The sequence below is a fragment of the Delphinapterus leucas genome, chromosome 2 (genome assembly GCF_059928025.1).
Source record: "Delphinapterus leucas isolate spDelLeu-1000000601 "Yukka" chromosome 2, BTC_Dleu_Yukka2, whole genome shotgun sequence".
Taxonomy (NCBI): Eukaryota; Metazoa; Chordata; class Mammalia; order Artiodactyla; family Monodontidae; genus Delphinapterus; species Delphinapterus leucas.
Genome location: NC_143130.1, coordinates 40,901,306 through 41,023,638, shown reverse-complemented (window position 1 = coordinate 41,023,638; position 122,333 = coordinate 40,901,306). Strand labels below are relative to the sequence as shown.

General features: G+C 48.6%; 4 protein-coding genes, 1 long non-coding RNA gene and 1 pseudogene across 7 annotated transcripts; 3 read left to right on the top strand and 3 right to left on the bottom strand.

Moving 5' to 3' along the window:
* Positions 1-7,042: 7,042 nt before the first annotated feature.
* On the top strand, positions 7,043-48,899 carry WDR93 (WD repeat domain 93). Its single transcript, XM_022564028.3, has 16 exons — positions 7,043-7,990; positions 8,615-8,807; positions 10,656-10,720; positions 19,608-19,686; positions 21,693-21,808; positions 24,585-24,623; positions 27,552-27,636; positions 31,157-31,328; positions 32,971-33,041; positions 33,615-33,701; positions 34,755-34,874; positions 35,205-35,418; positions 37,207-37,270; positions 39,176-39,332; positions 39,694-39,895; positions 48,355-48,899. The coding sequence occupies exons 1-16, from the start codon at positions 7,664-7,666 to the stop codon at positions 48,452-48,454; spliced, it is 2,091 nt and encodes a 696-aa protein (XP_022419736.1). The 5' UTR covers positions 7,043-7,663; the 3' UTR covers positions 48,455-48,899.
* A 5,128-nt stretch (positions 48,900-54,027) lies between these two features.
* Positions 54,028-55,548, bottom strand: MESP1 (mesoderm posterior bHLH transcription factor 1). Its single transcript, XM_022564021.3, has 2 exons — positions 54,714-55,548; positions 54,028-54,389 (listed from the first exon to the last, which is right to left on the bottom strand). Exons 1-2 carry the CDS (start codon positions 55,434-55,436, stop codon positions 54,315-54,317), a joined length of 798 nt encoding a protein of 265 aa, XP_022419729.1. The 5' UTR covers positions 55,437-55,548; the 3' UTR covers positions 54,028-54,314.
* Positions 55,549-72,218: 16,670 nt separating this feature from the next.
* MESP2 (mesoderm posterior bHLH transcription factor 2) lies at positions 72,219-74,979 on the top strand. Of its 2 annotated transcripts, none has more exons than XM_022564030.3 (2): positions 72,219-73,592; positions 74,429-74,979. In XM_022564030.3, the coding sequence occupies exons 1-2, from the start codon at positions 72,762-72,764 to the stop codon at positions 74,696-74,698; spliced, it is 1,101 nt and encodes a 366-aa protein (XP_022419738.1). In that variant the 5' UTR covers positions 72,219-72,761; the 3' UTR covers positions 74,699-74,979. The 2 variants fall into 2 exon arrangements, with proteins under 2 accessions (XP_022419738.1, XP_089762937.1); XM_089906811.1 differs by having other exon boundaries at positions 72,219-73,658.
* Positions 74,980-75,084: 105 nt separating this feature from the next.
* LOC111169685 (uncharacterized) lies at positions 75,085-78,610 on the bottom strand. The gene is made up of 3 exons (XR_002643261.3): positions 78,493-78,610; positions 78,081-78,376; positions 75,085-76,285 (listed from the first exon to the last, which is right to left on the bottom strand). It is a non-coding gene; the product is annotated as an uncharacterized LOC111169685 (long non-coding RNA).
* A 1,217-nt stretch (positions 78,611-79,827) lies between these two features.
* On the bottom strand, positions 79,828-105,883 carry ANPEP (alanyl aminopeptidase, membrane). 2 transcript variants are annotated; one of them, XM_089906810.1, is made up of 21 exons: positions 105,737-105,883; positions 97,751-98,721; positions 97,078-97,220; positions 96,829-96,968; positions 96,275-96,401; positions 96,033-96,187; positions 95,657-95,770; positions 95,414-95,557; positions 95,169-95,234; positions 94,980-95,045; positions 93,226-93,401; positions 92,882-92,961; positions 91,428-91,561; positions 91,253-91,308; positions 90,179-90,326; positions 86,937-87,028; positions 86,369-86,479; positions 86,074-86,241; positions 85,205-85,345; positions 84,699-84,780; positions 79,828-80,439 (listed from the first exon to the last, which is right to left on the bottom strand). In XM_089906810.1, exons 2-21 carry the CDS (start codon positions 98,365-98,367, stop codon positions 80,290-80,292), a joined length of 2,910 nt encoding a protein of 969 aa, XP_089762936.1. In that variant the 5' UTR covers positions 98,368-98,721; positions 105,737-105,883; the 3' UTR covers positions 79,828-80,289. The 2 variants fall into 2 exon arrangements, with proteins under 2 accessions (XP_089762936.1, XP_022419728.2); XM_022564020.3 differs by lacking the exon at positions 105,737-105,883 and having other exon boundaries at positions 97,751-101,793.
* A 12,411-nt stretch (positions 105,884-118,294) lies between these two features.
* Positions 118,295-119,268, top strand: LOC115803921 (large ribosomal subunit protein P1 pseudogene; annotated as a pseudogene).
* The last annotated feature ends 3,065 nt before the right edge of the window (positions 119,269-122,333 follow it).

Genomic DNA, 122,333 nt, shown 5'->3' with positions numbered 1-122,333 from the left:
TCTCTGCCCTCCAGAGAAAGCTGGGAAAGAGGCTCATGCAGAACCTGGCATCGTTTGGGCAGTAAATTCCAGGGGTACAGGTACCCTGAACATGGTCTAGACTCCATAAGAGGGGCAGTCTAGGCTTTGGGTGGGGATAGCCTCTTTACCCCACGAATTACTCATCCTTTGCAGAGGGGAGTGCCTGGAAGAGAACCAGAAGTATTCTCTTAATTCATGTCCCAGAGCAGGGCAATACTGCAAGCAATAAGAATTTCAGTGCTAGCACTGGACCAACCACAGTGCTAAGCTCTAGGCCTAGGGCAATAGATTAATGAGGGACACAGAAAAATGGGAAAGTACAACACAGTGATGCGTTAGATGATAGAGATGAGCACAGGGTGCTCCTAAACACAGATTTATATAGTTTGTTTTCTATACCTACAATTCTGCCTTTTCCGCTGTATCATAAATTGAATCATTTAGTATGTAGCATTTTCTGATTTCTTTCACTTGGTATTAATGCATTTGAGTTTCATCTATGTTGTGTATGTCAGTAGTTTGTACATTTTTATTGCTGAGTGGTATTCCATTGGATGGATGTACCATACTTTGTTATCTCTTTATCCACTGAAATACATTTGTGTTGTTTCCAGTTTGAGACAATTATAAAGCTGCTATAAATATTTAAGCACAGATTTTCATATGAAACATGTTTTAATTTTTCTTGCATAAATATGTAGGAATGGGATTGCTGAATCATGTTAAGTGTATATTCAGCTTTGTAAGAAACTGCCAAGCTGTCTTCCAAAGTGACTCTACTATTTCGTGTTCCCGCTGAATATGGGATGTGAATATACAGGAGTTTATCTATTCACCTATGATAAACATTTGGGTTGTTTCCAGTTTGGAGCTCCTACAAGTAGAGCTGTAATGAATGTTCATTTACAAGTCTATGTATGGACATATGATTTCAGTTCCCTTATATCACACCTAGGAGTAGAATGACTGGCTATTGTGGTAGGTGTAAACTTAACTTTTTAAGAAATTGCTAACTGTTTTCTACACTGTACTATTTTACTTTCCCAGCAGCAGGTGGAAGAGTTCCAGCTTCTCCTCATCCTCAACAACACTTGGTATGGTCTATCTTTCTAACTTCAGGCTTTCTAATACATGTGTAATTACAATTTGCATTTCTATGATGATTAACCATGTTGAACATCTTTTAATATGCCTGTTTGCCTTATGTGTATCTTCTTTGGTTAAGTGTCAATGCAAATCTTTTTTCCATTTTTAAAAATTGCATCATTTTCTTATTACTGAGTTTTAAGAGTTTTCAAAATATTCTGAACACAAGCACTTTATCATATATATGACCTACAAATATTTTCTCCCAGTCTTTGGGCTACCTTTTATTCTCTTAAGTGTCTTTTGAAGAGCGTAAGTTTATTTTTGAAAGGTTCAAATTATCAATTTGTTCTTATAGATTGTGCTTTAATGTCATATCTAAGGAATCTTTGTCTAACTGAAGATTGCAAAGGTTTTCTCCTGAGTTTTCTTCTAGAAGTTTAATAGTTTTAAGTTTTATATTTAGGCCTGTGATCTACTTTGAATTAATTTTTGTATATAGTGAAAGGTATGGATTGGAGTTCTTTTTTTCCCATATGGATATCTAACTGAGGCAGCATTATTTATTGAAAGGATTATCCCTTTTCCACTGAATTATCTTTGCACCTTTGTCAAAAATAAACTGTCCATATCTGTGTGGGTCTAATTCTGTATTCTCTATTCAGTTTCATTGATCTATTCGTCTTTTTTTTTTTTGTACCTCTTCATTTCCCTCATCTATTTCACTTATCCTCCCACCCCCATCCCTTCTGGCAACCACCTGTTTGTTCTCTGTATCTATGACTCTTTTTTTTTTTTTTTTTGTTCACTTGTCTTGTTTTTTAGATTCCACATATAAGTGAAATCACACAGTATTTGTCTTTCTCTGTCTGACTTACTTCACTTAGCATAGTACCCTCTAGGTCCATACCTGTTGTTGCAAATGGCAAGGTTTTATTTTTTTTATGGCTGACTAATACTCCATTGTGTATATCACAACTTCTTTATCCATTCATCTATCAGTGGGGACTTAGGTTGCTTCTGTATCTTGGCTATTGTGAATAATGCTGCAATGAACATAGGGTGCATATATCTTTTCAAAATAGTTTTTGTTTTGTTTTGTTTTCTTTGGGAAAATATCCAGAAGTGGAATTACTGGATCATATGGTAGTTTTATTTTTAATTTTTTGAGGAACTTCCATACTATTTTCTGTAGTGACTTCACCAATTTACATTCCCACCAACAGTGCATGAGGGTTCCCTTTTCTCCACATCCTCACCAACACTTGTTATTTGTTGTCTTTTTTGATGCCAATACCACACTGTCTTGATTACTCTGGCTTTATAAGTCTTGAAGTAGGTAGTGATGGTCCTCTAATTCTTTCTTTTTCTAAGTTATCTTGGCTATTCTAGGTACTTTGCATTTTCATATGAAGTATAACATCAGCTTCTTAATTTCTAAAAAAAAAATGCCAACTGGGATTATCATAGGGATTGCTTTGATTTTATAAATCAATTTGGGGAGAATTGACATCCTAAAAAAGTTGAATCTTCCAACCCATGAGTAAGGTCTCTCTCTCTCCATTTATTTAGGTCTTCTCTTAGTGGTATTTTACAGCTTTCAGGGTACAGGCCTTGTACATCTTTTGTCAAATTTAACCTTAAGTATTTCATATTTTTATACTATTATAAATAGTATAATAAATAGCATTTTTAATTTCAATTTTTTATTGCTTGTTGTCCGTATGTAGAAATATAGGAGGTTTTTGTATATTGAACTTTTATCCTGCAACCTTGCTAACTTCATTTATTAGTTCTAGTAGATTTTTTTTAAAAGATTACATCAGGTTTTCTCTATAGATAATCATATTGTCTGATTATAAATAAAGACAGCTTTACATAGTTCTTTCCAGTATGGATAAAACAGTCCCACACCACCCAAAAAAATTCCCTCATGCTGTCCTTTTTAAATAACATTAAATAACATCATCCCTCCACTTATAACTCCTGCCAACCACTGATCTGTTCTCCATTACTCATTTTGATTTTCAAGAATGCCTTATAAATGGAATCACTGCACATAAATTTTTAGACTGGCTTCTTTTATTCAGCAAAATGCCTTTGAGATTCATCCATGTTTTTGTATGTATCAGTAGTTCTCCCCTTTTTATTACTGAGTAGTATTCCATTATGTGGATATAACACAGTTGGTTTGTCTATTCACCTGGTGAAGGACATTTGGATTGTTTCCCATTTGGGGTAATTATAAATAGAACTGCTATAAACACTTCGTGTACAGGCTTTTTTGTGCCCACAAGTTTTCATACTCTTAGAGTAGATACTCAGGGGTGGTATTCCTGGGTCATATGATTAATATATGTTCAACTTTATAAGACACTGCCAAACCCTTTTCCAGAGTGATGGTATCACTTTGCATTCCTAACAGCCATCCATGTATGAGAGTCCAGTTGCTCTGCATCTTCACAAGTATTTCATACTGTCAATATTTTTTTTTAAATTTGAGCCATTGTAATTGGTATGTAGTAGTGATTGATAAGTTATTAAGAAATATTTCCTAATATTTTGAGGTTTTGTATACCTCTAAATATCTGTTATTGATTTCTAAAATAATTTCTGTATGATCAGAGAACATAATTTGTATGACTTATAAATTTATTAAGACTTGTTTATGGCCCAGAATATGATTTTTCTTGATAAATGTTTCAAGTGTACTTAAAAAATAATTTGTATCCTGCTGTTGTTGGGTAGAGTGTTCTACAACTGTCAGGTCAAATTCATTAATAGTGTTCAAGTTTTCTGTATCCTTGCTGATTTCTTTGTCTACATGTTCTGTAAATTATTGAGAGAGGGTATTGAAATCTCTGACTGTAATTGTGGATTTGTCTATTTCTCATTGAAATTCTATCAGTTTTGCTTCATGGATTTCAAGGCTCTGTTATTAGGTTCATTAACATTTAGGACTGTTACGTCTTCTTGATGAATCAACCCCTTTATTATTATAAAACATACCTCTTTATCCCAGGTAATATTCTTTGCTCTGAAATGTTCTACATATGATATTAATATAGCCACTCCAGCTTTCTTTAGTGTTAGCGTGGTACATCTATTTCTACTTTTTAAATTTTAACCTGTATGTGTCTTTACATTTAAAGTGGATTTTTGGTGGGCAGCATATATGAGTCTTTCTCCTTTATCTAATCTGACAATTTCTGTTTTTTGATTGGAGTCTTTAGACTATTTACATTTGATATGATTATTGATATGGTTAGGGTTTCCTATTTGTCTCATCAGTTTTTTGCCCTTTTTCCTCTTTTTTACTTCTTTTTTTTTTTTTTGCGGTACGCGGGCCTCTCACTGTTGTGGCCTGTCCCGTTGCAGAGCACAGGCTACGGACGCGCAGGCTCAGCGGCCATGGCTCACGAGCCCAGCCGCTCCGCGGCACGTGGGATCCACCCGGACCGGAGCACGAACCCGTGTCCCCTGCATCGGCAGGCGGACTCTCAACCACTGCGCCACCAGGGAAGCCCACATTATTATTTTTGTTTAAACATTTTAGATATCTTTTAAAGGAATTTAAATAGTAAGAGAAAGTCTTTTATATTTACCTACATAGCTATCATCCAGTGCTTTTCATTCCTTTGCGTAGATTCACATCTCTCTGATGCCATTTTTCTTCTGCCTGAAGGCCTTCCTTTAACATTATTTCTTATAATGCTGGTCTGCTGCTGATGAATTCTTTCAGTTTTCGTATGTCTAAATATTCTTTATTTCACCTTCATTTATTTGTGTTTGTTTGTTTGTTTGGCCTCGCAGCTTGCAGGATCTTAGTTCCCCAACCAGGGATTGAACCCAGGCCCTTGGCAGTGAAAGCACAGAGTCCTAACCACTGAACCGCCAGGGAATTCCTTCACCTTCATTTATTGAAAGATATGCTTTTTGGCCTGGAATTCTTAATTGACAAATTTTTTGCTGTCAGTACTTTTAAGACGTTGCTTCACTGTCTTCTCACTTCTGCTGTTTCCTTCAGGAAATCTCTTGTCCTTTACTTTGTTCCTCTATGCATGCCTTTCTATCTCTGGCTGCATTTCAGATTTTGTCTTTATCACTAGTTTTGAGCAGTTTGATCATGATGTGCCTTGGTATAAATTTCTTCATTTTTAATTTGCTAGGGTTTTTCTTCTTAGTTTTCATCAAAATTTGAAAATTTTTGTTCATTATTTCTACAGCTTTTTTTGGTCTCTTCCCTCCTTTGGGGATTTCAATCACACTTATACTAGGCTACTTCAAGTTATCCTACACCTCACTGTCTTCATTTTTTTTCAAAAAAATTTTCTCTTTCTTTCATCTTGTTTCTATTGCTATGTTTTCAAATTCACTATTCTTTTTTTTTGCCCATCTAATCTGTTTTGCTCTGAAATCTTGTTATTAATCTAATCCAGTGTATATTTTCATTGCAGACATTATATCAATAGTTTTCATCCTTAAAAGTTCAGTTTGGGTATTTTTTTAAACATCTTCCACATCTCTACGTAACATGTTCAGCATTTCCTCTTGATTTTTGAACATGTGGAATATACTAATCTAGATATATACTAGAATTATATATCTGCTAATTCTAATGTTCTGTGTTGATTATGAGTCAGCTTCAACTGATTGAGTTTTTATTATGGCTTGTGTCTTCCTGCCTTTCTGCATTTGAGGTAATTTTTTTAATTGGATGTTAGACATTGTGAATTTTACTTCATTGGATGCTGCATATTTTTGTAACCGAGCAAGGGCTTATGTGCCTGCAGCGCAGAAAGTCAAACTCTGACAGCGGGTGTTTGCAGCAAAGTAAGGGTTTATTGCAGGGCACCAAGCAAGGGAGTGGTCTTTGAGATAGGGATATTTTAAAGGGGAAGAACAAGGAAACTGGGTTTAATCATCATCTTGTGACATTTCTTAATCAGGGTTTCGGGAGTCAGGATGACTCTGGTTTATGATTCTCTGGCCAGGTGGTCCATGGCTCGGAGGTCTGTGAGTTCATGTTGCCCTAGAGAAACAAGCTGAGTTTATATGTTAATGATGATACCTATAACAGCAATTTTAGTACATTTACGATGTTGTCAACAACTGCAATCTTAGTCATCTGTTTTGGTTTATTAGTGTCCAATTAGCACAAGATTGAGGTCAGAGAGGACAAGAAAGGGATTGAGGTCAGAGGAGACAAGCAAGGGAATAAAGTTTTGGATAGATTAATCGCAAACTCAGTAAGGGAACTTGGTTTTAGGGGGGCTTAGTTTCATATTTGTATTCCTATAAATATTCTTGAGTTTGTTCTGGTATGTAGTTAAGTTACGTAGTAAGTGTGATCTTCTGACTTCTAAGATTTGGTGGGCAATACTAGAGCAGCGTTTATTCTAGGGTTAATTTTTCCCACTACTTGGCTATGCTCTTCGGAGTACTCTAACCCAATATTTGTGAATTATGAGGTTTTCCATTCTCACTGATGGAAACAGGCATTATTCCTGGCCCTGTGTGAGCTCAGCTTACTGTTCCCACTGATGATTTCAGGTGATTCTTTATTTTCAGACTCAGACCCAGATAGTCTCTCCTCACTTTGCACTGGAAACATCACAAATGTACTCTAGCAGGTGAGAAAAGATGATGGCAGCAGGGCCTTTATAAGACTTCCATGGCCCCAGGGTACTCCGACAGTGTAAGACCCTATGCCACTACCTACTAAGCATCTTAAAATGTACCCCATATTCCACATTAAATGCCTTTTTTAAACTGTAACATTTGAAAATCTTTTTATAATTTGTACAGTTTTGAGTTTTATAAAGTATAGGTTGCTTGTTCTTTTCTTATAGACTTAAACATTATGCACACACAGAGTGGAGTTGATAAGTTGTAAATATTTTTGTAAATATTTAATTATTTTGATTTTGTGGGGGGTTATTTTTTAGTCAGTATTTTTTCAAGTCTCAAACATTTCTGCAGGCCCTTGAAAAATCTCATAGGCTCTGGGCACTGTGCCTACAGAGCTCCTGGATGGGAGCAGGGGGAGTAGAGAGGAAGGAACAAATTGGACAGCAAGGATTGGATAGTGCTTGAGCTGCATATGATTGGAGGGGAGGGAAAAGGAACTGGAGAAGTTGTTGCTCCCTACCCAGCTAGCTTCAGCACAACCATTTGCAGAGATGGAAGAGCCGTGAGAAGGCACAAGTTGTAGGAGAAAGGGTGTATTCTATTTGGGACAGAAAGACAGCCACTCTCTTATCAGGAGGTGAAGAAAGGCAACAGGGTGCCAAATTCCTTTCCTTTTGTCATAGGGCACATCATCTTGAGCTGGTCTGGAAGATGTGAATAGTCAATACCTGTCTCTGCTAACACCCTTATTAATATGAAGACCATATCTTAGAAATGTGGCAATAACGCAGATGCCAATCTCTAGAAAAAATAGTTCCCATAGGCTAATACGCTAAGGAGGATGATGAGCTGTCTCATGATAACTTCCCCTTTTTAGCAAAGTACCTTGGCTTACTTCCTTGATCAGTTTTTCAGAATTTCATAGATGTTTCCAGCACCACCTTCTGTGATGACATCTCCCAAAGGAAGTCGAGCCCAGAAGCTGAAGCTGCCCACTTTAACACGAAAGGGGACACTGGAGGTGCCGTCCCCTACAGAGAAGGACTGGTCTAAGGATGATGAAGAGGATTGGGTCTTCAAGGGTCCAGATCAAGAGCAGGATTCCCTACCTCAGCCTTATCGAATGATCAACAAGCTAGTGAACTTTCTGTTTGACCACTCGTGGGAAATTATTGAGGAGAGGGATGCATCGAGGAAAGCTGAGCTCAGCCGCATCCAGCCCACCATCTACCCTCCACTTCTAGAAAGCAAGGTATGGAGCAGCTGACAAGGCAGCCTTGTTTCTGAACTGAGTGTTAATAAATGATAACACCTGATCCAGGGAAGGAATTACTACCAGGAACCTTCATTCAATAGGACAGTGCATTTTTGAAAGATTATAGGCATGTTGGTGTTGATGAAAATAGATCTAGTAATTGCCTGGGGAAATGGGTGTTCTGGTTAATTGAAGATTATACAGATGTATCTTTTACATCCTATTGTTATGTAAAAATCTTTCAGAGTGCATTAATCACTCCCTTGCTTGACGGTTGAAAATCTGCCAGTGTGTCAGTTATAGTTCTTACCAGTGTTCTAGTTGAATAAAGTACAGGGAATGGGGCCACTGGTCCACTCACCACAGCGCCTGTGGTCACGCTTAGTGTTGTGAATGAGCATTTATTCTCAACTTCTTTGTTTTCTCTGGCCCCTTTCCCCTAAGAGTAGAATGCTATGACTTTCTTGATGTTTGGGCAAGATATTTAGATGGGCACTGTGTTTGGACATGATACTATAACTAGGAGGGACCTGCTTCCCTCTTTGAAAAGTTAGCTCATATTACTTGCAGATGGTGATACCTGAAAAATCATTCCTTTTTTCTATGTTTTTCTTTTCCCAGCTCAACAAAACGCCGAATTGTATGGCTATTTCCCAAGACTATGTGTTTATTGGAGGAACCAAAGGATTCTCCATCTATAATCTGTACAATGCTAAACGAATATATGTTTGGGAGAAACTTAAGGTTGATGTCACTTACATCTGGGCCACAGATTTGGGGAGTGAAATACTTATTGCTTCTGTGGATGAAATGGGTACACATTCTTCATCTTCCTTTTTAGCCTAATTTATAGGTACCTGTAGACTGTTGTTCAACGTAATCTCCTTTCCAGGCATGGGAGGGGCCAGACCTGGAGAGTTCTCCCTGGTCATGTAGTATTAACTAACATCTGCAGGACAGTATGGTGTGCCAGGCACTATTCTAACATTTCACACATGTTGGCGCATTTCACCGTCACAACAGCCTTAGTAGGTAAATACAGTTTATTATTCTTGTTTTTCAGAAGAGGCAACTGAGGCATGGAGGTTAAATAACCTACTTGAGGTAATGCAGAAAGTAAGTGGCACAGGCAGGATTTGAACCAGGCAGTGTGGGCCCAGAGTCCACATCCTTTCCAGCACTCAGCAATCCTGCTGCTCATTTAAGCCAGGCTTGCTTTTCTTCCTCAGCCTGAGGATGACCCAGACATGGGGACCATAGTATAGAGAACTATGGACAGTGTCCTGGAAGATACGTGTCTGCAGGAGAGTGACCTGACCCAACTGGCATTTTAGGAAGAGCATCTTGACAGGAGTTTGCAAAAGTCAAATGGAGAGGTAGAGAGACCAGGAGGAGCTAGTGCATTCATTTAGCAGAGAAATTATGAAGGCCTGAACCAAGGCAGGGGCTGTTAAAATGAAAAGAAAATTGTACTGTAGTTCTGTAAGATGTTAACATTAGGGGAAATGAGGTGAGGGATTATAAGGGAACTCTGTACTATTTTTGCAGTTTTTCTCTAAGTCTAAAATTAGTTCAAAATAAAAAGCTTAAAAAAAGGAAAATATAGTAGAAAAACTTGGTGAGTGATGGAATATATGTATGGGGTCAGGGAGTAGGGCGGTATGTGAGGGTAAGTGAAGAAAAATTACTCCTTTCCTCCTTAGATAATGGGGTGGGTGATGATGTCATTACTTGATAAGCAATTTTAGGAGAATAAGATTTCAGGGGTCTGTGAGTTGAGAAATTCCATTTGAGCATGCACATCTTTGAGGCACCTGGAGTGGGAATGTTGATACTCAGGAGGAGTTTGGTGTAAAAATAGGACTGCATTTATCACACTGCATTATATCTAGTTCGTTTCCTGTCTGTGTGATTCTCAATGTGATGAATTTGAGGGCAGAGACTGCCTTGGTTGTCCCTAGCACATTTGTGGTCATGGAGCAGATATCCCATGAATGTTTATTGGGTTGAGTTAGACTGTCACCCACAGTGATCCAGATACCTCTGCAAGGTCATTATTATGGCTGTAGGGGCAGGTTATGAGTGTCTGGGAGGCACCTAAAGAAAGAGGCAAGAAGTCATGGTGGATGATGATCACATACTAGAGCCCTTAGGTTAAATGAGAATGAGAATGACAAAATTACTTATTGTATCAACAAAATTAACTGCATGAGGAGCTTGTTGGGCTGTGAGAAATGAGGCACATAGAAGAGTAAGATGTGATCCTTTCCCAGAGAATCTGTGAACTCACTCGAGGAATAAAAAACACTCACAGGAAGCAGTTGGATAACAATGTGAAACACTATGGGATGTTGTGCTAAAACAGGTGAATAGAAATCACGAGTGGATTGGTGTGGCCGAAGTGCTTACAAGAGGATTCTAGAAGAAGAGGGTAGGGCCAGTGTAGACCGAGACGACCCAAGAGGGAGAATAACTTGAACATTTCAAGTGAGGGGTGGAAGAAGGCAAGGAGTCCAAGATGATCACGGGCAGTGGAGGGGCCGGGCCGGAAGCCTAATAATGCATGAGTTTATCATGATATCTCAGAAAGTCAAATATAAAATTTCAACTTTTCTTCGGTTCACCTGCCTGTCTTTCACTCTTACTTATTTTTCTGTTTCAGGTATCATTAGACTATTTTATTTTTATAAGGATGGCCTTTACCTCATCAAAGCCATCAATGAAGTGGTAAGCTCATGTTCTTTCATCTGTAGCTGGGCCAAAAGCCGTAGAAAATCAAGTTTACTTTTAACATAGAGGCAATGACAGCCATCCTAGAGTAGAAAGACATAGAGACCTCCCTGGCCAGAGAGCCTTCTCCAAAATATCCAATTAAAAGATCCCTCACCATCAGAGGGTACATACTGAATGCCTTGGATTCATTTTCCCGGTTGTCAAGAGAAGAAAATGACTAAGGAACTCCGGTCCAGATTGAGCACCAGACCAACATGTCTAATAACTGCTTACAAGTCCCTAAAATTTCCAGGCTGCTTCACATCCTGTTCCCTTGTCCATGCTGTTCCCTTTGCATAGAAGGCTCTCCTTCTATGTCTCCCTACCTACTGTGTGTACCTCTTAAATTTCTCTCATTCTTCAAGACCAGCTCAAATATCCCCTCCTCTGAGATGCTTTCCCTGATATACCCAAGAGAAGTTGATCTCTCCCTCCTCTGTGCCACCACCATATAGGAAAGAATTTCTATCACAGTGTTTTCTCTACCCTCCACACTTATTTGTTTATATGACTGCTTCTTCTCCTGGATGTAAGTTCCTTGAGGGCAGAGGACATGGCTTATTCACCATATATTTCTTGTTCCTAGTACATTGCCTGCATACTATAGGTTCTTAGAAAGTGTCTTTTTTTTTTAAATTAATGAATCCAAAAAAGAGGCGGTATTGCTCAGAGTATATTTTTAGTTGTAGTTTGTTTTATAAAAAATACTATTGATGGGCACCAAAGCAGTTCAGTGGGAAAAAGAAAGTATTTTCAACAAATGATGCTGGAATGCTAGATAAACAAATGGGGGAAAATGAACCTCAACCCTACCTCACATCATATATAAAAATTAATTTGAGATGGATTATAGACCTAAATGTAAAGGCTAAAAACATTATCCTTTTTGAAGAAAACACAGGACATGTTTTTTGCAACCTTGGGGCAGGCAAAGATTTCTTAGGACATAAAAGGCACTATCCATAAAAGAAAAAACTGAAATTGGACTTCATCGAAATTAGATACTTTTAATTCCTCATGACATATACAAAAATTAACTCAAAATGGTCATATATCTATATGAAAAATCTAAAACTATAAAACCTCTAGAAGAAAACATAGGAGGAAGTCTTTGTGACCTTGAGTTAGGCAAAGATTTTTTAACTACAACACGAAAACCACATTCCATACAAGAAAAAAATTGATAGATTAGACTTCATCAAAACTAAAACCTTCTGGGCTTCCCTGGTGGCATAGTGGTTAAGAACCCACCTGCCAATGCAGGGGACACAGGTTCAATCCCTGGTCCAGGAAGATCCCACATGCCGTGGAGCAACTAAGCCGGTGCACCACAACTACTGAGCCTGTGTGCTGCAACTACTGAAGTCCCACGCCTAGAGCCTGTGCTCCACAACGAGAATCCACCTCAATGAGAAGCCTGCGCACCTCAACGAAGAGTAGCCCAGACTCACCGCAACTAGAGAAAGCCCCCACACAGCAACAAAGACCCCACGCAGCCAAAAATAAATAAATTTATTTTTTAAAAAACCCCCTAAAACCTTCTGTTTTGCAAAAGACATTGTTAAAAGAATAAAAAGGCAAGTCATAGACTGGGAGCAAATAATTGCAAGTCACATATCTGATAAAAGACTTGTATCCAGAACATATGAAGAACTCTCAAAACTCAAAAGTAAGAAAACAACCCAGTTTTTTAAAATGAGCAAATGTCTTGGGGAAAAAAGGACAGTTTACTAAAGAATATATAGAGAGGGTAAATAAGATGTTCACCATCATTAGTCATTAGGGAAATGCAAATTAAAATCATGAGATATCACTGCACGTGTATTAGAATGCCTAAAACTGAAAAGACTGACCATACCAAGTGTTGGCAGAGCTATGGAAGAGCTGGAACTCTCATTCACTGCTGGTGGTAAAGCATAGTGTCACAACCACTTTGGCAGTTTTTTTAAAAAGTTAAACATACACCTAGCATATGATGTGGCCGTTCCACTCCTAGACATTTACCTAGGAGAGATGAAAGCATATCTCCATACAAAGACGTGTACGTGAATGCTCACAGCAGCTTTCTTTGTAATAGCCAGAAACCAGAAATCACTCAACACCCATCAACAGGTGAATGGATAAGCAAATCATGGCACATACTGCTCAGCAGTAAAAAGGGTGCACATAACAACATGGCTACATCTCAGAATAAATAGACTGAGTGAAAGAAGAGAAACAAAAAAGAATACATACATACTGTACGATTGCATTTATGTAAAATTCTAGAAAATACAAACTAACCTAGTGACAGGAAACACCAGTTTTTGCCTGGGGTGAGTTGGGAGAGGGGTGGAGGGAAAGCTTACAAAGGGGCAGGAGGAAACTTTTGGCAGTGGTGGATATGTCCACTTTCTTGATTGTGGTGCTGGTTTCAAGGGATACACATGTCTAAACTAATCAAACTGTATACTTTAAACATGCAGTTTATTATGTTATCACATCCCTAATAAAGCTGCTAAAAAATTTAAAACTTATGCTCGTCAAAAGATGCTATTAGGGACTTCCCTGGTGGCACAGTGGTTAAGAATCCATCTGCCAATGCAGGGTACACGGGTTTGAGCCCTGGTCCAGGAAGATCCCACATGCCGCGGAGCAACTAAGCCTGTGTGCCACACTACTGAGGCTGCATGCCACAACTACTGAAGCCCACGCGCCTAGAGCCCATGCTCCTCAACAAGAGAAGCCACTGCAATAAGAAGCCCACGCACACCAACAAAGAGTAGCCCCCGCTCACTGCAACTAGAGAAAGCCCACGTGCAGCAAGGAAGACCCAACACAGCCAAAATTTAATTAATTAAGTAATTAATTTAAAAAAAGATGCTATTAGAGTTCTATCAGTATCAGGGGCAGAGAGCAGACCCCAGAGAGCTCTGAGAAATCCCACCGCCGCCCTGCCTAGTGGCCTCACTCCCTAGGAGGAACCACAGCTGTCACAGCCGGCCCCAGTCACCATGACCACAAGCCTGAGCAAGGAGGTGGAGACCCAGCAGCCCACAGCCCTCCACACTGCCCACACTTGCACCGCCCGTGCAAGGAGCTGCGTCTGCTGGTGGGGACAAGGAGATTATGGCAACAAAGGTTTGGGGAACAGTCAGATGGTTCCTGTGAACAACAGATATGGTTTCACCACCAGTAAGGACACAAAGGAAGAGGTACTTGGACAACAGACTGCCATAAAGAATAACCCAGGAAGTGCCTTTGCCGTGTAGGAGATAGACCGTGGAGTGTGATGTTGTTGAAGGAGAAAGGGTGCAGAGGCTGCCGATGTTATAGGCCCTGTAAGATTCCAGTTACATGAAATTTAGGAACAGTTGAAACCAAGCTATGTTGGTGAGGAAGAGCAGAACGTTTGTTGCCTATAGAGGTGTAATTGACTGAAACAGGGCACTAAGGAACTTATACCTTGACTGTGTGTTAGTTACATGGATGTATACATATGTCCAAACCCATCAAGTTGTACATTTAATTTCTGTGCCTTTAACTGTTTTTATTTATTTTATTTAACAAAGTACTTTATTCTTTTCTTAAAATTTATTTATTTTATTTATTAATTTTTGGCTGCGTTGGGTCTTTGTTGCTGCATGCAGGCTTTCTCTAGTTGCGGCAAGTGGGAGCTACTCTTTGTTGCAATGCGCGGGCTTCTCATTGTGGTGGCTTCTCTTGTTGCAGAGCACGGGCTCTAGGCGCGTGGGTTTCAGTAGTTGTGGCATGCAGGCTTCAGTAGTTGTGGCTCGTGGGCTCTAAAGGGCAGGCTCAGTAATTGTGGCGCATGGGCTTAGTTGCTCCGCGACATGTGGGATCTTCCCGGGCCAGGGGTCGAACCCGTGTCCCCTGCATTGGCAGATGGGTTCTTAACCACTGTGCCACCAGGGAAGTCCCTTTAACTGTTTTTACTTTATTTTATTTTATTTTATTATTATTTTTTTTTTGCGGTACGCGGGCCTCTCACCGTTGTGGCCTCTCCTGTTGCGGAGCACAGGCTCCAGACACGCAGGCTCAGCGGCCATGCCTCATGGGCCCAGCAGCTCTGCGGCATGCCCAGACCGGGGCACGAACCCGTGTCCCCTGCATCGGCAGGTGGACTCTCAACCACTGCGCCACCAGGGAAGCCCCAACTGTTTTTAAATTTTATGTAAAAAGAAATCTCTCTAAAAAAAATACAGGGAATACTCATCAACTGATTTTAGGAGACCAGCAAAACTGTGATATCCAAACTTGACAGGGACATTAAAAAAAAAGTAGTGTTGGTGGATTAGAACACACCAAAAGTGTTAAAAAAAAGTTAATTCATTACATATATTTTTAAGGACTTCATTATTACCTCTGGAAGTTGCTAGGGTACAAACTCAGTATTCTGAAAACTGATTAGGGAGAGCATCAGCATTTATCTTGACTTGCCCATATAGGCTGTATTTCAGGGTAATCAAATAGTTGATGATGGAAAAATGGAAAGATTTTCTTTATAGAAGAATTCTAACAAATGCAGAAGGAATGATAGAATTGGGGGATATCAGTTTTGTAGCCATTTTGCAGAGTAATGGTCTAGGTAACGACCATCAGTGCTGATGGGGGACTTTATAACTGATGAGCCAGGATGACACCTCTTGTCAATGATCACCATGAACATTATTAAAAGAAAGAACAGGGCTTCCCTGGTGGCGCAGTGGTTGAGAGTCCGCCTGCCGGTGCAGGGGACACGGGTTCGTGCCCCGGTCCGGGAAGATCCCACATGCCGCAGAGCGGCTGGGCCCATGAGCCATGGCCGCTGAGCCTGCGCGTCCGGAGCCTGTTGCTCCGCAACGGGAGAGGCCACAACAGTGAGAGGTCCGCGTACCGCAAAAAAAAAAAAAAAGTAAAAGAAAGAACAGCTAGCTATTATGAGCCTCCTCATGTGATGCCGGAGGGAGACACCAAACACCTGTGGAGTATTCTGTCCTTTTGTTTTAATTGAGCCTAAATCTAATCAAACCTCTAGAACTGGTTGCTGGTTTACAGGAAATACATGTAAACAATGCCATGGGATGCAATCAGTCCAATCCAGAAAGTGAAAAATTCCACAGGACAAATGAACTGGTTTATTCAACAAAAAAATGGTGAAAAGAAAAACAAATAGGGTAACAGTTATAAATTAAAAGAGACTTAAGAGATAAATTAACGAAATATTGGGTTGGCCAAAAAGTTCATTTAGGTTTTTCGTAAGACGTTACAAAAAACCCGAATGAACTTTTTGGCCAACTCAATACAATACATGGACTTCATTTGAATCCTGATTTCTCAGTTTTGATAGTGACTTTTTTAAAAAGATTTTTATTGGAGTATAGTTGATTTACAATGTTGTGTTAGTTTCAGGTGTACAGCAAAGTGAATCAGTTACACATGAATTCTGATTTGAACAAACCAGTTGTGGAGAGGTATTTATTAGATTGAGGAAATTTGAAAACAGACTGGATAGTAGGTGGTATTAAGGAACTAGGATTAATTAAATAGAAATATTTAATGAAGTTGGGAGACAATAAAACAAGATTTGTCATTTATTGATAACTGGTGAAGTTGAGTAATGGATACATAGGGTTCATTATACTATTTTTTGTCTTCATGTACATTTGAAATTTCTATAACCTACAAATTGATATTAAAATACATAAATAAAAATATTTTTAAATGACCATATTACCCAAGGCAGTCTACAGATTCAATGCAATCCCTATCAAAATACCAATGGCATTTTTCACAGAACTAGAACAAATAATTTTAAAATTTGTATGGAAATACAAAAGACCCTGGATAGTCAAAGCAATTTAGAGAAAGAACAGAGCTGGAGGAATCACAATTCCTGACTTTAGACTATACTAAAAAGCTACAGTAATCAAAATAGTAGGTATTGGCACAAAAACAGACACATAGATTAGTGGAACAGGATAGAAAACCCAGAAATAACCCATGCATGTATGCCCAATTAATCTATGATAAAGGAGGCAAGATTGTATAATGGAGGAAAGACAGTATCTTCAGTAAGTGGTGCTGGGAAAACTGGACAGCTACATGTAAAAGAATGAAATTAGAACATTCTTTAATATAAAAAATTCTTTAATGTTCTAATGAAATTAGAACATTCTTTAATATAAAAAAATAAACTCAAAATGGATTAAAGACCTAAATGTAAGACCGGATATTATAAAACTCCTAGAGGAAAACATAGGCAGAACACTCTTTGACATAAATCACAGCAATATTTGTTTTGGATCTGTCTCCTGAGGTAATGGAAATAAAAGCAAAAATAAACAAATGGGACCTAATTAAACTTAAAGGCTTTTGCACAGCAAAGGAAACCATAAACAAAATGAAAAGAATGGGAGAAAATATTTGCAAATGATGCAACCAAGGGATTAATTTCCAAAATATATAAATAGCTCATACAACTCAACATCAAAAAGACAAACAACCTGATTTAAAAATGGGCAGAACAATTGAATAGACATTTTTCCAAAGAGGAAATGCAGATGGCCAACAAGCACATGAAGAGATGCTTAACGTCACTAATCATCGGAGAAATGCAAATCAAAACCACACAAAGATATCACCTCACACCTGTCAGAATGACTGTTATCAAAAAGAACACAGGGACTTCCCTGGTGGTCCAGTGAGTAAGACTCTGCGCTCCCAATGCAGGGGGCCTGAGTTCAATCCCTTGTCGGGGAACTAGATCCTGCATGCGTGCCACAACTAAGAAGTCCACATGCTGCAACTAAACATGCCACAATGAAAATCCTGTGTGCCACAACTAAGACCCAGCACATCCAAAATAAATAAATATTAAAAAAAAAACCCAAAAAACAAAAGCCCTTTAAAAAAAAAATAAAGAACACAAACAACAAATGTTGGCGAAAGTGTAAAGAAAAGGGAACCCTCATACACTGTTGGTTGGAATGTAAATTAGTGGAGTCAATGTGGAAAACAGTGTGGAGGTTTCTCATAAAACCAAAAATAGAACTACTGTATGACCCAGCAATTCCACTCCTGGGTATATAAGGGAAAAAAACCCAAAAACCCTAATTCGGAAAGATACATGCATCCCAATGTTCTTAGCAGCATTATTCACAATTGCCAAGATATGGAAGCAACCTACGAGTCCATCAACAGGTGAATGGATAAAGAAGACACACACACACACACACACACACACACACACACACACACACAGAGGAATACTACTAAGCCATAAAAAAGAATGATATTTTGCCATTTGCAGCAACATGGATGGACTTGGAGGGTATTATGCTAAGTGAAAAAAGTCAGACAGAGAAATACAAATACTGTTTGATATCACTAATATGTGGAATCTAAAAAATATAACAAACCAGTAAATATAACAAAAAAGTAGCAGACTCACAATTATAGAGAACAAACTAACACTTACCAGTGGGGAGAGGGCAGTGGGGAGGAGCAATATAGGGGTATGGGATTAAGAGGTACAAGCTATTACATATAAAATAAGCTACAAGGATATATTGTAAAATATGGGGAATATAGCCAGTATTTTATAATAACTATAAATGGAGCATAAATTTTTAAAATTGTTAATAACTATATTGTACGTCAAATATACTCCAATTTTTAAAGAAAGAAAGTGAGGGACTTCCCTGGTGGTCCAGTGGCTGATACTCCGTGCTCCCAATGCAGGGCACCCGGGTTCAATCCCTGGTCAGGGAACTAGATCCCACATGCCACAACTAAGAGTTCACATGCAGCAACTAAAGATCCCATATGCCACAACTAAAGATCCTGCATGTCACAACTAAGACCTGGTGCAGCCAAATAAATAAATGAAATAAAAATAAAATGAAAGAAAAACAAAAATTAAAAATGTTTAAAACTCATTCTCCTTAAATAATTTAGGGGACTCACCAGCCTAATTTGTCTAGCCACCTTATGTTGCTAGTCTTAGAGCTCCTTAAAAGTATAGCACAACCGTACACATTGAGTCTTTTTCACCTGGCCCAAAGTTTGAGCAGGTTTCATTGTAGGGTTACATTCAGTCTCTACTTAATATGGACTGAATGTTTGTGTCTCCCTAAAATTCATGTTGAAATCCTAATCCCCAATGTGGGAGGTGATTAGGTCATGAGGGCAGAGTCCTCATAAATGGGATTAGGGCCCTTATAAGACCAAGAGAGCTCCCTCAACCCTTCCACCACGTGAGGACATAGCCACAGGTGGCAGGTGGTCTATGAGCCAGGAAGCTAGGTCTTACCAGACACTGAATCTGCCAGAAATCCTTGGAAATCTTGGATTCCCAACCTCCAGGACTATGAGAAATAAATGTTAATTGTTTATGAGCCACCCAGTCTATGGTATTTTGTTTTAGCAGCCCAATCAGACTATGACACTACAGTAGCCTAGACAGAGCCTTTTTTCAAGCAACTTACCAGAGTTTTCAGTGTCATGTAGAACTTGTTTCAGCTCATTTTGAATACCTGAGTGGTGGCATAGGTCTGTAGGGTTTGCAAACCTGACCAGGAGATCAGATAGTATGAAATCACTACAAATCATCAGGAGTACTTAAGAAACCAGGAAATAAGTCCCAAACCCTTTAGACAGAAAACTGAGTTCCACTTCTTTACTTACAATCTTGTCTAATTCCTGTGCAAAAATGGAAAGTTTGAAGCAGTTTGAGGCATCTTTTTATGCCTCAAGTTTTAAAAGGATTTATTTCCCTGGTGTGAACTACAAAAAGCCCTGAAATACATTCTCTTCTGTCATCAGGCTGAACTTGCTCTCTCAGTATCTCTCTTCCTTTCAGGATGATACCAGCAAGCAAACCACCTGTATAAAGATGGAGATTTCTGAAGGAGGAGACTTTGCAGCCTTCCTCCTACAAGGTAAGATTAACCAAAGGCTCTTAAGAAGATTCAGATTTGCAATCTCTTCCAGATAATCACTTTTCTCCAAAACCTTTTTAAACTTCATTTATTTATTTATTTAGGCTATGCAGGGGGGGGGTGTCTTACTTGCAGCATGCGGGATCTTTGTTGCAGAATGTGGGTTCCTTAGTTGTGGCATGTGGACTCTTAGTTGCAGCATGCGGGATCTAATTCCCCGACCAGTCATCGAACCCGGGCCCCCTGCATTGGGAGCACGGAGTCTTACCCACTGGACCACCAGTGAAGTCCCAAACATTTTATTTAGAAATAATTTACAGAAGAGTTGCAAAGATAGGACAGAGTTCCCTTATACCCTTCACCCAGTTTCCCTAATGCCAACATTTAACAAAACCATGGTACAGTTGTCAAAATTAAGCAAATAACATTGGTATAATACTATTAACTACAGTTTTTTTTCACGTTTTGCCAGTTTTTCTTCTAATTTTTTTGCTCCAAGGTGCAATCCAGGATATCATATTGCATTTAGTCATCGTCATATTATCTATACCTATTTGTGATGTCTTGACCTTGCCTTGTTTTTCATGACCTTGACACTTTTGAAGAGTACCAGTCAGATATTTTGTGCAATGTCCCTGAATTTCAGTTTGTCTGAATTTTTTCTCATGATTCAACCAGGGTTAAGGATTTGGGGTAAAGTCCCACAAAGGAACTTTTTGTTGTATTATATCAGGGGTGTATGTGATAGCACTACTGCTGATGTTAACCTTGATCATTTAGTTAAAGTGATCTGCCAGTTTCCTCCACTGTTGAGCTACTGTTTTTCCCTTCCCATACTCTAAGTAAGTCCAGACCACACTCAAGGGGAGAGGATGTAAACACCATCTCCTGGTTGTAGGAGGATCAAAGAATTTTGAGACATGTTAAAATCTCCACAGTGGTTGATAAAAAATTGGGGGGAGATACTTTGAGACTATGCCCAGCATTAAAGTTTAGTCTCTAAACTTTCGTCTCTAAGGAGACTATTGTCTCCTTAGAGTTTTGCTCACCATTTGTAGCATTCAGTGTTGGATCTTGCCTCTTGCAGTTATTCCTGTGGTGATAGAACATATTTTATTCAAATGATTGTTAGCTTGATTTTTAATTTTTAAATATTTAGACATGCAGTATATGGGCCTCCATGTATATTCTTGCCCCAGGCCTCTCATATGTTAGGTGCTAGAGAAAGACACATATTTTATAATGCTTTATGCATCACAAGAAACTTATATACTATCTGTAGTATTTTCCTACGGCTGCCGTAACAAAGTACCACAAACTGGGTGGCCTAAAATAACAGATATTTTGTCTCTCACAGCTCTGGAGGCCGGCAGTCTGAAATCAACGTGTCTATATAGATTACTTTGTTAAGGAAACATTTAGCCAGAATCCCATCATAGGAAAGTAACTTTTCCCAGGTTGGCAGGAGTTCAGTATAGAAGCTGAGCATGTTTCTTTGATGAGATAGTCTCACAACCACCCCATGGGTTGTCATCTCCTCAAATATTGGTCAGAAGAATTCTCTGGGGCATCTCTCACAATTCTAACCCTTTCTCAGCCATACCCCTCTCAGTTATTGATTCTATATATGCCATTTTCCTCCCCAGACGGGAATAGCTGTGAGACAAAACATCAGGGGAATTTACCATTGGAACCTAGAAAACACAGAGACCAGGCAGCACAGACAGTTTGGTTAAAAACTGTTACCTCAGTGCTGTGAGTGAGAGGCCCGTTTCATTTAGAGGCAGTGGCCTGAGGAGAGGAGCTCTGCAGCTCTCCGTGAGTGAGGACTGGCAATAACCATTGCAGAACTACATCTCCTTCCGTTTGTCAAAGTTGCTGTTCTGAGGGTGCCTGCTGGGCTCTGTGCCAACCTTCACAGAGGTTCTGTGAAGACGGGCCGTTTCTCAGGGGAAACTTGTTGCCTGCTTGCAGTTGCTCAATGGTTCCTTGGTTTCCTAATGCAGGAGCTGGGGATATTTGGCTGGATGTGTATAAATTGCCTAAGGAGTCTTGGCTCAAGGAAGTGGAGCACCCCCAACTCACCATAAATCCAAAGAAAAAAGTCAGACAGCTGCAACTGGTAGGCAACATCCCTGTTTTCAACTGATATGTTTATCCCTACCCTTGACCCACATCTAGCCTAACTCCTCCTTGCAATTTCAAGATGAAGGAGGCCTTCTAGAGGCCATAAGAGAGGACAAGAGGCACACTGGCCCATGTCTCTCAAATCAATTTGCTGTGGTTAAAATAAGATGTTAAAAAGAAGAGGTGTCATTGTATATATGTACCACATCTTCTTTATCCATTCATCTATCGTTGGACATCTAGGTTGGTTCCATGTCCTGGCTATTGTAAATAGTGCTGCAATGAACATTGGGGTGCATGTGTCCTTTTGAATTATGGTTTTCTCACGGTATATGCCCAGTAGTGGGAATGCTTGGTCGTATGGTAGTTCTATTTTTAGTTTTTTAAGGAACCTCCTTACTGTTCTCCACAGTGGCTGTATCAATTTACATTCCCACCAACAGTGCAAGAGGGTTCCCTTTTCTCCATACCCTTTCCAGCATTTATTGTTTGTAGATTTAAATGGGTGGGATGGTGGGGAGGGGGGAGAGAGGGAGGTCCAAGAGGGAGGGGATATAGATATGCATATAGCTGATTCACTTCATTGTACAGCAGAAACTAACACAACATTGTAACGCAATTTTACTCCTATATATATATATATATATTTGGAAAAAAAAAGCAGAGGTGTTGGAATCCGGTATCTCTCTCGTCTAGGTGTTGCCTCTCCACCAAGAGCACTCCCAGGCATTTCTCTGGAAGTGTGTCTTTTTTTTTTTTGACTCTAATAGATATATTTTTTTTCCCTCCTGGGTTGAAATAATCCTTCCATGTCTCCCATTCCACTAAATTCCCCAGATTATGGTATAAAAGGGTTATTCTAAATATACAGTAAGTCCCCTACATACGAACCTTCAAGTTTTGAACTTTCAAAGATGCAAACGTGCCTTCACATGTCTGGTGTACATTGTCACATGCTCGCATCCTCTACAAGTGGTTGTGCTTTTGTGTACTTTACTGTACAGGACTGTATAGAGGGCAGTAGTACAGTATCTTTATTTCAAGCCCAGGATGTCCAGAAGCAAGAGTAAAAGCAGAGGAGATGTAGCCAGTACTACTGTACTGTTCAAGGTACTGTACTGTAAGATTAAAAATGTTTTCTTTATTTTTTGTGTTTCTTTTTTATGTATTAGTTGTGTGAAAAGTGTTATAAACCTATACAGTGCAGTACTATATAGCCAATTGTGTTAGTTGGGTACCTAGGCTAACTTTGTTGGACTTAACGAACAAATTGGACTTACGAACATGCTTTCAGAATGTAACTCGTTTGTATGCAGGAGACTCACTATATAGGAATACATGCATTCTTCATTTATTCTTAGAAGGTAGGAACTCTACCATTTCAGTTTAATTGTATGTGATCCCTGGGCTTCATGCCATCTCTTTAAAATATAGTTTTTCAGTAAATATTATTTTAAGATGTAATTTTCTTTTTTTTCTTTTTTTCCGTTTTGGCTGCATTGGGTCTTCATTGCTGAGCATGGGCTTTCTCTAGTTGTGGCGAGTGGGTGCTACTCTTAGTTGCAGTGCACGGGCTTCTCATTGCGGTGGCTTCTCTTGTTGTGGAGCATGGGCTCTAGGTGCATGGGCTTCAGTAGTTGCAGCACGCGGGCTCAGTAGTTGTGGCTCGCGGGCTAGAGTGCAGGCTCAGTAGTTGTGGTGCACGGGCTTAGTTGCTCCGCAGCATGTGGGATCTTCCCAGACCAGGGCTCGAACCCGTGTCCCCTGCATTGGCAGGTGGATTCTTAACCACTGTGCCACAAGGGAAGTCCCTAAGACAAAATTTTCTCATCTATCTGATGTGCACTTATTTTTTTAATCAACAACAACAAATATTCATTGAGCATGCCTTTAAAACTACTGTATTAGGTGCTAAAGAATTAGTGAAATTATTAATATAGGAGACCAAGATTGAGACTCAATGATGCCGAGCTCATTGAGTGGCTGTGAATAAATGCCTTTTCTCTCCAGTGAATGTCTTCATAGCAGGGTGTGATTTTGTATCCCTGGGAGAGTTACTGGCCCAGAGACCTTCCTCCTCTAAACTCTTACAGAAATTATTCTCTATACGTCTCTTTGACACTTCTCACATACTATCTGGTTGTGCATGGAAGTCCTTTTCTCCTAACTAGATGATAAATTTCTAGGTTGTTAAGACCATAGCTTCTGCTTCTTTTTATCAACCAACCCCATGGTATCCTACTTGGTGCCCAACAGATACATTTTTTGAGGGATTAATTTATTATCCAAGTGGGAGAAGCACCTTGGAATGGGGGTGGTTTCTTGCCATAATTCACTGTTTCTATACACTGAGAAGCAATCAACTAATGCCAGTTACAGTGGTAATTCATGTCCTATGAATTGTATTTAGAGTTACTTAAATATAATTGTCAACATCACTGATATATTTTGCCAATCAGACATATTCGCTTCAACTTAGATTTTTGTAATAGTCTCCTAATTGATCTCCTCCCCTCTACTCATATTTCCTCTTAACGTCACTAATGATTTCTTGTTTCCCCAAATACATTTTAAGATCCTAGAGGACAAGGATCATGTGTTAAAATCCGCAGGCCAGAAGACCACACAAATATTGGTCCTCAATGTCTACAGGATGAGTTCACATCTCACGAAAATAATTGGGGGGAAGAAAGAGCATCTCAAAGGATTGAAGGAAGAAGGAGAACATATACCAAACCTATTGTGAATTAATTTCTTGTTTTTCTCCTCAGAACACTCTTGATCCCGTGACTGCAGATAATTTAGAAATGGTAAGAAACTTTAAAGGAAATCTCCAAAGAGATTTAAGTTACGTGTCAGAATTTTTATTTTGATTTGAAATTTACCTTAAATATCAAATATACCAATAAAATGTTCTACCAGGGCACTATTTTCAGATTCTCTGTGACTTAATCTTGTGCCTCATTCCCTTGAAGATGGCCCCCTATCCTTGAGGATAATTGACCCAAGTCATTTGTTCAGAGATGGGTTTCCCTGAAGGTAAAGGAGGTTAAATTTCAGGGCCCCTCACTTGTATGGCCCCTTCCAAGGCCATAGGAGGGGCCCTAGCAGTATGTTCACATGACCACATACTTTTGTAAAATTGGAAAAAGTAACATGTTTTAACCGTAATCACTTAAGACCACCATCTCTTCTCACTCAAACTTCCCCTCTGTCACAACTTCCCCCAGATTGAGTGGTATTAGGGTGGTCATGGGCATTTTGTATTCAAACTTTTGTGTTCTCTTTCTTACAAAGACCCCTAAATCATATACACTTCAGGCCTCATGAAATCCAATTTGCCTCTGCCAAAGTAACAGCCCAATCCACCAAACTGAGGGATTTTTTTTTTGGTGTTGGAGGTTGTCTTTGTATTGGGATACCGTAGAGAACAGAGTGGCTTCCCTGGAGCTTCCTGGCTCTCCCTCTGAGGCAGAGAGCATACCATACTTTCCAGAGGCTTAGCTCTTGGGATTCTGGCCTATCAGAAGGGCAGTGGTGAACTTCCAAATGGAAGTCTCTTTCTAGAGTCCTTTCCTTTTTCCCTTCTAAAATTACATTATGTTTCAAATTATACAAATAATATGTGAACACATCACTCTGGGAAAAGCCAAGTAATTCAGATAGAGCAGCCCTCTCCAGAGGTCATCACCATTATTATCTTGGTGTGTGTTTTCTAGGACTTTAGTGTGTATTTTTATTCTGATATCAGTTTATTTAGAAAAATATAGTTTCATTTTATGGGAATTTTCTTCTATATAAGTGGCATCATACTATATATATTTTCTTACAAATTTGCATTTTTATACTAATCAACTTATTGGCAAAGTTTTGCAATGTCCGATAAACCTACCTTGTTCTTTTGACATCCTATGTACTATTCCTATTAAGGATGTACCATAGTTTATTTGGCTGTTTGTCCATTGAGGGTGGCTTTTATATAATGCAATGAAAATCTTTGTAAATTCTTCTTTGTATACCCGAGTGCTTCTGAAGGATATATGCGTTTTTAGTTTTAATGTAGATACTGTTAAATTGTCCTCCAAAAATGGCATGACAATTTACATTTAATCAGTAATTCTCCACAGCCTCGATAAATTTGATATTAATTTTTTGTGTGTGCAAACTGATGGAACAAAATGGCATCTCGTGTTAATTTTCATTAATCTCATATTTTTATTGGCTATTGAGGTTTTATCTTCTGTGAATTGCCTGTGAATTCTTTGCCTATTATATGTTTTCTTACACTCTGTTGTTTCCCTTTTTACTTTGCTTATGTGCTTTTTTGTTATAAAGAAGTTTTAGATTTTGATATAATCAGAATTTTTAATCTTTTCTTTACAGCCATTGCACTTAAGAAGGCTTTGTCTATCTCAAGGTTATAAATAAATTCTCCTGTGTTTTCTTCTAATACTCTTCATAGTTTTTTTTTTTTTTTTTGGACATTTCACTCTTTTATACACATGGGAGTTTCTTTTGTGAATGGAGCAAGGAAGAGATCAACTTTTATCTATTCTTTTAAAATAGCAATTGCCACACAAATATTTTTGAGTAATCCTTCTTTTCCCATTTGTTTCCTGACCTTATCATTCATATGTACGACCTTTATCATTCCTGTGTCCTTGCCTACACCAAGACCTTACGAACTTTGCAGAATGACACAGGCATTTAGTGCTACAAACTTATATCTAAGTACTGCTTTAGCTGCTTCCTTTAAATTTTGATGTTATATTCTCATTTTTGAAAATACTTCCTAATTTGCTTTTTTATATCTTTTTTGACCAGTGGATTATTTAGAAGCATGTTATTTAGTGTCCAAATACTTGAGATGTTCCAGACATCTTTCTTTTCCTTTTATTGGTTTCTAACTTAATTCCATTGTGATCAGAGAACATACTTCATATAATTTGAAACCCTTCATATTTATTAAGACTTGTTTTATGCCCAGAATATGGTTTATCCTGGTAAGTGTTCTATGTGCACTTGAAAAGAATGTGTATTCTTGTTGTTGTTGGTCCAAGTTATTCAAGTCTTCTATATCCTCACTGCTTTCCCTTCTGCATTCTTACTGATTTTCTGTCTACTTATTCTGTCAGTTATTGAGAGAAGAGTGTTGAAATCTGTGAGATTGTAGATTGATTTATTTCTGCTTTCACACCTAAGAATTTTTGCTTCCTGTATTTTGAAGCTCTGCTATTAGGTGCCTAAACATTTAGAATTTTATGTCCCCTTGAGAATTGACCATTTTATCATTATTCAATGACTCTTTGATCACTGGTAATATTCTTTGCTCTGAAATCTATTATGTCAGATATTAATACAGCCACCCCAGCTTTCTTTTGATCAGTTTACAAGATGTATCTTTTTTCTATACTTTTAATATATTGGTGTCTTTTTTTTTTTATTGGTGTCTTTATATTTAAAATGAGTTTCTTTTTGACAGCATATCGTTGGGTCTTGCCTTTTTATACAATCTGTCAATCTCTACCTTTTAATTGGGGTGTTTAGGCCATTTATATTTAATGTGATTATTGATATGTTTAGGTTTAAATCTACCACTTTGCTATTTACTTTCTATTTGTCCCACCTGTTTTTCTTCCTTATTCCTCTTTTTCTGCCTTCTTTTGAAATGAGTGTTTTTAATGATACAGTTTTATCTCCTTTGTTGGCTTATTAGCTGTGCCTTTTCTTTATTGTAGGATATAAACATTTCTTTTAGAGGAGATGTTAAATTGAGTCTTCCAGTTTACATAATGAAAATCAAACCACCCAAACCAGTTGCAGGTAGGTATAACTCAATGAATACTTTCTTTCCTTTTGCCATTGCTTTATTAGTTTTTTCATTCTCTGCCTTTCTCCACATTTCCCATCTTTTCCATTTATTGGTAGCAATATCTAATTGACAAGTATAGTTCTGAAGGTAATTTTTTAATTCATAAGCTCTGAGACCTAAAGATTAAAAATATAAATGTTACAAGGATACAGTTAACTAACAGAATTGGGATATCAGGAAAGAGACATCTTTCCCAGGTGCTAGTGGAGTTCATTCATTCCTACATTCCTGTGTTAGTTCATTCATCAGTGCCAATACTGCATCAAGCACAAAGATGAGTAAGACACATCTCCGGTGCTCTGAAAGCTGCTAGTGTACCAAGGGAGAATAGGAGGAAACCACCATAGTAGGATATGATAAGTGCAACAATGGGAAACATCCAGGGCCATGAAAACATACAGGAAGGAGTAACTAACTCTGCCCAGGGAATAGGCAGAGGCTTTATCAGAAGAAGGGACATTTGGGAAGGTTTTGAAGAATAAGTGGGAGTTGGTTAAGAGGAGCAGAGGGGAAGTCCACTGTAGACACGGGACATAGAGTCTATCCTCTCAATATTCACATATTCAAAGATATACCTATATACCTACACACATATATTCAAAGATATACCTACAAGAATGTTCACTGCAGTGCTATTTATAGAGGCAAAAGACTGGTTAGATAAATCTGGTACACTCAGAATACTTTACAACCATTAAAAACAAAGAGAGAAATGCAAAACACCAAGGGTAGCCAATTCACTCTTTTAAAAGAACATGGTGATATGATTTGCTCCATCAAGATTTATTATAAAGCCACAGTAATTAAGACAAGGTAGAAAAAGAGATGAGTGAATAATAGAAATATATATAAAATACAGAAATATAAATAGATAGAAATAGTAGATAGAAAAATAGATTAATAAAACAGGATAGAGAGGCCAGGACAAACTTAAGCATAAATGGACACTTGATACCTGACAGAGGTGGTGCTACAGAGTAGTGAATGGTCATTTCAGTAAATGACGCTGGTTGTCCATATGGAAACAAAAGTGAAACTTGACCCCTGCCTCACGTGATATACAAAATTAAATTCCAGATGAATTATAGAAGTAAATATGAAAGACAAAGCAATAAAACTTTTAGAAAATAAGTCAATATCTTTATGACCTCTGGGTAGGGAAAGACTTTTTAAACAAAACTCAAGTACTTATATATAATAAAAGTTGATAAGTTTGATTACATTAAAATTGAGGACTTATAATCATCCAAAGACATCATTAAGAGCATGAAAGAACAAATCATGTATTGGGAGAAGATATTTGCAAAACATGTAAAACTTATGAATGGTCCACATCCAGACTATATAAAGAATTCCTACAAATTGTTAGGAAAAAGACAGATCATTCAGCATAAAACAGGCAGGAGATTATTCAAATGGCCAATAAACATATACAAAGGTGCTCAACATAATTAGTTATCAGGGAAATGCAAATTAAAACCATAATGAGATACCACTCCACACCCACCAGGATGGCTAAAATTAAAAGAGATTGATCATACCAAGTTGGTAAGGATGTGGAATAATCAGACCTCCCATAGATTACAGTTAGCAATGAAAGTCAGTACAACCACCTTGGAAAACAGTTTAGCATTATCTGGTAATGTTGAAGATAAGTTATATCCTATGACCCAGCATTTACACTCCTAGGTAGGGCGACCAAGAATATCATTTTGCCTGAGACTAAGGGGTTTCCCGGGATGTGAGGCCTTTGGTGCTAAAACTGGGAAACTCCTGCACAAACCAGAATGAGTTGGTCACCCTACTTCTAGGTGTATACCTGATAGGCCTGCAAGTAAATGTGTACAAGGAGGCATGTACAAGAATGATAATAATGACATGATTTCCAATAGCCCCAAACCATGAAACAACCGAAATATCCATCAATAAAAGAACAGATAAATAAACTTTAGTTCACTTAATGGAATATTACACAGCAATGAAAATGAACAAACTACAGCTATACACAGCAAAATGGATAAATCTCACAAACAATATTAAGCAAAAGAGGGTACATATAGAGCTAACACTCTGTAATTCCATTGTGTACAGCTCAAAAGCAGGCAAAACAAAGCTGTAGTGTTTAGATGCATATTTAGGTAGCAAAAGTAAAATAAATGTCATGAAGTGATTACATAAAAGCCAAGACAATGGTTGCCGCTCTTCCCCGGGGGTTATGACTGGAGAAGGGCCCTTGGAAAGATTTTAGGGAGGGGTGATAATCTGTTTCTTGACCTCAGTAGAGACAGATGTTTGCTTTATAATAATTTATTACGACATATTTTTATGCTCTTTTCTGAATGTGTTATATTTCACAACAAGAAAAAGATTTACTAAATGAAAATAAGCAACGAACAACGAAGAAGATCTATAGTACTGAAATGAAGAGATCTCCCAAGACATTTTGTTAAGTCAAAATGCAAGGGTTCTAGTGTATGACAGCAATTCTCAAACTTTAGCTGGATCAGACTCACTTGGAGGACTTGTTAAAACCCAAATTGCTGGGCCCCACCCACCGAGTTTCTGTTTCAGTAGGTCTGGGGTGGGGCTTGAGAACCTTCATGTCTAACCCTGCCAGATTCCTGCTGATCTGGGACCACATTCTGAGAACTGCTAGTTGATATATGCTATCATTTGTTTATAAAATATATACAAATGTACATGTAATACATATTTTAAAATATAATATAATACTGTATATATTATATAATATAATAATATATTGCCATCTAGAAGGGGCCTCTTTCTAGAAATTGATGCAAGAAACTGATAACAATGGTTGCCTCTGGGGAAGGAGACCTGGGGCACAGTGAGACCTCCTGGGCAACTTGAGGGACCTGGGCACTTTCAAAAGTTCTGAAAGTTGGGCTGTGAACCCAGAAAATAAATCACTTAGTTTTACTGTGAATTTAGGAGCAGATGAAAAAGAAGGAAATGCAAGGTCACTGGGAAGGAGAGTGATAAGAAAAGTGATTGGCAGAGAAAGGAGATTTTTTTAAAGGAAGGTAGTTGGATAAATGTAAGCACAGGAAGACGCTGGGACTGTCGAATGTAGGTCCTCAGCAGCAGCTGAATAGCACAAGTAACGGCAGATTTGGGGCCTTGCTGGGCTGGGAGACAGCAACAGTGATCTAAGGCCTCTAGTGACTCGTGAACATGTCCTTGGCCTCTGGAGATCCTGTAGTCTGGAAACAGGAAATGGCGGCAGGATGGAGATGGAGAAGTGGGAGGGGAGCAGCTGCCCTTTGCCTGTGCTCCATGAGCTGGTGGAGTAGGAGAGGCTGGGAAGAGGACTGAACACCTGGGCAAAGCAAGAACAGATTTCTGAGGACGAGGGATTCTGCAGGAAATTGGGAAGCATGGAGGAGAAGGGGGAAATCAGGAAGGAGGAAGTCAGATGGTTTGACCAATTCTGGAATATTTTCAACCTAGGTACCACATTTAAAAGCCCCCTGGAAGTCTTTGCAAAGATAGAGGATTGCTGTGGGCTGGGCTCTGGGCAGAATCACTTCATCAAGGACAGTCAGTGGGAGCGGCAGGCGGCAATCTTCAACGCCACCTTCAGGAAGTACCTGGATGGGGAGTGGGAGGAGGAGCTGCTCAGGTGAGCCATGGAGGGGCCCAGCTAGAACGCCTCTGCCCTGGGAGCTTCTCCTCCCTGGGCGCACGCAGGAATCAGCCCAAGGACCTGAATTAATTCAAGGTCTCAAAGCTCTCGATGGTTTGGGGGACTTTTCTGAGAACTTCAGAAAAGTCTTTTGAAAAGTTGTATGGAGGGACTTCCCTGGTGGTGCAGCAGTTGAGAATCTGCCTGCCAATGCAGGGGACACGGGTTCGAACCCCGGGCCGGCCGGGAGGACCCCACATGCCGGGGAGCGACTAAGCCCGTGCGCCACAACTAGAGAACTCACACACGTGGAGCCCATGCTCCGCAACAAGAGAAGCCACCGCAATGAGAAGCCTGCACACCACAATGAAGAACAACCCCCGCTCACCGCAACTAGAGAAAGCCCGCGCACAGCAACGAAGACCCAACACAGCCATAAATACGTTAATTAAATTTTTTTAAAAAAGAAAAAATTCCTTAGAAAAAAGTTGTATGGAGATTGTTTAAATATAGCTCAAACAAAGGCTGATAACAGATTTTAAAGAAGGCATAGACATCTATGGAGATGAGAAGTAGAGTTTATTTTAGAATTTTTTTTTTTTTTTGGCCGCACCACATGGCTGGCAGGATGTCAGTTCCTTGACCAGGTATTGAACCTGGGCCATGGCAGTGAAGGCACCGAATCCTAACCACTGGACCACCAGGGAACTCCCTATTTTATAATTTTTTGTATGATAGTGTCTCCTTAAAAAAAATTGTTTTCCTGATTATCTAGACAGCACAGATGATCCTCAAGAGGGAAATAAAAGTCACCACTATTAATACTTTTCTCCATTTGCATCCAGTCTTTCTAAATGTAATACATTAATGTGTAATTATTAAAACGTTACTTTCCAATCTCGGTCAGCAGGTAGGCCTCAGTGATTGTAAAAACTGAGCCCAAGTCCTTGAAGTATCTGGTGGAGCAGGTTCAGGAACCAGCTCTCCTCACAGCTACTGTGGGTCTCAGGGGATGTCCTTGCTTCACGTGGGAAGTGAAACCTCTCATCTTGCCGTCAAGTGGGCCTTGAATTTTCTCACTTCACACAAAGTCCCAGGGCTAGGCCCTAACAGAAACTACCTGAGGCCTGAACTGGAACCCAGTAAGGTTCAGTGCTGTGCTGCCCAGCAAGGTATTTAGGAATTTTGCAAGCCAGTCATTAAACCACTGGTAACTGTCCATAGTGGGAATATTTATACCACAAAAAGCTACAAACCCTATAAATCAGGAAATCAGGTTTTTTTTGGTTTTTTTTAAGAGTGCCAACTTATCAGCACAACACTGGTTGTACTGCTCCCAGGATAGGAGCATTTATGCACTTCACCCAAGTCTGGCATTAAGGGATCTTCCCCAAGATCCCTTGGGGAAGGGATCTGCCCACGCTGGGTGCTGTTCCCGGCCTGGGAATAACTTCCACTGCTCTACCTACCTTGCCCTCACCAGGACCAGCACATAGAATGTGATTTGCCTCGTGGCCCTGAACTCCTGGGAAGGTCCATCTGAACTACCCATTTCTGGTCTTACTACCAAGACTCTGCCAGCATTTCTCCTTGCCAAGGAGTCTGCCATGGCTCTGACCAGTGTCTCTTTCTTTCCCAGTATGGCCACGTTCCACTTCCTCCTTCCTAGCTGCATAATTGCAATGCCAGTGGAAGTTAAGAGCCCCCCAGGTAACTGAACGTGAAGCAGGTCGTCACCTTGGGGGAATGCTTGGCAAGCCCTCCTAGAGAAGTTCTGCACAGCACACCCTGCCTGCTGGGAGGGAATGAGGTGGAAAGTCGGCTGCCAGCTGCAGCTTAATGGTTTCTGGTTGGACTTGTGACCCCTGAGCCCAGATTCCCTGATATGGAGGCTGGCACTGTCTTCAGGGAGTGAGCTGCCACAGAGGACAGTGTGCACACACGTCCTGCCAGGCTGCTTCTGGATATGAATTCCTTTTGTAGAAAATGTTATTTAAAACACTGACAGCCAAGTGGACATGAATTATCTAGGAGATGTGAAAGCAGCTGAGGGACAGTTGTGACCATCCTCCCTGCACTCCCTGCACAGGAAGGCGACTTGGCCCTAGGAACAGCCCTCCTGGGGGTTGCCCAGACCCTCATCTGGAAGCTCACCCTTCAGCTGGGTGCTGCCCATTAGAATGAACCATTTCAAACTGACTTCCTCTTGGGCAAATCCCTTCACACAAACCAAAGGCCACCCAGACTCCTTATGTAATGCCCGTTTCCTCTCTTCTTTCCCAGGGGTAGCCTGTGTCATTGGCGTACACTGGACTGGAAGTCACAACTTCTTCCTCTATTCACTTAACCGAACGCTGAAGGATAAAGTTGGTACTTTACTGCCGAGATGGGAGTGGCCTAAGCTCAGGGCTCTGAGAACATGTCCTTCTTCAGCTTAGCTGAGAGCACGTGACTGACACAGCAGCGTGGCTTTAGGGGACCAGAGCTGTGCAGGCAGAGTGGGTGGCTTGGCAGCTGTCATGTGACCCCAAGGCTCTGTCTCTGAACTGTCATGTTTCTTAAAGATGACAGGTCCATAAGGAAAGAGCCCCATCAGGTCCACAGGGCTCCTTAGACAACGAAGGTAAAAAGAAGGTAGGCTTGGCACCAGAGGGCCCGTCCCAGCACAACTATCTGCGAACTGTGTAGTCTCAGGCCAGTCACTTCACACCCCAATCCCATTTTCTCATCCAAAACAGAAAACTACTCAACTACACCATTGTTATCCACTGCATGCATTTGTTGTGAATAGCGAAATTCAGAGTTTCTGTATGTGAAAGCTCTTTGAAATCGAAAGGCACTTAGGAAATATGGGTGGTGGTGGTTTGTTTTTTACAAACTCATGGAGGCAGTTACATGAGCAAGTTCACTTTTGTGAGAATTCCTTGAAGTGCAACACTATGTTGTACTTCAGAGTTATATCTCAGAAGTAAAGTTTAAAAACTCACAAGGGAAGAATTTCTTTCCTTCCATCCCTCTCCCAGGCAACCTGGCTTCTCATCTCAACTTCTGTACTGACCAGGCTTATATGACCTCGGGCAAGTCACTTACTTCTCTGCTTCAGTCTCCTCATCTGTAAGACAGGGGTACTAACAGGACCCACCTCATAGGATCCTTGTGAGAATTAAATGAAATGATGCATTAAAGTGCCTACCACGCTGTTTAGCACCTAGTAAGTACTCATTCAATGTCAGCTGTAGTATAATAATGGTGTAACTTGTTGTTATATATATTATCCTGAGGAAGGAGACAGCATTGCACAGAGAGGAGAGAGATGGTGAGTCCAGACAGGCAGACTAGTCTGGGTCTCATGTCGTCCAGGTGGAGGTGATGGGTGGGGGCGGGGCCCCGGGGCAGCCTGGTGAGCGGTGTCCTCCCCACTAGATCCCGAGGGTGTGTGGCCCTGTGCTGCACCCATTGCGGTGTCTCAGCTCAGCTGCTGCTGCTCCTACCTGGTGCTGGCCTGCGAGGATGGTGTGCTCACACTGTGGGACCTAGCCAAAGGTGAGCCCCACCGCTGCCTAATACTGCCGTCCCTCTGATACACATTTGATGGCTAGAGTCAGTACCTGGCTGCGTTGTAGCTTCCTTCCCTCCGCTCCAGGGCTGACCCTGCCCCCCTCCGTGGGTCTGGTTCCCCCAAATACTTAGAAGGGGTCCCCCTGAAGGGGGCTCCCCTCGGACATTGGGGTTTATTGCCTTCACCCTCGGGGGATGCTCATTGCTTGGTTTTGCCCTCACGTCCCTCACACTCTTGCTGGTCACAGACCCTGCGCCCATGGCTGCCTCCCTCTTCCCCCTTTTCTGACCTGCTTGTGCCATTACTTTCTCCAGGACTCTCTCTTGGGGTCATCGCTCTTCCTGAAAGGTGTTTCTGCCAAAGCATTCACTTCTTGAAATACTTCTTAGTCCACAAAGGACAGAACATGTATCCCGAGGGGCCAGTGAAATCCCAAATGAAATGTGTGGTACTGTGTACAGATGCTTCTCTCCAACTGGTGGCAGCCACGGGGACCCAAAGACCCACCCTCAGTGTGCTGGTGGAGAGGTCAGTGGCTTGAGGGCAGGGTGGGTACATGATCTACCAGACAGATGATGCTATTTAATGGTAAAAAACTGACAATCTCTCAGCCTAGAGTCCACTTTCTCTCTAGTCATCACTTTCCCGGTGAGCTTCTCAAGATCACCAATGTCTTTTACATGTGGGTGTATATATATATATATATATATATATATATATATATATAGTATGATGGCACAAATGACATCTTTCATATCCCACCTGACCAGGAAGAGGGTCATTTCTGCCAAAAGTTTTTTATCAGTTTCTCCAAGGGTCTCTCTCTCTCTTTTAAATTGTGAATAATTTTATGCAGGCAAATGATCTGTACAATATGTGTGAGGGGATGTATTTAGCATACATATGGGGGAGGGTGAGAACTCCACTGTACCCATCACCGAGCTTAAGAAATAGATCATCACCAATTCAGTTAAGGCTCTCTGTGTGCTTCTCCCTGATCACATCCTTCTCTCTCCTCCTCCAAGTTAACCACCTTTTAATTATCTATTGCTACATATAACAAACCACTCCACAACTTAATGGCTTAAGAAAACAGTCAGCGTTTAGTCTCTGATGCAGTAGGTCAGCACTATGGGCTGGTCTCGCCTTGGCTCTCACAGGTGCCTTCGGGCAGCTGGCAGCTCGGTTAGGGGCTGGATGTCTAAGCCGGCCTCACTCACGTATCAGGCAGTTGGCAGCTGTTGGCCAGGGCGCTCTTCCTTTCGGCCTCTCCTGCAGGCCATCTCAGGCTCCGTCACCTGGTAGCCTGAGGGCTCCCACCTGCCAGAGAGGTTCACTGATGCTTTCCAAGCCTCTGACACTGGACAAAGCATGTCACCTGGCCACACCCACATTTAAGCAGCAGAAAAATAGACTCCACCATTTTAGTGGGAGTTACTGCCAAATATTATGTCTACTTTTTTTTTTCAATCTACCACTTTTTTTTTTTTTTTTACTTTATTTATTTTGGCTACACTGGGTCTTCATTGCTGTGCACAGGCTTTCTCTAGTTGCGGTGAGCAGGGGCTACTCTTTGTTGCTGTGTGCGCATTCCTCATTGCGGTGGCTTCCCTTGTTGCAGAACACAGGCTCTAGGTGTGTGGGCTCAGGAGTTGTGGCACGTGGGCTCAGTAGTTGTGGCTCACGGGCTCTAGAGCGCAGGCTCAGTAGTTGTGGTGCATGGACTTAGTTGCTCCGCAGCATGTGGGATCTTCCTGGACCAGGGATTGAACCCGTGTCCCCTGCACTGGCAGGCAGATTCTTAACCACTGCGCCACCAGGGAAGTCCCTTTTTTCTTTTTTTTTAAATTTACTTATTTATGTTTTCCTAAATTCATCATTTCTTTGTTTTCCTTTAAGAATTAACCACATCCATATGACTGTATCTCCAAGCAGTATATTGTTTAGCTGTGCATATTTTAGGGGACCTGTAAGTGGAATCATATTATGTATATTCCCCAACTTGTTTTTCAATGCTATTTATTCTGTAACTTGCTTTGTGATATGGTTCATGAGAGCCATACATGTTGTATGTAGCTCCAGCTCTTTTATTTTCGTTGCTATATTGTATCCCATTGTATAATGTAACACAATTACTTAAGCACTCTCCTACCAATGATTTATTTAGATTGTTCCCAGTTTTCACTACTGTGAACATCTCTGACATACCTCCTGATGCTTATAGACAAGAATTTCTCCAGGATATATGCCTAGGAGAGGATAGCAAAACTTGAAAAGTCTTCAAGTCTGGATGTCTGTGTGTCTTGTTTCCTATAGGCCTGTGAAGCACCTGGATGAAGCCATCTGTGCAGTGGCCCCAGTCCAAGCCTTACCCGGCATGGTAGGTTCCTCAGGCCCTTCATTCCTCTTTAGTGAATGTATTCTTTATTCCTTCCAAAAATACTGGGCTGGCCAAAAAGTTCGTTCGGGTTTTACGTCCCATCCTTAGGGAAAATCCCGAACGAACTTTTTGGCCAACCCAATATTTGTTGAAGGCCTATCGTGTGCTGGGCACTAGACTAGCTTTGGGCACAGACATGAAGGATAAAGCACCTGCCCTCGTGGAGCTCACAGTTGAGTTGGGAAGACAGGCGAGCCCCCAAGCAGCTGCCCTAGAACCTGTAAAAGGCTGTGATATATCATGCAAAGGATACTGTGCAACGGAGAGAGGGGCCTCCTAACTCAACCAGAGGCCAGTGGTGAGGAAGTGATGGACAGTGAGCTGAGCCACGGGCACCAAGAGGGCAGCACCATGGAGGCGAGAGAACACTGTGTCCCAGGCCGGCAGGAAGTTCAAGGAGCTGCAGGATCAGACCCCTGTGGGGTGTGGAGAGGGAAGAGGCTGGGGGCTGGGGGCACAGGGGCCCTTGTCTGGGATGCAGCTTGAAGCTTAGAGGGGAGTTGGAGCCAGGGAGCTCCAACTGTGTCCAAGGCAGGGCGGCGAGTGGAGCGGTGTTAGTGAAGAGACGGGCCTACAGCTCAGGGCTGCCTGGGCTGCAGCCAGAGGACAGGGAGGCACTGAGGCTGCTCTCGGCTTGTGGAGCCGATTCTCTAATCCTTACAGGGCCACTGAAGGAAACACAGGCCTGGAGGGAAAGTCTGTGATTCCCTGTGTGGCCCTGCCGGGAGTGAGGGGCCTACAGGACCCCCAGAGGAGGCTCTGAGAGAGTCCAGGGCTGAAAGAGTAGATTCTGTGCTCAGCAACCGGTTAGCGGTAGTTAAAGCCATGGGGAGCAGCACGGCTGGCCATTGCGAGTGGGTGCATATAGAAGGGGCTCCCAGGGGCACTACCATCACTTACACTGTAAGTCTTCCGGGACGGGGAAAATGAGCTCATGAAGTGATGGACAGGGGCGCCCCAGGAAAACCAGGAGGGGGCTCCTGGCGGCTCAGGGAGAAGGACTGGAAGAAAGCAAGAGCACAGTGTCCTGTGCTGAAGAGAAACCGAGTACTTTGTGGAGACCAGTGTCCATGGCAAGGGGGACAGCAGGGGAGGTTGGGGTGCAGGGAGGGCGAGGAGAGGCTCTCTCAGACGTCTGAGTGTGTGGCAGCGGGAAGAGGATATAGGGTCAAGGGGAGTTTTAAAGATGGTGGTGAGGGGCTTCCCTGGTGGCGCAGTGGTTGAGAGTCCACCTGCCGATGCAGGGGACGCGGGTTCGTGCCCCAGTCCGGGAGGATCCCACATGCCGCGGAGCAGCTGGGCCCGTGAGCCATGGCCGCTGAGCCTGCGTGTCCGGAGCCTGTGCTCCGCAACGGGAGAGGCCGCAATAGTGAGAGGCCCGCGTACCGCAAAAAAAAAAAAGATGTTAAAAAGATGGCGGTGAGTTTAGTATGTTCACCTACAGAGAGGAAAGAGCCCAAGCAGGAGAGAGGTCTCAGCTCCAACCCAGGGCAGGAGCGGCCGTTGGCTTGAACGGTCCCCGAGGAGGTGGGAGGAAAGGGTATGGCACAGATGCAGAACTGAATCCTGGCCGCATGGAGGGGGAAGTAGCAAGAGAAGCAGGGCCAAGGGGGAAGGACGGGCCAGGAACAGACACAGCCCTGGGGCCAGCCGGCTGCTGCTGGAGGCTCCATAGGAGCAAACACACACATTGCTGCTGTCCCCTGAATGGTCTGGCTGGAGCCAGAGGCTGGGTGCCAAGAGTGAAAAAATTCCGTTTGTTTTTTATTTCTAGCTGTTCTTATTTCACACGGAGGTGAGTGACAGAGTGGAGAAGTCCCCATTCACCATCTCTTTGCTTCCCAGGTGCTGATCTTTTCCAGCAATGGTTCTGTGCACCTCATGGATGTGGCCAAGCCGCAGATTGTCTGCGCCTTTGCTCCCCCAAGGTCCTACCACCTGGCGGTCCCCTGGAAGCCAGTATTTGTCGTGTCTTTACACCACCCGTGTTTCCTGCTCCGAGGTACGGAAGGGGGATCGTGAGGGCTGCTGCCCAGACCTGTGGCCTGCTGACCGTTTCCCTGAATTTCTCAGTCCTCTCAGAAAGCATAGGGTGACCCCACCCAGTCTCCTCCCCACGCCTCATCCCATCCACCACAGGCCAGCAGAACACCACCGCTGAGTCCTCACTTGGCACTTAGATAAAATGCCGGACAAGGTCTCCTCTCTGGGCCCCTGTTCCTCCAGATCAAGTGAGCCCCTCACAGCTCAACCCCAGTGACCCCGGCTTTGTAAGCAGAGAGCAGCCCCTCATGCCCGCCCAGACTACAAGGCCACAGAGAAAGGGATCACTAACAGAACACGATGTTCCTGTTTCGTCCCAGGAGACCATCCAGATGAAATTGGATCTGCCAGCCAAGCCGAGGACATCCCAAATTCTATTTTCTATTTTAATTTTGAGGCCTACCCACTCCTGGAACAAATCTCAAGAAATTGCACCATTCCTCAAGCTAATGTGTTGGATGACACAACTTTCCCCCAGGTGTTGCCCTTGGAGGAAAGATGCGAGAATTTCTTCCAAAAGAGGTAGAGTTCTGGGTCTCTATCTCCTCCCTGCACCTCGGGTTGTCTCTGGACTAAGGAATAGTGGTTTGCTTGATGGTAAGATCCTTTCGGCATTCAAATCCCATTCAGACTGGTAGAAAAGGAGTAATGAATTCAGGCTGGTAAGAAAAGAGGGGCTGCAAGTTGGTGTTTTCTTCCTGTCAAGACTGTCTTTTCTTTTTGCTTTCTCAATTTTTTTTTAAGTATATTTGGATTATCAGACACAGTCATCTAAGACAGGGGTTGGCAAACTACAGCCAAATTTGGCCCACTGCCTGTTTTTGTAAATAAAGTTTCACTGGAACACATCATGCCCACTGCTTTATGTCTCATCTACTTATGTAAGTGCTTCAACATCAGAGTTGAACAGCTGCAACAGAGACCCTGTGACCCATAAAGCCTAAATCATTTACTATTTGGCCCTTTATAGAAGATGTTTGCCAGCCCCTAGTCTAAGACCCCTTTCCTCTCTCCGTCATCCAGATAAACGATTATGTGATACATCTTTCCTCTTCCCCTTTCTGTAAACCCCAGCCTCACAGGGACTCTGCTTGTGTTCCTTCCTCCTATAAAAGCATCATTAATGGTACTCAGTACATTCTGGGGAAGCAGGGGTCTCTTCTAATCCATCCACAACAAACTTCTAGGGGTTTTCAAATTCTAATTGACAATTTCTGCCATGATCTGACCATACCTGTCAGGTGGAAGAGGGTTGTCAGTGGAGCCCTGAACACTCACACCACCTGCCACTACAGAGCTGGGGGACTTTGGTGGGCTTTCCCTGACAGGGTCTCAGTGTCCCTCGAGGAACGAAGTAAAATGGCTAAGATACTCAGATTTGAGGGTTCTTTTGGTTACGCTGGGTCTTAGTTGCAGCAGGTGGGCTCCTTAGTTGCAGCTCGCTGGCTCCTTAGTTGTGGCTCACTGGCTCCTTAGTTCTGGCATGCGAACTCTTAGTTGCAGCATGCACATGGGATCTAGTTCCCTGACCAGGGATTGAACCAGGGCCCCCTGCATTAGGAGCGTGGAGTCTTATCCACTGCACCACCAGGGAAGTCCCAGATTTGAGTTATGACTCTATCACTTACTAACTGGGGGAGACGTTGGGTGAGTTACTTAGCCTCTCAAGGCCTCAGTTTCCTTAGTCATTCAAAAATATTTATTGAGCACCTACTACGTGCCAGACTGTGTTCTGGACATTTTGATGATACCTGTTCTCCAGGCTTTGTAGGTATTCAGTGAGAAAATACACGTAAAGTGCTAGGCACAGGGTGGTCGCTCAGTAAATGGTAGATACAAAAATGGTGATGGGTCCCCTCTGAGTTCAAGTTCATGCCTGGGAGGATTGTACACATCACCACGAGGGGGCACCACAGCTCTCCTCCGTGACTACATTTACCACCGCATTCAGTTCCTCCCTGGGTTGTGGTGTGTTGCTAAGGCGGCTTCCAGTACCTCATGGGGGGAAGCATGCCCATCCACCAGGAGGGGAATATGGTCCATGGGTCTTGGGGGAGGAGGACAGTGAAGAAGGGGTCAGTTGACATTTCCCCTGATTAAAGATTTACCAAGAATGCTCAGCTATCCCTCACCTGGAAGTTTCTTATTTTGACCCTTGATGATTTGACTTGTCCTTAAGAGATGCAGCTGAAGAATTTAAGGGTCAAGTATTATGATGTCTACAACTTACTTTCAAGTGGTCTAAGAAAACATTTGTAGAGAGAGACAGAAAGAAAGAGAAAATGTTAACAACTGCTGAAACCCAGGAAAATATAGAGAGGGAGAAAGAGAGGGAGAGGAAATGCTAACTGGTGAGTCTAGGTGAAGGCTCGTTGTACTACTTGCAACTTTTCTATAGGTTTGCAATTTTTCTAAATAAAAGCTGGAGAGAGATTATATTATTTACAGTAGAATCCTGATTTTGAGTAAAAGAACACTATAAATGTACACACCACTAGTAACAATAGCTATATTTGGGTAATGGAGCATGTGTGATTTTTTTCTTTGTATTTTTCCTCTTTGCGGCTTTTCTATCAAACATGTGCATGATTTTGGAAAATTTCAAATACTGGTTTTAAAAAAAAGTCAAGAGTGTGAGGTTTGGTCATGGCTGTAGTGGGGCCGTTCTCCTGGGTTGGAGGTCATGGTGTGGAGTTTTCTGGTACTCTTGTTTGATGAGGCTCAGAGAACTTGTTTAATGAGCGTGTTACCATTTCTGTCCTTTCTGTGGAACCCCCTCCTTTTACTGGCCTAGGAAGGGTGAGCCTCTCCACTTCACCCAAAAGCCAACTGGCTGCCCTCCTTGTGGGAATGGATCACAGGCCAGCAGCTCCAGCTCTGGGCATCTTACCTCCTGGCTGGCAGCCGAGGGCCCAAGCAACTCAGGACACTTCAGCCCCTAACTGACATTTCCCGCCCTCAACCAGGGTGCCAGGTGGACGTTACCACTCAGACACCTGCTGAACTCTGCTATTAGCCCAATAAGGTTGCTTCACATGTAGAACTACTACCATAACATAGCAATTCCCCACTGTAAAAAATGTTATTATTTCTGATATATATATATATATATATATATATATATATATATATATATACACTTGTAAAATTTGGGAAACAGGACAATACAAAGAAGAAAATTTAAATAACCCACAACCCATCACCCCAAATCCCAGCACTGTCATTAATGTGTTAGTACATATCCTTAAGGTTTTATCCTTAGCATTTTTACTAAGTTGAGATCGTGTTCACTTTTTTAATCTGGCTTTATGTCACTCCAGAATACAACTTAATGACTTTTTAATTTTAAGAAAAACTTCCTTGTCACAGTGGTTTTTAATGTCTATGTAATTTCCGTGGGAAAGGTGTCTATAATATCCTTCCCCACCCCACTATGGTTGGGTCTGCTCTTATGAGAAGACAGTCCCTTCTGCCCTGACCTCCTCCAGTCTCTGGAACCCCAGTGGGAATTGGGAGGGACCCCTCCAGTTCCCCCTTCCCAACCGCCTCTCTTCCCTGTCAACACAGCTTAGCCCCTAGGTCCCACACCCCAACCCCTCCCCGGGAGGGACCCCAGAGGCCGGGTCGGGTGGAGGGGACTGCCTCCCAGGGAACCTTCTGCAGGGAGGAGGGCTGGAGTCAGCAGGGCTGACCAGGTGGGGCGCTGGGGGCCAGGGACAAGGCTGGGGCTAAACGGGCAGTGGGAGCTTGGGGAGGGGAAGAGCTCAAGAAAATGTTCCCTGGCTCCGAGGACCGACAGCAGGAGCCGGGAGGGGCTGCACTGTGCGGTTGGGGCAGGCCTAGCTTGAGGGGACATTTACTTGGGCCTGATCACAGTATTCAAATCATATTCCTCACGGCAACCCATTTTCTGAATTGGGTCCGAGATAATTAGGAAACACTGATTTAAAGAAGGCTCTTCCTGTTCTGCTCGCTCTGAGGTCTGACACCTGGGGCTTTTCCAAAGAGTACCCCGCCTCCAACATTTTATTATGTTAAATATACAGCAGCTTTGAAAAAAGTCAGTAAACATCCACATACCCACAACCTAGATTCTGTCATTTACATTTTACTATCGTTTCTCACACATAACCATATATGTCAGAGGATTTTAATCTTATCTTTTTTTTTTTTCTCTATTTACTCCTTGTGTCTGAAACAGTTTCCATTGGCCCTAAAACTAGGTGAAACTTTAAGGCAATGGATTCAGAGTTTCAAACTCCCGATAGTCTGTACAAATTGTTTTTGCAAAACCTGCACTTGGGACTTTTATAAATAGCCAGTGTGAAGAAGCCTGCCTTTAGGACTTTGAAAGGAGCCCAGAGAGCACCCAATGTGCCCCCCACCCCACCCCCTCCGCAGGCCTGGCTTCTGCTCCCATCCAGCCTGGGCCTCCAGGGCACCATTTCCATCTGGCTCCGCTCCCTGTTGTAGTATCTGCCATCTCAGCCGGGTCAGACTTCTGATCACAAGACAGAAATTTCAGGACACAGGAAGCTGACAGAAACAAAATGCCTCTCTCTGTCTCTCTCCCCCCTGCCCCCTTTGTTCCCTGTGGCCAAGCAGAAGGTGGGCTTCTGGGCTGACCCAACAGTCCCAGCTCCACAGGGCACACGCCCCCTTGGCGAGAGGGTCAGGCCCTGTATGGACACCAGGTGACATTTCCCTTGAGGGTGGAGGAGGAATCCCCTCCCACCCCACCCCACCCCCGTTTTTACTATCCCTGGGAGGGAAACTGTGGGCCTATCCTAACCTTCCTTTGCCTTTCTTGAGAAACAAGGGGATGAATCCCTGGAAAATTATTTATAGACTCATAGATCCCAAATGTGCATATGCCATCAGGCTACTGGAATTCAGAGGTTTTGTGGGAGGCCTTACAGATGTTCCGTCTCCTCTCCCACTTTGCAGATGGACAGTCCATCTTTTTGGAAATGTATGCACACACATTGCTTCAAAACAATAGACAGCAGTCACATTTGTTGTGCCATCATGGGAAGGAAAACCCTTTCCTTGCTGATGGTGGAGGGAGGTTGTCTCAGTCTCCAGAGAGGGCTTTCCCCAGGGGGCACCTGACAGTCAGCGCCCAGCCTCACATGAACAGGCAGCCTCCCCTGTCCCTCCTCACCGCTGAGCACTGACTACCAAGGGGAAGCACACTGCAGATGTGCTGGTACCACGTGGCAGGCGGCTACCACCACCCCTGCCCTGGCCATTGGTGGATAACCTCACCTCCCACTTCCCAGAGCATGCCAGTTCCTTGGCTGCCCTCTCACCCGGGTCTCCTGGGTCACCCCCACCCCCTGTCTCCCTCCTGATGCAGAGAAAGAGGCATCCTGCTCATACCCAAGGCCATCTCCTCCCCCAGGACACCCAGACCTTATTGTCCATCTGGTTGGTGACCTCTTCCCCTCCACTGTCCTAATCACAGGCATGTGTCCCGACCACATTCCCACGTTAGAAAACAAGCAAGCGCCTTCCCAGTTCTGCAGCCGCCTTATTTCTCCTCCCCCCAGAGCACGGCTCCCAGCAATCAGTCCACACCCCACTCCTGTGTCCTCTTTTCCCATCTGCACCCCAGCCCACTGCAGACTCACCATGGGTGTTACTCTGGCCCCACTTTCCCAGACAATATCCTCAACCAGTCATTTTTGTGAGTTTTTCCTAGTATTTCTGTAGGGTAAATTAGAGGTGGACTTTCAGAGTTACGGGGTAGGCATGTTTGAACTGGGATAGTTGTACCCACCAGCCCTCCAGAGACGGCGGATTCACTCTGCACACTCACCCCTTCCCCATACTGGCCAAGAAATGAGGGATAAAAATTGATAGCTCATTACTATTTTAATTTGGAAATTAACAAGGTTGAGCATCTATGTGCTACATCTATTGTATGTCTCTCTCCTTCTGTGACCCCACCTGGGTCTTTTTCTTACGGGTGAGTTCATTTTCTTTTGATTTTAAGAGTTCTTTGTTAATATGTTGTGAATAATTTTTCCTGCATTGTCTTTGGATAGGAGTAATTTTGGTTGCTTGTTTAGCCAAACAGAAGTTTGGTATTTTTCCATCTTCTCCCTTAGGCTTTGCTGAGGGGCGGTTGTAAAGAGCCTCAAATGCAGGGTGCAAGTCTGCAATGCGATGAGGGGTAGACGAGAGCCTCTAACTGTGTGACAGGTCAGACCTCAGTGTCCTCATATGTAAAACAGTGACAGTCCTATCTCCTCATAGGACATTGCCTGGCACATTCAGTAAAGGTTAGCCATTATTTATTACTAGATCATAGAGGAAGCCCTTCTACACTCCAACATTATATTTTAAAAGTCACCCACATCTTCTTTGAACAGATTAATGACTTTATTTTCAGTCCTCCTTTTAAAACTTGCCCTAGTTCCATCTATGCTCTGCCTCCTGGCTGGTCGCTCACTGATTCCATGTTGTCCTGACCCCTCTGCCCAGCAATTTTACTTCCACTTACTTAGTAGCAGCAATAGTATTATTATAATTAACTTTTACTGGAACTCTCCTACACTATTGGTGGGAATGTAAATTGGTGCAGCCAACAGTTTGGAGGTTCCTCAGAAAACTAAAAATAGAATTACCATATGATCCAGCAGTTCCACTCCTGGGCATATATCTGGACAAAACTATAATTCAAAATGATACATGCACCCCTACGTTCATAGCAGCACTATTCACAATACCCAAGACATGGAAACCACCTAAATGTCCATCGATAGATGAATGGATAAAGAAGATGTGGTACCTATATACAATGAAATACTACTCAGTCATAAAGAAGAACAAAATAATGCCATTTGCAGCAACGTGGATGCAACTAGAGATTATCATACTAAGTGAAGAAGTCAGAAAGAGAAAGACAAATACCATATGATATCACTTATATGTGGAATCTAAAATATGACACAAATGAACCTACCTATGAAACAGAAACAGAATCACGGACATAGAGAACAGATTGGTGGTTGCCAAGGGGGAGTGGGTTGAGGGAGGGATGGAGTGGGAGGTTGGGGTGAGCAGATGTAAGCTTTTATATATAGAATGGATAAACAGCAAGGTCCTACTATATAGCACAGAGACCTATATTCAATATCCTATGATAGGGACTTCCCTGGCGGTCCAGTGGGTAAGACTGCGCACTTCCAATGCACGGGGCCCAGGTTCGATTCCTGTGGGAACTAGATCCCACATGCATGTTGCAACTAAGAAGTCAGCGTTATGCAATTAAGACCCGGGGCAGCCTAAATAAATAAATAAATAAATATTTTAAAAAAATATCCTGTGATAAACCATAATGGAAAAGAATATTTAAAAAAAGAATGTATATATATATATATATGTATAACTGATTCACTTTGCTGTACTGCAGTCTTTAACACAACATTGTAAATCAACTATACTTCAATTTTAAAAAATGAAAAACAATTAACCTTTACTGAGCACCTACTGTATGCCAGGTACTATGCTAAGTACTTTGTGGCATATCTTGTTTCTTACTATGATTATTATCATCCCCACAGTACAGCGAGGAAGACAGAGGTCAAATTGCCCGTCCAGGGTCAGCACCTTATAAGTGAAGTAGCTGGGTTTGCACACAAGCAGTGAGGGGCCAAGGCCTGAGTTTCTAACCTGCATAGCCTCTGCCTGCCCCCTGCCCATCCGCTCCCCCCGCAACACACATATATACACACACACACTGCATACTGGAATCTCCAAGCGTCATCAATAGGGAAAGAGAATGAGGCAGATCTGAGTGCCTCCTGGAAGCAACTGCTAGGATACATTTTCAGTGAAAAAGGCAGACGGCACAAAAGTGTGTTGCACACTTCCATTTAAATTTTAAAAAAGATTCTATGCATGTCTGTACTTGTGTGTATGAACAGTATTCAAGGATTTATAAGGAGTTGTTAATTACAGTTGCTTTGGGAAGAGAAAATAAGGATCTGAGGTGAGAAGGAGATTTAATTGTATACTCACTTGTATCCTTGGTTTCTTTTTTAAAAGCAAAGCATAGGTTACTTCTTTAAGTTAAAGAAAAAAAAATGCTTTAATGCACTGTGTACCAGACATCTCCATGTGACTGTCCCATAGGCAGAGCCGCAAAAAACTGCAGTCCCTGTCTTTCCCCACAAAAGGGTCCCTTCTCCCGTTTGCCCTAAGCTTTTAAACATTTTTTAAAACGTCGCTCACTCAGGAACCAGAGGCAGAAAGCTGGCAGCAGCCTGCATCCTCTCCCCAGAATGAAGGCCTCCTCCTGCCTGCTTGCTGTGGCCAGCTCACGTGCAGAATGAGGGGAGACCCTGGGCTTCTCTGATTCTTCCACACTGACTATGCATTTATTTGTTATTTTTTAAAAACCTATTATTTTTTTTAAAAAAACTCAACTCAAAAATCTTAACTTCTGAGAGCACTCCCCAAGCAGGGAGTGCTGCTCTCTGCACTTTACCTCTATAGCTCTTAAATGCCTCCTATTACAAATGTTCTTTTCCTCTCCTCCCTCTTACTAAACTGGGGGGGAGGGGCGGCTGTTTTAGTCACTTTGATCTTTCCAACACGTCCACCAGTGCCGGTGGCTAGTAGATGCTCAAGGAATGTTTGTTAAATGTAACTATTGGCATTCTGATGTATTTAACGTTGGTCCTGCAAACAGACTTTTAGTTTGTAAATTCACCATGCCTCTTATCACTGTACATTTCCTAGTTTAGGATGCTAGACCTATATTGTTCCTTCAGTAAAGCTGTTTCGAGTGCCTTCTGTGCAGCAGGCTGAGTCCTGAGAACACAGACAGGAAGCAGATGTGTCATTTGGAGAGTTTCTTATATCAGCCCAGGGTGGTCAGGGTCTGCCCTGGGGACCTAAGAGCCCCCGGGGCAGGGTTGGGGGGAACGTAGAGCAAAGCAGGTTCCTCTCATCAACTGTGTGGCCCACAGGTTTCGGAAGCTGGTGAAGAACAAGGTGAAAGAACAGGAGTACTGGACCCGGCTTCGGAGGTATTCCTCGCTTCTCCAAAGAGAGAACCTCAACAAGTGACAGGGCTGCTGCCCTGGGCTCTCTGAAAAGTTGGCAGCAGGCAGGCTTTGCCCTGGAATGCTGTGAGGTCAAGAGACACAGTGACAAAGGGCTGCAGCTCAGTAGGCCTAAGGGGCCTAGCCTTGCAGTCTGGGACCTCTGCAGAGCCAGCAAGGGGAGAGGCCCAGTTTGGGGGGCCTTCAACCACTAAGCCACTTGTCGGAATCCTCAGGCGGGCAGATGTGTCACCTAAATAAACAGCGATACTGTCTCCAGACTCCAAAGCTGCTGTGGTGTGTAACCTTCATTCCCACCCAGTCCAGACCCCCAGCAGGGCCCAGGCAATGATGTCAGCCAGAGTCTCAGGCCTTGTGAGGACCGCTTGCCTTATAGGACCAGGAGACACTTTGTTCAAATGAGCAAGACGCCCAGTCCACCCCAGCTACTGTGTGGCCTCCTTTTCTCTCCACCTACTTCTTTTCCCTCTCTTTGCTGTCTCATAACCTTATGGAATCAGTTTGGAGAGGCTGAGGCTCAGAGAGGTTGAGTGACTGCCTGAGGTCACACAGGTATGAGAGGCAAAGTAGGGGCAGGTGAGGAGGCAGGCAGGAACTGTGCCACTACTGCCTCTTGCCTTCTGGTCTGGGAACCCTAGAGGAGGCTGGGGGACCTGGGGGCACAGGAAGAGGGCGGAGAAGTGCCTTTTTCTTTTCTAGAAACTGTCCTTCCCAGGAAAACTGGGTGGAGGAGTCCCCTGCAGCTCAAGGCCTACATCTGCCTCTCCGAGGACACCGTGTGGTACCTTTGAGAACTGCAAGTGGTTAGTGCCTCCGGCCCTCCCCCAAGACGGCCCACCAAGGCCAAACGCTTACATTGTTTTGTGACCGCAGCTGCTTTTGTGTCCCCATCCACCTTCTCCCCTGGGTCACACACACTCTTTGTTGGCACGACACCGCCCTCATGGTGCTGATACCGACTATAGCTGACTGTCCCCTGGATGAAGAGGTCCCCACCTGAGACACTCTGCCCCTTGCCCTCCCCCGGATGGGAATGAAAACACAGCAGCAAAAACAACTTTCTACAACAATCCTTTTCCACAGTAGGCATGGTGGCAGCTCTCTCTGAGATGAGGAAGGAAAACTTAGGATGATAGTCTTGGCCTTACAGGCCACCTAAATGTGACGGGGAACTAACATTTACGGGGCAGCTACCGTGGTCTGTGTATTTTTCATATAAGCCTTGTGAAATGTAGATATCATTACCCCCATTTTACATGAGAGGGAAATTGACACTCAGGTTACACAGCTTGGAATAGCCTGTATCAAATCCTGATGGACTTTTTCAACAGCAAGTGACAGAAACCCACCTCAAACTAACTTTAGCAACAAGGGGAATTTGTTGGCTCATGTAGTGTAAAAGTCCAGGCATAATGCTTTCCATGTGGCTGGACCCCGGTGTTGGATAAGAGCAGGAATCCTTCTCCGCCTCTCAGTTTTTTTTGTTTTTTTGTGGGTTTTTTTTGCGGTACGCGGGCCTCTCACTGTTGTGGCCTCTCCCGTTGCGGAGCACAGGCTCCAGATGCGCAGGCTCAGCGGTCATGGCTCACGGGCCCAGCCGCTCCGCAGCATGTGGGATCTTTCCAGACCGGGGCACGAACCCGTGTCCTCTGCATCGGCAGGCGGACTCTCAACCACTGCGCCACCCACCAGGGAAGCCCTGCCTCTCAGTTTTGACTCCCTTTCCAGGTAAGCCCTCTGCTTGAGCGGCACCACGGCCACCAACAGCACCCACAGTGAGTGTCCCTTTCTCGATGGTTCCAGCAAAGTCCTGAGCCTGTTCCTCACCCGCCTGCATGTGGTCACATCCCTGAACCACTCACCATGACGACCTCACCAGCCTGCGCACATGCCCATCCCTGGAGGGGCATGGAGGTCATGGCCACCCAAACTAAGGAAGGGGGAGCTGTCTGGAGAAAAGAAAATGACAGGCCGCAAGGGACGAAGGCAGGAGGGATGCTGAACAGGCCGAGACAACGGAGGTGCCCTGTCCACCCTTTCCAAAGTCACATGCAGCCAACGCCAGGCCACCTCCTCATTTCCTAGCGTGCATGGGGGAAGCGAGGAGGGCTGGGGCATTCACAGGGAGCCTTAGGTGCTGGGGCCCACAGAGGGAGGAAGAAGGAACAGGGCTGGCAAAGTGCCAGAAGATGGGCAGAAGAGGCCCAGGTGGCGATAGGCTGGGGATACAGGGCACTAGCGCTGGTGCACCACTGGGGCTGTGCCAGTGGCCCCCAAAGAGGTCCTTGCCCACTGGGAGAAAGGGCCCCTTAGGAGCAGCACCAAGAAGCTTGGGTCTTCTCAGGGGAGTGTTGGGACTAGGGTGAGGCAAATGAGTGCCTGGGGTACAAAGTTGAGGAGGCACTTACCCTCAGCGTTGTGCAAATGCAGGGTCTGCCCCTGGGGGAGAGCTGGGGAATGGACAAAGTGGCCCTGGCCTCGCCCTGGGATAAACAGGGGCTTTGCAGTTAGGGCTCGCTTCCCTCCACAGCCCTGTGCCAGCCTCGTTCTCCAGGTAGGGGGTGTTTCAGAATCCTGGGGCATCCATGTGCCCCTCAGATGGACCTGTTTATTTAGCAACGCATGGCCAACGCACGGCCCTCCTCCAGGTGCACCACCTGCCCACCCACGGCTGAGCCCAGCTCTCCAGCCCTGCTACCAGGACAGTCCGCCATCTGCCGATACAGACAACTCATGACCACCAGCCCTTCCCTCTGCCCCTGGGTTCATACGATGACCCAAGTGGCGTGTCCTTGAATAAATGTTTTGCATGTCGACCAATCAGCTTAGCTGCTCCTCCTTAAAACACTGGCCCGTCCAGCATCAGCATCTACACAGTACAGCTGTCTCGGCGGGAGCAACACGTGTGGTCAGTAGGCAGTGGCAGGTCCCTGCTGGCAACGGCACTGGTGGCCCATGTGCTTTAGGAGCTTTATTTCACACCCTCAACATGCTCACACACTCGCCTGCCAGGCTAAGGCAAAGACCAGATTTGTCGACTACCACCCACCATTGTCCCCACCCCAATAGCCGCGCACCAGCTTTGTGAAAAATTCCTTGACCTTTTTCTGTGCTCCAGCGTCCTGATCTATAAAATAGGTATAAGCACCACCTGCCCGCCTCACCTGTGGCTCTGAGGCTAAAATGACTTGAAATTGCTGCTCCATATATGTCTGACCCCTTGGGCTTCGAAGGCGGAAAGCAGGGCAGCACTGTTGGCTGGCGGCGACCAGCGTGCCGGCGGATCCGCAGGCCAGGCCTCTGATGCCATCCTCCCCCTCCTCCCACTTCTAGCAGGACGGTGCCCAGACCACTCTGGACCAGCCCCAGGTGAGGTGAGGCGCCACCCAGCACCCTCTGTCCTTGCTCAGCTGTCGCAAAGGCAGTGCACCATCGGGGAAGCACACAGGCAGGCCCTAGAGTCACACCCGCGTCCCAGTCCCAGCGCTGCCACTGAATATCCGCACGGGCGCGTTAGTTAGCCTCTTCCTTCCCTAACTGCCCATCCTCAAGATGGCCCTGCTAACTGGGGTTAGCTCACAGGTTAGCAGAGAACTGAGAGCGAGCACTCGCCCAGGGCTCACCTACCTGGACGCTGCTTGGTCCTCCTCCCGCTGGGTGTGAGTGCGGCCAGCCCAGGAAGGGGGTGGGGGCGTGGGAGTGGTGGGAGGCGCCCCCTTCCCATCTCCAGACCTCTCTTATTAACAGGGACGTGCTAATGAAAATTCACACCCAGGTGCTAATAAACAGTGGGCCGCTCCTGGGCTCGGAGAGCAAGTCTCCGCAGGGGAGGGGGCTGGCCGATGAGCCCCACTTATCTGTGAAAAGACTTGCTAATAACTTTAATTCCCCGTCCTAAACCACGGGGCCTTTGCCATGTAAATAGATTTTCTAAACTGGGCTGGGTCCTGGAAAAGACTTCCCGTTCTGCTCCTTCGGGCTCTGGGAGGGGAGGGCGCGTTGAGGGTGGAGATGCGGGAAAGGGGGCGGATCAGCGAAGGTGTGAGGTCCCGCCCCCCTGCAGGGCCTCTGCTTTTGGACCGCACTCTTTGCAGCCCAACGCTGGCCAGGGTGCGCCCGGGCTTCTGAATTATACAGTGAGCCCCCCACCCCACTCTGAATCACTGCCCCTCCTGGCCTGGGCCAGAGCGCTGGAAATGATGTCCAAAGTGGTTTCAAAACAAACCTATCAATATCAATGGATAAATAAACTGTGGTATATCCATACAATGGAATAGCATTGAGCAATAAAAAGAAACAAAGTACCGGTACATGAGAAAATATGATGCTAAGTGAAAGAAGCAAGATGCAAAAGGCCTCATGTTACATGATTCCATTCATACTAAATGTCCAGAACAGGCAAATCTATAGAGATAGAAAGCAGATGAGCTGGCTGGGGTGGGGAGTGGGGGAACTGAATCATGGGGAGTCACTGTTAATGGTTACAGGGTCTCTTTTGGGGGGTGATGAAAATTACCCAAAATTAGACAGTGGTGATGGTTACAGAACTGTATGAATATACCAAAACCATTGAATTATGTACTTTAAGAGTGAATTTCATGGTACATAAATTATATCTCAATAAAGCTCTTATAAAAAATGCCAAGGCCAGTATTTCAAAGATGCTTGAGCAGGGCAGAGGGGAAAAACTGAGTATCCATAGATGGCTGAGGAACCCTCAGGACAGAGAGGCTACACCCCCTTAACCCACCTCACCACCCCCCAGGCTTGACTGCTCACCAGACCCCCTGACTGAGGCCAGGCTCCTTCAGGGCTCAAGGCTCCCCCTTCCCCACACAGCACTTCCCTAACCTGAATCCAAGCCTGGTTCCAGGTCAGCTCTGTGGATTTGGATGCAACCAATGGACCTCTCATCTCACCCTAGCCAGGCCTCTGGGAGGTCACAGTTACTTAAACTTGGGGCTGACCACTGATATTATTTCATGTCTCTAAACCACATAGGAGAGAAACCAGAGTGAAGGGAGATGGGAAAATCCCAGGGTCCAGGCCTAACACTCCAGCACAAGAGGAATAAGGACTTGGGACACATGCAATGAGCCCTTGGAGCTGGTGTCCCCTCAGACCCCAGAATGAATGGAGCTGGCAAAACCCTACCAGAGCTGAGAGCCCGGATTCTGAAGTCATACCTAGGCTTGAGTGCTGACCCTTGGCTTATCCTTCTGCAAAATGATTACTTAGGTATGAAATGTGTAAAGGACCTGGTGCACAGTAAGTACGCACTAATGGAAATGCATTTTCTACAGAGATACTTGGTTTTATTCAAGCTCCCCACCAGATTCAAAGAAAAGATGGACAGACTCTGCTTGCTGCCACTTTCTCCATAGAATCTCCTCCCTCCTCAGGCTAACCCATCTGGAACAGGAGGTGCTAAGCCAGGGCTGGGGAAAAGGAGGAAGGGGTCTGAGCCTGTGGGCTTTGGGGGCTGAAGACTGCAAGAAACCCTCCCAACTCTCCTACGTCCTTTGGAGGAGAAGAAGGGAGCTTTGTGCCCCTGTAGAGAAAGAAGAACTTGCCAAGTGACACCAGCACAAAATTTATTCACAAATAAATAAACACGTACTAGGCAGAGCCTCCTGCCTGCCTCAAAGTGTCTACCCTCTGGGTCCCTCCATCACGGGAGGGGTTGGGGAAGTCCGTCCTGGGTGGGGACAGGCTCTCCCTTTCAGCAATGCCCATGCCAGTATCGCCAGTGCCCTCTTCCAGGAAAGGGAGTCTAGAGTGGGACCTCTTCGAAGGCGCAGAGGCCAAAAAGGCGTCGGTGCTCACAGAACGGGGCGCCAGATGTCCGCCGTCACTTCAACTACTCAGGCCGGCGGCCACTCCAGGGGCGAGAGGGGCATCCAGGTCTCCAGCAGGGCCAGTACGTCGCCGGGAAAGAGCTTGAGGAGAGAGGGAACAGCGAGGCCCTCAGCGTTGGACACCGAGCGTGGGTGTCCGCCTCGCGAGCTCCACTTCCAGGGCGCCTCTGGCGGGGAGCGGGACCCGCCCCCTGCGTGTACTCTCCCTCCCCTCGCCGCTCGAGCGCCCCGGGCACACCAACTCTGTTGCTCCGGAGGGCGAGCAGGCGAGGCCGGGCCGTCAGTGGGGAAGCCGCACGGGGGCTGGTCCCCGCAGTGCGCGCCGGGGGGCGCGAGACAGCAGGTAGCGCCATCCACTACTGCGCCGCGCCCGGAGGGAGCTCCGCGCGGGAAGGAAGTACTAACCGGAGATGAGGGGCCTGGCTCCATCGCCGGCCCTTCCGGGCACGCCGTCTCGTTGTAAAGCACCGGCGGATCGCGCGGCTCGGGCGCCGCTAGGGCTCCGGGGTAGGCGGGCGGGGACCCCCAGGACACCACGGCGCTGGCGGCTGAGCCCAGGTCTGGGCCGCACGCCTGTGCCTGAGTCTGCATCTGCGTCTGCGTCTGCGCCTGCGCGGGGCCGCCGTCGGGGCACAGCGGGCAGCCTCGAGGGACCACTGCGTCGCTGTGCCGCCGGCGCCGGCGCTGCAGGCTCTCCTCGCTGAGGCCCAGCACGGCCGACAGGTGGCCGATGTAGCGGATGGCCAGGCGCAGCGTCTCGATCTTGGTCAGGCTCTGGCCGGCAGGCGCCACGGACGGCGGCAGAAAGCGGCGCAGCTCGTGCAGGGCGCGGGCGAGCGTGCGCATGCGCAGCTTCTCGCGCTCGCTGGCGCTCTGCCGCTGCCCGCTGCCTAGGCGGCTGCTGCGGGCGCCGCGCCTCCCCGCAGTCGGGGCGCGGAGGGCGGCGCTGGTGACGGGCCTCCCGGGGCTAGACACGGGGCTGCTGGCCGGGGCGCTGCCCCAGGAATCCGGGGACGAGGCGGGCGAGCAGCCACAGTCCCTGTTGGAGGCCGGCGGCGGCCGAGCTGGGCCCCAGCCCGCGGAGAAGATCCAGGACTCAGAGAGCGGCGGGCACAGGGACTGGGCCATGGCAGCGCCGGCGCGTCTGGGGGCCGGCGGCCAGCGACCGCTTTATCCTGAGCCCGAGGTGTGAAGTGGCCCCTTCCAGGCCGCATCAGCACTTCAAAGCGGGCTCGGGGCCTGGTGGGGGCGGGGCTTGACCCTTTGAACCAACGGGGGGGCGAAGGTGCCTGCCCGTTGGCTGCGCCAGGTTGGCCCCTCCTGGGTGCTCGCATGGGCACCTGACCCAGACACTCGGGCCTCCTGCCTGCGCCAGTGCCGGCGCTGTCCAGGGTGTTGGGCCAGCTCAGTAGGTTAAAGGAAGCGAGGTCCGGGAACTGGAGGTTCAGTACTTAGGTTTGGGTCTGCCTTCACCTGTTGGGGACCTTATGCAAATTCTTAAGTTTTCTTGAATCTTCGTTTCCAGTTTGAATGATGGGAGCCTCAGGGCATAGTGCAGCCAGGTCTGTGGACTCGTATAGTGACCAGGAGTGGGGCCCTTATTCCTGCCAGAGGCCAGAGTAATCCGTTCCTCCTCTGAGGCAGGTTGGTCCTGGGTGCACCCTTCCCTGGTGGTGGTGGTGAGTGGGAGGGACAAGGCTACCCTAGGTAAATCCAACAAGCTGGCTGAATCTGGGCAGGTTGCTGGACCGTCTGAGTGGAGGGAGAGGAAGCCTGCTGCCCTCCAGGCCACCTTCAGCCTGGCAGGATTAAGGGCTCGGCCTGTTGCCACAGCTGCCACCACTTGCCTCTAGCTGGTATTCTGCCACTTTGGGGCAGGTATAACGGGCCTTGCCAATGAAATGTGAGTGCAAATGACACAGAAAAAAAAGCATTTAACAAAATTCAGGGGAATTCCCTGGTGGTCCAGTGGTTAGGATTGGGCTCTCTCACTGCTGTGTTCAATCCCTGGTCAGGGAACTAAGATCCCACAAACCACAGAGAAGCCAAGAAAAAAAAAATCAGCACCCCTTCATGATAAAAATTCTCAGCAAACTCAGACTAAAGGAGAACTTTCTCAGTCTGATGAAAAGCATCTACAAAGAAGCTACAGCGAACAGCATACTAAATAGTGAAAGACTGAAAGATTTCCCACTAATACTGAAAACAAGGTGAGGATGTCTGCTCCTACCACATGCCTCTTCAACGTTGCCGGGGGGCGGGGCGGTGCATATAGCTTGAGCAGTAAGGAAAGAGAAATAAAAGGCTTACAGATTGGAAAGGAAGAAATAAAACTCTATTTATGGACATGATTGTCCACATGGGAAATCTCAGATAATCTACTATATTGCCTGCCTGACCCCTCAGGTTTGAGTTTGCACATTGTCAAAATAGCCATTTCATGCATGGATGTCTGCTCTCCAGCTAGACTGTGAAGTACCCGGTGTCTGGTATCATGTCTTCAAAAGAAGTGGTAAAAAAAAAAAAAGAAGAAGAAGTGGTATCTAGGGCCTCTTTCAGTGCCGGCGGTCTACTGTTTTGCATCCCTCATGGCTTCCAGTTCTGTGAGATTGATGGCCGAGCTGGTTTGTAGCAAAGAAAGCCAAGTGGCTTGGTACCTTCTTCCTGGGCATCTCTGCTCACCACCTCCCCCCTCCCCTTGTCTCTTTTTTCTTCTACTGCCCTTGGCCTTTTCTAACACCCTCTATACCCTCTACCCTGCAGTCTGTCCCAGCAACCCCAGATGCTTATGCCCATGGTCACATCCAGGACAGGCAATGCCAACCCACCACTGGGGAAAAGGGGAGGAGCCCACTCCATGGGCACATGCCATGGGACCCTGTGAGAGCCTGGCCTAGGCCTGCAGCTGTCAGCAGGGTCTGCCCCTTCTGGACCCTGGCCAATGGATGCCTTCCTGGGGTTCCATATCCAAGCCAAGAACCTGGCATTAGAGCCCAGTGATGGTCCCTTTGATCCACTGGACCAGAGCTAACAAATTGTGAGAATTGGTTGTGCACCCAAGCAGCGGGAGCTGCAGCCTAAAAGCTGGACAGGCAGGAGGGGTGGGATCTCAGAGGGCTCTGGGCATTCTGTTGCCAACCTCTGAATGTCAAAAAATTCCTCCAATTCCCACGATTCTGATTTCCACTTTGTAGCTAATAATTGAGAAAACTCAGAATGACCAAAAACTCCTAATCAGCCACGCTTTTGTTACATTGTTATACATTTGAAAATATAATACACACACGTGGTTAAGAGTTGAACAAGTACAGAGGGTATAACAAATCTCTTTCCTATTCTCCGTCTGAGGCCTCCAATTCCTGGTCCAGAGGAAACCACCATTCCTGGTTTGTGGGCAGCAATGCTCTGAAGTGAAGTTTTATTTTATTAAGTACAAAATCAACTAGACATTCTTTAAACAAGAGGCCATATGTGTGGAAGGCAGACTGTTTATCCTGAAAACACAGCTCTGGCCCCTGAGGATGCTCAGATCTGGGACCGAACAGTTAACATTCATCGCTCACTTACATGGGAGCCACTGAGAGATCTGGAACAGGAGAGAAACGCCATGAGAGAGGGTTAAAAAGACCCAGGTGTGTCTGTGGAGGCAAAGAACTCATAAAAATGGCATGAGAGACAGGGCAGATGGGAGGGTTCCACCCCCAACCCCAGTCCTTTAGTCTCCAGCCCTAAGGCTGACAAATTGGATGTGCCACGTGGGAGTCCCTCCCTTTCCTGCTGCCTCTGAGTCTTGGGGCCCAGAGTGTGTAAGGGCTGTGGTCAGTGGGCCTGATGAAGCCAAGTGGGGGCAAAGGGGGGACCCCCAACCTAGATCCTGGGCTCTACCCCCTCCTGTCAGCCAGCCTCCCTCTTCCCTCGCCCCCATGCCTCTCTCACCTTTGATCTCCTTATCGCCAGCCTCTCCGGTGGCTTCATTAGGGAGCTGCCCCAGTTAATGAGTTCTCCGGGCAGCACGGCCCACACCACCCTCCTGCTGGGGTGAGGACTTCACACCTCTGGGGCCTGTGTTTTGACAAGTGCCGGAGCCAGTGGCTCTTGCTCCCCTGGCCCGAGCCTGCCGTCGCCTGCCAACGTGTAAGGCTGGGAAATGAGGCCTTGGGGCAGCCCCACCAAGCGGAGGTGAGAGTTCAGTCAGGGTCCTTGGCCAGGGTGGGGGCAGGCAGGACAGGGCAGCACCCTCTCAGGCTGGGGCCCCCGTCTCATCCTTCCCGCTAGGAACTAGCCGGCTTCCTCAGGCCAAGCCTGGGTCTTGGGCGCTCTCCCCCTCCCACCTCCCAGCCTCAGCGCCCTCATTTTCCCAGCCAGGCCCTCTGACATAGGAGTGCTAATCAAAGGTGCAATGTCAGTACTGCCCTTGCAGCCCCTAATCCCCATCCCCTCGGGGGCCAGAGGCCCCAGGAGAAGGAAGCAGCTCTCTGCTACCGCCAGCCTGTTTGGCATCAGCAGGCGCACCTCCTGGGAAGCTCCTAATTTGGGTGTTTCCTATTGCCAGGGATCTTCCCGCCACACCTCGGCACCAGCCTGAGAGGCAAGCCCTTTCAGGGGAGGGATTGTTATTCATGAAGTCCCCACCTTTAGACAGCCTAGGACACCCCTCTGGGGTGTGGCCAGTGTGGCTTAGAATAGAACCCCTGCCCTGCCATATACCTCTTGTGTCACTTGGGTAACTCACTCTCCATCTCTGGGCCCCAGCCTCTGCTTCTGTGCCATGAGTAATACCTACTGTGCTGATGTGATGTGGGTGTCATTGCCTTGCTTTGTAGTTAAAGACACGGAGGAGCAGAGCAGCGGTCCTATGTCACATGGCTAGTAGGGGCAGAGCTGGGATCCATGTGGCTCTGTCTGGGACCAAAGCCAGTGTTCTGTCCTACCACCAGCTCCCCTGTCTCCTCTGGAGGACTTGATTGGCTCCTTTCCTCCTGGAGGGCCACCTGGAGAGTGAGGGTGCCGAGGTGGGGACGACGCCCCATAGTCCCCAAGCCTCCATGAAACCTCACTACAAGTCACTGGGACCTGTTGAGATGTAAAAAGAAAAACATTTCCAGACCCACGCTGGAGATGCTTGAACCAGAATCCCTGGAGGAGATTCTGGGTATGAAAAGTAAAATCTCCCAAGAATTATGAAGCTTGGCCACTTTTGAGAAGCAATGCCCTATAGTGAGCACCCCCCAATCCAGAGAGTGGAAAAGGCACGGGGAGTGCCCAGCCCCCCACCATGGAGCCTAAGCCCCATGGGTCGTGGATAGATGAGGCCGTGCTTGTGCTGGAGAGGGGGCAGCAGCCACCTGGAGCCCAGAGCAGTCAGAGGGCCCGGCAGGAAGGCTCCCAACTTCTCCTCCACCTCCCTCCTTCCCCGTCAGCCTCCCAGCTAAGGCCCCGGAAGCTCCCAGGAAGCCCCTTCCAACTGAGATCAGCCCCTCTCCTCACACCTTTAGCTCCCGGAGCCACTGAGTTGGCAAGCCATATGGAATAGATTATTCTGGACCCATGATAATCTGATTATCTTGGTCATGGATCAGCTGGATGCGCAGCCAGTGGAAGTCACAGGAGGCAGAGGGGTGACGAGGAGGGAGGGGGTGGGAGGAAAGGAGAGAGATTTGTCAGATTCCGGGAAAGGCTCCAGAGGAAGTGCCAGAATCTCCCCTGTTCTGGGAGCTGGGCTGAGAATGCAGGGTAAGTAGATTGTGCCTTTCTCCTTAGGGGTGTCACATTTATGCTCCTTCACTTCATCTGGGTAAGTGGAGGAGGGTCTAAGCCTTACAGTGAAACATGGGGAAACTGAGGCATAAAGGGGTTAAGTAGTTGAACCAGCCCAGAGCAAAGATGTAGATATGTGAATGTAGGGAAACTTGTCACACGGCTCCTCAGTTTCTATGGCTGTAAAATGGAGCAGGGACTCCCAGCTGCCTGCTGAGCTGTCCTGGGAGACTGCATGCCTTGATTGCAAGGTTCGGTCTCAGGCCAGAGGGCTGCCCCTGGGTGTCCAGTGTCCTTGCAATCCCAGCTACAGACAGCAGAGGGCGCTACCCAACCACTTGGGATCTGAGCTGGGCAGACCTCCTGCCAACCGGTCAGAGGCCCTTTTTTTCTGGGGCCAGGGCCAGTGCGGATTGGGGGTGGTGGGCTCTGGGAGCTAAGCAGGTGTGGCAGAGATGCTGGGGCTGGCTTAAGAAATAGGTGAAGCCGGCTTAGTGCCAGTGTGATGGGCCGTGTGACCCCAGACAGGCCACTTGCCCTCTCTGGACCCCAATTTGCTCCTCTGTCCACTGGGAAAAACATACACCTGTATGGAGAAAGGCAGAGCAAGATGGAGCCCAGAGGAATGAGGAGAGGGGGATGGGCTCAGGAGGGCAGGGGCCAAACAGGGCTCAGGTCTCCCTACCTTCCCTACACACCTCTGGAAGCAGAGGTTGAAAACAATCAGACCACAAATTGACCGAAACTCTAGGCTCCCCAGCTCCCCAGTGGGGATTTGCAGGCCCAGCTCAGCTGCCAACTTGGGGCGCATCCAACACCAGCACCTCCCGAAAGCACAGGATGGAGCTCCCTCCAGGAAGGACACACAGGTTTCAGGCTCCTTCTAACCCCACCCCTGCCCTGGCCGACTGCACAGCAGAACGGTGAGGTGCCAGGACAATGATGAGGCTCCTGCCAAGTCACTGGGTGGCTCAGGCTCTCAGCCAGCTCCAGGTCATCCTTCCCAAGGTCAGGAGAAGGAGCACACCTCTGCCTCCCCTCCCCCGAGGTATCTGTCTTCAGACCCAATAAGCAGCAGAGTGGGTCTAGGACTGAGCTGGAATGCCTAGGCAGGACCTGGGAGAGTGAACAGCCTCTGGGCATAGGATCCTTTGCCAGAGGCTGGGGGACAGTGACATCCCTGGACAGAGCGGAGAACATGTTAGGGGCAAGGATAGAGCTTAAGTTGACCAGATAATAAATCAAACAGAAGAAGGGTCTTAGATGGTCAGTACTGATTATGTGCCAAAGACTAAGGATAGGATGAACTCAGTCCTTGGTTCTAGAGGTTTCCCCACCAAGAGAAATCCAAGATCCAGCCCTTGGCTGAGCCGAGGAAGTTTCCTTCACCCTTGGAGATTACGCACCACCCCAGGCCCTGGGAGTGCAAAGTCAGCGCCCGGCACAGGTGGCCAGGCTGGCTGAGGCCCCTGGGAGTGCCGACATGTGCCGCTGGTTGCTCACAACAAGGTTGGCCTCAACAACCCACCCCCAAGGCTCCCCAAGGCTGGCCTGAGGCTTCAGAACAGCCTCAGCATGCCCTTTGCCCAGCGGGTTCCCTGATGGGGAATTCATCCTGATAAGAAAAAATTAAAGGTGCAAGTGAAGATGTACTGTTGAGTGACAGAACCAAACTGCAGAAAAATCCCTTCAGTATGACTTGACTGATATAAGGAAAAGCAAAAGAAAACAAAAATCTAAAAACCAACCTCTACACAGAAAGGCATCAAATGATACCATGCATTTTGTGAGGCTCTACTGTATGTATGTGCATAAATGCATACTCACCAAGTCTGTGATAATGTACCAGGACTTATTTGGTGTGGGAGTGGAAGAAGGGCTGGGTTCTGAGGTGTGATGAAGGGAGACTTTAATCATATCTGTAATGTCTAAAATTTTTACAAGGAGTTTGCATTCATGTGTGACACGTGCAGTTTAAAAATAACTTTTAAGGGGCTTCCCTGGTGGCGCAGTGGTTGGGAATGCAGGGGACACGGGTTCGAGCCCTGGTCTGGGAGGATCCCACATGCCGCGGAGCAACTAAGCCCATGCGCCACAGCTACTGAGCCTGCGCTCTAGAGCTCACGAGCCACAGCTACTGAGCCCACGTGCCACAACTATTGAAGCCCGTGCACCTAGAGCCCGTGTTTCGCAGCAGGAGAGGCCATAGCAGTGAGAGGCCCGCACACCGTAACAGGAGTGGCCCCTGCTCACCCCAACCGGAGAAAAGCCCAGCGCAGCAGCGAAGACCCAATGCAGCCAAAAATAAGATAAATAAATGTAAAAAAAAATAATAACTTTAAAAATATAGGTATAAGGATACACCTATGTGGAAAACTTTAAGGCATCTCAGTATATGCTAGAGAATTTGTTACCTAAACTGTAACTGCCACACCATGGAGTAATAGTCATGCCTTAAAAAATATCATTACAGAAATAAATACAGCTACTGATATGGAAAAGTTATTCATACATTAGTAAGAAAAGGTCACAAAACAACATGCTCTTTATATATCCAAAGAATTGAAAGCAGGGGCTAGAACAAATATTTGTCCGCCAACATTATTCATAATAGCTAAAAAGTGGAAACAACCCAGATGTCTATCAACTGATGAATGGATAAACAAAATGTGGTATAAATGTACAATGGAATATTATTCAACCATAAGAAGGAATGAAGTTTGGGCACATTCTACACTGTGAACGAACCTTGATGACATGAAATAAGCCAGACACCAAAGGATAAATACTGTATGAGTAGACTTATATGAGAGGTACCTAAAATAGGCAAATTCATAGAGACAGGATGCAAATGAGAAGCTACCAGGGGCTGGGGGCTGGGGTTAAAGGGGAGTTTTTGTTTAATGGGTACAGAGTTTCTACTTGAGATGATGAAAAAGTTTTGGAAATAGAAATGGTGATGGTTGCACAACATTGCAAATGTAATTAATGCCACTGAAGTGCACATTTAACAATGGTTTAGATGGCAAATTTTATGTTATATATATTTTACCACAATTTAAAGGAATTTTAAATGTAACATATAAAAAATATTGAACTGTACACTTCAAACTGGTGAATTATTAGGTATGTGAAGTATATCTCAATAAAGCTGTTATAAAAAAGAGAATATATATTACCAGAAGCTTCAGAAAATGGGAAAAAGAACTCAACATGCTCCCTCAATGCCTCTGTCTCCATACTCTGTACTTGTAGGGATGCTCGGAAAAGGTTAGGATGCAGAGATATGGACCAACGTGTTAACCTGGTTCTCTCCGGGTGGATGGAAGAGGGGGCTTTAAAATTACCTTCTTTTTGATTGTCTGTATTTTCTCACTTCTTTGTAATGATTATGCATTGCTTTTATAAATTAAAAAAGAAAGAAAAGGAAGGAAGGGAGGGAGGAAGGAAAAGACTTTGCAGCCCCCTTCCCTCCCTTGTTTGCATTCCAGTAGTAAAGCTGGCGGACCCAAGCCCCCTTATAGCTTTTGGAGATCAGGATGGGGAGGCTGGGTCTTCCCTCACAGAGGCTGCAGGAGTGAGCACCACTCATTCTCCTCCTTTGTCCCTCCCTAGAGCTGCAGGACCACAGATGGTCACTCCTCCCCAGCAGGGAAGTCCCACATGCTGAACACCTGATGCTGCATCTAATCCTCCTGGCAAGGACACCCATTTCATAGATGAGGAGACTGAGGCTCAGATGGGGACTGAGCCCAGGCACAGATGGTCCCAGGCCTGAGCCACCTCTACTGCGCCTTGTCACCCAAGGAGACGGGCCAGGCAGCCCTGGGACCTCTGCAGGCCCTTCCACACCAGCCTCCTTGGCTCAGCCTTCTTGTTGGAGGAAGAACGTCGAGTCCACCTCCATGCCCCCAGCCTGCTGGGCAGCTCTCCAGATGCCTGTGGCCCCAGCCACTAGTGGCCATGTCCTTCCCACTTTTTCCCACGTTCCCTCCTATCGGATCCTCTGCCCACTCCCAGCGCCCCTGCCCATGCCCCAATCTAGTCAGCCCTTGCCATGATGTGACCGCAGTCTCCTGACTGGTTTCCTGCCTCCAGCTCTTTACCTCCCAACCCCTCTCCCTCCTCAGAATTTCTGTGGGTCTCATTGCCTCCCTAAGAGTCCAAACTCCTCATTCAGCAGGACTTTCCAACCCCACCCGGCTCCCACTTGCTTGTCCACACCCCTCCCACCCTCCCCACCTCCAACCCAGGGCTCCAGACCACTTGGCATCACCCAAATTAGCCCTGGGTTTCCCTGCTTCCAGACTTGGGCTCACACCTTTCCCCCCGGCCAGAAATGCCCCACCTCCACGTGGAGGAAATCCACAATTTCAAGTCCCTCCCTTCCTCCTGGGACCCGCACTGATCACCTGGCCAGGTGGCTCCGCTCTGTCGTCCATGGGCGCCCCGCACACCAGGGCCTGACAGACTCAGAGCCAATTTGTCTTTTTCCTCCTCCAACTCTCAGCTCCCAGAGGGCAGCAGAGACTCCTCCCTCCCTGGAACCTCAGGCCCCTGTTCGGAACATGGGGTGCATGGCCTTTGTGGGTTTGAATTCTGGTTCTGGGGGACCTAAAGCAAAGGAAGTGGCCTCTCTGGGCCCGGAAGAGCAGGCTGTCAGGCCTGGGGTTTGAGCACTGAACAGGCTGCTGCTGGCACAGCGCTGGGTGCCGTGTGGTGTGGAAATGCTCGGAGACCAGTAGACCGAGGCCCGGTCAGGGTGAATTCAGCTCCAGGGCCTGCTCTGTGACCTTGCCTGGTGGCTGTTAGCCTCTGGTGACACTGATGGTGCCTGCCTGGCAGGGCCTGGTCATCGGGCTTCCCTGGCTGTGCCCAGAGTCACGCACCAGCCCCTGGGGCCAGGGTAGGGGAGTATCTGGGCAGGCTGACTCAGGGCTCCCGGAGCGAGGGGCCCATGCAGGCCCACCTGCACCCTGCTCCCCGTGCCAGGGACACAGGGTCTGCCTTTTCCTTGGGCCTCCCAGGATGGGGACCTGCATCCTCCCACCCCCACCCCAGAAGGGCTTTCCAGGGATTCTGAGAGGACCTGCTGCTGCCTGTTTTGGAGGCCCCTGCACACCCTCGTTCCCAAGTCGACACCTTCTGCCCTGGGGGAGGCGGCCTTGTGTCAACAGGCAGACGGGAGGTGTGAAGGCAGCCACAGTGGCCAAGGGGGAGGCTGGGCTGGCCCTCGCTGCTGGCTGGTAATGAGAATACCACACGGCCCCTGCATGCAGCCCCCTTTCCTCCCATGTTCCCACAGCCTGACCACCCCCAGGGCCTGGCAGGGACCCAAGGGGAAGGAAGGGAAAGAACACCTACGGGGAAGAGGCCAGCCCTTAAGTTGGCTCCACGTCCTTGGGCCTGTTCCCGAGGGCCCTACACCACCTGCCCAGGAAGAAAGAGCGGGTGGAGAACTTCCTGGAGCAGGGCTGGGGGTAAACAAACACAGGTGAGGCCTGCGCTAAGCCACCCAGAGCAGGCTGAACAGAGGCCATGCCCTCCGCAACTCCTCGCAGGGCCAGGGCTCAGGGAGCACATTCTGACCCCAGCCTGGGCCTCTGCCCTTCCCATCTGACTGGTGGTCTGGGGCAAGGCCCTGGGAAGTCGATCAGGGGCTGATGGGATGGAGGCCCCTGTTTCTTCACTTGTATAATAGGAATACTGATGTGGGCACTGCCTGCCTCGTAGTGCCAAGCTGACTGGTGCCACACTGGCGAGCTGAGCCAAAGGTCACGTGGCCCTGTGGTTCCGGCCCTGAGAGCAGGCCCAGCTGAGCCCGAGCTGCCGGCACACAGAAGAACAGGGGTGGGAGTGTCATGAGCACTGAAGCACTTGTGAGGCCTTATTCTGCCCTCCCCCCGCCCAAGATGTCCTGAAGCCAAGGTCTCCTGCAGCTCCCTCGCCCTGAGACTCCCCAGGGGGCAGCTCCTGTCCTCTCTCTGATTCTTGGCCTCAGCTCTGAAAGTACCTCAGGGATCATCAGGTCCAAACGCCTGTCTTATGGCTCTTGTCAGTGTTGGCAGAGGCGACAGCAGCTATCCCCTCCAGCTCCTGCACGTACTCAGCTGGCTTCTTCTCGACCACATCCATGTACAGGCCACTCACCCACTCACAGGACAGCCCCTGTGATCTTAGAAAGGCCTTCAGACTCTCCCTGGAGTATCCCCTCCAGGCATCTGGAGACAACTCTCACATCCCCTATGTCTTTTCCTTTTTGGATGAAACATTCCCAAGTCCTTCAGCTATTTCTCTGGTGACCTGGCTTCAAGCCCCTCACTAACCTCCCTCTCCTGAGCTAGGGTTTATCCCCTGCCCTCATAAACTGTGGCCCCCAGATTTGACCACTTACCCCGCATAGGCAATAAGAGACCACTGCCTCCTTGATTGAAGATCCCGTTTCTTGCAAACGTGAATGGGATCACATTTGATTTTCATGCCCTTGGTGCCTAGAAGGCAATGACTACCATGCCCTTTCCACAGCTGCTGCTGGTTACATGATGTCTCCTAACCCTCAACTTAGAGGGAAGGTACATAGGGCTCCATTGATTCTACCTTATTAGTAATGAGATCGATCAGTTGTTCCAGCCTGCCAGAATCTCTTTAGATCCTGGCTGTTACCCAGTTAACTTCTTGGGTTTGGATGTTACCCCCAATTAGATCAGTTCATATCTTCATTCAAGATCATAATGCTGGGGCTTTCCTGGTGGCGCAGTTGTTAAGAATCCGCCTGCCAATGCAGAGGACACGGGTTCGACCCCTGGTCCAGGAAGATCCCACATGCCGCAGAGCAGCTAAGCCTGTGCGCCACAACTACTGAGCCTGCACTTTAGAGCCCACGAGCCACAACTACTGAAGCCTGCGCACCTAGAGCCCGTGCTCCGCAACAAGAGAAGCCACCGCAATGAGAAGCCTGTGCACCTCAACGAAGGTAGCCCCCGCTGGCCGCAACTAGAGAAAAGCCTGCGCACAGCAATGAAGACCCAACACAGCCAAAAATAAATAAATAAAATAAATTAAAATTAATTAATTAAAAAGATCATAATGCTGCCCATGACGAGGCTGGGAATAGAGTTGGTGGCACATCACTAGAGACCTTCTTCTAGGTGAACATCCATCCATTCAACTGTGGGAACATTGAATCTGTTATGAATTCACTTAACTTAAGCTCACATGGCCCCATTTGTTGACAAGGATAATCTAGGAACTTTTTTTTAATAACTTTTAAAAAAATAAATTTATTTATTTAATTAATGGGTTCTAGCCGCATGGGCTTCAGTAGTTGTGGCACGCAGGCTAAGTAGTTATGGCTCACGGGCTCTAGAGTGCAGGCTCAGTAGTTGTGGTGCACGGGCTTAGTTACTTAGCAGCAGTTGGGATCTTCCTGGACCAGGGCTCAAACCCATGTCCCCTGCATTGGCAGACGGATTCTTAACCACTGTGCCACCAGGGAAGCCCTGAACTTCTTTGCTATGTGAACAGGAATTATGTTTGGCTGCTCAAAGCACACACCCAAACTGACAATGACTTAAACAAGATGGTAATTTATTATCTCTCACATTAAAGAAATTTAGAGTTAGACTTTTCTGGGCCAGTATGGCACTTCTATGTTGTTATCAGTGCCTCAGGCTTCCTTCTGCTCCACCAGCCTTAGGTGTGACTTCTGTCCTTGAGATTGCCTGAGGGTCACAAAATGGTTGCTGAAGCACCAGCCATCACATTTTCCAGGATGACAATATAAGGGAGTAGAGCCACAGGAGTGTACCTCTCTGCTTTAAAGAGCTTTCCTAGAAGCCCCAAACAATATTCTAATAAATCTCATTGGCCATTCCATCTGCAAGAGAGGCTGGGAAATATAGTTTTTCAGCTGGGCATATCACCACCCATTATAATACAGAGCCCTGTTATTAAGGGAGAAAGAAGAATAGAGGCTGTAACAGATGCTGTGTGGGCAACCAGAAGTGTCTGCCACACTGGTGAATATTCTACTGACCATGTTTCCCTGATCTAGCTTCCACCTCCTCCTATCACGGGAAGGAGGGGGGTAAACCTGGTGTCACTATCAGGCTGAGGCTCAGAAGTTAATCACCTTATCTAACAGCACACAGCCATAAATATCCCTCCTTCTACCAGGCGAGTCAGATGAAAGAGAAGTGGAGACTGCTCAAGTGGAAGCCCCTGCGGCCTGGGCCCAGACCTAGCTTGTTCGTGCAGCACCTGGGGCTGGTTTGAGCAAACAGGGAGGAATGCCTGAGGGTCCCAGGGCCAGAGACAAGCTGGAAAAGCACCTGAGCCAGGACCCAGCCCACCAGGAGAAGCTGGTTCAGATCCTCCACTTCCTAGCCTTGGTTGGGCCAGTCGGCTGCGGCTCCAAGCTCCAGCTCCAGGCACCTGGAGCTCTTCCATTGCCTCTGCACTGCAGCTCTGGTGACCCCTGCCACAGGCCAGGAGCTGGAGTGCCCTGCTGAGGAGGACTCCCTATGCTGGGTCCCGGAGAAGAAGGGCTGAAGATGGAGGAGAGGGTAGGGCAGGATGCCTGAGGCCCGGTGCTACAGTGAGGAAGGAAGGAATCATCTTGTAGGGCCAAGGCTAAAGATGTCGGCCCTCTTCCCCACAATCCAGTCTAGTCCTTTACCCACTCCATTCTGCTGCCCCTGAACTTACTATAAGCAAGACTTATAGGCTCTATTCTAAGCTCCATTCTGCTGCCCCTGAACTTACTATAAGCAAGACTTATAGGCTCTATTCTAAGCTCTACAACATGCATTATCTTACTTTGTCCCAACAATTGCCCTGGAAATCAGGATCCCCACTTCATAGATGAGAAAACTGAGGTTAAATTGCCCAAGTTCTGAGAGCTTGGAAGGGATGAAGCTGGGACTCTAAACCCAGATCTGTCTGATTCCATAGCCCAGCCTCCTAACCATTAAGCCATACTGTTTCCCTGTGCTAAGTGAGTGGGGCTGGTGACAGTGTGCCCCTGTGCTCCCGGAGCCTGGCTGAGGGGCCCAGTGAAGAGCCAGGGGCCACAGCAAACCAGCTCCAGGGCCTCACCTCCCAGAACTTATGCTCTGCCATCCCACAGTCAGCCTGAGGCCTGGGCGCCAGGGCTAGCCCAAACTAAGACAGAAGGAGGCCAGGCTATCCTGGAGAAGAAAGGATAGTATGCAGAGCTCTGCTGACAGTGAATTCTCATAATTCACCAAATCCTTTCACAGGAAATCCCTCCAGGCTTGCTCTAATGAGTAGGGGGTGGGGGGAGAGGAGGAATGATTCTGGATATTCAGAACCTTCCTGGGAATCACAAGGCCATTTCACCACTCCATATCTAGCTGCCTGTGCACAAGGCAGCACTCTTTGGCAAAAACTAAAACCATGCTAAAGGTACATCAATAAGGGACTATGGTGGAGCACTCCGTGGAATATTATACTGCAGTGAAAAGGGGTGAGTTGGAACAGTCAGAATCAACAGCACAGCAATCTGACACTTCAGAATCCAGATGAAGAAGTGTACATGAGGGACTTCCCTGGTGCTCTAGTGGTTAAAACTCCGTGCTCCCAATGCAGGGGGCCCAGCTTTCAACCCTGGTCAGATCCCACATGCTGCAACTAAGACCCAGCACAGCCAAATAAATAAATAAAATTTTTTTAAAAAGAAATATACATGAAAACTGATGAATCTTGTTTACAACTGTCAATTACATAAATTTCCTGATAGTACAATATGTCAAGATCTTTATAGTACTGTGCAGCCTTGGACAAATAACGATTTGCCATTATTTTAATCGTAAAAAGTGTGGGATTGACTGTTTTCTAAGTCTCCCTCCCCTTAGGAGAAAGGATTATTATTTTTTTAACTTTGGTTTAAACCCTTTCAGATCATGAAATATTGCATAACTAATTGCTTCTTTCTTGTTTGAAATCAAGGCCATTATTGATTGGTTCCACCTTCTTTTTGTGTGATGGACAGATTAAATATGTCCCCTCCTCATTCACAGCAGCTAGAATAAACTAAAAACAGTTGCCCTGACCAACCTTATTCAATGTCAATTATTACTTCATCGTAACGTTAGAGTACTAACTTGGGCATATTTTCTCCAATATTTAAAAAAGTAAGTTCTGAGGAGAAAGTGATGTAATTTCATTATTGAAGGTTTATTTGTACCTCCTGCCATTTAATTTTTTTTCCAGTTAAAATTATCCACTATGATTTAAATGGATGAACATTTAAATCAACTAAGACCAACTATGAGTCAGCTAAACACATCCTGACATGGAATGATTTCAGATACGCTGTTGAATGAAAAAAAAGCAAGTTACAGGCAAATTGCCATAATGTTACCTCATTTATACTATGTGTTTTCTAAGGATACATATGTTTATGTGAGTGCACAGGGACCAAGTCTGGAAGGACACATGACCTTTGGGGAGGGGTTACAGGGACTCCAGCTTTATCTGTCAGGTTTCCATTTCTTATAAAGAGAACATATTAGTTATGTAATTTGTGTAATAAAGTTAATTTTTTAAAATAAATTTATTTATCTATTTATTACTTTTGGCTGTGTTGGGTCTTTGTTGTTGCGCGCAGGCTTTCTCTAGTTGCAGCGAGCAGGGGCTACTCTTCGTTGCGGTGCGTGGGCTTCTCATTGCAGTGGCTTCTCTTGTTGCGGAGCACGGACTCTAGGTGCACAGGCTTCAGTAATTGTGGCTTGCGGGCTCAGTAGCTGTGGTGCACAGGCTTAGTTGCTCCGTGGCATGTGGGATCTTCCCAGACCAGGGCTCGAACCTATGTCCCCTGCATTGGTAGGCGGATTCTTTTTTTTTGCTGTACGCGGGCCTCTCACTGTTGTGGCCTCTCCCGTTGCGGAACACAGGCTCCGGACGTACAGGCTCAGCGGCCACAGCTCACGGGCCCAGCCGCACCACGGCACACGGGATCCTCCCAGACCGGGGCACGAACCCGCGTCCCCTGCATCGGCAGGCGGACTCTCAACCACTGCACCACCAGGAAAGCCCCTGATTTTTTTTTTTTAATGTCACACTTCTGCTGAAAAGTCCATTTGGCTTCCCATTGCCTTGGCAGTAAAATACAACTTCTCAGCCTGGCCCCAGCCAAGGTGAGCTCCTGCTCTCCACATCACCCCGTACTTGCACACCATTCCTGAAGCACACTGGGAAGACCCACTGCCAGGCCTTTGCTTATGCAGTTCCCACATTCAGAATGCTCTCCACCTGCCTCTCTCCCTACCCAAGTCCTACCCATTGTTCAAGGCCCAGCTGTGACCTCTCCGCCTCTGTGGCCAGAGCATGACAGTCCCTCTGAGTTCAGCCTTTTCTCTGAAGATTACGAAGAACACTGATACCTCCTTTAAATTGTAATTATTGCTGAGGGGTGGGAGCTTTTACTTTTAAACTTCACTGTGTCAAAGGTTATATTATAAGACTATAACAGCAGTCCTGTGAGCAGATACTATAATTACTACTCCTGTTTTAAGAGCTGTAGTTCAGGCTCAGAGCTGTCCAAGGGCAACACAGCTAGCTAGTGGTGGAGCTACTAATTATATAACATTTACTCCTCTCTCCCACAAGACTGAAATCCCATGAGAGCACAGACCACAACTATCTTGTTCACTCTGGTATGCCTGACATTTACCAGCTGCTAAATAAACATGTATTAAATAATGCCTACAAGCATCTTGAAATGTAAGTACTTTCTTAATAAAATGGTAGCAGCAAACATTTAGCCCACCTGCCAGGCTCATTCTAAGTGGTCCCATGGATGGTTTCACTTAGTACCAGCAACCATCCTAGGTGGTGGGTATTTTATTTACTGCCACAGGGATGAGGCAACTTGAGCCTCAGAGGAGTTAAGTGAACTGCCCAAGGTCACACAGCAAATAAAGAGGGTCTGACTCAGGCCTGCCTGGGGGCCCACATTCCCCCATTTCCATCACTCACTACACTCCATGCCTCTTCTTCAGGCTGCTCTGTACTATTTCTCAGGGAAAGAAACTGACTGTGGACAGTGAGATGACTTTCTCGGTGTCACTCAGCAAAGCAGCAAGTGCGGGCTCTGGGAACCCAGTAACGGTCCACCCGTATGTCCCCTCCTTCCCCAACCCCTCTCCCGCCATCACTGTGAGCAAGTCCCTCGGGGTCTGTCTTGACGCCTTATCCAGCACACTTGTAGGCACTGGGTGGGAGTTACTGGGTACAGTCTCCCGGAGGGTGGTGATGAGGGAGGCGGCCACTCTTTGCGGGGGTCCTTGAGTCACCTGAGGGACAGCCTGGCCGCCCCCAGACGATGGCACTGCCCACCACTGTCAGGGTCCCGGGCACTCACCGGAGCAGTGGATGAGGCGGAGTGGGTGGGAACACAGTGAGAAGCTTAGCAGCTCCATCCAGATGCGAATTGTCCCTCCCACACTTCCCGGGCTGCAGGGGCCTCCATTAGAGCCCCCGAGGAGTCAGAATCCACACCTCCGCAAATGGGCCCGCTTTCCCAGGGCGCCCCCTGCCCAGACCTTCCCTGGGCTCTGTGGGTTTTGACACCTCTCTGTAACGTGGCAGGGGTCCACCTCGCACCTTTGGTCCAGATAAAAGCTCAGTCCTGGAGGTGGCCGGCCCAGCCTCCCAGAGCCCGCAGCCCCGGCCATGGCCCAGTCCCCTCCTCTGCAGGGCCTCCTCGGCCACGACCACTGGATCTTCCCGCAGGGTTGGGGCTGGACCGGCCACTCGGACTCCACGTCCCCGGCCTCCTCCTCGGATTCGTCGGGCTCCTGCCCCTGCGACCGTGCCCGCGGCCCCTCGCAGCCGGCGCCCCCTGCCCGCAGCGCCTCAGAGGCCGCCTCGATGGCACCTGGACGTGCGCGGAGCCGGCCAGGAAGCGGGCAGCGGCAGAGCGCCAGTGAGCGCGAGAAGCTGCGCATGCGCACGCTCGCCCGCGCCCTGCACGAGTTGCGCCGCTTTCTGCCGCCGTCCGTGGCGCCTGCCGGCCAGAGCCTGACCAAGATCGAGACGCTGCGTCTGGCCATCCGCTACATCGGCCACCTGTCGGCCGTGCTGGGCCTCAGCGAGGAGAGCCTGCAGCGCCGGCGCCGGCGGCACAGCGACGCAGTGGTCCCTCGAGGCTGCCCGCTGTGCCCCGACGGCGGCCCCGCGCAGGCGCAGACGCAGACGCAAGGGTGCGGCCCTGGCTCAGCCGCTAGCGCCACGGTGTCCTGGGGGTCCCCGCCCGTCTGTCCCGGAGCCCTAGCGGCGCCCGAGCGCCTGGGGAGCAGGGTGTCTGATATGGGTCCCTGGGTGACACTCCCTTACTGCCCCGGGATGCAGTCGCCCCCGCAGCTGTCCCAAGGGAGAGCCCCTGACGCAGCTCGTTGGACGCCGCCCCAAGCCTGTTCCGGAACGCAGACACCCCCAGAGCCCCGGGACCAGGCCACGCCCTGGACCTCGCCCCCCGCAGTGGAGCTGGCTGCAGTGTACCAGGTACGCGCCCAGGCTCTCTCCGCTTCCCTCGGTGTGCTCCCCAGGCTTCGATTGGAAACGGAGGGGGTGAGTAAGCTGTAGTCTGCAGAGAATCTTATGCTTTTTAGATCCCGGGTTTACCTAATCCAACCCTGGTTAGGGATGGAAAGCTGAAGGGAGGATGAAGAAGACCCTAACCCCCTTAGGGAAAGAGGTGGGGGCCCTGGGAAGTTAAGGCCACCACCACCTCTACCTAGAAGCCTTCACAGTCATGTGGAAGAGGGGGAATCTTCAGACTTGCTTTCAGAGTCCAGGGTGGAAGGTAGCAGGGGCCTTCAGGTAATTCAGGAAATTCCTTGCAAGTGCTCCATCAAGGTTTGAGGGGGAGGGAGGCCTGGCTGCCCCAGGGGTAGGGGCTTTCTAAGTAGATGGGCTTGGATCTGGTGACCTTCATGCTTTCCTCAAGCTTCCATAAAAGAGCATATTAATAACCAAAATTTATTGAATGCTTACTGTGTGCCCAACATGATTCTTGGTATTTTACATGAATTAACTAACTCATCAGCCCTCCAGCAACCCTGTGAAGTAGGTTTTATTATCATCATCACCATTTTATAGATGAAAAAACTGAGACTAAAAGAGGTTATCTGAGTTCTCATAGCTAGGGAGTGGCAGAGCTGGGTTTTGAGCCCTGGCAGTATATCTCCAGAGCTTGTACTCTAAACCACTTTGCTTCACTGGATCCATGGCACCAGGGCAGTTCAGCAGCTACCAGCCACACTATGGGGAACATCCAGGTTCAGGATCTCAGGGCATGAGGCAGTGGCCCACTAACCCGCTACTCTTCTCTCTCTCAGGGAATCTCTATGTCTCCAGAGCCTTGTCTGTTGCCAGAAACCCCTCCTGTCCTGCCCCGCCCAGCATGCCAGAGACTCCAGCCTGAGACCCAGTGGGGATGCTGGAGCCACAGTGCAGAGGTGCTGCCCAGCTCGGAGGACCAGGGACCAGGCCCCGCCTTCCAGCTCAGTGATGAAAGCCCTCCCCAGAGCTCAGGCCTACAGCTCAGTGGCTGCCCTGAATTTTGGCAAGAAGATTTGGAGGGGACTCACCTGGGCATCTTCTACTAATGGCCTTGGCTGCCCACTTTCCAGCCAGGAATCAGGCCTGTAGCGTGGGGTGTCCTCCTCACCTGCTACTTCACTAGTATTCAGGCTTTGTTTTAGCAAAGGATCCCTTTTCCAAGGGATGTCTTTCATGGAAGCAGTGTTTGAAACAGCTAAGGGTGGCCTCCCTGGCTGAAGTCGGGGCTGGGGCAGTCCCTCCACTCCTAGATGGCCCCCAGAACGACCAGTGTTCTGCAGAGCACAACCTGAGCTGCAGTAACATGCGTTGTTTGACCACAGTGGTTGGACAGGCTGGGACTGGTGGGGGAGTGGGCTTGGGGGTGGGTGGGGATGGGAGTGGGAAGAAAAGTATATGCTTAGATTTTGTACTTCTTAAAAAAAAAAACCAAAAGAAACACCCAAATTTGGTTTGGTCTGTTTTTCTTCTATCCACTTGGGTTTTTATTGCTTCTGGAAAAGGAAAAACGTTCCCGTCCTGCAGGGGACAAATCATGCTGCTTTCCCCTCCTGGAATTCAGGCCCTCACTTGCCAGTTTGACAGTAATTATTGCGCAGGGGCTCCACCTGGCCTGCTGTGCAGGCGACACAGGTGAGTTAACGTTCGGGCCTGTTCACTTGCCTGAAGCCCGTCACCATTGCCCTTTTGCATTCTCCTGGGTGCATTCCTGCTGACCCATAGGGCTCTTTCACAGTTATCTGAAGTTGTTTCCAAAGGGTGCTTGTGAGTGGCTCCCATGTGCTAGGCCCAGTGTATTAGTTTACTAGGGCTGCCATAAGACAATACCACAAATTGGGTGGCTTAAACAACGGAAATTGATTTTCTCACAGTTCTGGAGACTGGAAGTCTAAGACCAAGGGGTCAGCAGGTTTGGTTTCTTCTGAGGCCTCTCTCCTTGGCTTGCAGATGGCCGCCTTCTTGCTGTGTCCTTGCATGGTTATCCCATGGTCCAGTCTCTGCGTCTGTGTCTTAATCTCTTCTTACAAGGACACCAGTATATTGGATTTGGGCCCACCCACGTGAAGTCATTTTACCTTAAGTTCCTCTTTAAAGGCTCTATCTCCAAATACATTCATGTTCTGAGATACTGGGGGTTAGAACTTCACCAAGAGTTGTGGGGGAACACAGTTCAGCTCACAACACCCAGTACTAGGTGCTAGAGAAAACGTGCCCTGACTAATGGGGTAAATTACAGGGAAGAAAATGATCAGAGCCCAGGTCAAGATGGGGGTTTATACAAGGTACTTTGGGACCAGAGAGGATATGCCAGCCTGGTGGGAGATGGGGTTGACAGTGCTGTTGCGTTCTTGAGTTACCTGATCCATTAGTCCTGCCGCATTGATTTATGTGGCTTTGAGCAAGACTAAGAGGCACCTCCAGGATCTTGGGGTAAGGGCACCATGATCCATTAGCAAAGGCTGCCATAGGCTTGGGAGCCAGCAGTGGTGGTGACTTCATTCTGTTTCTGACTCGGAGAGGGGAGAGTTGCAGGATGTTGGAACTGAGTATTGAAGGATGTGTGGAGTTCACCAAGAGGAGTAGGCAGAAGAAACAGCGTGAGCCAAGTTGAAAGAGGTGGTTGAAGTCCAGGACTGAAGGGGAAAAGTGACAAATTGAGTTGGAAAAGGAGCTGGGAGGCGGGGTTGTGGGGAGCCCCACGTGGCGGCAGGGGGAGGCATCTGGCCTCTGTGTCCTGGGTGGAGGGGGCAGTGAAGGTGGAGGGTAGGGGGTGGGCTGGTCAGAGCCACTCTTGGTCTTTTGGACTGCCTTATAGAAATGGAGCCTGGCAGGGGGCCACTGTTAACGGTGCAGGGCGAGAGCAGAGGCAGGAGGAAGACCAGAGAGTGAGCTGCCACATGCAGGGCCTCCCATCTGACCCACTGCCTGCTGACATGCCCTTTGACGCCAGGCAAGTCACTCCATCTCTGTGCCTCAGTTTCCCCATCTCTTAAAGAGGAGCTGGATTAGGTGACCACTGCAGTGCCTTCTTCCCCCAACCTTTTAGAAGTGGGTTCTGGTTCCTACCCCAGGACCCTCTGTAGGGGCTGCCTGCCACAGCGGAGGATGGGAAAAGCTCACACAAGGTTACATGCAGCAGGGAGACAGATACCGGGCACAGCTGCCCTGGTTGCACATTCATTCAGCTCTTACTCTCTGTGTAACCGTGGGCAAGCTTCAAAACCTCCCTGGGGACTTCCCTGGCAGTCTGGTGGTTAAGACTCCAAGCTTCCAATGCAGGGAGCGCAGGTTCAATCACTGGTTGGGGAACTAAGATCCCATATACTGCACAGCACGGCCAAAAAATTAAAAAGACAAAAAACGAACAAAACCTCCCTGACTCTCAGTCTCCTCAGCTGTGAAGTGGCAACAATAATAGACCCTACCTCTCAGGGTTCTTAGGCTTGGCACATAGTAATTGCTCAATACATAATAGCTGAATAGAATCACACGAACTTAGAGATGATCCAGTCTGGTGGTTCCCTCACCTGACTGCATGTTGAGCCCTCTGGTTCCAGGGTCCCACCCTGAGAGTGTGATTCAGTGCATCGGGCCGGGACCTGGGAACCTGGAGCCGAAGCCCAACCAGGTTTGGGAGCAATGGCTATTTTTTGCTCCTTCGTTTTACAGCTGAGGAAACTGGCCCAGGGAGAGGAGCAACTTTCTCTAGCCCTCCAGCTAGGTTGCAACATCAAGCCCCTGACTCCCTGTCCAGTGCTCTCTCCTTCTCAAGAAGATGCAAGGACTTGGCTCCACAGTCTCATGGCACCTGCACCTAAGGCGGAACTGAACAGCTGCCCATCTCCTTCCTTTGGCTTCCGCCTATCTGGGCTCAGTCCTTGGTCCAGTCACTGATGGCCACGGCAAGGGCCAGCCAGAGCTGAGCATCTTCTGGAATTTGGCAGCCTTCTTCTCCCAGCTCCTCTGGGAGATGCAAAGGCAGAGGCAAAAGGCTGCTATCACCCCAGCTGGAGTTGCCGGGGGCTTGGGCTAATCCCCCACCCCTGTCCTCACCCTCTGGGAGGGCAGGCTCAGCCCTGCCTCTCAGGAGCAGCAGCCCCTCACTCTCATGTGTGGCTCCATCCCAGACAGGCTGCTCTTGGCTGCACCTCTGTGCTAAGTGCCTGGCAGGGGAGGGAGAGGGGCTGATGCTGGTGCCCTGCCTGGGATGACTGGTCCACCTACACCTTCCTGGGGACCCAGTCACCATCCATAAGAGACTGGACATTCACCGAGTACCTCACCTGGGGCTTCTCAATGACCCTGCAGTGCAGAGGACGTGCCTCCTGAGGAGTCTCCTGGAGGGTGGGGAGGTGGGAGAGGCCCCCCCCCACTGCTGCTTCTGGCTGATCCTCAGGGCCCCCCACTGGCCGTGAGAAGTCAACCTACCTGTAGACGGAGCGCTGGATAGGGAATGAGCAGTCAGAGTTCTAGGCAGCTCCTGTTCTGCATCCGACCTTGAGCTAGGTTCTGCAAGCAGGTCTCTGGCTTTGCATGTCCTCGCTGCATCCTCAGTACCGATCTCCTCCAGCCCCACAAGCAGTCATGAATGCCTGCACTGTGAGCTGTGAGGTGACGAGTGCCTAACTACCGTAGCCCCCAATGCAGGGCCAGCTTCCACTCATGCACGGGCATTAGAGGTGGGGTCTTAACCTTCCCGCGCCTCGGTTTCCTTATCTGCAAAACTGAGATAAAGACAGTCCTTATCTCCTGGGACTGTTGAAAACCAAATGAGATAATGCGCATAAACACTTAGCCCAGTGCCAGGCACCGAGACTAGGGTCCCTGCTGACTCTCCTACCTGGCTCCCCCAGGGACCCTAGATGGCGGTGCTGGTCCTTCCCCCAGCGGGGACCACCTGAGGGGGCCGCCTGCCCTCTGGTCCCCCGAAGGTCAAGTGCCAGCCGCCGGCAGCTGGGCCCTGGCGACAGGAAGGGCTGGTCCGGAGAGGCTGGGCTGGGGGGAGCCTCCTGGTTGGTGGAGGGACCCATAACCAAGGCTGGTCCCACCCCTTGGCCCGCCCCATCCTTTGATATGCGGAAGGCAGTGGAGCGTGGAGGAGCCTTCCTGGCCCCAGGCCCGCTGGCGCGCTTCTCACAAGGAGGAAGAGGCTGGGAGGAAAAAGGATGAATGGGGCCTTGAGCAGGAGACAGGGCTAAGGATGATAGTAACACCCTGCTCTCAAGTGTCAGACTGTGTGCTGAGTACGTGAATCTCCTTAGATCCACACACCAACCCTACGATAGATCGTCTTTATCGTGCAGATGAGGAAACCAAAGCCCAGGGGTCAAGAAACAGGCTGGACTTGAAGACTTCAGCTGGAGCAGCTCACAGGTGGGGTCAACTGGAGGTGACCCCTGAGGAGCCTGGGCTATCTGTTACCTCCCTCTTTCTCTCCCACCAGCCTTGGGTGCTCAGCTGGACCTCCTTTGCCAAGAAATTTCCACCAAGGCTGATGTGGGCCGTGGAGCCCTGCGGGTCCCAGACCTTCTCCTCAGAGTTGGCCCTGATCACTGGCTGCCCCAGGTGATCTGGAGAGCACCTGCCTTTTTCTGTATGCTACTCTTGAAAACAACCACTTTACAAACTGATATGCCACCCAGGGATCCTGGAGAGGTGGCAGGACATGCCCTTGGCCAGTGAGTGGTCACACCAGGCCTGGACCCAGGGCTTGCTGCCCTTACCGTGAGCCCTTTTCTCTCACTCTCCCAGGTGTGCTGGCTGCAGTGCAGGAAGAGGGGCCCAGCCAGCACCCTGCTCCCTGAACTTGCCTTACGCTAGTTCAGGTGCAAATCCTAGCTTCTGAAACCATGGAAACTCCTGCTTTCTGGAAGAGCACTCCCTCCACTGTCAGGACCTGCTCTGTGTCTGGCACCAAGCCCTACTCCACCTTGGGGACTGCTGTGTCCCCATTCCTTCCACCTCCAGTGGTTCCCCAGCACCCAGAGTCTCAATCCTGCCAATGAAATGAACACTGCAGGCAGACACTGCCATACAGGTGTTCTAGGAAGGACCGGCAGGCTGGGTACTTCTTCCTTCCTATGTTTCCTGGGGGTCCAAGGCCCCCACGCACCCCAGGTTCTCTAGCTGTTGTGCAGATCCACTCCTGCTCTAGTTTAGTAATGAGTCTGGAAGCTCATCTAGAAATCCTTTATTTATATTTTATCTTAGAAAAAAATATACAGATCTGGTGCTCTGTTGACTCCTCAGGTTCAGGGTCTTTATGGGAGGGTGAGAGAGGGCACAGGGCAGCCCTCCAAGGCAGTCCATCATCCATCAAGGGCCTCTGCTCATCTGGCCCTTGAGCTGGACTTCCCTGAGATCAGCCCCAGGGCCCTGGGTGACAGGAGCCATGCCAGGCCTGGGGTGGGGTTGGCATGAGGGGCAGGGGCTGGGAGGCACTTGGACAGTCTGGCCATCAGAAACTGGATTGGCCCCCTGGGCAGAGTGGAGAGAACATGGGCCAGAGACTCTGTTCCTAAGGGGATGACACGGGTGCCTCAGGCTTCAGGAATGGGGGCCCTACCGTGAGCCACTTGGATAGACACACGTGGGCATCTTACATGGGGGCCAGGTGACTGTAAGCACCAGGGACTATTTAGCTGTGTTCTGTGAACCACTTTAACACCACCTCCTTGTTCTCCTTCACCCACTTGATGTTGGCTTTGGTCTTCTCCAGGGCTTGCTCCAGAGCCCGGGTGCCTGAGCCGAAGCCTACATCCATGTTGTTCTTCTTGAACTGCTCCAGCTGCGAGGAAAAGGATAATTCTGAGCCCCTGGTTAGGTCTCTAACACAGCCCTGAGGAGAGAGCTGCCAGATCCTCTGTCCTCCCTCTCCATGTTAGGGCCCCTAACATGGGAATGGGGACCACAGCCTGTTCTCCAGGACAGGCAGGGCCAGTCCTTCCCTCTCCCTGGCAGGGGTCAAAAATGACAGCCCTGGGCTTCCCTCATGGTGCAGTGGTTAAGAATCCGCCTCCCAATGCAAGGGACACGGGTTCAAGCCCTTGTCCAGGAAGATCCCACATGCCTCGGAGTAACTAAGCCCATGCGCCACAACTACTGAGCCTCCACTCTAGACCCCGCGAGGCACAACTACTGAGCCTCCACTCTAGAGCCCGCGAGCCACAATTACTGAAGCAGGCCCGCACGCCGAGAGCCCGCGCTCTGCAACAAGAGAAGCCACTGCAGTGAGAAGCCCGCGCACCACAACTAAGAATAGTCCCTGCTTGCTGCAACTAGAGAAAGGCTGCATGCAGCAACAAAGACCCAACACAGCCAAAAATAAATAAATTTATTAAAAAAAAAAAAAGACTGCCCCAAGGTTCAGCCTGGCTCCTACAGGTATTTAATCTTCATTGTGAGGTTCTTATTGAGTTGATCCTCAGTTTTTAAATGAATTACAATCTCAATCCAATCAAGGGAGGAGAGAGGAACAAATTAAACAGACACCACAAGGAAGCAACCAGCCAAATTCAAAATGTGGCCATTTCTATAGTACAAATGGCCCAGTTGCTTGAGCAAATAAATGTTTTTTTGTTGGTTATTTTTTTAAAGAGATGCTACAGATTAAAAGATGTATTAGTACTGGAGGTTGTAGCGAGGGCAATTAGGCAAGAAAATGAAATTAAAAGCATCCAGAAAGGAAGAAGTAAACTATCTCTATTTGCAGATGACACGATTTTGTATACAGAAAATCCCAAGGAATCGAAAAATAAAAAAGCACAACTGTTAAAACTTATGAGTTCAACAAGGTTGCAGGATATAAGAGCAATATACAAAGATCAATTGTATTTCTATACACTAGTTGTGAAAAATCTGAAAAAGAAATTAAGAAAACAGTTCCATTTACAATAGCATCAAAAAGAATAAAATACTTAGGAATAAATTTGACAAAAGAAGTGCAAGACCAGTATGCTGAAAACTATAAAATATTGTTGAGAAAAATTAAGAAGACCTAAATAAAAGGAAAAATAATGACAAATAAATCTGTGTTAATGGATTGGTAGTTTTAATATTACTAACATGGAAATACTTCCCAAATTGATCTACAGATTCAATACAATCTCTATCAAAATTCCAACTGTATTTTTTTGCAGAAATTGGCAAGCTGATCCTAAAATTCATAAAGAAATGCAAAGATTCAGAATAGCCAAATGATCTTGAAAAAGAACAAAGTTGGAGGGCCCACAATCCCGATTTCAAAACTCACTACAAATCTATGATAACTAAGACAATGTGTACTAGCATAAAGACAAACAGATCAATGAAATAGAATTGAGAGTCCAGAAATAGACCCTAAAATTTATAGTCAAATGATTTTCAACAAAGGTGCCAAGATCATTCAATGGGTGAAAGAATAGTCCTTTTATCAACAGAGGAATGGATAAAGAAGATGTGGTACATATCTACAATAGAATATTACTCAGCCATAAAAAAGAATGAAATAATGCCATTTGCAGCAACATGGATGGACCTAGAGATTATCATACTAAATGAAGTAAGTCAGACAGAGAAAGAAAAATATCATAGATAACATTTATATGTGGAATCTATTTTTTTAAAATGATACAAATGAACTTATTTACAAAACAGAAACAGACTTACAGATATCAAAAACAAACTTATGCTTACCAAAGGGGAAACATGGGGGCCAGGAGAGATAAATCAGGACCTTGGGATTAATATACACACACCACTATATATAAGATAGATAACCAGCAAGGACCTACTGTATAACACAGGGAGCATTACTCAATATTCTGTGATAAGCTATATGAGAAAAGAATCTGAAAAAGAATGAATATATGTATATGTATAACTGAATCACTTTGCTGTACACCTGAAACTGACACAACATTGTAAATCAACTATACTCCAATAAAATTTTTTAATAAATTAATGATATTACAAATAAAAGGAATAGTCCTTTTAATAAATGGTACTGGGACAACTGGATAGCCACATGCAAAGGGATGAAATTGGACCTCTGCCTTACACCATGTACAAAAATTAAGTCAAAATTGATCACTCCTAAATGTAAGAGCTAAAATGATAAGAATCTTAGTAAAAAGCATAGGTGTAAATCTTTGTGACCTAGGATTAGGTAATTGTTTCTTATATATGACACATAAAGCACAAGCAACAAAAGAAAAATAGAAAGTTAGACTTCATCAAAATAAAAAACTTTTGGACTTCCCTGGTGGCTCAGTGGTAAAGAATCCACCTGCCAATGCAGGGGACATGGGTTCGATCCCTGGGTCGGGAAGATCCCACATGCCCCGGAGCAACTAAGCCCCTGCACCACGACTACTGAGCTTGTGCTCTAGAGCCTGTGAGCCACAACTACTGAGCCCACGTGCCACAACCACTGAAGCCCTCGTGCCTAGAGCCCGTGCTCCACAACAAGAGAAGCCACCGCAGCAAGAAGCCCGCGCACCACAACGAAGAGTAGCCCCAGCTTGCCGCAACTAGAGAAAGCCCACGTGCAGCAATGAAGACCCAATGCAGCCATAAATAAATAAATATTTTTTTAAAAATCGAAAACTTTGTGTATCAAAGACACTATCAAGAAACTGAAAAGACAATCCACAAAATGGGAGAAAATATTTGCAAATCATTTGTCTAATAAGGGCCTGGTATCCAGAATATATAAAGAACTCTTGTAACTCAACAATAAAAAGACAAATACACCAATTAAAAACTGAGTGAAGGGGGCTTCCCTGGTGGCACAGTGGTTAAGAATCCGCCTGCCAAGGCAGGGGACACGGGTTCGAGCCCTGGTCCGCGAAGATCCCACATGCCGCAGAGCAACTAAGCCCGCGTGCCACAACTACTGAGCTTGTGCTCTAGAGCCCACGAGCCACAACTACTGAGCCCGCGTGCCTAGAGCCCATGCTCCACAACAAGAGAAGCCACCACAATGAGAAGCTGGTGCACCACAACGAAGAGCAGCCCCCACTCGCCGCAACTAGAGAAAGCCCACGCACAGCAATGAAGACCCAATGCAGCCAAAAATAAATAAATAAATATTTTTTTAAAAAAAAAATGAGTGAAGGATTTGAATAGACATTTCTCCAAAGAAGATATACAAACGGCCAAGAAGCACATGAAATGATGCTCAACATCATTAGTCATCTGAGAAATGCCACTCATAACCACAGTGAGATACCACTTTGCACCCAGTAGGATGGCTATAATTTTTTAAAAAAGGAAAATAACAATTCTCCCCCAAACATAAAGAAATTGGAACCTTCATACATTGCTGGTGGGAATGTAAGTTGGTGCAGTTGCTTTGGAAAACATTTTGGCAGTTTCTCAAAAAGTTAAACACAGTTACCAAATGACCTAGCAATTCCACTCCTAGGTGTACACCCACAAGAACTAAAAACAGAGGTTCACTCAAAAACATGAACATAGGGGACTTCCCTCGTGATCCAGTGGTTAAGACTCTGTGCTCCCAATGCAGGGGGCACAGGTTCAATTGCTGGTCAGGGAACTAAGATCCCACAAGCGGCTGTGGCACGGCCAAAAAAAAAAAAAAAGACAGAATTTGAAAATGGCCTGGGTATAAGATGATAGTAAGGCATTGTTAATTTTCTTGTATTTGCTAATGATAGATTATGTTTTTAAATTCCTTTATTTTAGATATGACTAAAGTGTTTATAGGTGAAATTATATAATATCAGTGATTAGCTTGAAAACTGTCCACCCCAAAAAAGTGTCAGCAAATGTTAACAATTGTTCAATCTGAGTAACGGGTACGTGGAGGTTCATTATATTATTCTCTTTACCTTTTGCCTATACAAAAATTCCAAGATGAATATCTGTGATTGAATTGTGACATTTAGAAAGTCTGGATACCCAGTTTCCCCTGTACATGAGGAAGGCCTGACCACATGGAGCCCCGCTGCCTTGTGAACACATGCGGTGGGAGCTGAGTGGCAGCTGTCCCTTGAGACTGGGGATGGGCCTCTGGGTGCTGCCCCAAGGTCCGGGGCTTCTTACCTCCTGCAGCTCGAACTCAGTGGAGAATCTTCGGGTCACAGCCTGGATGAGGTTGGAGAAGGAGAAGGAACCACCGCCGTAACTGCAGGGCAGGGAGAGAGAGGAACCGTGAGGGGGGCCAGGAACCAACGTTCAGTGACTGGCAGGCGACACAGGACCCTGTGACTGTCCCTATCTCGTAGATGTGATGAAATGACATGTCCAAGGAGACACCACTAGGGACTTGAACACAGGTTTGATTGCAGTGTCCTTGCTCCCATCTCTTCAGAGAACATTCCCACCAGCCAGACTTTCTTTCCCCCAAGTGGGAAAAGGGACGGCTGTGCCCCGCTGCCACATCTTTCAATTCCTGTCCCTTCCCGACCTCAAGCTGGGTTCTTTTTGGACCACTCCGATGCAGTGTCTACCGTCCACTCCCAACCCTACAGGGTCTGGTGCACACAGCCCACCCCCAGGGGACGCAGCCTTGGTGTGCGCTTCCCCTAACATGCTCTCAGCAGACTCACTCCTGAAAGATTTTCTTCCAGTTGCTCTGGACAAAGTCCCAGGCCAGAGATTGCCCGAGGACGTTGCTGGCAATGCTGTTAATGGTGGAGGTGGCATCCTGCTTCCGGATGAGGTCTGGGTTCAGGGTGTAACTCAGGTACCTGTGAGGACAACATGCTGCGTAATAAGTAAAAGGACCCTGCCCTCCACCCCACACACCTCTCCTGCAACCTCTCAACATGCCTTCAGCATGCTGCGGGTTAAAGACTCCTCGGTCCCACCGCCCTCCTGTAGATGGGACACTGAGTCCCCTAAGCAGGGTCACTGGCTATGCTAGGTATCATACTGACATAGACCAAGTGCTTGATAAATATCTGACGATGAATGAACGAAGGAAGGGGTAAGCGCTGCACCAGGTAGGATGGCCACTCCTGTCTTTGACATTGAGGGTAGCTCTTCTTTACTGAAGTACAGAAGATGGCATATGAGGCACACAGTGGGAGCCAGGAGCCCTCATCCAAGGGTTTGGGGGGTGCCCAGCTGGATGTCCAGAAGGCCTCAGGTCCAGGTGCACCACAGCCCTTGACAGAGAGGTAAAGGCTAGGAGACTGCAGCAGTTAAAAGCACAGGACGTGGACCCAGATCCAGATTCAAATCTTGTTTTTCTCACTTAGTAAAGCTTCTAGACTTTGGGCAAGTTGTTTTGCTTCTTTGAGCCTCAGTGTCCTCATCTGTAAAACTGGGAAACACACTGCTCCACTGCACAGGTTTGCGAGGATCCCACGGAGGAGAGTGTGGGCGCCTGGCTGGTTCTTTCTCCCCCACATTGGGAGCCTGGTCCCCGGCGGGGAGGGGAACTCACCCAGCCCCGTCCAGCTCTGGTCCTCACCTGTTCAGGAGCCAGACCTGGTTGGTGCAGGCCAGCGCTGAGCGGAGTTTGTCAGCTTCATTAACCAGTCGGGCTTCTCGTAACTGCCTCCAGGCGAAGTCCCACTCTTCCTGGCCGCCCTGGGCGATGGCGTTGCAGTAGATGGTGGACCGCAGGTTGGGATGGATCCTGGTGTGGGGTCAGGGTGTCAGGGGTAGAGTAGCAGCAGGGAGGGCAGGACGAGGGTCTGATGAGGGCAGGGCTGTGAGCTTGAGGGACAGATAAAGATCAGGAGACAAGCAGGGGACACACTCACGGGTTATTTTGGGGGTTCTTCATCCACTGGTTGTAAAGGTTCTTGGCCAGCTCCTCACACTTAGGCAGCCCATTGGAGCAGGCAGTGCTGATGGCATTAATCTCATTGTACCTGCCCCAGGGGTGACAATCTGTCAGCATGCCTGGCTCTGACTCTGGCAAAGACTCCCCTGCTGACACACAACTCCAGGAAGGGCAGCAGGGCTGGGGCTCTAAGGTTGCAGCCCTCCCGCCCTTTGGGTCCCCCTCTTTGCTTCTTGCCTTGGGCAGCCCAGGGAGGGTGGGCACAGACTCCAGCCCCACCTTCAACACCTAGAATCTGAATAACAATGCCGGTGAGGGGACCTTGAAATTTCAGTTTGGTCCTTTGTACAAAGAGGCCACATAGAGCCTCAGGGCAGGGCTCCCTATTCCTAGTGGGTGGGTGGGTCTCTCCCTGACTGGTGGCCCTGGTCCAGCCAGGAGTTGGGAACTTCAGAGGAGAATGCTGCTAGGACTTGCTCTGGAGTTCCCAGGTCAGGGTGCCTGGGCCACCTGTGATCTCCAGGCCCAAGAGAGGTCATACTCACTGGTCCATCAGGCTTTCTGGGCGCATAGTCCAGTTTTGGGTGAGATTTCCAAAATATAGGAAGAGGGGTTCAACCTGATTCCTGAGGTAATTCTGGGAAAAAGAAAACATGAACAGCCTCAAAGAAGAGACTCATGCCTGACCCACCTGGAGCCCCACGGAGCCTCTGATGTGGGTGGGCAAGTGTAGCAAGGGCTAATGGCTACAGAAGCAAGAGGCCAGAGGCTAAGGGCCTCGCCCAAGGCCAGATAGTGGTCAAAGGAGCCGGCGCTAGTTCAGGTCTCAGATGACTGATCTGAGATTCTTTCTCCTCAACCAGTTCTGACACTGATGTCTAAGTATCACCATTTCCTAATATAGTTTTAGGGCCTACCATCCCCCACCACCTGATCATAAGTATTCTGCCTTTATTGTGGGGAATTTAGAAAACACTGTAAAGCATAGGCAGAAAATACTAACCACCCCAGAACTTACCAAATCCATGACTCCCAAATTGGTGAGTTTGCCCCTTCCTTTCTCTTTTCTACCCAGCATATCTACAATTCTGCATGCTGTTCTTTTAGCTGGCATTGTCGTGTAAGGCCCAACCTATGTTACTAAATTCCTTTGCAGACGCTGGTTCAGTAGAGTAGATTATCATGTGTGTCAACCAGAATCCGCATCCAAACGTTAAAGGAATAAACCCCCAAGAGCAAAGAGAATTGGAAAGGAAACAACAGTGGATGAGACGGCCACACAGTGTAGGAGCTGGGAGGTGGAGAGAGGGAGATGGAACAGGCTTGGCCAAGGCGGGGGTCTGCAGCAGAGCACCTGCCATGGGGGAGATGGAGACAGAAGCAAGGAGACTTGCTGTGGCGAGGCTCGGGATTAGAGGGATGGGTGTGCAGGGGACAGGAGTGAGGCCGGGCTGTGAACAGGGCAATGGAGTCCAAGTCTGTAGAGGGACTAATTAAACCCTCAAGCGCCCACTTCCCTCCCTGCCTCAAGCAACACCCCTCCCTCTCCCATGAGTAAGGCTGAATCAGAGGGGCTCAGCACTAGGGTCCCCAGACACAGTGGGAGGGTTGCTGAATTGCAGAGAGGGCCAGAGGTGAAAGTTTACAGCCTAAATGGAGGTACCCCCCCAGTTTCCTTCCCCACCCTGATCCCAGAAAGTGAGCCTAAACTGCACAAGACAGAGGATCACTCTGGAGACTGAATGGTCTCAAGGGAACACAGTCACAGATATTAATTTTTGAGGGTCCCCACGAGGAGTTACTTAGTCACCCCATAACAAGACTGCAGGTGACAAACTCCACCTCCTCGTGGAGCTTTCAACCACTGCCTCACTCTCAAATTCAAAGGGGCAGCTCAGCTTCCAACTTGAAAGAGGAGATCAAAACAGACAGAAGACTTGGAGGAAACAAGTCAGTGAAAGAAAAAGAAAACTTCATAAAAGCCTATGATAAATATCTTCCAAGAGTTCAGGGAAGATATTGCATAGGACGCTGGAGCCAGGAATAGCACTTGGAAACTTAAATATATGATAGAAAAAAATGAGGAGAGGCGGTGTGCTAAACTGAGGGCATATCCCAGAGGTCAGAACAAGAAGTCAACAAGCCGGAAAATAGGAGAGAAGAAAACTAGAGGACCAATGTAAGGGCAGTGAATTGGATTAACAAGTGTCCCAGAAAGAGAGAACCGGGGGAAAAAGGAGAGGAAGAAAGTTTAAAGGAGCAATGCAAAGTTGTCCAGGTTGAAAATGTAGAAGGATAAGAAAGGCCTGCATGAAGGACCACCAGCATGGAGAGAAGAGCCCACAGCTTCCAGAAGGGGAACCTGGCCACATTCAAAGAACTGGAAATAAGAAAGGCCCTGGGCTTCTCAACAGAAACATGAGAGGTTTGATGTCAATGGAGCAAGACCTGAAATTTCCTGAGGAATAATTTCCAAAATAGAAACTACTTTTTTTTTTTTTTTAATTTTTTTGGCCATGCTGCGAGGCATGTGGGATCTTAGTTCCCTGATCAGGGATTGAACCCATTCCCCCTACAGTGGAAGCACAGAGTCCTAACCACTGGACCGCCAGGGAAGTCCCTCAACCTAGAAACTTCTAAACCCAAGCAAACTCTCAATGCAGTGTGAAGGTGGAATAAAGACATTTCAGACAATCTACCTGAAAAAATCCACCTCTTATGAACCCTTTCTCCAAAACTGGAAGATGTGCTCCCCTAATAGAGAGAAAACTCAAGGAAGAATCCATGGGTTCAGGAAACAAGAGATGCAACAATGGAGAGCCTCCCAGCATGGGAGCTGAGTAGCAGTTCTAGAAGGGAGCAGGCCGACAGAGGGCACCAGGAGGGATGCCTCCAGGAAAAAGCAAAATTAATGTATTATCTGATACATTTGTATAAGATGTATAAAAAAGGAGACACAAACATGGTACTTTATGTGGCTCAGTGGAGAATGATATTTAAATAATCACATAAAGTAAATGCTGAATACTGAGTTGACCAAATACTGTGATTTTACTACATTAGGAGGATGGGGTGAATCCAAGGTGTAGGTAGGTTAATGAGTTTAAAGTGAGTTAAAACCTCATTTACCATAACAGTTAGTTAATCATGTGAAAAACATTTTTAATGACTACATAATATCCCATCAAATGGATATTCTAGTTTACTTAACCAACTCCAACTGTTGGACATTGGAGTATTTTTGGTTTTCTTGTCTTTTATAAACCACACTTCAATGAACATCCTTATGGGTTCAGCTATGGATCCAGAGCAAGCAGCTTCCCTCTGATCCTCCCTGCCCGTGCCCCCAAGCTTCAAAACTGTTAACATCGGCATCCCCCTCCAGGCCCTTAGGGCAGGCTAGGCAGGCACAGGCCCGCTCCTTTCACAGAGGGGTTCTCTGGGTCTGAAGAGGATTGCCTGAGTCCACACAGCTGGTAAAAGGCCTTCTCCCTCACTCCCACCCCCTTCCTGTTCTGTGGCTTTTTCTGTTGCCTTCTGAAAGAAGGATTTGCTAATTTCCAAATCAAGCAAACCTTGCTAGAAGTCTGTGTCCTTTCTTTGCTGTGCCCAACCTGCTCACCTTCTCAATCCCTGCTCCCTTCACACTACATCCCTCCTACTCTCTCACCACTGCCAAGGACTTGGCGTGTTTCACCATTCCAGGCAATGTTTCTATTCACTTCCTTATGGTATAATTTCAGGCACTGGGGAATTGGTCCTTGAACCCTGCCATGCCCCTCTGTACCTTCATGGGGCCGTAGACCTCGGATCGGTCGAACATGAGCTTGAAGTACCTCAGGCTGCTCAGGGCGGCCTGCCAGGGCATGTACTCTGTCTCGTTTTTCAGGAAGAGGGTGTTGTTCAGCGCCAGGGTGACAGGGACTATACGGGCACTGGGAACAGACAGAGGGGCTCAAGTAAGCACCCCCATCCAGTCCAGCCTCACTGTGGGAACCCCAACCTCCTCCTAGAGCCTGAGGTCCCAGAGGCCCAACAGAGCCAACTCCAGCATTCACCAGGGGTGGGGCTGGGGGTAGGGGTGAGGGATGTGGATGCTGGGTGGTGCCACAAACGAGGCCAGCCCAGGCCTGGCCCTCACCCACTGCCAGTCACATTTCCTTGCTCATTATCCCCATTTTACAGGTGAGGAAACTGAGGCTCAGAGAGGTAAAGTGCCTTGCCTAAGGCCACACAGCCCACAGGAGACAGATCAGAAATTCAAAAAGACAAGAAACCTGTGCTATTTACTCTGCCCACCTCTTCTCTGATTGCTTGGCTCTCTGGTCTTTCCTCCCTCCACCTCCTCAGGCCATCTGTGCATATTTGGTTCATAAATGTCCATGTCTATGGGTGACATCACTTATGTCTAAGAACTTGGCACCTACTGGTGCTCATGAACACAGCAGCCGCTCAATAAATGCCTGTTTATCCATGCTGCATCTCTTCTATCCTGTCCTTCCCGTATCTTTCTTAGCACTGAGCATGGTGGCCTGGGCCATAGGTAGCCCTCCGGAAAACCTTGGTGCCGTGGAGTGCACTGTGGTTTTGGAGTTGGACAGGACTGCGTCTGGCTGTCATGGGCTAATGTGTGACCTCAGGCAGGGTACTCAAGCTCTGAATCTCAGAGCCCTTCTCTGGGAAGTATGGGCTGTGACACTGACAATCTCCGGGGACATGGGGCCAAGGGAGGGGTGTGCACAAGCACAGGGAGCCCACGGTGCTGAGCCTGGCACACGGTGAGGACGGCGGCAGGCAGCACTGGCTCTCACTATGGAACCACACTCACCAAGTCTCCAGGCTTCCATGGCTGAGCACTCACCTGGCCAGGTTGAAGCTGTCGTAGATGACCTGTGCCCGATTGATGACAGGGATGGTCTAGAAGGGGCAACAGAGCGTGTGACCTCGGGCTGGCGGTGCGGGCAGGCCCTGCAGTCTGGGACCCCGTCGTGGGGCTGGGCCTCGGGCAGGGGATGGGTGGGGCGGCAGGTACCCACCAGCGGTCTTCTCTGCAGCTGATTCTGAATCTTCCTCCAGTTGTTCTCATCGTAGTTCACCTGGTAATAGCCCGTCACGTTGACGTTAAGCAGGACCCACTCTTCTGCTCTGGTTTTGAACAGATTGTGCTGGGCTGTGGGGAGAGACCAGAGCTGGGCAGGGCTGCTCAGAAGGCCACAGGCTGACCTGACCCAGGCCTCGGCAGAGCAGCCTCCGCTGCAGCCTGGCAGCAGCCGGCCCTCACGCCGCTGGGCCAACGCCAAGGAGAGGGGCGGAGAAGAGGGGTAGGACTGGCTGCCGGGGCCCGACTCTGGCCGCGGACCTTGGACAGACCAGTTGCCATCTCTGAACCTCAGTGGCCGCCCTGCCTCCCACAGGCTCTGTGTGGCCAGGTCAGTGGCATCCACCGGGACAACTCCATCGGCACACCCCCGGCCACTCAGACTCAACTCCCCAGGCGGCCTCTCCCCCTCCACCCCCTCCTCCTCCCACCTCTCCACTTGTAACAGTGCCATCACACCCAGGCAGCGCCTCCCATCCAGTTAGCCCCCCAGCACTGCTCATCTCTTCCTGGGGGCTCTGTGCCCCCTCCTCACGGCTCTCCCTCCACCCTTTCTCCTGGCAGCCAGAGGGGATCCTTCCATAACTGCAGGTCAGACCCAATGGCTTTCCCACTTCCCACCTGTCCCAGCTCCTCCCGGCCCGAGGACATAGCCATTGTCTCCTGCAGCCTGCAGGGACCCGCTTCAGCTTCACCTCAGCTTCACCGAGGGCGCACCTCTGCCCGAGCCACACTCGGTCCCCGAGCTCTCTCCTACCTCAAGCCTCGCACTTGCTCTTGACTCTGCCTGGACTGCTTCCCTCTGCTGCCATTAGCCTGGCGAACTCCTGCTCTTACTCTGACTCAGCTCACCTCCTCCAGGAAGTGTTTCCTGACCTCTCCATGAAGTTGAAGCTCCCTATTCCCCGCTCCCTACCCACCTGCCCCAGTACCCCAGAGGCCACATATGCCTCTGTTAAAGCACTCAGCACAGCGCTGGAACGTTTGAACTGCTTGTCTTCCTTCCCTTCACCTGCAGCCTTGGCTTAGGTAGAGGATGACTTGCCTTGACCTTGGTTTCCTCAGTGCCTGGCAGAGTAGAACTGCTCATACTACGTGCCAGGCACTGTTTTAAACATTTCATGGGAATCCTCCTCTTTAACCTTCACACAACTCAATGGGGTAGATATTGTTCCTAGCCCCATTGTATAGATGGGGAAATGGAGACCAGAGAGAGATGGTAACTTGGCCAGGGTCACACAGCGTAGAAATTAGAACCAAAGAAGCTGGCTCCATTTGTTGAATGAAACGATGAAGGAAGCTCTGGCTGAGGCCTGCCATAACCCCAGAACATGGGCCAGGAGCTGGGAGTATGGGATGGGGCTGCTGTCCACTAGGGCAGGGCTGGATTACCTCTTGCGTTGCCCGGAAGCCAGTAGTGGTCCTGCAGGCTGCCATCTCTGATAGATGAGATGGGAACAATCCACAGGTAGCTGCAACAAGAGATCCAGAGGCCAGGTGTGAGAAACGGCAGCTCTTGGGCACTGCCAGCAAAGAACAGCCTTGCCCGGACTTCCAGTTTCTGCCCAACTCTGGCACTAAAACGCCCCCATTCTCCTGGCCCAGGAAGGAGACTGTCTACAGCCACTATGGCAGGGCCACAGCGGGCCAGGCCCTGCTATGGTCAGAGGGTCCCAGAGCAACTGCCCCTCAGAACCCTCACTAGGACGCCTGTCTCAGTGACCTCATCTGCTCACTTGAACACTGAGGGGCGGGTGACGTTGGACTCGGGGTCAAGGAGGAAGTGCTTCTGGGAGATGCTCCCTGTCTTGGTGTCCACAGTGATGACAGGGAAGCCCATCTGCAGGGTCCAGCGGTCCATGATGGCACGCACGGTGTCTGGCAGCTTGACGGTCGACTGATTGTTTACAGCCTTGGGCAGAGGGATATGGTGCGGCCATCAGCGACTGCCATTCTCCCACCCACCCACCCTCCCCTTGCACCCTTGGCCTCCCCTTAGTGGTACCACTTTGCTGGGAGGCAGGAGCTGGGGTCCCAGCCCGGCTCTCTGTCTCCTCGGCTGCCCAGTGCTGGACAAGCCAAGAGCTTCCCAGCCTCTGGTTCATTCCACTTTGATTAAGCAAATCTATGTGGCCTCCCATTCTGTGATCCACCCTCAGGTGTGTGTGTGTCAGGGAGGGGCACCCAGGATGCCCATGGCTCAGCCTGAACAAACCCGGGAGGACAGGCAGGGAGAGGAGACAGAGAGGAAGGAAAACCAGTGTCCCCATGTCACAGGCAGCGTGAAGGAGAGGGTCGTGGCGATGTGAAGGAAACGCACCTGGATGAGGGTCTGGGGATGGGCTTAGGGTGGTTGTTATTGTCTTAAATCTCTTTTCATCTTTTTCCATGTGTGTGCATTGCTTTCATAATAATAACAGAAAACCAACCACATCTGTTAATAACTGAGAAAATAAAAAACTAAGAACAGCGTAAATAGAGGGCAGAAGACCCTGTCGGAAGGTGCAAGCTGAGGGAGAGGGCATCTCTAGGGGGGCTGCAGAGAGAAGGGGCTCAGGGAAAGAGGGAGGGGCAGATGGAGCTGGAGGGCTGCTGGTGTGGAGGAGGGCTTGGCTTCGGAAGAAAGGAAGGCGCTGGAAACTGAGGCTGGGCAAGGAAGACAGTGGAAGCGGAGGGGAGGGACTGACGCTGTGGGAGGTGTGGGAGGTGGACCGGCCTCGTGGCAGATGGATGTCGGGCTGGAGACTGGCCAGGAGGGCCCTGGAGCCCAGCTGTGACTCTGTGACAAGGCCCTGGGCCTCCCCTCCCTGGTCAGGCTGGTCATGGAGCACAGGCATATGGGGGGATCAGTAGGGCTGACCAGGGCCACAGAGAAGGGGTGAGGGCCGCCGTGAAGGAGAAGACATGATGGGGGATGATGGGGAGAGTCTCAAGAGAGGTGGGGAGGAGGGGCAGGCGGGAGGGTGGGAGTGGTCAGAGGGTTTGCCCAAAGACAGGGGCCACTCAGGGTCTGAATGGACAGGAATGCAAGGTGAGGCTGGATAGGAGGGTCAGAGAGCGCGCCGAGGGTGCTGGTGTGTGCAAAGTCATGTCTGGGAGGGGCCAGCTGGGGCACAGGGCAGCCAGGAATGCTGAGTAGGTGAATGACTGGCTCCAAAGTTCCAGGGAGAGGAAGGCTTGGGCTTGGGAACCATAAGAGCCCGTTTCCTCGCTACTCAGATGATGGCACTCCTCAGCTGCCCTCACAGAGCTCACTGTAGCGTGAGGGGGGCTGCCTGCCAGGGCTCGTGACCCAGGCTCTCGTAACACCTCCTTCAAGGAGACATCATTGCGCCCATTTTACAGATGAGCAACCAAGCCTCCAGGTGGCCTGCCTGGGAGGGTAAGCAGTGGAGCTGGGCACATTCTCTTACACGTGTGCTGCCCCCAAGGACTTTCAGCATCTCAGGACCCCCACAGAATGGCTTCAGGGGAGCTGGTTGTTACTGACCATCTGCAGGTGTTCCCACAGGTCCAGGTAGGTGGTGTTCTGATAGGCAAAGGCATGCAAGTAGGACTGTGGAAAGACAGGGCACAGTGAGGGTAAAGCTGCTGCCCCAGGCTCTACCACTCAGCCTCTGTGGTAGGCCGGGGCTTGGAGGAAACACCTCCCACCCTATGGCTGGCCAAGGGTACTCACCGCCAGGCCCTTCCTGAACACGTCCTCAGTCAGGAACTCAGAAAGCATCCTGATGACCGAGGCTCCCTGGTGGAGGAGAGGGGGCTCAGAAGGCTGCGCCGAGCCAGCAGGAGACCCTGTGTCCCCATTGGGCTGGGACAGGTGCTCCCGGAGCCCCCAGCTTCAGTGGGCCCCTGTGGGCCGAGATCCCACCTCCCTTCCCATGACCCTACTATCTCAGGACCAGCGTGGGGGCTGGGCAGCACCTTGCTGTAGGAGATGGAGTCAAACATCTCGCTGATCTGGGCGGGTGTGTTGACCTCCTTGGCAGGGGTGGTCAGGGGGTGGGAGGAGGCCAGCGCGTCCACAGCCATCACATGGTACAACTCGTTCGGCACCATGAGGTCTTTCTGCAAATCCCCAGCAGCCATCAGGAGACTGGCCTGGGAGGGGGTGACCCAGGTCTTCCCCCATCCCAGATCCCAGAGGTCCCTGGGCAGCGGGCTCACCAGGTTCCAGGTGGGCTCTGCATAGTCAGCACCCAGGTACTCCACGTAGGAGGCAAAGCCCTCGTTCAGCCAAAGATCATTCCACCAGGCCAGGGTCACCAAGTTCCCAAACCACTGTGGGGGAGGGGAGGTCAGCCCGGCAAGCCACTCGCACCTTGCAGTCACTAACGGTACCCAGAGCTACCCTTCACCGAGTGTTCCCAGTGTGCCAGTCTTGAGCTCGGCTTCACCGACATCATCATGACTCTCCTCCCTGACACCCTGCCAGGTGGAACTCTTCCCTTCTCAGCTGCCAAGGACGGAGCCACAACTTGTGCCGTCTCCTCCCAGAGCCCCCCTCGTTCTTTGTCTGCACTCCCCATGATTGGGGGGCTACCTGGTGGGCCAGCTCGTGAGCAATCACAGTGACAACCCGCTCTTTGTTGCTGCTGGAGGAGGCCTGTGGGTCAAACAGCAGCGAGTTCTCCCGGTAGGTCACCAGCCCCCAGTTCTCCATGGCACCGGCGTTGAAGTCGGGCAAGGCAACCTGGTCTGGGGAGTCCAGGCTGTTGGTGGGATGGCCTCGGGCTATGGGGGGAGACCCATCCACTTCCCCCCAATGCGAGGTACCTCACTCACCAGATTTTGGGAGTGGGTAGGGTGTATCAAAATGATTGGCAAAGAAGTTTAGGATGGGACCTGTCACGTTCAGGGCATAACTGCCATGGTTCTCTGCAGTTGCATTAGGCCGAGCCCAGATCCGGACCTGCAAAGAAGACAGAGGTAGGTCAGGGGCCCTTCTTGGGTCCTGGTGCAGGTGGGCCGAGTCCCAAGGCCTGGCAGGCTGGGGGACCAACTAGGTTAAACTGGGAGGCTTGGTCAGCGGAGGAGAGGGCGGGGGTGTCTCTTCAGAGCCTTGAGTCACAGGCAGGGGCCTTTGGGGAACAACAATAGCCATAGACACCATCTGTCTGGCACCCAGGAGTCGGGAACTCCCTTCATGAGGAGGGTCCCACTTTTCAGATGCAGAGACGGAGGGTCAGAGAACCTAAGGCATTTGCCCAAGATCACTCAGAACTGGGATTCAAACACTGCCTAGCAACTCAGGGGCTGGGACAAGGATGAGGATAAATAGGAATATGTCCCAGGCCAGGACCAATCCCGAGGAAGGATAGGTGGCCTCAGCTCCATACCTGGACGTTGTTGGGTTCCGTTGTCTCCACACTCGTGAACTCACACACGATGTAGGCCAGAAGGTATGTGGACATTACAGGCGTGGTTTTGAACTCAGTGACGTTCCAGTTGGGGTCTTCTACAAACGGGACACTGGGACCTGGGCAGGAAGCACGCAGGCATGTGGAGTTGTGCCCTCTCCCTGCCCTGTGCCCCAGCCCTGGGGGTCTGCTTTCCGAGGATGTGTGGCCCCAGCCAGACCTGCTCACCTTTGGGCGGCATGTTGGACAAGGCCGTGAATCCGTTGGGGTGGATGAGGGTGATGTTAAATGTGGCCTTCATGGCCGGCTCGTCAAAGCACGGGAAGGATTTCCGGGCATCTGTAGACTGCATCTGTGTCGTGGCCAGCACCCTGCCCGAAGCGGGGGTTAGAGGGTGTGCCAGCTTAATGCCTGTGCCCGTGTGGGTGTGTGGGGCTGGGGCTGTAGGGTGTTGCTGGGTGTGCAGGGATGGGGTGCACAGATGCTGCCTGGCCTAATCCCTGCCCTCCCCACCTCCCCCAGGCCGCCTCTAGGCCAACAGGCCAGCTGACGTGGGAGAGCAGAGCTCCTTCTGGACTCAGGGTCAAAGTCCTGGCAGGCTCCATCCCTGTATTGGCTGGGAAACCTTGGCAAATTTCTTTCCTCAGAGCCTGTTTTCCTATCTATCCAAGGGGCACTTTCATCTCTCATCCCTACTCCCTAATAAAGTATAGAGGAGCCCTCCGGGAAAGGGTCGATTGTCTTGGTAGCTGCTCTACCGGAGCTGCAGATGGAGTGATGGGCCAGCCAAGGACTCCCGAAGGTTCAAAGGCCCCGAACCCAAGCCCTTCCTTGGCTCCCAGGGTCCAGCTCTGCCTCAGCACCTAGGATCTGCCCCCCAGCAGACCCAGCTCTGACTTACTTTTTGACATTGCCTTCCATGTACTCGCTGCGGTAGAAGCCTGCCAGGTCGTCGGCCAGCTCCCCCTGAAATGTACTCTCCATCTCATACATTCTGCCTGCCTCCAGCGAGCCCTTGAGGTGTACCACCAGATACTCCGTGGGCTCTACCAGCTCGGTCCTGTCGATGTGGGGGGCCGAGAAGGCCCCCACGCCCCGCAGGGCCACCATGTGCCCCTGGGTTTTGGTGTAGTTGAGCTTCTTGCTATGGATGATGATGACGTCAGTGGGGGCCTTGCAGATGAAGCGGACGATGCTTGTGCCCTTGAAGATATACAGGCCATTCTTATTGGGAGTGAGGTAGGGCCTCAGTGTCACACTGTAGGAGTCAGGCAACAGTGTCGTGGGTAGGCGGTATCGGTTCCATGGCTTGCTCTGGTCCAAGGTGGTGGACGCGGTGATGGTGGTTGTCAGCTTGGTCGCGGGGCTCGTAGGGGCCACGGTGGTGGCGTACCCGGCATTCTGGTTCTTCTCCTGGGCATACAGCACAGACAGAGCGATGATAGTGGCTATGGCCGCCACGCCCAGGAGGATGCCCAGGATGCCCAGAGCCTTGGATATGTAGAATCCTTTGGCCATGGTGAGGGTGCAGAGGGAGCTTGGGGAGGCTCAGGACCGGTGGGGAACAGGGCAGCCTCGGGCCAGGCTTATATCCCTGAAGGGGAGGAGCCCCACAGCCTGCAGACTGGGCAAAAATTAACCAGGGCTCAGGCGAAGGTCACCGGACTGGGTGGGAACACACTCTGCCCAGGTTTCGGAGAGGAGATCCAGGAACAGTGTGCGGAGTGCAGCTCAGGGGTACCTGCTGGGAGCAAACTGTCCGGTTACAGGCTGCAGACTTCCTGGGAGCCCACCGAGGGCTGAAGGGCAGGCGTCAGGCTTCGTGCCCAGTGGGGAGAGGGAGCGGCCAGGTGGCTTGGATCTGCCTGCAAGCTGAGACAGTGGGCACCAGAACAGGAGGATCGAGGTTAGGTCCAGGAGGTTAGAAGGACTTCCCAGGAGCAGGGAGGTGGGAGATGAAGAGAAAGGGAGAGTTGGTTTCTAGCTCGGGTCAAGAACACATTGGTTCACCCCTGTGGTTGGATGGATGCCCAGGGCTCCTCAGTGACATGGCCCCAGCCTCCCTTGCATTCTTTCAGAGCAGGGAGTTCTTCCAGGTTCCCCTCCCTTTCCCTTCTGCCAAAAACTTTTTCCTCAATTATAAGCTCACTGAGAAGAATGAAATAAGTTGTTTTGCCTTTTTTTTTTTCTTTTTTTTAAGAGAGGAGGCTGGTGGAGGCTTAACCTCTTCCCAGCCATGACCTTGGGCAGGTAATTTTACTTTTCTGAGACCCCTTTCCTCGTACATAAATAATAGTATTTACTTCTCAGATTTGTTGAACAGATTTAATGAGAAAACATATTAAATACCATATAGTAGAACCTGAAAATCCTTCCCTTCCCTTCTTTCTTACTCAGAGGTCAACCATTCTATCCTTGGTAGAAAGGAAGATATTACTTATCATGCTCAATATAATATGTTCTTACAGGAATATGATGTTCATCGTCACCCTTCCCATCTGCCAGCCCAGTTCCTCAGACCTCAATATCACCTGACCCTCACCCCAACATCCAACTCACCCTGCCCCCCAATCTCACCATGTCCTTGGTCAAAGCCACTGTCATTGTTTATGTGGGCACTGCTGGACCCTCATGACTCCTCACTTCCACTTGGGCCCCCTCAAACTAGCTTGCTACACAAATTGGATCATTTTGCACCACTGCTTAAAACCTTCCCTTTGCTCTTGGAATTCAGACCAAATCTTCTAAAGACACCCACAAGTTCAAGTGTTATCAGCTGGCCCACTTCCCAACCTCATTCTCACCACACTCCCCTCTGTTGCGGAACTCCAGCCACTCTGGCCTTCACCCAGACCCTCCACCACAGGACCTTTGCATGTGCAGTTCCCTCTGTTTGGATCATCTTCTCCCCCTTCTTGCCCTGGTTACTTCCTATTTATTCTTCAAGTCTTTCTCAGAGAAGACACCCTGACCTCCGTGACTACGTCAGGCCCCTTAGAACCACAAACCTCTTCTTCAAAGCCCTATAACTCAGCACAATTTTCCATTTGATCTGTATGGTGATGATTTGAGTGTTGCCTGTCTCCCCGACCAACAGCAGGCCCCATAAGAGCAGGTCCCTGGCTGCTTCTGCTCACTGGCTCTAGGCACGGTGCCTGGCACATAGTAGTTGCTCAATACATATTTGCCGAGTGAATGCACACAGGCGTGAATGGGTGCATGGATGAATGAGTGAGTCAATTCAGGCGTCACTCCTTATTGGAGTCTTTGCAGCCCATCTCCACCCCTGTCTCCACTCCCACTTAGCCCTGGGAGAATTGTCTACCCCCTTCTCTGAGCCCTCCTCCAACCATGGCAGACAGGCAAGACTCTTGCTAGGGCCAAATGCATCTCAGGGCCCACGCTTGTCTCCTCCCTCATCTGGTCTGTCAGCTCCTCATTCATTAGCCACTCCCTGCCCCGTCTTGGGCCAGCAACCAGTGAGCCCACCTGGAGGCTTGGTAAACAAATGCATGCATGGACGGTAAGTGTTCATAGGTTAATTCACTCAGGCATCCCTGTACAGGGTCTTCAGGGGGATCCTGGGTGCCCATCTTTGGGCTCAAGGGTGCTCTGAGCCGTCAGCACTTCCCTCTTTCTCTCTAGAGACCTGCCCCCCAGGGCGGTGGTCTGGACAGTGTGGACTTCCCATTGCAGTGACCTACAGCCACCCCTATTAGGCCTGGGCTGATGGCCAAGGGGCAAGAGTGGGAAGCCAAGTACCGAGGGAGGGCTGCAACTTGGGCATGGTGACAGAGGGAGCAGCAGCCCCTGAGGGTGACTGAGAGTGAGAAGTATGCGCTTCCAGTCTCCCTTCATCAGGGCTAGAATTTGCCAAGGAAAGCCATCTCTGTTGTACCCCTGAAGGCTGGCACCCAGGGGTCATGCATCCCCTTGCAACAAGTTTCACTCTGTAGGACCTGCAGCCCTCTCCCACCTTTGCAGCAAAAAGACACATAAGCCTGATTGGCCTAATCTCTACTCCAAACAAAGAAAGAGGCGCTGCCTGGCCCATCATGGCCTTTTCCTGTTTGCTTTGGACACAGTCCGTGGGCCCAGCTGGCTGGGATCTTTACCCTTTTGGAAAGCCCATTGCCCTGTAATGAGAGGTCCCTGTTCTGGGTACTGTGCCAGCCCAGGCTGGGGGCACATAGAGGGGCATGCTCCACAGCCCCCACATTCTCGAATAATAAAAAGGGATCCCTCTTCCAGCCCCCTGCCAAGGCCCAGGCATGGCCATCTCTACACCCCACTGGGTAGCAGTAACCATGTTCTTCTCCCCTGTCACCCAACGTGCCCACACACCTTGGCAGAGGGATCATCCTCTCCTGCTTGAACCTGGTCTCTGGCTCCTCACTGCTTGTGGAATGAAACCTCAGCTCTGGCTTGAGCCTGAAAACCTTCTGTGGACTTGACCCTCTGGCCTCTCCTCTTTCCAATGCCCGATGTGGCTCCAGTTGTGGGCATATCCCCAAACTCCCTGGACTTTTTCATATCTCTGTGCCTTTACCCATCCTGTTTCCACTGCCGGGAATGCCTTTCCTCTCCCTCCTGTCAAACTCCTACTCATCTTTCAAAATCCAGCTCAAACATCACTGCCTTCTCATGAACAGGCAGCCCCTTTCCCCCGGGTGCTTCCCTGGCCTCTGGTTCACACCTCTATCACAGCACTTAAGGCCATCTATGTGTTCAAAAGCTTCTCACTAGACCTAGGCACCTCAAGGGAAGCCTCTGTGACTTTGTACACCCCTCCATGCCTAGCACAGGGCAGAAGCTCAACGCTGGCTAAATGAATGACAATGTCCACAATCCTTGCCTTGGCTTATAGGTCTAGTGTGATCTAGCCTCCAATGATTCTCTGGTCTCATCTCAAGCCTTCTCCCCCTGTTGCTCTGCCCCACTGGCCTCTTTTGGTTTCTCAAGCCCACCATCTCTTCCTTCCTCCACCCCCACTCCACCCTCACCCTCACCCTCACCCTCACCCTCACCTCACCCTCACCCCAAGCTTCTCTTTGGGCCTGGACAGCTTCTGTCTTTCCTTCACATACCACCCACTCATCCTGGAAGCTCACTTCAGCGATGCTATCCCGGGGCAGCTCTCCCAGCACCCCCAAGACTCAGCGCCATGAGGATGGTATCCTCCACACCAGGCAAACACCTAGTACACAGCAGGCAGGTAACACATGCTCGCAAAATGGAGCAGCCATAAGAAAGCGAGAGGCAGTGGTTAAAGACCGAACTCGGCGTTAATTCAGACCCTGGATCCTCGGCACAGATTTCCCCTCTATGCCTCACGTTCCTTCTTGGGCTCCTAGATTGTGCATACAAACCACTTTTGTGAGTTTTGCCATATCTGTGATCCTCCTGTACATTATTTAGTTAACATTTTTCTTTAAATAAATTCACTACTTACTCTCCTTCTGAGCAATAACGACCAAGAAGTCATGGTTGGATGTATTACGTTATATTTTTTCTGATTCACATTTCAATTTATGACTATTGATTTTAAAACTATTCATCTAGGTAGCCACTACAATCACCTTGTTTAGCTGCCCTCACTTGGGGAATCACTGCTCCACCTTGTATGATTCTGGGGTGGCATCACCTGCAGACTGTCTTTGGAGTGGAAGATTTCTGCAGGCGAGCAGAATGTGTGCATTCCTTTTACCATTCATTTCTTGATGGGGGAGAAGCTGAGTACCCAGCCCCGGTCTCAACCAAAGCAGCCTTCCCATCTATGGGTTTATTTATTTCTGCCCTGCCTATGTTTTGGTCCGGGAACAAAAGTTCTAAATTAAAAAAAAAAAAAAAATTAAGGTTGACAACAATCATGTTAGAGAATATTTGAGGCATAGCCACTCGTGTAGAAGACATTAATTGAATGGGAAAAGTCAGCTTTATCTCAGATATGGGGATACAAGTTGCCTTGAATTCAAACATGACAACGCCAGGAGCCTGGGAGGGGCTGTAGTGGGGAAAGCCAGGACCAGCAGTCAGGCAAACAACTGTGCAGTCCCAGCTCCCTCACAGATCGCTGGGTCTTGGGGTAAGCTGCTGCTCATGCTCGCTCAACACCTCCCCGCCCTATCCTCCTCAGCTGCAGGGCTGTGCAGGCTGGGAGCTATGGAACAACCTGAAGCCCATCTGTCTGCTCTGAAGGAGCAGCGAGTTAGGAGCAGGAATGAGGCTGGGGCCCCAGTGCAGGGCACATTCTGGCCCCTCCAGCCCCTGGCCTTCTCCCAGACTTCTGAGGTCTCCACCCACAGCTGCGTGAGGCTGGGCCTGGGCCAGCCCCCAGGGTGCTTCCTCTGGGAGCCTTGGACATTGTCCATCCTGTGAGAACCGCAGAAGGCCCTAATGGGAAGTCAGCTCCTGTTTTGGCCTCTGGAGCCCAATGCAAGGGCACTCAGGAGCGAAGGAGCAGAAGGGGCCCTCTTGGAGTTGGGGAAGTACACCAGCCTTGGAAGGGCCATTCTGGGCTGTGGATCCTGTCTGGAAACTCCCATCTGTGTAACTGAACAGATAATCACCATCAGGATAATCACCACCATTTGGCTGTTGAGAAAACCAAGGCACAGAGAAGTTAAGTGACTTGCCCAAGGTCACACAGGCTAGTTAGTGGCAGGTTCTATTGCTTAACTATATGTGCCTCCCAAAGCATCCTCTCATACAGCTCCCCACATTTCCTACTAGGCAGTGCCCAGGAGGGTTAAAAGACCACAGGAGGAGACACACACCTTTTAGCATAACAACACATGACAACAAGTTAAGGAAGGCCAATCTGGGCAGGATGAAAGACCTGATCATCTTTTAGGGGAACTGTGTGTCCCTTCTTCTGAATTTTAGAGGCACACTAAGGGACATGGGGCAGGAGTGGCTGCTGCAAGGAATAGCTGAGAGACTGGCAACCTGGTGGAAGTCAGCTTGGGGGCTCTACAAAGGGGCCATGAACTCCCTGCCCCCAGACCAGGACTGGGAGCAGGGGCTGGTTCTAGGAAGTAGAACTTCTTATCAGAGGGGGAGCACTGTGCTACCAGACACAGGTCTCTGTGGAGGACCCTGGCTTGCCTTCAAGGGTGCACCCGAACCACTGTAGCGTCTCCAACGACGGACACCCAGGGTTGGGCCCAGGCTGGAGGTGACGGCTGTTGGCCTGTGTGAAGGAAGGCACCCAGGGGACTCAGTGTGAACAGCTGGCCTACTGTCCCTGCCATCCCTCCTAGACTCTCGAATAGCCCCCAGCATGGGGTCCTGGATTTTCCACCAGAGCCAGAGGCCCAGGAACTAGGCCCCATTCCAATACCCTGATTGATGCCTTCCCACGTGGGGACCCCCCACCTGTCTTCTCAGAATGCTTAGCAATAAAACTCTTGAAGCAAAGGGGCTGGAGGACTTGGCTTAAGGGTTGTGGAAATGGGAAGGAGCTTATGCCCCACTCCCTAGAAGGCTCTGGGGGAATCACAGGGCAGGTGGCCAGTCTGCCTCACACAGTTGATCCTGTTTCTCCATCTGTGAAGTGGGAGCAGCTCTCTGGGGTAAGCTTTCTTCCACTGATAGTCTAGCTTTACCCTAGGGCTTTTTAGGGAGGTGGGCTAGTGGAGGATGCCAGCCCACTGCCAGAGAGGGGCGAGGCACCCTGCCTTCCCCACCTCCCCTGCCCCCAATGTGTCCAAAAGGGATCTTTGGTGGATTGGAGGCCCATTTCCACTTCCGTGTGACCATGCCCTCATTTCTCCCCTCCCCCACCTCACATATCTACAGCCAGCTCCTCAAACACAGACAACCAACGGAAGGGCCCACCTAGTCCAAGACTCTGCTTTTACAGGTGAATAAGGCAAGGCCCAGAGAGGTCCAGGTCAGTTAGAGACTCAGAGACTAAGCCACAATCATACCTTAGGCCTGACTGAGAACAGTGCTCTGACAATTCAACCACACTGCCTGGTTGGTGCAGTCCCTGGGCTGGGTTGGAGGGAGGAGGCGGATTCAAGTTACAAAACCCAAGGCATGACCCAGCTGGGGCACCCGTGCCCACTGCACTGCTGGGGGTTTGGAGGTGCAGAGTTAGGGCCCCACTGGCTCATCTGGAGCACCCCTCCGCAGAACAAGTGCGGGCTGCAGTAGGAGCATTGCTCTTCTCGGCTGCCAGGGAGTGCTGGAGCGGGCGCTCCGTTCCTGCCTCAGGAGAACCCGCGAACTATGGGGTTGTAAGGAGCAAGGGAGACGACGCTTGTTCAGCGGGAATTCCCTTTAAGCGGTCGGGGGGAGGGCTTTGGACGGAGGCAAAACGTCCAAGGTTAGCTAAGGGGGACTCCTACTGCGGCCTTGACCCTGGACCCCCCCCCCGCTCCTCCTCTGGGGGCTGTATAGACCCCAAAGGCTGGCCGGGATTCCGTTCATTTTTGGCTCCGCCCCACCCACTACGAGTCTGAGCTGCGGTGCCTCACAGTCACCACGCTCGCACCTCTGTCCCCACACCACCCTGCCTCAGACCCCAGCGGGGTAGAGTCCGCTGCACCAGCGGGGTCTCCCCATCTGCCCTCCCCCAGAGGCGCCGGCAGCTGCCCTCCCCGCCCTGGGGACCACCTCTCCAGGTGGACGGCCCCCTGCCCGGCTGATAGGCCCGCTGCGGAACCAACTCGGCCGCGAGATCATAGCGGGATCTCAGCCAAAAGAATTCTTCGCTCTCCTTGGACCTCAGTGTACCGGTCTGAGAAGGGGGCGTCGGCAGGGACGTCGGGGTCTCTGCGCGCGCTTGCGTCGATGTTCCTTCCTCACTGTGGCTGCCGCCCCGCAGCTGCCCCGCAGCCCCTCCGCGCCCCGCAGACCCTCTCCACCGCGCTCCACTTGCCTGTGGCCGCCAGGGCGCCCGACCCTGACCTGCTCGGAGCCTCCTCTCCCGAACGACGAGCCGGACCAGCCACGGACACTACCCACCAGGACCTGACTCCTCCTTTCCCCTTCTTTGTAAAGGGAAGTAACCTGACCCGACCACTACTCCCGGGTTAACCTCTGCCCCCCCCCGCAGCTCCGCCCGGATTCCTCCCCCGCCTGCCCGCAGCCTCCCAGGAGCACCCCAGATAGGGAGCCGGTCCAACAACGGCCGGCCCGCAGGCCCTGGAATTGCTCTTCGGTTCCAGGTCTCCCGCTTCCACACCCCACCCCACTACGCCCCCCAGCCCCGCTGTGGCCGGAGCCCCAGGGCCCCGCCCCCCCCATCTGGACAGCATCTGCCCTTGGGGGAGGGACACAAAGCCTCGCCCTTCGAGTTGGGGCGCGGGGGGTGGGGGGAGCCCCACTCATTCAAAAAAATAAACTGGGCATCCCCCGGAGATGGCTGTTCCCGATAATTGAATGTCGGCAGCATAGAATTTAACTTTTGTGATACCTGGGGCTCATCATTAAGAAGGCAGAGATGCAGCAGGACCTAGCAAAAAAAAAAAAAAGACCAGAGCCAGGAGTATGTTGCTTCTAGAGGCTGTGCAGCCAGGGGCAGGGCACTCCTCTTCTCTGGGTATCTTTTTTACTGGGCAGTACCAGATGATATTTGTATTCCCTTCCTATGGCTGCTGTAACAAATTAACACAAACTTAAAACAACGCGCTTATTATCTTACAGTGTTGTTAAGTCAGGTCCAAGATGGATCTCACTAGGCTATATTCAAGGGTGTCCACAGGGCTTCCTTCTAGAGGCTCTACAGAACATCCATTTCTTTGCCTTTTCTGGCTGCCCACATTCCTTGGCTTGTGGTCCCCTACCATTTTCAAAGCCAGCAGTGGCCTATCCAGTCTTTCTGACATTGTATCACTCTGACATTAACTCTTCTTTGGCCTCCTGCATCTGCTTTTAAGGATCCTTGTGATTACATTGTGTCCACCCTGATAATCCAAGATAATCTCCCTATTTTAAGGTTAGCTGATAGCAATTTTAATTACTCTTTGCCACATAGCAAAGCATCTTCACAGAATCCAGGGATTAGGACAAGGGCATCTTCAGGGAGGGGGCATTACTCTGCCTACCATAAAGTTCAAGATACCTTCCAGAATCTCAGGTTTAGAAGCAAATTTTGAGATCACCCAGTCTAATTGACTCTCCCGCATCCATTACTGGGATCTGTGGGACAGTTTAGCACTGCATCACCATGGTCCAAAGTGGTTGCTTTTTGACTGACATGCACTTTCTCTTCCTTTAGAAACAGCACAAGTGGGCTAGGGTGCTCTTAGTAGCAGCCTTGCTTCCCCTTTCTCATTTGTTCCTGTGCTCTGAAAAGACAGGTCACAAGTTTACTGGAGTATAGAATTGTATGTAAAGTAAAAGTTGGCTCTGAGTGATACCCTAGCAGCTACTCTGGGCCTCCAGTCTCATGCTGCCTGGCCCCCTCCTCTAGCATATTTGACATAATCCTCTCTATGGCTGACAAGTCAAAGAAAGGCTCAATCAGGCCAGGAGAGAATCTTCCATTCTGGGTCCCTGCCTTTCTGCTTTAGGCTCTGAGGGCATTTTGAGAGTAATACACAAGCCACTGTGGCAGAAATGCAGCCCGACTTTCTGGAGAGCAGTTTGGGGATGGAAACGAAGTTCACTTTCAGGAATTTAGCCTGATGAACTAGAATATTCATGGACAAGGCTTTTACTGCCTTGTATTATTTATAATTCAGGAAAAATCAGAAATAGCCCAAATATGCAGCTATAGGTGATTGGTTGAGTAAATTATGGTCTTCCCATGTAATGAAATATTATCCCACCATGAAAAACAAATCATGTTTTATAACTACTGAATGAAACCATGGGAGAATTTTTTTTTAAATCCCAGAGTGGGGAAGTCCTTTATAAATATTATACAAAACCTGAAGCCTCAAAAGAAAAGACTGATAAATTTGACTCCAAAAAAATTTTTTTTTTCTGCAAAACAAACCACCACAAGCAACGTCAATAGGAAAACTTCATACTGGGGGAAAAATTAGCCTTATCTTGATCACTGTTGGAGCTCAGAGGTAGGTACACTGGGAGTTCCTTATATCGTTCTCATTACTTTTGAGTATGTTTTCAAATTCCTGTAATAAGGAGTTAAAAATCATTTAAGCATATACAAACTTCTGTATGGCAAAAGATGATTATTACATGGGATTATAATATTTGCAACACATACAACAAAGAATTAATATCGATAATGTTTAAAAAGTTCCTACAAGGTGATTTTTTAATTGAAAACTGGCAAAAACTCACAGAAGAGGAAATAGAAAAGGCCAGTCAGGGCTTCCCTGGTGGCGCAGTGGTTGAGAGTCCGCCTGCCGACAGGGGTCACGGGTTCGTGCCCCGGTCTGGGAAGATCCCACATGCCGCAGAGCGGCTGGGCCCGTAAGCCATGGCCGCTGAGCCTGCGCGGCCACGGCAGTGAGAGGCCCGTGTACCGGAAAAAAAAAAAAAAAAAAAGGCCAACCATTGCATGAAGAGATGTTCCACCTTAGCTGTATTCAGGAAATGCAATTTCAAAACAATGAGATGTCATTTTTTGCCCATGCTACGGGCAACGGTTTAGACTATTGATAACATCTAGAATTGGCCAGGGTATGGGGAACTCACGTTTTCATACACTCCTGGAGTCTTGTGAATTGCTCCGACTGTTTGAGAAAGTAAAATGGCAAGACCTATTAAAAATTCACATGCATATCCCCTTTGACTCAGTGACTCTGCTTTGGGGGCTTTATCCTAAACCCTGGAGAAGCCCAACCAGAACTCAAAGATGTGTAGGAGGAGGCTTATTGCAGCATTCCTTGTTACAGAAAAAACAAAAGAAAAAAAAGGCCAAAGTGTCCATAGAGTACCATTTAAACAAAGTATTAAACATCCACAGGGAACATTACACAGCAGTTGGAGAGATCAAGTTAATTCTGTTTATATGACCTTGGAATGATGTCCCTAGCATATTTTTAAGTTAAAAAAGCAAGAGCCAAAGTAATATATTTACTATTATTCATCTTCATAAGAACTTTCTTGGTGCATGTAGACTTATGTAGAGTCATGAGTGTTGGGGTGGTGGAAATGCACCTGCCAAATGATTAATCTCATTGGCTTCAGTGAGGTCAACTTGATGCAGGGGGCTGGGGGGAGCAGGGCCGGGAGAGACTACCATTTTTTCCTTGTACACCTGTGCATTCTTTGAATTGTTAGAACAAACATACATCTGTACTATTTTTGGAGCACCCACCACAAAAACCATTAAAATACTACTTTAAAAAGAAAAGGAGATAGAAAAGCTTTGGGGAAGGGGGAGCTGGAAGGGGTTAAGGTTATTCACTCACTCATCCGGTTGGTCATACAGTCAACAAACATTTAAGGAGCACACACTGCCTGTGGGCACCAAGCTCGTCTCTGTGCAGGCAGGTGGCACCTGTCCTGGGGGACTCACGGTCTACCTGGGCAACAGCAGCAGGGATAGTAATGTCCACTGGGGCAGAGGCTGGGCCGGTACTGTTTTCTGCTGTGCCCCAGTGCCTAGCATGGGAATGGACACATATCAGATGAATGAATGAACCAGGTTCCACCCAGTTGTCATGACAGTGGGGAAGAAGGCCACTCTGTTGCCTGGGGAGGGCAGGAGAGGGCTATCAAAAGAGGGAACTAATTGGGTTGAGTCTTGAGGATTGAGTTGAATTATCCTGATGGACAGGTGGACGAAGGGTGTCCCAAACAGAGAGAGGGACCAGCATATGCAAAGGCAGGGGGTCAGGTGCCTGGTGGGGTATGAAGCTGGGGCAAGCAGGGACTGGACATTGAAGGCTTGAATGCCGTGGTAAGGAGTTAAGACTCTATGAACTCTGAGTAAAGGACACTGATGGAGTCAGATTTGTCTTTCAGAGTGAGCCTCTGGGGAGAGCATGCACGGAGGGGACCAGCATGGAGGGGAATCAGACTGGAGGCTGGAAGAGCAGTTGGGAGGCGTAGAGCCTCTCCGGAGGTGAAGGATCTCAGCAGCAGGCAGAGACAAAGGGGCTAGGGGATATTTAGGAGGCTTGGTACCAGGAATTGTGCATGGGTGGGTGGAGGTAGGGTTTTGGGGGAGAGAGGGAAGGGAACCAGTGCTGCAGCTTGGGCTGGAGAGGATGGTGCTGGAGTCAGCACTTCCTGGAGCTGAGAGTTTTTTCTTTTTTTATTTCTCATTGCTGTTGTTTTCAAGAATTCAGTTTGGGTTTTATTATAAAATTGATCAAAAACACATTTTTTGAAAAAAAAAAGAAAAAGGACAAAGAGCAGTTTTAGAGCTGACTCTCTTGGCAAGGCCGGAAGTGGGAAAGAGCCTGTTGTTGATGCGAAGTTGAGCCCAGCGGGGTCCCAGGCATGGAAGGGACAGAATGGACTGGGAGCCTAGCGGGAGGGACAGCGGTCCCTGAGGCGGGGTGAGAGGGAGGGACAGGCCAGGCGGGGCAAGAAGGCAGGGCGAGCGCCGCTCCCCTGGGCTGGCTCCCATCCTAGTGCTGGCTCCACACCCCAGCCAACCACGCACTGGCCACAGGCTGCCCCGGGAGCCTCCCGAGGGCAGAGCAGGATGCTCAGGAGGCCAGCTTTGCAGGCAGACACGTGGCTTCCAGTCAGGGTCTGACACTTACAAGCTGGGCAACTACCTTACCCCTCGCCTTCGCCTTCCTCGCCTGTAAAATGGGAACAAGCCCTCGTCGAGCTGTTGTGAGAGTTACACGAGAAAAGCTGTGCATGGCGTTTACCAACGGACGGCCCACAGGAGCCCTCAGTAATGATTCCTTCGTGGATGATATCAGTGCAGTGCTCGTCTTTGACCCACTTGGCATAGCCCATGCCTCCTCTGGGCATGCCTCTCCCTGGGCATGTCAGCCTCTTTGTCTAGAAAGTCTCAGCTCTGGGGGTTTCCCCATCTGCCTTCTCGGTCACCCCTCCCGCGTCTCTTCCCAGGACCTGCCATCTCCTGAAAGTGCCCTTTTCCTGAGCCCCCTCCTGGACCCTGGCTCTCCCATCCCCCTGAGAGCTCCAAGCTTCTCCCCACCTCCCACCCATCGTCTTTTCCATCCGTCCCCCTCTGCAGGCCTTCCTTCTGCCCACCCAGCCTGAGCCCACCGCACTCCACCTGCCAGTCTGTGAGCCTCCTTTCCCGCCTGGCACCGCCCCATGCAGTGGAGGAATCTCTGTAACATGCCTGTTTTCACCCCCACCGATGGGTTTCCTAGGGCTTCCACAAACTGGGTGGTCAAAAACAACAGAAACGTATTCTCACACTGGTATGGAGAGTCACCAGTCTGAAATCACAGTGTCAGTAGGGCCATACTCCCTCCAAAGGTGCTGGGGAGGATGGTTCAGTGGCTTTTCCAGCCTCTGGTGGCTCCAGGTGGTCCTTGGCTTGTGGCTGCATCACTCCAGTCTCTGCCTGGAGTCACGTGGCCTTCATCTCTGTGTATCTCCTATAAGGACACTTGTCATTGGATTTAGGGCTCACCTGAATAATCCAAGATGTTCTCATCTCCAGATACCTAACTTAATTACATCAAACACCGTTTTTCCAAATAAGGTCACATTCACAGGTTCCAGAGATTAGAACTTGGACATGTCTTTTTAGGGGACACCATTCAACCCACTACACTCAACAGGGCCCTGGGGCCCTCCTCAGCTTCCCCAGTCTCTTCCAGGCCAGCCTTGGTCCACTCCCCATGTGGCTCACCTGAAGCACACCCACCTGTCACCCCCAACCCTGCACTGCAGCCTCCCTCACCTCCAGCATCGGAAAGAAAATCACAGGCATCCTTCCCACCGGCCCTCAGGGCACTGCCTTCATGGCACCTGGGAGACCTGCTCCAACCTTCTGGCCTCCCAGGGCTTCCTCCTCTTGCTCTGGCAGCCTGAGACCTTTTCCAAGACTCTCTTCTCTGAAACTCGACTCTGGACAGTCAGCCCCGTCTCAGTCTCAGGGACATTTGCACTCCCAAGCCTTCACTTTCCTCACATGTGAAGAGGAAGATCTGAGAGGAGGATCTGAGAGGCCCCTCAGGCTGCAGCATTCTGGAATTTCTCCTCTTCAGAGCCCTCAGGAAGCTTCAGGGCTTCCACCAGCCCAGCTTGTCCCCTAGTGCTCCAGGGCCCCTGAGAGGCGCAAACTGTTCTGGAAAGGGGTCAGCCTGCCCTTGGCCTCGGTCGTGGGAAATGGGTCAGTCCTCTCTCTGGTACTCAGTTCTGCACAAAACGTGGCCCCCAAGACAGGCTGCCCACAGGAGAACTGGGGCCATGGGCCCAGTGGTCACTGAAGCCTACTCCAGGCTCCTAGGGACCTGGAGCCTGTGCCTGGCTGGAGGTTTCAGGAAAAGGCGGGACCAGACCCTGAGTCCAACACTGCTACTTTCAGGGGGTGGGGGGGGTGTGGACAGTAGCAGTTAAGGGTCAGGCTTTGTAATCCTGCCTGTGACACTTACTAGCAGAGCAACTCTGGGCAAGTATTATATCTTCTCTGCTTCCTCATTTGCAGGTAGTAATAGCATTTTACCTCTCAGGGTTGTGGTGAGGATTAAGGGAGGGAATTCACAAAAAACTTGTCAGGCAGCTAGGGTCGAATCAGGCTAGCCATTTTATCACCACCACTATAGGCGGCCCCGGGGCCTCCAGCCTGTGTCTGTACTTGCCTCTCCCTTCAGCCCCAGACCTGAGCCTCCTGTCCAAGACCCTAGGGCTCAGTGATGCGATGATTAAATGTTTAACAATCCGCAGGGGGTGGGCTTGAGGGGTTAGCACTGATTTAGCATTTTTCCCATGTCCATGGGGTAAATAATCCCACCAGTCCAAATTCAAGCTACCACAGGAGGCGGAGCTGGGAAGAGACCATCTCCCCCTAATAGACACAATGGTGTGCAGAACCATAAGAGCATAAACACCAGTCAGAGTGGGAACATAATTAGGAGGCCATGAGTTTTGAGTATTATAATCTTTGTTTTTCACATATTTTGTTTAATTGTAAGCATATATGATTTAATTTTTAATAATGGCTATGTTTAACAACTGATTCGTGAAATTCCTGAAATTTTAACAGCCGGCTCTCCCATGTGGGTACCAGCTGGCTCCAGAACCCCACTGCTGCCATGCTGTGCCTACTCTTCCAGGAGACATGGGGCTGCTCTGAAAACCGTGGGGCCTGGCATCTGCCCACCTCCTCTCCCCCCACAAGGTGACTCTTGGGGAACACTGTGTTTAAGCTGGGGCTGTCTCTGGGGTTCCATATGTAGCCCATATTCATGCCTGGGGGCTCTCACCCCTGGACCCTTGGCCTGCCACTCAAACTCCTTTAGGGTTAAAAGGTACAGGTTTTGAATTCAGGCACACCTGGTTCAGATTCTGGATCCAGCCTTTAAGAGCTGAGTGACCCTCAGCAAGTAATTTAATCCCAAAGAGGTTCATTTTCCTCACCTGTAAAATAAGGATAAGAATTTTATTAGAATTCTAGTCCAACAGAGTTGAGTTTTCTATAAAAACAGTTTATTGAGGTATACTTGACATACAATAAACTGTATATATTTAAAGTCTGTAAGATCTGACATGTATATACAGTCATGTAACCATCTCCACACTTAAGATAATGAACATATCTGTCACCTCAAAAGTTTTCTCATGCCCTTTGTAATCCCTCCCTCTTGCCCCCCTCTTTCCCAGCCGGTTCCCAGGCGGTCACTGATCTGTTTTTTGTCACTATAGATAAGTTTATGTTTTCTAGAATTTTATACAAATGGAATCATTTGTGCCTGGTGCAGAGTATACACTCCAAATCCACAAGCTGCTGTAGCAGTCAGCTGAGGCTATGTTATACTGCAGCAACAAACAGCCCCCAGATTTTAGCATCTTACAACAAGGTTTATTTCTGACTCACATTACATGTCCGTCATGGGTTGGTTGCAGCTCTGCACTAAGTCAGCTCCACTCCAAGACCCAGGTTGAAGGAGCAGCCCTTATCTGGGACACTCACTGCAGGTCTCCTGGCAGAGATAAGAATGAACGTGGCAGCACCATGACTCCTGAAGTTTCTTTTTAGAAGTGGCACACCTCACTTATGCTCAGGTTATTGACCAAAGCAAGTCAGGTAGCCAAGCCTGATGTCAAAGGTATGGGAAGTGTCATGTTCCCCCAGGGAGAGGCAATAGATATTTTGAACAGTAATAATGTCTACCAGAGCCACTTTCACTATTATCATTGATATTGTTCTAGCTGGAGATCATGCAGAGGCTCCACACACGCGATCTAGCCTGATGTCCCCTGATGCGCCACCACCCTGGGCTGGGTGCTCTCCTTCTCAAGGGTCAGGGTCCTCCCATTCACCAGTGCCCATCTCATTGATTTGGAAATTTAGAGACTAGCTAAGCCCACCAGGCCCCACATCTCTGTCATCCTTGGCCCCGGCTCACTCTGTGCACCCATCCCATCCCCCTGTCAGCCCTTCCCCCCCTTCTCACTGAGCCCCAGAAACCCTGGTTCCATGGCCCACACTCTCCTAATCTGGGCCTCTCCTCTGAGCTGGCTGCCTAAACTGGGCAGTGTCCCTGTAAGCCAGGGGTGCTCTATGCACACAGCTTCCCTTCCCTCCCACAAGCCCACCCTCCACAGGCATTGCCCACTGCGTCTCAGTCTCTTCTGACTCTGCTCCCCAAATCTAACTTACACTCACCCCAAATCCAGCTCCTCCATGGTGCCAGATAGAGCAAGACCTATCATCTGTGGGGCTACTCAAGCCCCTGGTCATCGCCTGCCTCGCCCATCCCCATGCTTCCCTCTATGCTGGATGACGATCCCCAAGTCCTATCAGTTCTAATCCTAGAATGCCCCATGAATCCTCCAATTCTCTCCACCTCCATGGTCTCACCCTGACCTGGTCACCACCAAAGGCTTCCTAATTGGACTCCTGGAATGTTCTTTGCTCCCTTTTCATCCATTCTCCTCACTAAAGCCACAGCCAAACTGGACACATACACCTCCCCCATGCCCAACACAGGCACACACAGACTACTCCTACCCTGGCTTCCTACTGTCCTCAGGATGGGCTCCAACACATTCCCTGCCTCCGAGGCCCCAGCTCCCCCATCACCTCCCTGATCTGTCTCCACTCCTGTCCTCAGCTACTTGCAGGCCCTTTGTTTGCCCAGTTCTCACTCTCTCTGGCCTCCCAGCCTCTGCAGGAAGTGACTAATTCCTTGAGGAATGAATGGGTTGTGCTGAGCCAGGAGGTCTTCCCCGCCACTCACAAATGAGCTCAGAACCCCTGTGCTTGCAGCACCAGCTCTGCCTACTGAATGCATTTGAGGGTTGAGAACACAGGGGTCTCTTCCAGCCTGGGAGGACAGTGTGTGAGGATGGGGTGTGTGGGGTGGGAGAGAGACCAACCAGTGACAAGGACGATGGTTACAACAATGACCTAACATTTATTCATCTCATACCATAGGCACTATCCCCAGTGCTTCCCAGAGACAAATTCTTTCTTTCTTTTTTTCTTAAACCTGTATTATTATTATTTTTTTTTTTTGCGGTACGCGGGCCTCTCACTGTTGTGGCCTCTCCCGTTGCGGAGCACAGGCTCCGGACGCGCAGGCTCAGCGGCCATGGCTCACGGGCCTAGCCTCTCCGCGGCATGTGGGATCTTCACGGACCAGAGCACGAACCCGTGTCCCCTGCATCGGCAGGCGGACTCTCAACCACTGCACCACCAGGGAAGCCCCGTATGTGATTTTTTAATTGAAGTATATAACAAGCCTAGAGAAAAATACAAAATCATAAATGAAGAGCTCAATGAAGGTTCACAAAGTGAACACACTGTGAAACCAGCACCCAGATCAAGAAAGTGAGCTTTCTCAGCACAAGGAGCCCCACTCCTGCCCCTTCTTCTCTGTCGTTCTAGGACACCCACTATCCCAGCTTCTAAAATCATGCATTCACTTTGCCTGTGTTTGAAATGCAAATAAATGAAACCATACAACCTACATGGTTTTCTGCCTGGCTTCTTATGCCTGGTGTTGTGTTTGTTAGATTTTTCCACGTTGTTACATATAGTTGTAGTTTGCTCTTTCTTGTGGCTGTGTAGTAGTCCAGGGTACTTATTTATTCATGTGTTCCATTCTTGATGGGCATCTGGCTGTTCCCAGTTTTTGGTGATTACACATAGTGCTGTTAACATTTTTGTCCCTGTCTTCCAGACATGCACACTAGTTTGACATCACTGAGTCATAGCATAAGCGTGTTCTAAATCCAGCGGATTCCACCAGGTTTCCCACTAGCTGTGTTCGAGGTTCTGGATTAACTCTAATCCTCAGGACAACCCTCTGCATGTGATGTGCTGGACAGGCATCTCTTCCCTGCTTGGCAAGCTCCTCACTGTGTGATGCTGGGGCCAGCCTCCTCTACTTGCTGCCCTGGCCCCTGGACCTGAGCTTCACAAATCAGAGGCACTGCCTAGGAGTCGGTCTATTCAAGGAAGGCCAGCAGGGTCTGTGGCCCCGGGGTCCAGTGTTGGCAGTGCTGGTGGCATGCTTCAGAGAATATTTTTCCTTGTGTCCTGGACAGCTTTGTTTTGGGCTTTCCACCTTTCCGTTGAGCCTGTGAGAGCTTCCCTATAGCCCTTTAGTAAGCTTCTGGGTTGGTGCTATTGTTTGCAACCAAGAACCTTGACTGATTCAAGGAAGCTGTTTTACTCCCATTTCACAGATGAGGAAACAGAAGCACAGAGAGGTTAGGTATGTTGCCCAAGGCCACACAGCTAGCAGGTCATGGAGCCGGGACTCAAACCAAGTTTATATCCCATTCAGGGCTTTATGTCTCTATGATAAGTGCGTTCTCATACACTATTCCTACAACTGGAAGTAGGCAGCTAAACAACTCACTCAGGCTCACGCAGTGAATTGAGAAGCCAGGCCCCATGACTCCCACCCCACAGAGCTTCCTGCCCTCAAGCCTGGAGTAGGTGTGGAGCTCCATGCATGTTGACAGGGGAACAGCAGAAGTGTTCATTCATTCATTCATGAACAATCACTTATTTAACTGACAGCTAAAGTGGGTCAGGCACCGTGCTAGGCACAGCAAAATAGCAGCAAAAAATAGTGAAAAGAACAGAATTTGACATCACAAACACTATCACGTCAGGTGATAAGTGCCATGAGAAACAGGAAAGGGCAGGGAAGTCCTCTGACAGCGACATTTGTGCAGAGACTCTCCTGAAGTGAGCGAGTGAGAAAGACCTGAAGACAGGCAGAGGGGTTGGCCAGGGCCAGGGCCTGGCACAGCCTGGAGTCTGAGGCCTTTCTGGGGCCTCAGGAGCCAAGAGCAGCTCATCAGGTCTGGGCTGGAGCTGGGAGTGGGTGACCTGATAGGAAAGGGTTGTAACCCTGAGCACTGCGGCTCAGGAAGAGGCCTGAAAGGACGGCCCACTGTGGGCCACCAACCTGTGCCAGGCACAGCACGACGCCAGGTAGCATCACTGTATCACTTGCCTGTTTGGCACAGACCTTGGATCCAGGGATTTCCTTCCAATCTTGTAACATCGTCGTGCACAATAAACAGCTGATGGGTTGGTTGGCACTTCATAGGGCCCAGGTAGGCCCCAGTTGGTGGAGAAGAGGCAGGTAGAGGCTGGGAAACTCAGCAAAAAATGAGAGGGAATATCAGCAGAAAACACCCCAGAGTGCACAGTCCAGCATCTGAATGGGAGCCACCTCCTCATGGACCAGCTGTACCTCCCAGACACACAAAAGAAGTTCCAGAAAAGCTGGCTTAGCAATTAGCAGTTCAAATCCTAGCTTGCCTCAGTTAGATAAGCACTTTCCTAGCGAGAAAGGATTACCTTCCAAGCTGTGCATATTGCCATCTTTGGCAGGCAGCGACCTCAGGCCTGCCAGCCAGAGTAAGATTCGTGTGGCCTGCGGCCAGCTGGGGAGCCACTGGGAGGCTTGGAGAGGGGTCAAGGGAACGGCGCCCAGTGCCAAGGACTCAGAACTGGGAGGCTGGAGGAAAGCTTCAGTGCCAGGCTGCCCAGGGCAAAGACGGTGATCTTCTGCGGTGGGCGTGCCCTTGTGTCTCTTGGCCTCCAGTTTCACTTGCAGCTTGGAAGGGTCTAGGGGTGGGGTACGAGGAGGCTCCTTGCCCCTCCCACCTCAGGGCCCCAGCGGGAAGGGGCACACTGACTCACCAAGCCACAGTTGCCATCAACAGGGCCCCACCCAGGCCAGCAGAGGAGCGAACTGCAGCAGCTGCAGGTGTGGCAACCTCCTGGGTTCTCCTCTCTGTTACCACAGGAGAGGTAGGGCCTGGTGGCAGAAGCATCATGGACCACTAGTAACATCCCCAAGCGCCCATCTGGTACCTCCACTTGTCGGTGCCTGAGACAGGCCTGTTGGTAAATATTTTGAATATCACCTGAGCCTGGGGAGTCAATGGATCCCAGTCTTTGAAAAATTCACCTGGCTCCCTCTCCTCAGCTGTCGCTAAGGTGCTCAGTCCCTCTGAGGAAGCTTGGGTCGCAGTGGGGTGAGGCCCTCACTTCATCCGGCGACTAGCACCACGCCCGCCTCGCATTCGCTTGTACCATGGCCTCCATCTCGGAGCTCACCTGCATCTACTCGGCCCTCATCCTGCACAACTATGAGGTGATGGTCACGGAGGATCAATGCCCTCATTAAACAGCTGCTGTAAACGCTGACCTTTTCTGGCCAGGATTGTTTGCAAAGGCTCTGGCCAATGTCGACATCGGGTGCCTCATCTGCAAGGAAGGGGCTGGTGGGCCTGCCTGTCAGCTGGGGCGGCACCAGCAGGAGGTCCTGCCACCTCCACCACTGCTGCCCCAGCTGAGAAGACAGTGGCAGCGAAGAAAGAAGAGTCTGAGGACTCTGATGATGACATGGGCTTTGGGCTTTTTGACTGAACCTCTTTTGTAACATGTTCAATAGCTGAACTCTTAAAATAATGTTTACCTGTACCTCCTCCTTTCTGTCATTTCAGCTGTGCCTTTATCCCATGGGTTTGTAAAGGGCATTCATCATCACCAATACAGAAAATAACCCCCAACCTGCCCTCTTGAAAGTGTGGTCCAATCCTAGGTGGGAGGGGAGGGCACCCCTATACCCAAGCACTCTCAGGCCAGGCTGATATCAGAGTTGAAAAAAAATGTAAGGTTTGCTCTTGAGAAAGCCTAAAGATCCCATTTCTCACAGGAAGCGTGGAGTCCCTATAGGAACCCAACCCTCGGCCAGGCCTGCTTGGCCAGAGGCCCTCACCCCCATCCTGGCCAAATGCTGACTCCTCCCACTGTGTCTTTGGGACCTCTCCCTTTCCCCCTGACTCTGGGGGAAGGGAATTCCAGGCTCTGTCCCCCACCCTTCCGGTCCCACCAATCCCAAGCTCGCTCTTCTATGTCTTCAACCTCCACTGTAAGGGAAGCTTCACTTTCCAGAGATTCCACCACTTCCCTACAGCTTTATCCACCGATGGCCTATAGATATGGGCCACTGGTGGGGCCAGGCCAGTATCCACTGTCCCCATCATCCCTCTGCAGCCCCACCTTTGAGGTCTTCTGCCAGGACTTGAGCACTGCAGACGTCCATCTCTCCTTCCCAGCACCACCAAACCTCTCCCAGCTAATTACATCTACTTCAGCTCCCATGTCCTCTGCAAAAATCCCAATGATGACAGCAGCCAGTGTTTATGGAGTCCTTTGTGGTCTTCATCAATTCTCAGTTAACCCTCAAACAGCCCCCTAAGGCAGGAGTTATTGGTACCCCTTTATGGATGTGGTCACTGACCTTCCGAAGGCTCTGTACGTCACAGAGCTAGCTTGTGACGCACACTCTTATACAACCACCTTGTGGGTGAGACCCACCCCACCACTAGGCTAGAGCCACCCCTTCCAAGTTCCCTCATTTCGCTGCCTTACTTAGAGGGCTTGGGGTGGAGGGGCAATGGCAAGACCAAGAAAGGTCATCTCTTCTAAGTCCCACCCCTTGGCCTCTCAGCAGGGGCCCTTCCCACTGAAAGTCCTCCATCGACTTAAAGTTGCTCCTCTGTCTAGACTCTCATCTCCCTTTCTCTGCCCACAGGCTGAGTCCTCTTGGCCACATCGCTCGCCCACATGGCTTCAACCACCATCTCTCTGGGCTGGATGTTCATTTCCTCTCTGCCCACTCCCAGGTTCCCAGCTGGCTGGTGGACATCTGCCCCAGATACTCTCAGGCAACTCCAGTGTCACATGTCCACATCCAAACTCTGATCTTTCTCCCTCGCTGGTCCTCTGGTCATGTGGGCTCCACTGTCATCAGCTTTGCCTTTCTCCTCTCCCTCATCCTCCACAGGACATCACCTGGTCCCTCTCTATAGGCTGTTCCCAATGCCATTATCCAGGTTCTTTCCCCAAATGCTGACTGAGCACGGGACCCTGGAGAGCATAAGCTACAAGTTGCTGTTAGAATGAGTTACCATTTGTCTCAAGTATTCACTCATTCAATAGTTATTTATTGAGCAGTACATACCAGGCACTGGTCATAGCAGCTGGGACACAGCACTGAACAGGAGAGACAAATCCCTGCCTTTGAGGGCCGTACGTCCTAGTGGGGGAGATAAAAACTACAACTCAAACACACAGGACATCAGAGTGCCATGGAAAACGGAGAGGCAGAGCAAGGATGGGGTGGTCTGGGAGGCCTCTCCCTCTACAGAGGATGGCAGGATTGTAGTGGGCTGAGGTCAACCAAGGTCAAATGGAACAGAACTCTTTGAGGAAAGTACACTCTCAGTTTCAGTAATAAAAATCCAGGGGCTTTGTTTCTTAATCTTTTAAATTGGAAACACTTGTTGCTTCCAGGGATGGGGGTGGGTGCTCTGTGGTTTGGGGGAACAGGGTGAGAGTCTGGCTGAACAGCCTTTTGTCACCTTAAATTTTGAACCACGTGAATTTCCTTTTCAAAACATTAATTCATTGAAATAGGAAAGAACTTGGACAGTCTTCTGGAAAAGATTAATCATTTCCATGGAGCTACTGCCTTATAGGAGGCCTGTTTGTCTATCTGCCAACTGCTGCCAGACATCGCAGATGTAGCATCCTCCAGTGCTCCCTAGTGGGCAACATCTTAACCATGAGATCAGCCATTTGTCCACCTGCGGGCACTGGCCACGTGTACACACAGGTATGTGGACACCAGGCTCACGATGACCACAAGGAGATGGGTAGGGCAGGAGACTCGGGAAGCTGAAGACCAGGATATTTGCTAGGAGCCGACACTCCCACCCCACCCCAGGTGACTCCCCTAACCTCACTGGCTCTTATCATGGCTATCACACTCTCTCTTGACCTTTATCGTCAGGCACTGATCACAGCTGCATCCTATTTGGAAACTCATGGCCCACACTAAGGATTTAATCCCCTACTAAAGACTGGTCCACGAGACAGGACTTAGCCAGCAGCCTGGTTTCAGCCATACTTCCCTGGTTTCTTTCCTGGTGAAGCTGGGGCCCGAGAGGTCTTCCCTAGGTTGGCTCCATGGAGGTGGAGGTGGTGGGGAGGAAAGGCTGGCTCTGTAAGTGGCAGAGGCCTGAATAACAGGGACTTGAGAACACTCAAGATAGCTGACTTAATCCTTAATGTGACAAGCACAGGGCCATGATCTGTGCAGAAAGGTGGGTACACATGGACTGAATGTTTGTGTCCTCTCCCAAATTCATATGTTGACATCCAATCCCCAATGTGATGGTATTTGGAGATAGGGCCTTTGAGAGGTAATTAGGTTCGGATGAGGTCACAGGGGTGGAGACCCCATGGTGGGATTGGCACCCTTATAAGGGGATGAAGAGCCCAGAGCTTTCTCTTCATTATTTCCGGACAGAGCAAGAATATGGCCCTCTGTGAAACAGGAAGTAGGCCCACACTAGGCACCAAATCTGCTGGCACCTTGATCTTGACCAGCCTGCAGAACTGTGAGAAATGTTTGTTATTTAAGCCACCCAGTCTATGGTATTTTTGTTCTAGCAGCTTGAAGACAGGCTGTTTGGAGCACAGACAGCAGAGCATGATGGGGTCAGCTGGGGTTGGGAAATGGGTTACTGTCCTTTAAATATTCCATAAAACACAAAGTCACTGACTCTAGCCTCCACAAATTCAGGCTGCCAGTCAGATGCAACCTGAGCACTCAGAGATGCACAGCAGAGACAGCTGCAGGAGGCAGGGCCTCACTGCTCGCAACCTTCAGTGCCCAGAACTGAGCCTGGCATCCACCAGGCATTGAGAAATTGCAGAATGGAGGAATATTAGATTTTTGTCAGTGGCAGTGAACACTGAAAACCCAGTATTCTGTACCACTTCAGGAAATCCTCATTGTAAACCATCCAGGACCAAGGGCTCCCAAATTCAAACCTGGTCCCTATTTTCATAACCAACATCTCTCAGCAGCAGTATTTGTATCCCTCTCCAAAAAAAGGCCAAT

Coding starts and splice junctions, on each gene's coding strand:
- WDR93 (XM_022564028.3), top strand. CDS start 7,664: ATGTTTCCAGCACCACCTTCTGTGATGACATCTCCCAAAGGAAGTCGA. Junction 31,329..32,970: donor TGGGAGGAGGAGCTGCTCAG/GTGAGCCATGGA, acceptor TTTCTTTCCCAG/TATGGCCACGTTCCACTTCC. Junction 33,042..33,614: donor GGAAGTTAAGAGCCCCCCAG/GTAACTGAACGT, acceptor CTTCTTTCCCAG/GGGTAGCCTGTGTCATTGGC.
- MESP1 (XM_022564021.3), bottom strand. CDS start 55,436: ATGGCCCAGTCCCTGTGCCCGCCGCTCTCTGAGTCCTGGATCTTCTCC. Junction 54,390..54,713: donor AGCCAGGCCCCTCATCTCCG/GTTAGTACTTCC, acceptor TCTCTCCTCAAG/CTCTTTCCCGGCGACGTACT.
- MESP2 (XM_089906811.1), top strand. CDS start 72,762: ATGGCCCAGTCCCCTCCTCTGCAGGGCCTCCTCGGCCACGACCACTGG. Junction 73,659..74,428: donor TTCGATTGGAAACGGAGGGG/GTGAGTAAGCTG, acceptor TCTCTCTCTCAG/GGAATCTCTATGTCTCCAGA.
- ANPEP (XM_089906810.1), bottom strand. CDS start 98,367: ATGGCCAAAGGATTCTACATATCCAAGGCTCTGGGCATCCTGGGCATC. Junction 96,402..96,828: donor CGGAACCCAACAACGTCCAG/GTATGGAGCTGA, acceptor TCTTCTTTGCAG/GTCCGGATCTGGGCTCGGCC. Junction 95,558..95,656: donor CAGAGCCCACCTGGAACCTG/GTGAGCCCGCTG, acceptor GGGGATTTGCAG/AAAGACCTCATGGTGCCGAA.